Source organism: Myiozetetes cayanensis, unplaced genomic scaffold (assembly GCF_022539395.1).
Source record: "Myiozetetes cayanensis isolate MyiCay16 unplaced genomic scaffold, myiCay2020 scf2-11, whole genome shotgun sequence".
NCBI lineage: Eukaryota > Metazoa > Chordata > Aves > Passeriformes > Tyrannidae > Myiozetetes > Myiozetetes cayanensis.
In genome coordinates this window covers 100,341,169-100,485,347 of record NW_026087411.1, presented here as the reverse complement: position 1 = coordinate 100,485,347, position 144,179 = coordinate 100,341,169, and the positions used below count along the sequence as shown (strand labels likewise).

At 43.7% G+C, this 144,179-nt stretch overlaps 2 protein-coding genes across 3 annotated transcripts; one reads left to right on the top strand and one right to left on the bottom strand.

Annotated features, from left to right (window-relative positions):
- Nucleotides 1-19,306: 19,306 nt before the first annotated feature.
- ODC1 (ornithine decarboxylase 1) lies at nt 19,307-29,712 on the top strand. The gene is made up of 11 exons (XM_050315902.1): nt 19,307-19,475; nt 22,384-22,529; nt 22,724-22,897; nt 23,067-23,239; nt 23,529-23,663; nt 23,819-23,900; nt 24,228-24,311; nt 25,561-25,723; nt 25,811-25,923; nt 26,208-26,422; nt 29,233-29,712. The coding sequence occupies exons 2-11, from the start codon at nt 22,428-22,430 to the stop codon at nt 29,372-29,374; spliced, it is 1,383 nt and encodes a 460-aa protein (XP_050171859.1). The 5' UTR covers nt 19,307-19,475; nt 22,384-22,427; the 3' UTR covers nt 29,375-29,712.
- A 16,725-nt stretch (nt 29,713-46,437) lies between these two features.
- Nucleotides 46,438-127,391, bottom strand: HPCAL1 (hippocalcin like 1). 2 transcript variants are annotated; one of them, XM_050314573.1, is made up of 5 exons: nt 127,315-127,391; nt 96,504-96,550; nt 51,443-51,845; nt 50,285-50,390; nt 46,438-47,645 (listed from the first exon to the last, which is right to left on the bottom strand). In XM_050314573.1, exons 3-5 carry the CDS (start codon nt 51,818-51,820, stop codon nt 47,548-47,550), a joined length of 582 nt encoding a protein of 193 aa, XP_050170530.1. In that variant the 5' UTR covers nt 51,821-51,845; nt 96,504-96,550; nt 127,315-127,391; the 3' UTR covers nt 46,438-47,547. The 2 variants fall into 2 exon arrangements, with proteins under 2 accessions (XP_050170530.1, XP_050170529.1); XM_050314572.1 differs by lacking the exon at nt 127,315-127,391 and adding an exon at nt 111,878-112,039.
- Nucleotides 127,392-144,179: the final 16,788 nt, after the last annotated feature.

Below are 144,179 nucleotides of genomic sequence, written 5' to 3'. Positions count from 1 at the left end.
AAAAAAAAAGGTGAAATAGAATTGTCTTAGGGAAGGGTAAATGCATGTCTGTAGCAAGAACCAGCTGAACACATGCAGCTCTTATGTAGGGTACAACTCTAAAAATACCCTTCTTTGCTGGAGGGTTTCAGGAGTGTTCACTCTCAAGTGGTCTCAGTGACTTCACCAATTTGCTTGGGTTTGCATCTACAAGTGGTGTCATCTGCTAGCACCTTTCCAGTACATCTGGCTTAGCTTTCCACAGCTCAGCTGGGTTCTCACTGCCAAATACATCATCACCAGCAACACAAAATCATACTTTTGCCACCCAGTACCCTGACTCAGTGCTGGCATATTGGGGGATTCCTGCAGATACCAATGAGAAAAGGAGTTATTCCTGTAGCTGGGATGAAATTAGTGATTAAATTTTCAATGACTGAGATTCAGTGATGGAGCCCTGAATGTCCACAGTTTCTTTTCACTGTTTAATTGAGCAAGACAAGGAAGGGGCAGCCAAGGGAGGATTTGAGTTGAGCCACAAACCAGAAAAAATGGTCAGGTTTGCTTTTCTCCAATGCCAAACTTCCTGGTAGTCTGGAAAGTGCAGCAAAGACATTAGATGAATGCAGCTGGTAATACTACTCGTGTGAAAGAGTGGTGCTTACATATGATTGGGGTGTCTGTCTAGGAGAGGGCAGCTTTTCTTGGGCACTACAACTATATAACTGCACCATGATCCCCTGAAGAGACTTTGGTTGTATTACTACAACAGAGGCCAGCGCCTCTTCATTGCTCAGAGCCATAAGCTACATCCATTTATAAATTAAAAACCTGTGCATGTTATTGGCTTATCTATTTACAGGTACAATGTCCTCATTAATATATATCTACATGAGAACAGCTACAGATTTTTGCATTCATAAATCCTGCACTGGACTGTTTCTGTCTGTTCCTTCCTTCCTTTCCTACCAAGTTTCAGCTTCTTCCAGTTATTTTTCTGGTATGAGCAGCAACCCTTGGGCTCTCCTCTCTTTCCTTGGTCGAAAGGAGAAAAGTAAAAGAGAAGGTCTTTCACTCTCTTGGTCTTTATCCTGTCAAGCAATTGTAATGGTGCAATTGAAGGGCTACGGCAGGTGCATACCCCAAAATCTGCTTTTCTGGTGTTGGGAGTCACTTCTTTGCTTGGTGTTCATAGGGCACTGAACATCCTTGCCCGTGGGTAAGGGCTCTAACACATAGCACTGCTCAGGGGAGGTGTCAGCAGTTCGAGGCATCTTAAGTGATGCTGGTGGTGAGCAAAGGCTAGGCAGCAAATGATTCAGGAGCTTCTCAGATACAGGGTGAAGAGGCACCATGGACTGGACTCTGTCAGAAAGTGCTGCTCTGGCCATTTATCTACCACAGATCTACTCATGTTGCTGCAAACAGAATTTCTAGAAGAGCTGGTGCAGTTTCAAAGCTCATTGACAAGAAAATGGCCATCACTGTCACAAGGGACACTTGGAGGGTGAAGTCCTTAGACCAGGTCAAAACGTCCTCCTGGTCCACTTGCCAGTCCCTGCATAGGGCGAAGTGGCACTCACTGGCCCTTTACACAGGAACAAATTCTGTACTTCAATCCTTATTACTTAATACCTCAACTGTACTTAATGATGTGTTTTATTTTATATGCCATTTTAGTTTATGACTGTTCTCTTGGGTGGATTAATCTCTTATTAGTGCATCATGTTTGAAAGGCTTTTGTTTTTCCCCTGTTAAACAGTTTAATAGGCTCGGCGAGACACTCCTGGGTGTGTGCTGTGCAGACTGCCTGCGCACGGCTGGGGTGCAGCCAGGTGCCCTGCACGCACCCAGCGGGTGCCTCAGGGGCCAGCTGGGGCTTATTTCCTGGTAGCAAATGGACCCTATACCACTGCATAGTGTGTAGGACCCAGAGTAAAACTACAGACATGCAGGAGAGGCTGAGGGAACTGGTGTTGTTTAGTTTGGAGGGAAGAAGGCTCAGGGGAGACCTTACTGATCTCTTCAACTGCCTGAAAGGAGCCTGTAGACAGGTGGGGCATTGATCTTGTCTCACAGGCAACAAGTGATAGGCCCTGAAGAAATGGCTTTAAGTTGTGCAAGGGGAGATTTAGATAGGATTTCTAAATCATGGAAAGGGCGATCAGGCTTTAGAACCAGCTACACAGAATCATCATCCCTGCAGGTATTATTTAAAAGACACATAGAGGTCATGCTTAGGGACGTGGTTTAGTGGTGGACGAGGCAGTGCTAGATTAATGGTTGGACTTGATGATCTTAGAGGCCTTTTACAACCTTTGTTATTCTGTGACTCAGTGCACTTGTCCCTGCTACTTCATTCCACTGCCAGGCTGTCCTGCTCCTGTGAATCCTGTCCGCTCACAGGAAGGGATGCCAGCCTAGTTTGGAGTAGTGTGTCATGCCTCCAGGGAAAAACCTTGGTTGCCCCACAGACCTGAGCAGAGTTGGACACAGTGGGGAACAAGGATCCCGTGCACACTCAGGTAGCATAAAGTTAGGCTACAGACAAAGTGGGAGGCAAACCCAGTCTCCAGAAGTGATCCCACCTTATACACACTAACAAATACATAAATAAATATTAAAAATACGTTAATATCCAGTAGTAAGTAAAACAAGTGAATTATCCTTGCCAAATCATACATAGCAGCAGAATTAAGAGTAAGTGCTGGGATTTCAACTTATTGATTGTGTTTGCCTTTACCTACAGGCATCCAAGTATGAATATAGATCATATTTGTGCTTCTTTTATATACAATATGAAAAATAAGTATGAGTAGGTGTCTGATTTACACAATAAGAGGTCAACATAATAGAAATGCTGTGATTATTTAACCTACCATTACACCAGCTTTGCCCTTGGTCTTTTCAGAGGCTGGAGGAACCTCAGAAGACCATCTAGTCCATTTTCATTGCTTCTGCCCAGCAGAATGGTTTGTTGGGGCTAACAACGTGCATACATAGAAACCTCTTTTCTTATCCACCTAAATGAATAAGACTACAAATGAAAAGCTTAAAACAATGAATACGCTTTTGCATTCACCTCAACACATGTGTGCATAGAGGAGGGTGAAACCAGCCATCTGCCAAGGGATAATTCATACTGTCTGCAAACATGAGAGTCCACAAAAGTGCTGACAGGCACAGAACACAGTGCAGAAGCATGAGCTCATTTCAAGACAAGCATTTCCCTTTGGTGAGTGCATAGCTCCCAACGGTAGGTGCAATTGGAGTTGGGTGCAGCCCTCCAAGCGATACCACACAGAACCAGATCCTAATCTCCTCTGCCCTTGAAAGGCCCTGATCCTGCAGCTGTTTGAGTAGGAAACAGAATCCTACAATGACAAGGTCCCTGCACCATGGGGAGTGCTGTGTATAGCCCAAATTTTGCATCTGTCTGTATATGTGTGTACAGTCATGCTCTGAGGAGATCCCCTGGACTTGTGGTGGGTTAGCACAGACGTAGGACCACCCTTGCACTTCTGGCTGCAAGATCAAGGGGAATTTAGATCTCCTGTAAAGCAAAGATGTCAGACAGCAGTTGGGAAGAGGTGGAAAGAAGGTATTGCTGATGTCCATCCAGAGATCCACCTTGGACAGCCTCACCAGTGTGTGCTTACTCTGGCTCCTCTGAAGGATTAGCTCTGATTAATTTGATTCTTTCAGCAGACTGGGCAGGAAGGAAGGATTCAAAGATAGATGAAGCTGTCATGAAGGCAATCATCTCCAGTGTCCCTTAGGCTCAGATCCAGAGGCCTCAGTTCAAACTGGCATTCAGAAGTGTGCTAAAGCACTGTCACTTGCAGGAATTTGAACTCCAGGTTAAAGTCAAACACCTGCTTAAGTGCTTTTCTGCACCAAGACCATGGCTTTAGAGCTTGTGTCCAAATATCTGGGCAGGATGGATCTCAGTGAAAGCCTTCATGTCCAAAGAAGGGCAACGAAGCCAGTGAAGGATCTAGAAAACCTGTCTTATGAGGAGTGGTTGAGAGAACTGGGGTTTTTTAGTCTGGAGAAATGGACTTTCATGGGAGACCTTATCTACAACTGCCTGAAAGGAGGCTGTAGTGAGTTTGGGATTGTTCTCTTCTGCCATGTCTCAAGTGAAAGGATGAGAGGAAATGGCTTTACATTGTGTTAGGGGAGGTTCAGATTAGATATTAGACATTTTTTTTCACTGAAGGAGTGATCAGGCGTTGGAATAAGTTGCCCAGGGAAGTGATGGAGTTACCATCTCTGGAAGTGTTCAAGTGGTGTCTGGATGTGGCACTTGGGGGTATGGTTTAGAGGTGGTGCTAGGTCTACAGTACTAGATGACCTTGAAGGTCTCTTCCAACCCTGATGATTCTCTGATTCTCAGGTGAAAATCATGGGCAAGTGTCAGGTGGCTACTGCTTTTATAGCCACTGACTTTGGTTGTGCTCACATGAACTGCACTGAAGCGAGTTACCAGCCACTGATATCATACCAAAAGCCGTCTGGGAACACAATAAAACTGAAAGATGAAATTATTTATTAGATCATTTCTAGGAATGAAGGATTAATTTGTTTATTTCTCTTTGATATTTCACTGTGGTCTTCAAACAGGCAGAAAAAAAATGAAAGGTAGCTTCAACTAGCTACCTTTTTCCCTCCAAAGAAAGGTTGGTTTCTTTCTTTCAATCCCTATGGATCACCCTGTAGGTATTTATGGTGACTCATCTGAAAAGGCAGAGAGCAGCAGTGCTGGAGCGCAATGGAACCATGTCCTACAGCCAAAAATGCTGTAACGTGGAGCAGCCCCCATAGACCCAAACCTCCCTCCAGCAGCCACTGCCTCATGGTGGCTCACACTCATGCCCAGGATTCCTGCAGCTCTGGGGATGAGTAACTGCAAGTGTATTTTTATCAGCTGAGTTTCTAGCCCAGCAGGAGGAAGACTTCAGGAAGAAGCAAAACTTTTGTTTCTCCTTTTCCCACAACTCCTCTCATGAGAAGCTGAACACTGAAAGGTGAGCAATGAGGGGGTCAAATGTTTTGCCTGAATCACACCTGTGAACTGGTCTTTGTTTTGCTCTTGTTCTACCCCATTTTAGGTCATTCACAGGCCATCCGTTTTGGCAGAAATGTTTCCAAAAAGTGGGAAAGATTCCACAATCATCTTAGGAAAGGGAGCAGGAGCAGGGAATAGGCCTGGGTTTTGGCATACAATTGCCTGTGTATTTGGCACAGTCCCTGGAGTGGTTTTGGTAGAGATTCAAGTATTCTCCCAGACAGTGGCCAGGGCCAGCCCAGGGGATGGTATGTGTCAAGGACAACCAACAACAGATCTCTTAATGCTGACCCCTTCTTTCAGAGACTTGAGTTGTTTTGCCCACTTTTGGCCACAGGATCAAACAACCCACAGCACAATTTGTTCTTCAGTGCAGATGTTGCTGATGCTTCTGCAGAGGCAACGTTCTGTCTCTGTGCTTCCCCTACACCCATTCTTAATTATCCAGTTCCATGAGTGGAGGAGGAGAGACCTGATGTTTTAGTACACTTTTCAGAAGGTCTGGTGGCTAAGTGCTTGTTTTCCAAACCTTTGGAATGTTTCATTCTATAGAGCAGCAGGCTGCCTCTTTCCAAGTCTTGCTATGGCTGGAGGGAGACCATGTACATAAATCCAAACCTAGATTAGGTTTAGGTTAACACTCAGTGATTAGGCTAGGGGATAAATCAAAGGTTTGGTCTTAGATTTGAAGGCACTGGTTTTCATGAGAGCTTTTCTTGCAAAATTTAACCTCAAAACTCTTTCTGATACCTTCTGGCAGTGACATACAAAAGATCATTGAGATTACTGAGTCTGTTACATGAGTATTAAATCTCATATTTAGTTTATCCATTGGTCTTCCTCTGTCTTCTATTTCCTAAGAGGCTTCTGCCAAATAGTCTTGGAGAAAGAATATTTTTATTTCATTTTATTTTTAAATGGGATATGTTACATTCACATTTTGCAGTGCCATCTCTCCAACCACAGAATTGGTAGCCATGTACAACATTCAGCCTCGTTAGTGGAGTCAGTTGCAATGGATCTCAATATCTGTTTACATCACAGTTCCCTAAATCAGCCTGGCTAAGCTTGCTCTGAAAAATGATGGAGTGAAGATAGCCAATAAAAACTCTTAAAAAAGGAATGAAAAATGGACCCATGTTATTAGAAGCCATGGACCATCAATAGAATCATAGAATGGTTTGGGTTGGAAGGGACCTTTAAAAGTCACCTATTCCAATCTCCTTGCAATGATTAACTAGATCAGGTTGCTCAGAGCCGTGTCCAACCTGACCTTGAATGTTTCCAGGGATGGGACACCTATCACTTCTCTGGGAAACCTGTTCCAGGGTTTTATCACATGTTTAGTAGTGGACTTACTTCTTGTGATGTTATAGGGAGCTACAGAGGTAGTGGCACAGGGTCAAAAAGGGGTCTGATGGACTCATGGTGAGGGAGGTCCATAGGTGGATACTGAAATGGCTGGATGAGGTTGCTGGATGAATGTGGCAATTGACCCGGAAGGTGACCGTGCTCATATGCTCTCCTTAAATACATCTCTTGCTGCTGTTCTCAGACCCTGGCTACTGCCTTGGTGGACCCCTGGTCTGACATTTCAGGTCCTTTCTTATGTCCTTTTACCCCTTCTGTCAGTGTCTACTTGTGTAAGGTCTGTGTGCACATGGAAAGGAAACACAAGGCAAAGCGGGGCCCAGTCTGTTTCTGGAAGGTCTTTGCAGTCCCCACTCCACTCAGGCAGACGGCAAATTATCATACCTGTAGTCAAATATGAGTATCCCATACAGCTGAACACAGTTCTCATGCCCAGCTCCTGCAGGAGGGTCAGATTCAGGAGGGTCAGCTTTCTCACCAGGGTAATAATGGTGCCATCCATATAGATCAACAATTCCATTTCAAATACCTGTTTCTAAAAAAACCTTAACTTGTGTATTTTCTCTAAAACTTGAAAAAGTTCAGTATATGCTGAACTCTGCAGAGTTTTAATTTCAGCAGGATTTACAAGAGATGTCTGCTATTTTGTTTTTTTTCCCTGTATAAAATGCAGAGGAAAAGAAATACGTCAAATTATCACTGCCAAACACCACAACTAAGCATACTTCGACCATCATATGTGTCATTATCTTTATTATGGTAGCATTTCATGTGGATTATAAAATATCATACAAACGTCATTGCTACCTCTGTCCAAAGACATATAACAATAATAATAATAATCTCTTACAAGTTTAATTTTTTCATCTGTGGATGTCAGAAGCTCTTTTAAAAAGGTCATCATCATTATCTTCCCTTTAAGGCAAGGAAAAAATACAAAGGCCAAGCTGTTCCTTCTAGCTTTAGCCGTCAGCAAAGGCAGAGAGAAAAATAGGTATATGCAAGGAGGTCTGAGTCACTTTTTGGAAGGGACGAGTCCTGTCTGTGGCTCCCTCCTACCCAGGAGTTGCCTGGTGCCTTGCTGGGGCCTCTGTCAGGCAATTAGAGTCTGCAGGGTCAATTAAAGCCCAACCATTTGTGCCAGATTTCTATCCGTTCAACAATAGTGAGCAAAACAAAGCCCAGCTTCTGATTCCCATCCTTGTGCTGTGTCCTCTCTCTGAAGTGATGACAGTGTGATTCCAGCATTACCATTGTTGCCAGGCTGGCATGGTATGCTGGTTTTGGCTGGGGTAGAGTTAATTTTCTTCACAGTGGCTAGTACAGGGCTCTGTTTTGTATTTGTGCTGAACATAGTGATGATAATAAAGAGATGTTTCAGTTATTGCTGAGCAGGGCTTACACAGACTCAAGGCCTTTTCTGATTTTCATACTGTCTTGCTGGCAAGGACACTATGGGGGGCATGGGAAGTTGGTAGGAGACAAGACCAGGACAGGTGACCCAAAATGACCAAAGGGATATCCCATACCCTGTGGCATCTTGCTCAGTATATAAAGGGGGGAAGAAGAAGGATGAAGGGAAATGACATTTGGAGTGAGGGCACTTGTCTTCTTCCCAAGTCACCGTTATGTGTGATGGAGCCCTGCTCTCATGGACATGGCTGAACATCTGCCTGCCCATGGGAAGCAGTGAATTAATCCCTTGTTTTGCTTTGCTTGGGGGCGTGGCTTTTGCTTTCCCTATTACGCTGTCACCCCATGAGTTTTCCAGCTTTTACCCTTCCGATTCTCTCCCCAGTTGTGCTGGTGGGAGGCGGCATGGGGCTTGGTTGCTGGCTGGGGTTAAACTACGACAAATGGCTCCATGTGTAGACAAGATTTAATGCTTGGTTCTGGGGCACAGAAATTTTTTCCTGCTCGTGCCTGATGGTGTAGTAGACAAATCACTGAAAGAAACATTCATTTAATGTATTCTGCAGCCCTGCTTTCCTAAACACCCAAACTGTGTGAAGTACTTTATCTGAGAAAACTGATCTTCCCACTGCGGGTTATGTCTGGCCATGGCTCTGCTCTGGGATATGCAGGGGCAGGGGAGTGGGATATAAGGTGGGAGCAGAGCTAACATGCTCCTGTTACCAGTCAGAACAATGACAAGAAATTCATCCAGCTGATAGCCTGCTCTGTTTCCACCAAGGACTCTGCAAACCAGCTGCAGGCCATGAATCATTATGAAGCATGACTATCTTTGGCCATGAAAGCGTCCTTGAATTCATTTCCTCCCTTGTGAAAATAATTCTAACATGGCCAGTGTTTCCCTAATTGCCTTTTTTTTTCCTTTCACAGTGGAGAGTGTCAGCATTATTGCCATTAATTTCACCTTCAGCACAGGCTGACCCAGTGCGGTGGTTTTCCCTGTGTGCTCCTCGTAGTTTTTCTTCCTGTACCTTCATGACACATTAGCTCTCCTGGGAAAATCTATCATAAATATCTTTTAAATACTGCAGCTTTCACAAAGGAAATGTTTAAGAAACATGATACTTACAATAGAGAAAATAGTGTAGTTATTCATCTAATTCCACACATACATACTGACATTAGTGTTAATATGTTAATACAAATGTTAAGGTAGGTATGTGTAAAATTAACAAAGGATGCTCACAATCCACTTGCAGAAAGGAGTTTGAAGGTGCTGTGCATTTATACACACTGAATGGCATCCAGCCTCATGAGAGACCCCCAAAGTTAGGACCTGGGTTGTGAAACCCACTCGCCTTGTGGTCAGCGTTCCTGTCTGCCTGGCTTCTGGACTGGGTAACTCTACAGACAGGTAAATTCACTGGGCACATCCATGCTTGGTCTGACAGCTGTACGGATGGCCATACCCAGTTTGGAGAGCTCTCCCTTTCTGATGGCACTAAGAGTCCTGCTCTGTGCAGAGGGCCTGAACCCAAGCTATGTTGATTTTGGAGACTCCTTAAAAGTCAGATGGGTAGTGACAGCATAGTGTCCTACTCCTGCGCATCAGCCAAGTGGAGCAGAAGTTGTGAAAGAGAGCTTTTATGCTGTGCTCAGATCATGAGAGATCAATGTTATTGATCAATGCTGGGAACACTGAGGTACTGAATGAGGCTGAGTCATCATGCAAAACAGACATGAGAGCAGGGAAAGCAGGAAGGAGGAAGCCTGACTTGGGCCTTGTGATCAGGGCATTCATCTGATGGTTTGGGGACAGGGAAAACGTAAGCTCTAGCAAACTGCTCGAGCTCCATAGTTTATCCCACTTTGAGTAGGATTGGGAAGAAAACTCTCAGAATGCTCTCGGGTTAAAGAAAAAACTGAAGGTAAGTACAAGCCTTTATCATACCACAGTAATCAGTTTGAGGGGATTCATTGTCCCCCATGGAAAGACTCAAGAAAATAACAATAACTGCAGTAAGGTTTAACTGTACAAAGCAAGCTGCTTATACTGATCAATCCTCCTGTACTTCTTTCTTCAATAGGTTAATACTCATAGACGAAAACTCAAGGCATTTCTTTTGCTGTGCCACTCTGTGTTTGAGGCTGTATTCAAAGCACTTGCTAACAGTATGCAATGAAAGCCATTGCCTGGAAGCATATTTGTGGGTTCCTTCCAGATTCTGTGCAGCTTTGCAGAGGACTACAACAGTGACCAGAAGGACTAGTAGAGAATAACACACACCTTTCATTTTTATTCTGGTTTTTGTCCACTCCATGCATTTTGTATGAAAGAGGACATGCATTTGAAAAATTAAGCAGCTGTTGAAGGATATTTAAAATTCACTGAGATCCAATATTCAGATTATCTTATCCTGTTGAAACACAGAAGATTATCTGAAAAGCAAGGTCCATTTTGACATGGTAAGAACAGAGGAATCAAGGTCTTTATTCCTCAGGAGCCTGTAAAATACTTTGGTCCCGCAGTGCAGTGAAGTTATGCTCTCTCTTGATAACAGCATTGTAACAAGGCTGATAACAGCAGGCCACGTGTTGTACCTGTTGAACAGCTATGAGTGCAATGAAAACAAAAGCCAAAAGTTTCCTACCCACATAAGGACAAGGCCATTTGATCACAATTAGTAGAAGAAAGCACACCAAGGTTTTGGCTAACTGTGTGGCCTGATAACAGCCAAGTCCTGGCATTGGACTACAAACTGCTGCAAAGCAAACGCTATCAGTCTATTGTATTTAGTCATAAATAATTCTTATCTCAGCACCTCCGGAGCTCTTTTCAGTATCAATTAGTTGATCTATACAATCTTCCAGTAGTTAAAGGGAGGCAGTGCTGATCTGGGGTGCCCCAGCCTGACCCTGGCTTAGTGCCCAGGCTCTGCTCTGGCAGCAGACACTGCTGCTGGCTCTGCTGCAGGCTGCCTGCGTGGCCACGGGCACTGTTCCAGGTCTGCCTGGGCCACTGGGACCCACCTGCCTCTGAAAGGCTGACTGTACTTTCTTCTCCACCTCTCTTCTCCTTTCTTGGATGGCTTTTGCGAAGGAAATTCTTCCAAAGGACTCCATATTAGGAGCAGAGTCTTTCTGGTCCCCTATTTTGGGTAAAATCCCCTTTTTAAATAGCAAATTATCACTGGATCTCCCTGATCACTTAATATCAAATGTTTTCAACACTGCTGACACTATCTGCTGAATATACCAACCACATATCCTTGAAAAATGCTCCACCAAACAGCTCATAACAGATTTTACAAAACCTTTCTGAGTTATTTTCGGACTTTGCTTTATTATTTATAAGTGCAGCCTAAGAAGAGTCACCAAAACACAGCACCCACTGAGCCAGGCAGTGGTGAGCCACAGGACAAACATGCTGCATCCCAGCAGAGGGCTGAAGCATCTAGTGGCTGCAAGGTGAGTTACAAGGAGCACCTGAGTCATTCCCACACACCTGAAGGCAAGGTCGAAGCGTGTGGCCGAGAAGGGATACAAGGCACGGTGCTGCACTGATGGCCTCTGTGGGGACTGGGTGCTGTGCGGAGCCCCAGAGCAAGTGTGGGACACCCCAGCTGAGGAAGCATCCCTGGAGGCTGTACTACTCTACAAACACCTGAGTCATAATCCCCTGTCCTCCTCCTTCCTCCTGGGAGTGGCAGCAATTTGCTATTCGTGTAAACCTGCCAGAGCAAACCCCAAACAGAGGCCAAGGGACAAGCCTCCACCCCGCTGTCCACCTACACCTCACCCTCCTATTTTGGGAGGAAGGGAACAGGAAAGACTTTGGCTTTCTCCTCCATGCCTGGGCACCAGGTCTGAGCTGCTCTGAATTGTCAGAGGTGACTTTTACCAGGATGGTTTTCTTTCTTCTGTTTTAGTTTTTTTAGGGGGTTTGGTTTGGTTGGTTTGGGGTTTTTTGCATGCAGAGGAAGAATTTGTTCTTGCTCTCCATCTGTATGTGGGTGTGCTGCCAGATGCTGGCTTTGGCAGCTTTTCCTGCAAGGTAATATTCCACCCACAACAGCAGACCATCACTGGGACTGCTCATCCAGTCTTTTTCCAAAGGTTTTACAGAGTAACTCTCCCAAGGAGGTAATACATGGCTCATGGTGATTTCCTCTTCATAGCTGGGGCTTAGTGCAGCTCCTGGAAAAGGATCTTTCCATTTAAAAAAGCAGGTCATCTGAACTCATCTAGATCCCCAATTTAATAAATAATAGAGTGGATCATGAATAACCATTTACCACCTTGGAGTCTCCATTCTGGCAAGTTAGGGAGAAGCAAGTGTCTATCCCAAATTCGGCATTTCCCTCCCCTCTGGATTAATAGAGCATGAGCATTAGTTCATTCAGAGATATATTTATGGTCTCCCCATTTAACCTACTTATCTTAAACTATCTTATTCTATTTGCCCCACAAATTCTAAAAAGATCCTACCCCAGGACAAGATCATGCTTGTGAAATTTTTGTGTGTATTGGTTTAGTTTTGGCAAAGTTAGGAGGTAGTTAAAATGAGACTTATAATGGAAAGCTAGCTGCTAGCATCTCTCCATAATACATGTCTACCTTGCAGGAGTTGTGAGGATTAATTAATTTGTGTTTGTTAAGCACTTTGAGATCCTAAGATTAAAGGTTCTATAGAAATGCAAATTGTTATTATAATGATAAATTCTTTATATGAGCTCATATGTTTTGCCTTAGAGGCACAGTCTCACCCTGAGTTGCGTAGTTATGCACGTAAATCTTCAAACATTATGATGAAAACGTACCTCTGAGGGCCTGATCCTTCCTTCTGCTCTGTCACTTCATGCATAGAAATCCCCTTGACTTCAGGCAGGTCCCATACATGGGACAATTGCAGTATTCAATGTGCTTAGGAAAAGAAAAGACCATTGTGTGCCTCCGGGCTTTGCACTGAGACACAACTTTTTGTCTCACTCCATAAAACTGCTGCTGCTGCCACCAGTATTTAGGACTATCTTATTAATGAAAGGATTGAGCGGATGACAAACTTGGATCTGAATTTTGACCCTCACAAAACTTAGGTTTTCAAAGATTTATTTAACCTGCTAGAGAACAAGGGAAGTAAAAGCCCAGCTCAGCTGCAATTGCTGCTGTCACTATCAGGTATAGGATCCCATCGGCATGGCTGAATGCCATTCCTGATGTACAGGTTGCACCTGTTTGGCCCATTGCCCTGTGTGCTTTTGCAAGTGAATGAGGAATACAGGTTTTCAGGCACTTGCTGCACAAGTTGCCAAAGGGCAGTAGGGAGCAAGGCCACAGCTGCACAAGCTTGGCAGACCCGTGTGTCTCTCTCAAAGAGAGCTCTCTGCTTTTCCCTCCCCCTTGCACAAGCTTGGAGCACCACGCTGCCCTGTGAGGGCATTTGACCATTCCGGTCGACATCCTTGTCTGAAGCACTGATCCAACAGAAGGGTTGTGAAAAAGCTGGGAAGCAGGTTCTTGGGAGAAGTGGTCACCCATCTTCCATCACAACATACCTCTGTGCTTTCCTTGCCATATCTCTGGCATGCAGACACCTCTACTCACACCTTTAAAGGACTGGGTCAGAAAAATGTTGTGAGGTTTGTTTGTGTCACCCATGGGCTTGTCTGAATGCAGAACACAGTGCCAGAAACACCAGCTGCAAAGGAGGTCTCCTACCCAACCTCACACCGAAAGTAGGACTATCATCAGACACCAGATCAGACCAGACATGGCTTTTTCTAGTTTAAGCTTGAAAACATCCAAGGATGGCCACTACACCTCTGTCTCAGTGCTTCACTGTGATCCTGGAGAAGAAGTTTCTCCTCTTGGCCAACCTGAACTGCCAATGGCACAACATTGCTTCTCACTATAATGTCTGAAAATACTGAGAAAACTTTTCCACCATCTATGTAGTTACCCTTCAGCTAATCACCTCTTAAACTGCTCTTCAGCAGATTAAACTAATATCAAATTAAACTCCTGTCATAATCCAAAATGTGACGTTTTCAGCATGAGGTTTTGTTTCCTGGCTGTTTACAGTGGGTATTGTACAGATGAGACTGCAACTCTTACATCTCCCTGAATATGAACCAAAATCAAGGATGCTACCTATTCAAAGTCTTGTATTATTTGTTGTGTAATCTCAAAAGATTTCTATTGAAAGCCTTTCCAGGACGGAATCTGGGAATCTGTCTGCAACACGATGTGTACCTAGAATTATCACAAAAGAGAATAAATACCTTTTATGTTTAACATATCCAGAATTTATAATCTCCTAAATTTTACACTTGTCTCTTTTCTTCCTCCAAATATTGTGGGCCCTGACACAGGTTGGATGCACCATTCAATACATTCACTTTTACCATTCACATCATCAATTCCTCCTACCAAAGATAACCGAAGACTAATATTGCCATAAACCCCAGGAAGCCATGCTGACTTATAATGGGCTTCTTATATTTTCCACTACCACAAGAGAAAAAGATGTCTTACATGTTACTAACACCTGTCTATCTGAAGACAGCAAAAGTTGGAGGAAGGCTGTGGGGAAAACTGAGATACTAAGCTTTCCAGCTGTCCTCACTTTTACTGTAAAGCATTAGTTTGTACCCAGAGCTCTGCGTGGGGACATACATTACTCAGAAGACAAACCTTGCGAGCAAATGTTAGTATGAGCAACATGCACACATAAAATCCTACAGGGATAGGCTCTGCTCACCAGCATGTGCCACGGGCTGCTGTTGTCCTCTATCTCCTCACACCATGCAGTGAACTTTCCACCAGCAACTGCAACTTCGCTGGAGCAGTCTGTAATCTCACTGTATTTGCACAACACCTGAAGATCTGATCTGTGGGAGAGATTTTACAATTTCAATCTGCAAAGTGTTAATTCCTGCAAATTGTGGTATATTTCAGGTCTCCCTGCTGCTCTCCTTGTCACTCCTCATTCTCCTTTCTGAGATACCATTGCAGTCTGTGCCAGACAAGACACATACAGGGGTCAGATCCAGCACTGACACCGTCAGTGGTCGTCGTTTGATGTGACGCTCAATATGTCTACAAGCACAAAGTGCTTCCTCGCTCAAAACTGCTCAAACTTTCAGGCTGCCTCTGGAGTAAATCAAGGTCTTGCCCACCGTCGGTTCAGAAGCTGGCTGTCAAGTGTGTGTAACAGCAATACCCCTTGGTCCCAGCAATGTCTTCACTGTGGCAGAAGTCAGTCCTTCACACAAGAGAGATGCAGTCTTGGCTGAGCATGGCAGTGCTGTGCTAGCAGGACCAGCCATTGCTTCCCCACTTGCTGACTGCACACACAGAATCAGTCTGTCACTTCCATGTCTCCTTTTCCCACATTGATCCCACAGAACAGGTTGACCTCTACTTTTCAAGATAATGCTCAAGAGACTGTAAGAGCTCTTCCCACTCTTCCTGACTCAGAGAATTTTGAAACTGTCTTTTTTGAGAGCAAGATGAGAAGTTGACTAAAATACAAAGCTTTTAAAAACTCTGCTATACCATCTTATATTGCCTACAGAATCCATGTATTATTACCCATAACAATGCTAGAGCTAAATCTTATTATCTGGCTCACCTCTGGTGGGTGCTGAGCTCATACAGAGGATGATGGTGCTCAAACACTTTGATGTATCAAGTACATTTAACAGCATGCTTATGAGAGCACTGACTTTTTCTTTTTTTTTTTTTTAATATCTCAAATCTGTAACTAAGAAAGATTGTAAAAGCCTCAGATGCAAAACCAGTGCTGTAATGTCAGAGTTATGTGCTTCACCTCATGGCATATGAGGTTTTGAACTTGTTTTGAAGATACTGGAACTACTAAGCCTAAAAGGCAATTCAGAAAACAAATCCATAAGCATTTCTGCAGTTGAGCTGCAAAGCAAAGCTTTCCAGTCACTTCACAAGAATTTTGGTCTCTTCATCTCCTTTAGTTTAGCTACTGCAAGGAGTTATTTTAGTTCATTGCTCTGACTCAAAAGCATGCAACATCACATTTGCAGCACTGAGGGGCAAGAAACTGCATTCAAATGCCTAGAAAATGTGTAATAAAAGATGATAGAAATGTATCCTGGAAACATCATTTTTTCTAATGGTCTTTGTTGGATGATGGGGGCAGTTGGCAGCTTTTTTTTTTCTCTGTGCAATGGTCAACAAACTGAAAGGGAGCAAGTAGCTGCTGCCCCAGGAGAGCTAGAGGTACCCCCCAAGATTTCCCCATGCACCCCACTGCCCATAGAAGATCTCCACCTCACAGAGGCCCAGAGCTCAGCACATGCCTATTTGGATTTTACTCACTGCAATCCTGGGTAAATCACTGAATCGTCCTCTGAGTCACTTTTTTCATCCGTAAAGTGGGGGTACTATTTGCTAACCACCATGAACTGTCATGAGGCTTAATTTCTTAAGCACCAAGTCCCTGAATAGACTCAGGGGGAAGGAAAGCAGATGAGAAATGCAGGGCATTACCTTGAGGTTTCCTCCAGCTGCTGTGATGGGTGATGGCCAGGGAGCTCATTCTTCTCCCATTGGGCAGCTCTTGCCACCTGGCCAAAGCTGAAGGAGCCTGGGGCTTGGCTCTAGCTCCTCCCAAATTCAGGGGTCCACAAGAGCCAGGAGACCCATCATTCAGAAGGACCAGGGACCAACCATCAGTTTGCTGCTGCTGCTGCTGCAAGATGTAGAAGACACTGACAGTAGTAGGGCAACCTCCCCATCCCCTGTTCCTCCATGTTAGCAAGGGCCCTGCTTGGAGAGAAAGCAAGGAGGGGAAACATCAGGAAGATGTTTCTTGCCAACAAATGCTTTTCCAGTGCCCTCTTCTGGAAAACATTTTTGGCCCAAGCAACTGCTTCAGGTAAGATAGTTTGAGACTGGTAGTGACTTGTGAGGAGTTGCAGGAGCATCCTCTGGCTCTTCATACACAGGATCTGCTCTGCTCCTGTCACTGGGAGACCTGTGCAGCTCCTCATGACCTTCAGAGCAGCTTGGCCAGACACTCAGGGCAGCAAAGGACGTGCCTCCTTTCTCTCACCTGATATGCCTGTAAACTGTCCCTGACTGTCCTCTGGCGTGGGGACCCAGGAGTCCTGGGCTGGAACATCTGCAAACCTCAAGCTCCTCAAACTTAGCCCTTGTGACCAGCAGCTCTCAAGGATCATCCTGAGACAAAAACTGATAGGGGGATAAAATATTTTGGTAATCCCATCCTTTTGAGGATCTGATATAACACTGCTATTAAGTACCTGCAATCAGTTCATCAGGTAATTGCACCTCATGGTTGTTCTTGTCACCTCTTTCCCTTGGAGCAGTCCAGCCTTTGCCCTCCAGCCTCAGGTAAGCTCCATGTTGTCTCACATCTGAGCAGTGCCTATCCACTGATCACTGCCCTCCAACCTCAGCCAGAGGTTAGAAAGTGAAGAGGGAACAATATATGGTACCAGGGAAGTGGTGGAGTGCTGGGACCAGGTGATGGCCATCGTCCCTATCTGGAGCAGCCCTTGCTTTTGTGCCAACTCAGTGAGCACCTGGCTCCTGCAGTGGTGGCACAACCCTTCACTTCCCTCTCTGGCTGATTTTCCAACACCTAAATTACATCTGCTGCCCATGGAGCCAAATCTAGAGGTTTGTGAGCCCCATTATTTTCCCTGTTAACTGGCAAGGGAGGTGGTGTGAAATTCCTCTGGGTTTTTGATGAGTTACCTCAGCACAGACAATGCGTGTGCAGTGACAGCAACAGCTGTTGAGGGTAGGCAGTGTCCTAAGGACCAGCTGATGTGGATGCTGCACACTGGGATAGTTTTCCCCAATGCCTGCTTGCTGTTTAAAAAACCTTTTGTAATTCATGTGTGGCCACACACACCAAATATATGTGTTTTTAAAAATATTTTAAGAGGTTTTGTTCTTTCTTTCATTAAATTTAACCACAACTAGCGGCTCTGTCCCCTGGCATTTCTTTTGGCTGTGGCCCAACTTGCCTTTTGTTTATTATCTGCTTGATCTTGGTGTTTTCCTTTATTTTAATTCTTCAAGGGATTCTTGTACAGCCCCCTGCCACACCCCCTCCCCCCAGTCCAGCTCCAGCAGCTGAGGCCTGAGGGGTGGACAAGGACATCCCATTGATCTGCTTCTGCCTGAAATACAGTGGGTTTTCCAGCTGAGCTCAGGGGTAGAGGTGGGAGAATAGGACCTCTGAGGCTGGTGAGCACAGCCTTTTTGGTACCTCCACAAGAGCATCTCGCACTCCACAGCAGCCAGCATTTCCCATTGCTTTTCTCTATGCAGGACTGAGGGTTTTCCCCACGTTGCAGTGCTCACCCACCAGCTCTGCAGAAAGGCAGGGGCTGGCTAGATGTCTCTGCCATTAAAATAGCCACCAGTGACTTGGAGATGGGGAGCAGGAGCACCCTGAGCTCTGTCCTGCAGCGTGGGCTGCAGAAAGGTTCCCTGCCTCACTTATAAATGCCCCAGGGAAGGCAGGGTGTAAAAATACCCTTTTCAGCATGGTAAGGGCAGTCTCATCCTTCAGAGCTCCCACGACAGGGCAGGAACTCAGTCCACAGGGAGTTGCTTCCACCGTGGGATAAAGCTTGAACTTTCTAAAGAGAAGGGAACAGCGGCTGAAAGTGCCTGTCCCAGCAAGGGCAGAAAGTGCGGTCATTCCAGGGCTAAACCAGAAAGGGGTTAAAAGGATCGTGGAACTTAACACCTGTTTACAACTTGCACCAAAGCGCATTTTAAAAACAAACCAGCAATACAAAATAACCCTACAATGGAAACAGCTCTCAGTGTCAGAGCAAAAGCAGAGGGGAAAACAAAGAAGTGGTCGGTGTTAAAGGAAGTGTTTTGGATAACAACCTCGCTGTGCAGGGATGGAGGCAGGGGCAGCAGCCAGTGCCGACAGGGGCTGCGAGAGCCGCACAAACAGGATGGCTCTGAGGGGGACAAAGGTTTACGGAGTGTCACCCCCGCGACACTCCGGGTGTGACGCTCGGGGTCCCCTGATTCAGCGGTGCCTTCCTCCAGCATCTGCTGAAAGCATCGCTTGCGGCCGCTTTTCCACGCTAAGGCAGCGGTCCCGAGCCGGGGGTACCGAGCCGTGCACCTGCTGGCGGCGGGCAGGGCCGGGGGGGCCGCGCACATCACTCCGCCGGTGGATCTCACCCTGGGCGGGCCCGCGGGGAAATGGGACGCGGCCGCCGGGACGGGGGAGCCGCGCAGAGCCCCGGCCCCCTGAGGGCACGGCCGTGCCGGGCGGGGCGGGCGGGCTGCGCATGTTCGGCCCCACGTCACAATAGCGGCGCTGGGAGCGCGCCCGGTCCCAGCCGATCGCGGCTGGTTTGAGCTGGTGCGTTGCCACAGCGACGCCGCTGCGCTATAAATACGAGCGCGGCGGCCGTGGCGAAGCTTTGTCAGCCGCGGCGCCCCGCTCGCCCCTGCCGGCCCCGCTCCTCCTCAGCCGGCCCGGCGCTCCCGCCCGGCTCCGCGCACCGCGCCCGGCTCGCAGGAGGAGCAGGAGGCGGCTCGGAGCGAGGGGATCGCCCGCCGCCGAGGCTTGACAGCAGCTCTGCCAGCGCTGCCCGAGGTGAGGCGGGCGGCGGGAGGTGCGCGGCTGTGCCGGGAGCGGGCAGTGGGATGTGCCGGGATGTGCCGGGCTGTGCCGGGAGCGGGCAGCGGGAGGTGCGGGGAGCTGTGCTGGGAGCGGGCAGCGGGATGTGCCGGCTGTGCCGGGAGCGGAGCGGGCGGAGGAAGCGGCCGGCGCAGAGCCACGTGTCTGCGGGGCCGCTGCCAAAGCGGCGCGGCCCGGGCCGGGCGCCGGGCACGGGGAATCCCCAGGGCCGCCGGGAGGCTCCGGGCGGCTGCGAACGGGCCAGGCGGGCTCGCCCGCTCGCCTGGGGAGTGTTGGCGGCGCGTCCCGGGAGCGGGAGAAGGGACGGCCCCGCCGTGGCCGCCGGGCTGTTTCCGGGGTGGGGAGAGGCAGGTGCGTGGCAGGAACAGGGCTCGGGGCGCCCGGGCTCGCCCTTGGGCCGGGCGGCGCCGGGGCGCTGCCCCTCCTGCACACTCGGACGGACCCGGCCTGGGGCGGGAGGGAATCATGGAATGGTTTGGGTTGGAAGGGGACCTGGAAGATCATCCAGTTCTAACCCCATTGCCGTGGGCAGGGACGCCTTCCAGTAGACCAGGCTGAGGTGGGTGGGCTGTGATAAAGGTGCCCCCGGGGCAGAGAAGCCGCAGTGTCAAACCAGGGCAGCCCGGGCCGGACGGGTGCCGGCTCCGCGCAGGGACCATATGGCTGCAACGGGAGAAAGGCCGTCAGCGAGCCCCTTCGGTGCCCGCAGCGCTCTGCAGGGCCGGGAGTGCCTCGGGCACCTTTTCTGGACGCAGCTTGGCTATTTGAGTTCAGAGCCTGCAGGCATGACTCAGCTCTGTCTAAATACAGCTGCTGAATAAGGGAATGTTCTGGAGAACAAATTCTAAATGAGCACAAATTGCCTTTCTTCTGGGGAGCTGCAGACACTTTGCACGCAGTCCAAATAGAAACATACTTTGGGAGGCTACAATTTGCACCTACATGATCATGTTCTGCCTATATTCAGTGTAATTACACTGTAGTTAAAATTGTGCAATGAGGTGGAGATGGAAAGCTTGCAAGAACTTCTTAACTAAGTCTGCTGTGGCCAGTAAAAGTAATTTCCCTTTTAGATGTTAATAGGAAAAGTGCTTTTCATACAGTGCTTTGTAGATGGAAGATTAAACTAAATTCATCTTGATGGTCTTCACTTCCCTTAACCACAACTAGAAGTCCCTGAACTGCTTTCTGCGAAGCTGCAAGTCCTGTATGATAAGATGCATCTTCTCCTTAATAACAAGCACTTCCTGAGAAGTGTTTAATTTGCTGTTTCTTAGGGTCCCATAGAGGCTTTTAAGAAAAGACTTTAATCCAGCTTGTGGGAGAATTACCACTGCACGTGAATGAGAGTGGGGGAGAATGAGGCTCAGTGGATTGTTGGATTTATTAAAGTCAAAGCTTAATCTAGCTTGAATAGTAAATTTGATTTATCTCTAAGTGAGAAATGATCAAAAGATGCAAAGGAGTTCTTGACACAGGCAGTTCAGGTGCCATATGTTTCTGAATGTTGAAATGAAGTATGATTGCTCATCTTTCAAAGTTATCACTAAATAAAATTCAATGAGTTTTCTTATACACAGTGTATGGAGTGAATGATTCTGTAGGTCTTAGAACCTTGTTAATCTGTAACAGCTACTAAAATGTTAATTTTCAATGGTTTATAGCCAGACTTTTTGAAAATAGAGTGAACAGTGATGTAACTAAAGATTAGTGAGTAGTTTAGAGTTTGCATAATTTTCAGTCGTAATCTGTATGACTAGTGTAAAAAATGCTGAGACAAGGAAGAGGGTTGGATCCCGTTACATGAAACCATATCTTCCCTATGAGTCACTTGCAATGCCGAGATCTTTAAAAGGTAGTACACGCTCTGCGTAACAGCTTAATGGAGTAGGCTGTCATTCTCTATTTGGGCTACCCGGTAAAAGGATGACACTTTGCCACAGACTTACTTCATAGGTCATGGACGGCAGAGGAATGTGCTTTTGCTCTTTAGTTCTGGTTCTCAAGGGACTTTCTGCTTGGGAGGTGGGTTTCTGTTAGCAATGAAGGTTTGTAATGGACTCCTGTAAAATCCTGTTCTAATGTGCTAATTGGGATCACTGTTAAGACTTTGTCTGCAGGTCAGAGTTAGGAACCAGTCTCCTAGTATGTATCTGCCACTCCTGGCAGCTGAGATTTTCATGGAGTTTGAAGGTCATGAGTAGAACAGGGAAGCTCTAACCACCAACAGAACAACTCAGTGAAAACCCATATCTCATGTCTGGTTTATGCATAGTCTGCACTGTAGTGAGAATTCAGATACAGGACCTAGTGAGAGTTGTTAATACTCAGAAGTCAGTAAAATTCTGGGATTCTCTATGTAGAAAGAAGTAAACTTAGTCTCTCAAAACTGGTAAGCTAAAATAGTGCTTAAAAAAAAAAGTTAAAAAAAAGTATTTAGACACTAGCCGTAATATTGATGTGGGGATGAAGAAGAAGATAAAAGCATCCAGGGAGCTAGACTAATAATATCTGGCAGTATTTATTTGATTGTTTTTTACTTTGAGTAAGTTGAGTACATCATACAGGTGCTGAACATAGGAGAACTTGCTTTCAGCTGGAAAGAGTATTTTGGCATGCCTCCTTGGTTCTGATTACATCTGTTCTGTCATTATGCAAGTTTCCAATCTATGCAGCTCTTAGTGATAACCGTAGGAATTGTATAATTGTAAATGATATGAGCACAATGTAGTTGTCATATAGTGACTATATGAATCCAAATGAAGTAGTGAATGTAAACTATATGAATCCAAATGAAGTAGTGAATATAAACCATATAAATTTAAATGAAGTAACTAATGTTGGGTGCTTTTTTTCTCACCAGCTCATACTTTAATCCCTTCACGTAAATCTGAAATCTTGGAAATCATGAGTAACTTCAGCAAAGAAGAATTTGACCTGACCTTTCTTGATGAAGGCTTTACTGCCAAGGACATCCTTGACCAAAAGATAAATGAAGTGTCATCTTCTGTAAGTATGATGGGAAAACCGCTACATTTCATGATGCTACAAACTTATAAAATGATGGAACAAGTTGTCTTTGCAAATGATCTGCAAGGCAGCCTTCTCAAGTGCTGACCTCTAGGCTTATCCTGTTATCTGTTGTTTGTAACACTGAGATGTGTGTTTGTTGTTTGTAACACTGAGATGTGTGTTTGCTCTAGGATGATAAAGATGCCTTTTATGTTGCTGACCTTGGGGATATTGTGAAGAAGCACATGCGATGGCATAAGGCTCTTCCTCGGGTAACCCCCTTCTATGCCGTAAAATGTAACGACAGCAAAGCTGTTGTGAAGACACTTGCTGTGCTTGGTGCAGGATTTGATTGTGCCAGTAAGGTAAGATCTTAACTATGTTCTGGTCTGTGATGTTAGTAGATGTTCAGCTTTACAAGACGTGCTTAATATAAAATTAAGCATAACCAAGTGATGCAGCTTTTATTGTTCTGATTACTTTAATCATCCATCTAGAAATATGTTTTACAAGTATAATCTCTTCTTTCTTCAGACGGAAATACAGCTGGTACAGAGCATTGGTGTACCATCTGAGAGAATAATATATGCAAATCCCTGCAAACAAGTATCTCAAATCAAACATGCTGCCAGCAGTGGTGTACAGATGATGACATTTGATAGTGAAGTAGAACTAATGAAAGTTGCAAGGGCCCATCCAAAAGCCAAGTAAGTCACTCTAATTGTTCTATAATTCTTCCTTGGGTTCCCAAGTTACAGAAACATCTGCTCTTACCTAAAACCTGTTCTTTATTAGATAAGATAGGCTGCAAAATTGTGAGAAAACAAACATACTTCTAACCAGTGAGATCTAATCCTGTATAGTTTACTGGCACATTAGGAAGAGATAGGCAGGGAAGCTTGTATCTTTAAGCTCAATCTCATTCTGAGCTCATAGTTGCCTGATAGTGATGTCTGTTCTACTGAAACTTAACTCCTCATTTTGTCTTATTTCTAGGTTAGTCTTGCGCATTACAACTGATGACTCCAAAGCAGTTTGTCGTCTGAGTGTTAAATTTGGAGCTACACTTAAGACTAGCAGGCTTCTCCTGGAGCGTGCAAAAGAACTTGAGCTTGCCATTGTTGGAGTTAGGTGAGTTGATAATGTCAAAATAGTCATATTAAATAAGTTTTCTTTGAATAATCTACCTAAGGACAGAGATGCCTTTACACGCGGTGACATGAGTTTATACAAGACTTCCTGACTAATTTGCCAAGTAGCAACTGATATTTTATATCTTTTCACAGTTTCCATGTTGGAAGTGGATGTACAGACCCAGAGACCTTTGTTCAAGCCATTTCTGATGCCCGCTGTGTGTTTGATATGGGAGTAAGTCTAATTCTACTTTCTTTGGAACTACTGCTCAACTGTTGTGTTGATAAGTGTGAATATGTTACAGGGTTAAAAAAGCTGACTAAGTCAATGATTTCATGTTGGAATTTTCGAGGGCATGATGGCTTGCTTTGACCAGTTTGGCAAAACTTATCTACAGATGCACTAAAATTGGCAGCTCATACTCAAGTGACTATTAATTGAATACAACGAGTTATCTCTGCTCCAAATATTAGTGAAATGACTTCACATTACCTTTTAAGCTAAAATGATAAATTAACAACTGATTGATTCTTGACCATGTTGCCATTAATCTCATTTTAGGCTGAACTTGGCTTCAGTATGTATCTGCTTGATATTGGTGGTGGCTTCCCTGGCTCTGAAGATGTCAAGCTTAAATTTGAAGAGGTACAGAATTTCTAAAAACTTCTCGGGTTGTGGAGTCTTTTTGGATGTTGATCTGGATTAAACAAAGTCTTGCTTTTTGTGTTTGTATGCAGACACATTTGCAAGAATGTGTCTGCTTGGTCAGAAATGTAATTTAGAGGAAAAGAGAAATTAATCTGAAAACTAAAAATTAGATTAACTCATTAGATACTTAGCTAAATGACTGCATAAACATGCAGAGATCTCAAACTTGGAAAGCAGGGTTTAATTGCAGGCTTAATTCTTAATGGCATAAACTTCTTCCAGTTGATACTGTACTTCAAACTGTCTGGATTGGCACTGCTCCCAAATAGTGTGAGAAGGTAGTCTTGATCCCACACTGCCCGTATGGGTGGCAGCAAATTGGATCAGTGTCTGATTTGATTTAGAACTAGCTTTTGGATAATTTTTAAATTGATCTCCAGTGTTCTCTAGTCTGCTTTCATACAAAAATAGTTCTGCTTTCAGAAGAGACAAGGGGTCTGGGTATTTGTAGGACTTCCACTTAAAGCTGTGTTGTCAGAGGAGCTGCCCCTCTAACCCCAGGCAGTGTTAAATGTTGTTACATATTAACACAAGGAGACACTGAGTTATACAAAATGAGTTTGCTGCTAATAGTGTGGGCTAACATTGTTGCACTTGTGATATTTCCTAATGAAGTCTGGCTTCTCATAGTGCAGTATTGCCATCAAGTGCAAATATTGTCGTCTTTGGGCTCCATGGCAGTATATGGCTGTGCTGCAGTTGGAGGCAGCTTAATGGTAAATTCAGAACTTGAAATAACTGTTGATAAAGGCCACTGAATTTCAAATCCTGTGAAATGACTTCTTTAGGATGCAGTAAGATGGAGAATATTACATAATTAGCAGAACTACAAGTGGACTAGAAATCAAATTTTGAAGAGTGGGAACTTGCAGGGCATTAATGTTGATTTAATGAGTCTAGGAATGGTGATTTTCTTTAGACTCAAACATAAGTTGTCTTGTCACTTAAATATTAAGCTACAATTGATCTCTGCTTTTGTTGCTTTGTGTAAATTTAATCACAAACAAAACTTTTCATGGGAAAATAGAGCAAAAGTAATCAATAGGGGTTATAACAGGTCTTAATAGATGCTACATGTTTGACCAGTACATCACTGTGTATCTAAGAGTCTGAGTTCATTTCAGGCTTTTAAACAGCATCTGAGTAACAGCTGAAATTCTAATATTGGCATCTGATTCTTCCCTAGATCACAAGTGTAATCAACCCAGCACTGGATAAATACTTCCCTTCAGATTCTGGAGTAAATATTATTGCAGAGCCAGGAAGATACTATGTTGCATCAGCATTCACACTGGCAGTCAACATCATTGCAAAGAAAATTGTATTAAAGGAGCAAACAGGTTCTGATGGTATGTAAATCTAGACCTAGTCTTAGTTCTAGCTGACTATATGTTTCTGTCCAAGCATTCTCTTAATGGTGTCTCAACTTTTTCCAGATGAAGATGATGCAAATGACAAAACTCTTATGTACTATGTGAACGATGGAGTCTATGGATCGTTCAACTGCATCTTGTATGATCATGCACATGTTAAACCAATTCTGCAAAAGGTATACCCATTCATAAGTACTACATACTAGCTGTGTATCATGGACACAGGAGAATCCTTGTCACAGCAGTCGTTCTCAATTCACTGCTCCCTTCATGTTGCCAGAGTTTGGTATTTAACTTATGAAGCATGCAGTAGCATTAACTCAAAGCCGAGGGTGAAGAACGATTTGCAAACAGTTCTTCCTCCTCTTCTCTACGAGGTGGAATACTGTACTAATCATGATACTACTTCTGGAAGCTCTGTTTTGATAGTCAAATAATTCGACTCCACTCTTTCCTTCAGCGGCCTAAGCCAGATGACAGCTGCTACTCCTGCAGCATATGGGGACCAACCTGTGACGGCTTAGATCGTATTGTTGAGCGCTTCAATATGCCAGAGTTGCAAGTTGGTGACTGGATCCTGTTTGAAAACATGGGTGCCTATACTGTTGCAGCAGCTTCTACTTTCAACGGATTCCAGAGGCCAACAATACACTATGTGATGTCAAGACCTGCATGGTTAGTAACTTAAGTATCTTGATCCAGCAGTACTTTTGATACAGATGACTGTAGTGAGTAGTCCATGTCAACTGGCTACCTGTCAACAAGCAGAGCCATAGTTTTGGTACCATAGCTGCTGCTGTGGAAGAAGGCAGTGCCTTTGAAGGTTTTTGTTGTGTGCTTAGAACAATGCTGACACTGTTAATTTACTCTTTTCTCTGATGTACACGCTTCCAGAAGAAGTGCTTTTAAAGGGGTAATGTTAGGAGTTTTCATTAATCTGTGTTTTCACTTTGGCACAACATACAGAATCATTATGAATTCTTTACAGTTAGCTTCTGTGACCAGTCAGTCACAGTTCTAATAACATGCTCTCTTGATAAGTTGATAAGTTTAACTTGCTAAATCCTGACTGCAGGACACTTAACAGTGCTGCTTCACAGTATGATCTGTCTGTTTATTTGAGAGCTGTTCCTTGGTTTAGGTTGAGCTCTGGCTCATTACTCAGTGCAGAGTGCTAGATCTCCACAGGAAGTTACTAAACAGGTAACCAAAGAAAGCAGGAACACCTCTTAAGTGCAGGAATACTGTGAAACTGCACCTTAAACTGTAGTTTAAAGTAACCTGGGTGCTCTTCTGTGCAAGACAGGTTAATGGATTGTACCTTCTATAAAAGTGGGGTTTCCTGTAAGAGGAAGCCCTTACCTCTGTATTGAGATCTGCCTGCTAAACTGGCAGAGGGCGTTTGGACAGCAGTGTTACTCTAAAGCATGATTAGCTCTGCTGTTGGGTTACTTTCAAATTTATTGAAAGTCCTTAAGTTCAGGGGAATTCCTGCCATGAAAGTAAGAGGAAGCTTCCTCCACTCTTTTGCTAGCCTTGCCTTTGTAAGCAAGGCTTGCATTGTTGCTTTCCCTTAGTGAAATCTCCGGTCAATTAAAGCATTTTTTTAAACCAAATGAAGCTTTTAAATTTCCTTTAAGACTCCAGAATTGAAGTAAAAATGGCTCTACAGGGGAATAATTAGCTTTTTCTCTGTAGCAGTAGGTTTCTGTTAAAATTTAATACTTGGTCGCAGGCATGCTGAGCTTAATTGTGCAGATATAACTGTCATCCAAGGCCACAGCTCTCTTTCAGCCCTATGTGACTGCCTGTGTTTTTTGGCAAGAGAATTCTGTGATATAAGCTGGTCCTTAACCGAGGGGGATGCATCAATGAGATTATGGTGCAGATCTTTCTAGGCCAGGTGAAAGTCTTTTGGAGTGTTATACATGTTATAAAGGTGTACAACTAAATTTGTGGCCAGAAACTGTGAAGGATAAAGGACAAGATGGTTACCTATGTTTAAGTAAAAGCTAGTAGTACATGAGAAGCCATGTAGTAGCACAACTCTTTGCCGTGTGTGTTTAAGATAACTAGAACTGTAAGATGACACCAAGCCGAGAGGTGCTTTTGACACACCTGAAGGTTGGGATACCATCCACAGGGACCTAGACAGGCTTGAGAACTGGGTGGACCAAGTGCAAGGTGCTGCTTCTGGGATGGGACAACCCCCAGCATTGATCCAGGCTGGGGGATGAACAGATAGAGAGCAGCCCTGATGAGAAAGACCTGAGGATGCTGATGGATGAGAGGCTGGACATGACCCTCCAATGTGCACTTGCAGCCCAGAAAGCCAGATATGTCCTGGGCTGTATCAAAAGCAGTGTGGGCAGCAGGTCGAGGGTGGGGATTCTGTCCCTCTGCCCTGGTGAGATCCCACCTGGAGGTCTGCATCCAGCTCTAGGGTCTCTGGCACAGGAAGGACAGGGAACTGTTGGAGCAAGTCCAGAGGAGGGTCACCAAACTGATCAGAGGGATGGAGCACCTCTCATATGAGGAAAGGCTGAGGGAACTGGGATTTTTCAGCCTGGGAAAGAGAAGGCTTAAGGGTTGCCTTCTAGTTGCCTTCTAGTACCTGAAGGGAACTTACAGGAAAAATGGGGCAAGGCTATTGACAGAAGCATGTAGTGACAAGACAGGAGGGAATGACTTCAAACTGAAAGAGAGGAGCTTTAGATTAGATATTAGGAAGAACTTCTTTACTGTGAAGGTGGTAAGGCACTGGAGCAGGTTGTCCAGGGAAGTTGTGAATGTCCCATCCCTGGAGGTGTTCAAGGCCAGGTTGGATAGTGCTCTGAGCAACTTGGTCTAATTGAAGGTATCCCTGCCCATGGCAGGGCATTGGAACTAGATCTTCAAGGTCCCCTTCCAACCCAAACCATTCAATGAATCTATGAGCTAAGTCCAAAAACTCAGTCAATTGAGGTTTGTCTGATGTTGTCTTCTAGTACAACACCCATCTGAGTATGGAATGAGTTGGATAGTTCTCACTGGTCAGCTCCTGGTCTGTCATCCATACTTCTTGATTCAAGTTATCCAGGAATATGAGGGTGTGGGATAAGGGATAGTCAAGTTGACAGGGATTTTCAGTTCAGAAATTTTGAATTATTGAGAACTAAGTCAGTAAAATTGTATAGAATGAGTTATACAGATCTAGCTACAGGTATACAGATGCGTCTTTTCAGATCTAAATCCTACCCAGAACTAGTGAAACCAGCTTGGTATTGACATTTACCCTAAAGCCTAGGCAGCCACAAGTGACCTGCATGGATTCTGCTTGTATTATTTTTATTTTTCCCTCTATGGTGATAATGTCTGAATTGTAGGTGATGAATAAAAAATTCATTTCATACTCTATGACAGTAAAAAAAAAAGTACCTTGCTTACCTCTTTAAGCAGATTGTAGTGAAACGCATTTTGACTTGCTCTTCTTTTTTTCTTTCTAGGCAACTAATGCAGCAGATCAAGGAGCAAGGGTTCCTAGCTGAAGTGGAGGAGCAGGATGTTGCTAGTCTGCCACTCTCTTGTGCCTGGGAAAGCGGAATTGAATATCCAGCAACTTGTGCTTCAGCTAGTATTAATGTATAGGTAATATTTAGTAATTAACTGCAAGGTTAGTCATTGAATTTAGGGCATTTGGGGGACCATTAACTTAATTCTTGCTAGGATTTTTAAGTGGTTTTTTTAAAGTTTAGGTTTGGCATAAATGCAACAAAAAATGACTAGGAGATGGGTCACAATTATCTGTGTTCCTATGGAAACTATTTGAATATTGTTTTATATGGATTTTTATTCACTTTTCATGTATGCTACTAAAGACTGACCCTCAACTGTCAAACAAGTATTTGTAGCTTGTGTATGGCAGAACGGGCTAAGCTTAGTGCTTTGTGACCTACCTGTTTTAAAATAAAGTATATTGAAATAACTGGTCCTGTGTTTGGTTATAATCTGTAAAAAATTAATGTGTCATGGATGGCTCTTATACCATGTATGAAGGCAGACCAGATGCTGTGAGCTCAGAACTTCTTAATAAATGAGTACACATTTGCCCCTACCATTGCCCTCCCAACTTTCTCAGAAGTGAAGGAAACCCTCAGTGGGTAGGGAAACTAAATTGTGTCTTTTTTCATATATGATTAGAAAAAGGTTTACTGTTGACAAAATGGATACTGTGTGAATTCTTGTGGATTTGCACTCGTTTTTCACTACTGAACATGGACTTAACACAGTTACATATTACAAGTTCAGTGCAGTGCTGGGCTTATGCAAGTTAGTCTATAGGTGCTGTGGCCAGGACTGATGCCTGTTTAAACACATCTAATCATTAATGAGAGAATACAGAACAAGGCTCCATCCTTGCATGACTGCCACTGACAAGCTGCTTGTTATGTGTGCAAGAACTAAAATAAGTTATGGGAAAACTTAAGAAACTGAAACTCTGTGGCTGACTAGTTCTCTGACCCATGTTGCTGAGGGCTTTAGTATAAAATAGATAAGAAATGGAACTTGACATCTTTGGTACGTGCAATACAATTAGAAGCTCTTATTTAATGTTATGAAAATACATGCTGCCCTTCTGACTTTGGATTAAATGCGGTAGATGACACTAAGTAGTAAGTACTGGGAGCTAATACAGGGTGTGGTGATGATAAAAGAGTGAGTCTGCTTATTGAAGTAGAGCATTCTGACTTCTGCTTAACCTGATGCTAGTCTGCTGCCACTTGTTGCACTAAATCTGGAAAATGTTCTGGACAAATTCACTGGCCCTGGAGCTGGATCTGATCCATTTGCCAGAAGGTCCTGGACGGCAGGCATGGCATAGCAAATGTATAAAGAAGAAAACCTTAATGTGTAAATATGTAAAGCTTAAGCTAACTTAGACTAAGTGTTAAAATTTAAAGGGTTGTCCAAAGATGGGCACTGCTGATAGAAACAGTGGCTCTAGCAAGATGAGAAATAAAGCTGTTTTCTTACAAGCAACTGTGAAAGACAGTGTTTAACCTCCACTCTGTGCTTTTAGCTGAGACTGTACTCTCCACTAGCTGAATTAGTAGGGTAAACAGAAGTGATGGTACCTCATTCCTGAGTCTCTTGAAGCTTCTCAAGTGACTTTAATTTGCTTTACTCTTAAGCTTGAAGCTTGCAGTTGAAATGGCACTCGCTTTTTATTCTCATGCATACAGCAAACTGCAGTACATACACAGTGGAGCCACAGCCTTAATCTCTAAGAAAGTCCCAGCATCCAAACCAGGGTTTCCTTTAGCTTCTCCAAATTCATCTGGAAACTTAATGATTCTTAACATGAAAGCAAAAGTAGTGAATGGTAACCAAATGCTGATGTTGTAAAAATTCCACATCTAAATCTTGTCCTAGAAAAGCCAAGTGCATTTAACTGTGGAAAACACCTAACGTGTATGCAGAAAAAGCTCTCTTTGAGAACCTGCAGTTGTCCAAAGGAGATGTTGCTGCTCTGTCAGCGTGCCTGTTTGAAGGCTGGGGCTGGTTGAGCTGACCATAGTTCTTTACCTTTCTCTTCTGTGGCAGGTATGCTGTAGACGTGGCTTATGCATTGTAAGCCATGTGTAACGAGTGTTTAAAAGCTGCTAATCTGAAGCATCTTCTGTGGGGAAAAAAAATGGGTTTTGCTAACAGACTTTTCGTACTTGTGGGAATAATTAATATTTACAGTAATGGTGGTGTGTTTTTAAGAAAGACAACTTTCTCAAATTGAGTTATGCTGACTAGATGTTCTGGGCTTTGAGATACTGAGTATATATCCTTCATTTCCTAGCTGCCCTGCTCCTGACTTCTATAGAATCTTAGTTATTCGTATCAACTTTGTTAATTGATTTTAAAATACCGAGTGACAGGCATTGGTCATAGGGTGACTGTGGGAATTCCCTACGGTCCCCACTAGGGAAGTATGTTTCCTACTGGAAGGTGGAGCAAGCACCACGTAGGACAGCAAAGATGTAACAAAAGTAAGCAATGAGCTCATGGTTTAGTTTGACCTCCCTTTGATGGCCCTTTGGCTGTTAAAGCCTTTGCTCCAGTTGTTTTAACTGCACATCTTAATTATTCCTCCCTGGGGCAAGCTTGTCTGATAAGGAGGAAGGGAGGAGCTGTATGCCAGAAAAATTGAGATCAGCTGCAGCTGTCTGATATAATTAGCTTAACAAATATTAAAGTTGAAGCCAAGAATAGCCTGTGCCTTTCAGATCACTCCTTGCTAACCTTGCTCTGTATGCTGCTGCCTGTCTCACTCTGGGCTTTGCTGGCCCATTTGCAGGGACTGTGGAGTTCCTGCTGAGGCTGGCACTCTCCATTCCCTGGCACCTCTGATAATGGCGTTGGTTTTCTTGGGATCACTCATAAAAAGAGAGTAATATCTAAGGCAAATACCAAGACATCTGCCACATCGTCACCACATTTCTCTTTTCTGAGTAGTGAAGCAACTTGAGCTCTAAAACGGGTCTAGCTGAGACCTTATGTGAGTCTCCATGTGGCCTGTACTGGATTTCAGCTGACATCCTTTGGTGCAAAGGTAGTTTCATACACCAAAAAAGTTGAGAAACACTGATCCTCTGAAATTACACCAGATGGAAAATCTAAGGTGGGAATGTTTTAAGGAGAGATTGAAGAATACTGAAACAGACTGAGAGAAAGTAAGGGACAAGGGGGGAAGTTGCTGAGGGCAGTGTACTGGGGGGCAGGTTTTCCTTGTCTTGTTGAGTAAGCATTTCATTCACATTTTAATTTTTAAACTGCTAAGTTGTAGACTACAACACAGGCCTTGCAGAGAAAGTGTCAGTGAAGGATTCCCCTTGGAAGAGTCAAGTCTGCCTCACTTTCACCAGCAGAGAAACAGAGCTGTGAGCAGTGCTGAGCCAGGACCCAACAGCTCCACCTTCAGGAGGAGGAGCTTCAGGAACGAGCTTGGGGCTGGAGAGAGCTCTTCTGTCATAGACTTCAATCCCAGAAAGTACTATTATTTAAATAGATGTTTTATAGCTAAACACAGTACCAATTTGCAGTAACATTGAAGTGGACAGCTTGCTTTCCAGAGCAGAACCAACCCTCTTCCACAAAAAAATAAGAAAATCATTATCCACAAGTATTGCAAGAAGAGCTTAGATAAATTGTTATTTAATTGATGAATTTAAATGTTATTTAATTGACAAAAAGTAAAGGATTATCAATCATTGGAATAATTATTATTTTTCATTTTCTCTTGGAAGAAGCACTGATCAGTACCAAAAGAAGTGAGAGTAACTTGCTTTGGAGAAGTGTCCCTGGTTTTGACATGCATCACCTGGTTTTCTTCACAGTTTGAAGGCAGTTTCAGTACCCATGTCACAAATGCCTCCAGTTCAAATTTGTCTTTAGTAGTTAAAGCACTGTATTTGACTACCCTGAAAGTACATTGAGAACAGGGAGCATATATGGGGCTGGAGTTATATTTTGGCAAGCTTTGCTGTTGTTACTGAGCTGGTTTGTAGTCCTCAGTACAGAAGTTGTTTGGAGCAGTTAAACCACAGCGGTGCCACTTTTGGAAGGGTGATGATGAGCACCCAGAGGGGCACGGCCACCAAGACATTGCCCTTTGCAGTGTGAGTCCAAGGGCTAATGTGAAGGTGAGCACTGGCCCCTGAGTCCCCTCCATTTCAGTAAGGAGAAGCCATGAGTATTACAGGCAAAGGCTTGAGCACTGGCAAAGGAAAGGAGCTCCCTCAGGGGAGCACACTGCAGTCTTGTGTGTGTCCATGTAGTCTTGCAAATATCCCTACAGTCCAATAAATATTAGACCCTTATTTGCATGTGTTTCTTGATGCTTACACTGCAGCAACAATTTGCCTCCATCTGTTAGTCCTTGCCTAAAGACAAAAGTATTAGCATGCTGAATTCAACCCTCCCTTTTCTTCTCACTTTAGGGAGCTGGTCCCAGCCTCACCCACAGTATTCCCATAAAAAAGAAGTGCCTTGCAGTTATAGTCTCTCAGAGTGCTTTGCAAAGGACTAATTGATTCACCCTGCATTTGTGGTACAGAGCCAACTGCCATATTCCAGTCCAGAGAGCAGCCAAAGACAGCAAAGCTGTACAGCAATTCAAGGAAGGAAGGAAAGACAGAGAGACTTTCAGACCAGTGCTTCCAGTTGGGTGTCTACCAACACCTTATCATTTCTAAGGAAGTGGAGGGTCAGAGTATGTACCTTGAGAACTCAGCAAGCACTGCATATGAGCTGAGGAAGGGTAACTGCAGCAACTCAGTACAAAGAATTCCCAGGTACTTTGCAATCACAGGTATTATTTCATCTGTCCTTAAATGGCTGTTCCCTACCTTGTGAGAAGAACAGAATCTGGACATTCAGGGCTTAAGCATCACCCTTTTATATTTGGCTACTAAGCTCATATTTGGCTACTAAGCTCACTAGCTGCGAAGGAAAAGATACTGACAATCTTGCAAAGAAGAGGATTGCAGTGCTTGAACGGGATAATGTGGACGCGGTTTTCAGTAAGAGAACAGAGGTGCTGCTGCCCTTACTGTGAGAATAAGAATAAAATCACCTATTATATTCATAGATTAAAGGGGAAAAAAAAACCTATATAAGAACTCCAGTCCCTTGCTGCTAACTATAATTCATCAGGAGCAACAGCATTTCACAATAACAGTTCAATAAATATTTCTCAGCAATGATTTTCCCTCTTTCCTGCAGTCAAAACTCACATTAAACCATTAAAGCATCTTACTGAAGTGAAAAGCAAAAGACAATCCAACTTGCCAGAGACTGCTGATTTGGGGGAGATTCCTCCTGCACCCTGCCAGGATGGCTCCCAAACTCCCCTGGAAGCAAGTGCTATGCAGAAGCACTCATCTGCTTCTGCCATTTGAGTTTCATCCTCCAGTGGAGGACTTGAACAGCCTGATCGAGCGGAAGGTGTCCCTGCCCAGGGTAGGGGTGTTGGAAATAGTTTTAAGGTCCTTTCCTAACCAAACCATTCTGTTATTCTGATTCTGTGGCTATACTTGACTTCAAGCAAAGTGGGTAAAGTTTCTCCGACCCAGACCAAAGGAGATACTTTAAGGATAAGGATATGGTGACTAATAAGCCACGCAAAAGCCCACAAGATGGAGCTCAGCTCAAAAAAAAGCATCAAATAAACTGTCTCGGAGCCAGGGAGGGTGGAAGAAAGAGGCAAAATGGAAAGCTTTCAAATGAACCCCACACTCCCAATGTTAGACCGCAGCATGAATGAGATACTATTAGAGAGAACAAATGCAAATAAGAAAGTACAAGGAAAAAGTATGTACAAAGTAATAATTAAACTATTGCACAGCTCAAAAAACCCCAACCAAACAAAGCTCTCATCCCATCCATTCACAGAGATGGGAAACAGAAGATTTGAGGTTTTTAATATGCAGAAAACTTCAAAAAGAGTTAGAGTTTTTTAAATTATTTATTAAGGCTGTTACCTCAAATGTCCTGTCAGCTTCCAGCTTGGAGCCCAGTCTGAGGCTTGGCTCGTTCAGTAGCTATTTCTGTGATGTTTTTTATTCCCCGCTCTTGCTCCTGGGGTTAATTTAGGTTTGCTGTTGTCAGGGCTTTTTATTGGAGTAAGTGCATGGAACCAATTTATGCCATCTTCTGTAGAGCAGCTCTGCAGGACTGCTGATATCAAGTGCCAGTGGACACAAGCTGGAACCAGGGTGTCAGACAGGGTGCAAGGAGAGACTTGCCTCATGGGGACAACCAGGACTGGTGGGGCTGGCCAGCCTCCATCTCTGGAGGCTTTTGAAACCTGATGAGTCAAAGCCTTGAGCAACCATGGGCTGATCTTGCAGCTGATCCTGCTTGGAGCAGGAGCTTGGGCTAGAGACCTCCTGAAGTCCCTTCCAATCCCAGTGCGCTTGTCCTCATCCTGCTCCCCAGTGGGTCTGGTAGTGCCATGGGTGGGGCTGAGCCCTGCAGCACAGTCTCCTCACTCTAGAAAAGGGTTTTGCCAACATTTACCAGCTCCTTGGCTGCCCTCCCTCCTGTGGGTCTCTTTGCTTTGTGAAGGCACTGTTCTTTGTGAGAGCACTGTTCTCCATGCTAAAATGTATCTAAACTGGGCAGCAGCCTCTGAGGAGCTGCTGAGTAGAGAGGACGTGCTCCTCCCTGAAAAAAAAGGAAAGAGTAGGGGGGAAGAACTGATAATGGATGCTAAACCAGAGCCACAGCGAGGCTGTTGGAGCACAGGAAAGAGCCTCACCCTTCTCCCTGGGGTGAAGAAGGTTCCTCATCCAGGAGCCTTGACCCTTTTAAGGTGGCCTCTCATGTTCCTAAAGCATTTTTTGTGTGTCCCCAGCTGAATGCGCTGATTGCTGTTTGCTTCTCCTCCTGGGTCAGCTGAGAGCTACAGACGTTGCAGGGAGCAAATGGCTTCAAAAGCATAGACCCAGTCCCAGCCTCATGTTAGAACACTGGGCAGGGTGGTGGGAGAGCTGCTGAATCCAATATCCATGCCAGCATCAGGGCATGAAGGGTGTCTTCCCTCAGGAGAGGTGATTCTTACTCAGTGGAAGGAACCAAACAAGCCCATGGGGAGCAGCGGAAATCAACCAACATGTCCTGCTCTCATGTGACCACAGAGCTGCTGCATACCCTGACCCTGCAGCAGCTGTGGCAGCAGTCTTGGAAAGGGTAGATTAAACAAAGAGACCTTAAAAGATACCTTCTCCTTGGTGGATCAGAAGAGGAAAGATGCAGAGAAGCAGTAACTTGCACAGAAAATAGCCAAAGAAGGTTGCCTGGGTGAGGGCTGAATGGTGCAGGGCATGGCTAGATGGCAGCAGCAGCCCGTGCTAGGGCCTTGTTTCTCCTGCACCCTCCTGCATCACCAAACTGGGAGTCATGTCTGCTGCCACCTGCTCCTCAGCAGTCTAAGGCCTTCAGCTCCAGGGCCTTTCCAAGGTTGTGGTTACTGCCCTCATACTTCATTTTTGGGAGGAGAGGAAATTTCTGTATTATCAGCAAATAAATTGACCGTCACTAGTGCAAGAAAAACAGGGCTCGCAGGGAAAAAGTAATTCCTTAAATCTTTGGCTTTTGAGCTGGGGTGAAGATAGTAGGAAGGGAAGAGGTCAGAGCAGAAATGCCCAGCGTACCCTGCCCATGGTATCCCTCCATGTGGGTTGCCAGCAGCTCCAGATGTCCTTCTGCCCATTGCCAGCAAGGCCAGGGGTTTGTGGGACACAGCAGAGAGACTCCCTGGAGTGTCTGCAGCTGATGAGAGATGAGGACAGGTTGATAGAGTGAGGGCTCCCTAAAATCCTCTGCAGGAGAGGAGCTCACTGTGCCCAGCTCCCTCCACTCCTGCCCATGCCCACTTTCCAAGACCAGACAAGCACCTCATGGTCACAAGGAGGGATGGAGGCAAAAGTCTCATAGTGCCTTGCATTGCACGTGGGAAGTGAAGGTCACCCCATACCCAGGGCTGGACAGTTTAGTCTGGGTGTAAGTTGAGGCTTGGATGCACCCCAAGGCATGGCCTAGGAGAGGCCCTGAGTTTCTCCCGCTGATGTTGTCTCCTGAGAAAACCACCCTTTGCTTTGACAGAGGATACCAGTGGGGAAGCAGCAAGGCAGAGCACATCTCTGCTGGCCTGGCTTCCCGATATTGTCCCCAGTAACATTCAAGGACACTTTGCAACCATCCTCTGCCACTCTGACAGTCTCTCTGTGATTCCTGAGAGCCTGCACAGCCAGAAAGGGGAAAAGGAAAGACAAAGTGGAAAGGGACAAACAGCTACCCTGATCAAGCTCTTTATTACTACGAGTGTTAAGTGCTGAATTGCTGGTGCCTAATGAGAGGTTTTTTCTGTCCTGAGCAATATCATGCAATAAAGTATAATTTATCTTTGGGAGAGATGGATGCAGCTGAGCTGGTACCAGACTCAGGACAAAAGAGTATTGACGTCATTCTCAGGAGTCCAGCGGCAGATGTTCAGCATCGTCTCCAGCCTCAGGCCAAAGGTACAATCCTGGTACACAAATTATCAAGGTAGATTTGCTGGCCTGCATTAGCTGCAGGGTCAAGAGGAGCTGATCATAATGTTCCCTGCCCACATTAGGCAGCTTGCCATTTGCCATTTGCCACTGGTCTACACGAGTATGGCTGACACCGTACATGATTTAGCCAGGTATCAGCTACCATATAAACAGCCTGGAAGTTTAAATTGTCTAGGAAGGAGCTAAGGGCACAGGAACACGGTAACACAGACTGCACAGGGAGGACATACTGTGCCAGAGCAGAAGAGGGAGGTTTTGGAGGCTATTGTAACCACACGTGATGTGGGTAGTGCTTGGAGAATCATTTTACCCAGTCAGTAACATCCTTAACCATAAGACTGCCCCAAAGCTTATTTGTCTTGTATGGTGAGCACTGAGCTGATATTTTTAGACCTCTGCCTAAAGTAATCCCAATACCATATTAATTTGGACCTCAAACTACTGTTTTTCAGACTCTTTTTTTTTTCTTGTAGTTAATATTAGGTAACTTAACTAAGCTTTAGATAATGGGTAGCTTTATTACCTCTTTCCTTATCAATATGGAGAAAAACTTCTGCAATACTTTGCATAATCTCTAATGATTCTAAACAATCCTGTATCACCATCAAACTTCATTATCTCACTCACATTATCTATCTATTTGCCTATCTCTCTCTCTCTCTCTCTCTCTCTCTCTATCCATCCATCCATCCATCCCTTTTCAGACCATTTAAGAATGTGTCACCTCTTTGTTCCTGCACAGAACACAGATTTATCAGGCACAACTTCCACTTTTAAAAGCTTATTTTATCTCTTCCCTTTATATGTCACACTTATCCTAGCATCTGCAACATCTTATAGCTGTGCTATAGCTTCTACCATTTTTTTTCTGGTTCAGACATCAGGCTTATTGGTTTGGAGTGCCTAAAACTATGCCCTGGAGTAATAAAAAAAAAAAACTAATAATAATTTGGTGTTGAGTTTGCCAGAGGCTGATTCAAATGTTATGCTCTCATCCTTCTGCTCTTTGGGTGCACTCAGGAGGGTATCATCTGATCCAAGCAATTTATTTCTGTTCATCTTAGCGGGGTGTTGGAAAACCTTTCCTGTAGCATTTCAGGTGGTGGCAGCTTCTCAGCCTGGGTCCCTGTCACCTGTAACTGTAGGGGACTGAGGCTGGAACTTTTGATTAAGGAAAGGAAGTGTTGAAGCTTGGCTTCTCACTGCCATGTTGGTGGCATAAATAGAAAAACTTCACTGTTCTGGGATGGAAAAAACCCCAACGCTTGCTACTCTAAGATACATGGGTAAAGGTGAAAACCTGCCTGGGTCAAATACATTCACTTCAGCTCTTCTCATCTGTATGAGACCCCAGTGTACCAGGTCCTCACTGTACAACTCCACCTCTCTTCTAGGACATGACAAGGTATGCCTGTGGCCTCCAACTCATTGTAAATCACTACTTAGTCATCCAAGATGTTTGTCCAACCCAGTAAGGCTGTGGTCAGTTTTCTGAAGAACAAAAATCCTCGCAATCCCCTAGGCAGAGCAAGTGAACTTTGAGCTTTGCTTCCACAAGTGGGCAAGCCCACTATTCCAGTCCCTGCATCTAGATTAACACCTCCCAACATCACTCTTTTTCCTATTAAAAATAGTTTTCCCATAGTTTTAAGGAAAAGGCATGACCTGGAGGCAAGGTGGAGGGTAAATCTCACCACTGTTCAGTGATGCTGTTGGCTACACACCAGCAGTATACCTCACCCTTTGGGGGTTGTTTCCAACTACTTTTTGATTAAGCACTGAAATCTCTGAGTTTCAGAGGATGCTGGGCAATCCAGAAGAACCTACCCACTGTGGCTGTGAGCTTCTGGTGCAGGTGAAGGCAGGATGCAGGCAGGGATGACTTCAACACCCTGGTAGCCCCCCAGGTACCTCCTACAGCACTCAGAAACTGCTTTTCTACATCAATGTCATGCACAACATAGGGATGCGCCATTTTTTCCTCTTTGTGCCCTTTTCCTTCACACATCTGCAGCAGAGGAACCGACTGATTGAAGCTTGGCAGCCACTTCTCAAAAACCCATTAGAAATTAAATCCATTTCCTAGAAGGACCTTTCTCTCATTTAAGGTGCTAATTTGTCCTTATTGCCACAAGGTGTGGAAATGACTAGTGATTGAAGGGTTATTTAAATCACATTACTGAGGAGGGAAATGACTAGCAGTCTTGCTTCAGAAAAGGTCTTTAAGACAGAGTTGTGGTGCTGATGGAGGTGAAGATTTTGAAGTGATTCATGGTTTAGGACAGAGATAGGAATTGCTCATCCCAGGGAAGAACAAGGAAAACTCAGAGGCAGCGTATTTAGCTTTATCATTAGGTAAGTGCTTGTGAGTATAAAGCAATGCAGAAAGGAACCACACTGCTGGTGCCATCAGCTCCGTGCTCTGCTGGTGGCATCAGCCGAGGGGTGGACACTTTCAAGAAAGTCCCCTTGCTTGATGGTTCTAAATCCTCTATGGGTGAGCTGCCAGCATGTCCACACACTCCACCACAGGCTCATCTCCCACTGCCAGTCCCATCCTCTTTCTCATGCCTACTCACCCCTCCCTTGTTTCTAAATGCTGCTGCTGAATTTTGTGCTTGCGCAAAAGGTTCTGTTTGCAAAACATTCTTCAGGAAACCCAGGAGCAGGAGATCTTTCTGGCAAAACGTGGCTGCCACAAGTTCCTGCTGCCTGCCCACAGGTTCAGCTGCGAGGAGACTTGCTGAGATTTGTGGGACACCCAAACCAAGCAAGCATGGGCTGCTGGAGGAGTCACTGTCAATTGGTGCTGGCTCAAGCATGAAAAGGAAGTTTAAAAACACATACCACATAAGAGTACTGAAACTTGTATCAGGTGGCGTGCCTGAAGGGTGGCTGATAGCACCAGCAGCTCAGTGAGAAGTGGATGTGGAATCCCCTGCCAAGTAGCTCAGAAGGGTTCAACAGCTGCTTTTAAGCTGACTTAAGCCACTCCTGCTTAAAAATGAAGTTCTTTTCTTACACATGATTATCTTTAGCCCATAAGGCTCCCCAGGTGGGGCACGGGGGGCTCCAAAGCCAGTTGCCCCAGAGACCACATTTCCCCAGGGTGGCCAGGGTGTCTGGCAGCAGCAGCTCACTTGGGTGTCACAGCATGTGATGGTGGTGAGATGGAGGATGGCACAGTGCGTGTGTGGAACTCTGGCACCTGCAACCCATTTCTAGGGCATCAGTACTGTCCACAACGTGCAGGCAGCCTTGCTCCTTGGTGTCACCAGACTCACAGTGGTGACACCCGTCTCCTCCAGCAGGTATCCAACCTGCTTGTCGTGGGCCTTGCAAGTATTAATAATTCATTAGGAAAGCAGCAAAGGAATAACTATGGCCTTGCAACACTAACATCTAAATTAGCTGACTTTATTTTATTTTCACCAAGGAAAGTGTGTGCAATGTTCGTGTTTTATTCCTCATCATTAATGGCATATTAAGGCACAGTCATTGCACTCACCTCTTCCCTGAGAAACCAGCTGCCAGCATTGCACCTGCTGCCCATGGCATCTGCTCAGCAGTGAAATTTGCCCTGAAAAGGGTCCAGGAAAATACTGAAAAAAAGAATAAAAAGGAAAAATATATGTGTTCAGTCATTGCCGCAGCCCCAGGAGCAGGGCGTTTGCTCACACCAGCTGGGTCTGGTGGGAGGAGGGAGGATCTCTCCTCCCACCTCCACTTTGCCACTGCACTTTTGCACTAGAGGGGAGAGCAATGATCCCCACAGCAACCCTGGGGGAGCTGGAGATGGGAAGCCTGCTGCTCCTGCCAGCTGCAGCAAATGAGGGCTCACAGTGTCCCCAAGAGGATGACACTCCCCAGCTCCATGCTGTGATGCTCTGAACATGGCATTTTCCCTGGCTGCTCCCAAAACACTTTAAAAACCACTCAAAAAGACATCTTGTTCAGGAAGAAACAGCCCAAATGGAATACAAATTCCAACTTCTGGTATTGTACCCTTTCTGTTTCTCCATAAGAGGGGATGGGCCAATATCCTAATGATGTGAGTTAGCTGACACTCTCCTCTGAGCCTGGGCACCACAGCGTTTCTACAAACAAGCTCAACTTCTCTTGTTGGATGCTTGCCTGTTATTCAAATGTTTGGTTTAAGACCTGGCTGAGGAACGCCCCAGCCCTGCTCCACAGATCCACAGCACTGGATCTCACAGTCACATGCAGGGGTGGCTGTCCCTGCAGGCACTGCCACGGCAAAGATGCACTACAAAAGTTCTCAGAAGCAACAAGGTTCCTGCAAACATGAGAAGGAGAGACTGCCTGCCAGATACCCCTTTTGGAGTTCTCAACCACTGGTGCAGGCTCATCACAGTACTGGCAACAACCCAAACTCCACATGCGAGGAAGAAGGAGTTTCTTCTTGCACATACTCAAAATGAAGATACCAGAGAGGCATGGCAGTCTGCATCTTCTTCAGCAAACAAGTCAAGGAAGGCATTAGAGGTGCTTCAGTACATAGAAGAAATACATGGCTGCTCTTGTCAGTGAGGACAGGCTAGAGCAGATCCATGCACAGCCACAGGGCTGGGATTTCAGACTCACAGAATCATGCAGTCATTTAGGTTAGGAAAGACTTCGAAGATCATAGAGTCCAACCATTAACCCAACACTGCCAAGGCCACCATTAATCCAAGGTCACTTCTACATACCTTTTGAATATCTTACACCTCATTACCTGCAGAATGGCCTGGTGACAGGAGCAGGAATGCAGAGGCAAACAACCCAGGATGTAATTTGTCATATTTGCTATAATATATCTGTGACCAACTTGGACTTAAGTGTGTGACCTGCCTTCTGTACCAAGTTCCATATTGCTGCATGGAACATTTTAGGCAAAAGAAAAAGAAAGTTAAGGCAAAAGAAGCTGCCAAGGTCCCAGGCAAACCATTTGCTCTAGTTGGAAACTTAAAAATGTGCTGTGGTGGAAGCCCTGGGAGCACAGCTGTGAGCTGGCAGTGCCCAGAGATTTAGTGATGCAGCTCCCAGTGCCAGCTACAAGGTGAAAACACCAAAGATGAGTTCAGAGCTACAGCCTTACAGGTAGGGAGGGTTTGAAGGGGCTGAGGATGACCCATGGTGTCAGTCTTGACCCACCCAAGCCCCAGCAGCAACAAACACCAAGGTGTAGGAAAGCGTGTGGAGAGGAGCAGGGAGGGGACCTTGCTTCTCACCTTCAAGTGAGGGACAATTCCCTCTAGTGACAGCCCAATCAGTAAAGAATTAGTGTGGGATAAACTGTTCCTCCATCAGGAAGAGCCAGCCTGCTGTTAAACTCTTAAAATAACCTGCCCAACTGGTGGTCATGGCCTTGCCCCTCTGTCCCTGAAGACACCAGGCAGCTGCTGGGACCTTGCCTCCTTCAGGCCAGTGGTTTCTGACTTGTGTGACATGGGATTAACACGACCCTCTGATAATGCAGTGGTTACCCTTTAACCACAGTGACCATGGAAGAGTGTTCAGCAGTGTGTCTGCCTCCAAACCATCATAGTTGATATAGGTGGGCAACAGGTAAGGTCTGCTTGCAGGCACACTGCTCCCAGAGATGCTGGCGTCTCCAAAGCTTCTACACAGAAAGACGCTCTGCTCTTCTTCTCCCACTGTTTTCCTACTTTTCAATAAAGCATCTCTCCTCCCAAAAGAGATAACAGCAATTATCGGGTTCATCAGCAATGTATCTGCCATGGTGCAGCTCAGGGAGCTCAAGATGCCAGTCTGCCCACTGGACCATTAAAGTCGATGGCTGTTCTTAACCTTTAAATATGAATAAAGGGTGCCCTGCATGATGGATCAGGGACTATCCATGGAGACCATCTGCCCTGTGGCTGCAGAAATGCTCACGTTGTTCTTCACAGGAAGAACAGGAGTTTATTACTCAGAGGCTTATGCTAAAAATACATTGCAAAGGGCCTTATTTAAAAACAAAGGGCCAATGAAAATTTGGCAAGTGAGAAACACAAGACAGAACCCAAGCACCTCTGTCACCCAGTGTTAGGGTGCAACCAGACAGGATTTAACTTAATTTGAAAGGCAATGACATAATTCTGAATTAGCTTAACAGGACCTGCAATTCATACAGAAAAGCCTGAATTTATATAGTAATTAGAAAGGGCTTTCAGAGTGCTAGATATCTCCATGGCAAGAAAATAATTACATAGCTTATTAAAGCAAGGTAAAAATGAACCTGCTGGTGATGGCTTTTTGTGCCAAACTCTACTTTTGCTAAGTTAAGACTCCATTTTTGATTAATCATACAATTCGCCAAAACACCAGAGTCTCTTAGTAAGTTGAAGTTTTCCACTAATCACTTGGACTTCATTTCCCAAGTGATTAACCCCTCTACACACCAATCCCTCCATGAAAGGCACCTCTGAGAGCTCAAGGAGCAGTAAAGCTCTCTTAGCTTTTCATTGATGTCTTTATTAGTTTTGAACTCTGCCTGTATCAACACTCAAACGACATCCTGGAGAAGGAGCCTGGAAATTGCTCTCCCCTCTGAGTCCTTGTTACCAGACAGGAGAGACATCCTCTGAGGAGCTGTTCAAGCACAGCCAAGATGATCAAAGTCACCCAGTGACTGTGGATGCACAACTTCAGCCTCTGAAGCAGGTCTGATTTTAAGAGGGTTGCTTGGCAGCAGCAGATAACCCCTTTTCCAGTACTTGTCTGGCCTACAATTAAAAGGTTCCCCATATCAAATGCCACCTTTGAACAGCTCAGCCTGGTTAGGCTTCAGAGCATCTCCCAATCCCCCAGGATGCTGTGCATGACCACCTTTCCTGAGCATCTTCCTTCACTTGCTTCGTGAAAGGTCAGCTGGGAGCACCTTACATGCTTACTCTGTGCCAGCCCCAGTCTGAAATGGGGTTCACCCATTGCACTCTGAAAAGAAGAAACTCCTTAAAAGCTGTGAAAGCAGTGAGGGACAATGTAAAAAAACCCAAACCTGGCAATGGAAAGTTTTGAGGCAAAGAGAAAGGCAGAAGAAATTCGGGTAGGTGAAGGAGGACAAAATCCCAGTGTCTGCATGCGGCTGCACAGGGGCTTGTCAGACCACAGCGGGCAGAAAATTCCATTGTGGATACCTCTGCCCATTTTAGAGCACAAATTGTAACATCAAAGAAATGGGAAATTTTTGACCTCTAAGATTGAGACTCATTCACTTTCTTTCTGCAAAAACAAGGTCAAAATGAGCGACTGTAAGGAAATTTTTTTTTTTTTTTCAAATGAGAAGAGTTTGGGCTTTGTTAAACAGCTACTTAAACTTGCTGTTCACTACAGACGTCAGCGGAAACCAGAAGAGGTGAAATGTCAGGAAAATGTGGAAAAGGCAACAAAAGTCCCACTGCAAAACAGTTTTTACATCGTTGGTACCCAAGAAAAGAATATTGTGCAATGCTTGACTGAAAATATGCCTGTCTCATTTTAAGATCACACAAACAAGACTAAAATGCTGCAGTCCCTCTCAGAGGCATCACCCTGGGACAAGGGCAGAGATGTTTTTCCGTTCTCTCCTGAATCCAGAGATGATAAAGGCTATGGTGACAAACTCACATCTAAACAATTGCTACCCAGCCCATTCAAGAAGAGCCATTAGAGTTGGAACATCTGCAGCATCTCTAACATCCCAACACCTCCTGGCAAACAGCCAGCATGAACACAAAAAGTCTGGAAACAGACTATCAGCAACCATGGAACTACATTTTTTTCAGTAGTTTCCTTTTTTTTGCTGGGCTCACCCAGAGAAAGTAGGCAGGCTTCTGATTAAACTCCTTTTCAGGGATGCCTCATCAGCAGACTGTTGTGGTTGAAAGCACTGTCAGTTTAACAGCTCAAATTTGAATTTCCAGGGAAGAAAATGAACACATTCTTCTGCTTGGCAGCACTGATACAAGTCTTTGTTGTAGACCAAGTCTGATCTAACAGTGTATTTCCATTTGGATATTGCAACCATTTCTCTCTCCTTTTAATGTTAAAGTATTATCACCTAACTACTACTAGAATGTTAATACTCAGTAAAAATCCCTTAATTGCATACTCGACATTAACCTCAGGACAAGTAATTTGTTGATCCTTTATTTTGCAGAAGGACAGGCTTATGCAGCTAACTGCAGACCTGATGAACGTGCGGAAAACTGTTTTCCATGCTACCAGTGTCAAACATTATTCCAATAGCACATACCTGGTACCTGAACAGAGTTTTATTTTGTAAAACCATGGTCACAGTAGCCCAGCCAGCAGGGTCAGCAGCTTTTTTTTCACTGCTGTGAGCAGCTATGCATCCAGCAGAAATTGAGCTGTCACCTTCCTGCAGTCTTCACAAGGATTCAGCTGGGATGGAGCAGGATCCCACAGGCACCTGCAGGCACTGACACCACTGCATTAACCTACCCACAACAGTTGGCTCCCAAAAACCCTACATACTTACAAAGCAACGTGTCCCAGACAAGACAGGGACATGCCGGGCAGGGAACCGGCCTCGTCCTTCTCCAAATACCTGACTCTAGGAACTCATTGCATGGGTTAGACCAAGACAGGCAGTGACAAGAAAAGTAGTCTTTTATTTCAATTAATATTTCTTGGCATTAGGCAGATATTAAATAACACTGGAATGCACAAGACTATTAACATATCAACAGCAAAAGGGAGGAGGTGTAGCCAAGTCAAGAACAGCAGTGCCAGTCACATCACCTCGGGGCACTCAAAAGCCATTTAACGCAGCAACCACCAGAAAGTAGGACTCCACTGAGAAATACAAAATGAGGATGAACTCCTTTCAGGTCTTTTGTTAATACAGTAACATTGGAATGACTGACAGTAAAAATGAACAAATAATTGCATTCAGGAATTAAACAGAGTGAAATATCCACAAACTGCTAGTCATGCATTTCTTTTGGAACAGCAATTTGCTAATGCATAAATATCACAAAAAAAACAATCTCCAAGATTTGAATAAATCACAGACAACTAGAAGAAACAAAGCTCGAATTCTATTTTATGCCTTAAATAGATGACCTAAATATTTAAAATTTTACTTCACCATATATATATAATTTATATATATATTAAAAGAAAGTAAAGACCATTAGATAAGTGCAAGCAATTTTCCTCAAAAAGAAAATTGGAACCATGCCCAGTAAAGCTGCTTTTTTTTTTTCCTTTTTTCTTTTTCTTTTTTTTTAAACTTTCTACTCCATTTCAGTCCACTGTCCTTTTTTTTTTTTTTTTTTACCACAGTAATTTCTGAAGCAAAATAAATTATCTACCATCTGCTATGTTGGGTAAAAGTCCTACCTAGCATCTTCTTGGGAACTACTAGAACATCACCTTTCTTACAGACTAAGTGAAATGGTATCTCACCAGTGATTGAACTCTCTCGTAGCTGCATGTAAACATACCTTTCAATTAATGTTTAAAATGTGTAGAGTGAATCGTAACATTACAGGGAAGCAGAAACGGAGCTGCCGAAGGAGAACTGCACTGGTGTTATTGGGGGGAGCGAGGGCTGGTTCGCTCGGACACACACACACACACAATCTGGCAACGGGATCTTATCCGCAAAGTGTGGAGGAATGGTTGAGAAGGCATCCGTTTGCGAGCAAAGCTTGAAGGACACAAGCCGAGATTCTCTGAGCACACTGTCCGCTTTAATCAGAATTGACTCGCGCTACTGGGGTCACACTGTAACAACCGCACGATGGAGGGATCGCTCTTGGCACCTTTGATGAACTCTTCCAGTGACAGTTTACCTGAAAGGGAGAAAAACCCAAATGGAAATAATTCTTAAAACCTCAGTTGTTGCCACCACCATTGGTGCAGCTTAAAAGAATCCCTCCTCATCAAAGCAATATAACATCTATCTAATCTATCACAAAGGCATCTAAGGGAATTTAGCGCAATGCACAGCAGCTAAATCCTACCCAAGCCTTTAAGTCCAAATGCATTTTTCTTCTGCAAAACAATCCACAATAATAATTGTTATTTTTTGATTTAAAAAGACAGTCCCAAATAAAAAAACAACTGTTCTAATATCATTTGGCAACTTCTTGCTCAGAACCAGACCATGCAAATAGCATAGGAACACAAGGTATGGTACCTGAACTCATGTCTACTTTGAAATGATGCTTGTGTTACTACAACATTTTAAACCTAAATATTCCAAATATCCACATTTTGCCCCCTTGTTTACTGTGACATGTAGGGTTGAGCAGTGATGGCATCTCCAGAATCTACAAGGTCAGGTGGGGTGGGGCTCTGAGCAACTCCATCTAGCTGAAGATGTCCCCGCTCATTGCAGGGGGGTTGGGCCAGGTGACCTTTAAAAGTCCCTTCCAACTCAAACTATTCTGTGATTCTGCAAGACACTTGCTGTGCCCTGCTGGGTGTACAGGAACAGGATGGGTTTCATGGGGTAGCAAGAAAAGCCATCCTTGGGGGAGCCACCTGCTGCTATGTGTTGCTCCTGAGCACTTCTGGTTTATACATCTTCAGTTTAGGCCAGAGGGACCCAACTGGATGGACCCTGTAACAGTCTGATGGTCTGAAAAAGTGATCTCTGGAGGGGCAACCATGTGGAGCAACTACAAGAAACAACCACCGTGACATTCCCTGGCTTCAACAATCCCGTGCTATGGCATAGCACAGCATGGTATGGCAAGGAGTAAAGATCCTGTCTGGTTTTTCAGACCTCATCCTGGGGTGACCCACCTCCCTGCCAGGTTTTTCCTGATCTCAGGACTACTCTCCTGCACAAATACCATAAGGAGCCTGTAAGCAGCCTCTGCCTTGCTTGTTATCACCCATACTCTCCTGCTTCAGCACTCTGAAAAGTGGCAGAAATAAGATGTAGCAATATTAATGAGAAATGAAACTGGGTTCCCTATGAACCTGAGGAAACAAGCATTTGCTATATTCATAACACCATGTCCATTGATCTCTCATTTACCTCATGCACTCAGCACAACCTACCCCTACCCTCACACAACACCCCAGGGCCATCCTCACCTAATCCAAACTGCTAAGCTCAAGACAGGACCCACGCACAAACATCTTGCACTTGGCAGTTGCCTCCTGTTACTTTTGGCCAAATGCACTCAAAGGGAGGGAGGTACCAGCTCCTTGTGCCAGTTTTCACCAGCCCCAGGATGCTACCAGCCTGCCATGGGGATGGGAGAGGAACGACCTTGGTGTCCAGCACCCGAATCAGGTTGAACAGGGAGGAACTCTTCTCCCAAGTAACAAGAAATAGGACAAGAGGAAACGGCCTCAAGTTGCACCAGGGAAAGTTTCAACTGGATATTAGGAAAAGTTTCTTCACCAAAAGGGTTGTCAACAATTGGAACAGACTGCTCAGGGATGTGGTAGAGTTACTATCCCTGAAGGCATTTAAAAGATGTGTAGATGTGGCACATAGGGACATGGTTCAGTGGTGGGCTTGGCCATTTCTTAAAAGGGAAGCGCAAATCAAAACCTATTTGCAATGCCCAACAGTCAAATGGGGAAGAAGAAACATTTCCAGCCACCAGAGCACACATGTGCAGATGTTATTACTTGGCACTGCATGGCTTGCAAGGCTGGTGTGTTACTGAGAATAGTATGATTTTTTTTTTCAGCAACAACACACAACAGATGGAAGATGTATATATATAGCAGGTTTTGTGACCACTACTCTTGCACATCTGCACGCACTGCTACTTTCCACAGAATGAAAAGACTTTAATCATGTTCTTTTAGGGACCCCTGCATATCAAGTCAGGGGATGAAGTGCTAGTTTTGACGAAGTCAAAGGTAAAATACTTGAGGACTTCAGCAAGGCCAGAAATTTGCCTTGGGGCTGCAGCAGCAGACACCAAAATGCAGCCATAAAATTCTCTTAAATAAAAACCTGTCTACAAATAAGATGGTATTTTTTCATGTGTATACAGACATATACATGCCATGAACATGCACAGAAAATAAATACTATAGACCCAAGAATTTTTTATTTCAGGACATGCATCAAGTATGACAAGTCCCAGAGTGCAAACCTATCAAGGGCAATGGGAGCAAAACCTCATGCCTAGTTTGTGCTACACCCAGAGAAAATAACCCAAAGACAATGGACTCGGGAATTTCAGATGGGGATTCAGCCATGAAATATCAGGGGAGGACTGCTCTCCTCTCAGCGCTCCAGCAGTGAAAGTCTCTCACCTGCTGCTCACTGCCCACTATATTGTCATCCTATTTGTCATGGACCAGAGATGCTCACTGAGGCCAGTCAGAGATCAGAGGTACCAGTGAGGACATCCCTGCCCTCTACCCCCTCTCCCCAAATACCATAAACTACCAAGGCTGGGCTAGAAAACCTCTATTTCTAGAGCCAAGGAAGGGGTGCCGGTGGCGATCCTACCATCATTGTTTGTGTCCATTTGTCTGAAGATCTTGTCTGTTCGCTTCTCAGGAGTGGATTCATCCTCTGGCATTTTCATTACTGATGAAACCATTTTGTAAATTGCCTGAGTATTTAAAATAAAAAAAAAAAATATATATATATATAGGAAAAACATGACCCAAATGATAAAGAACAAGAATAGAGAAAAAGAATTTAAGCCTGTAGCAACAGAAAAACAGTAGCTGACCCTGGAAGGCAGCTGCAGGACTTTACTTTATAAACCAAAACAAATGCGAATATCTGACTGCAGTTTTTTTATTTTTATTTGCTGTATTCATTCGTGCTTTAAAAGCAGCACTGGATCAGTTTAACTGAAAGTCACAATCTAGATTACTGTGTGAGCAGAACTGAGCTAAAATACGGGAGGCAATGGTGTGTAATTCTCTCTTCTGCAACTGGGCTAAGCCATCGCTTCTTTGGCTGGCTCTCATCACACACTCAGTTACGTGTATGCATGTGGGGTGCTATATGGTTATACTGAATATGTATCCATATGAATAGGGGTTGTTTTTCTTTGTGGAAGGGTGAGGAAATGCATTTCCAGACAAGAATGTGCATAAAGATGAGACCTCTTTAGGGTGTCTGCAGTACTAGCCTTCCACCTAAATTATCCCACCTCAGCCATGAGGACCAAATGTCACAGCACTGCCTGACTTACTACCTCCTTGCAGTGCACAAGAAACACGTCTGAGCTGCAGAGCAGATGCCAAGCAGCCCATTGCTGAGGCTGAGCCCTGGTGGAGACAAAGACATGCTACAGCCTTTCATCCAGAGTTCACACTGATTCAGATTTGAAGTTTCAAAGTATTAATTTTGATATTTATCAGGTCAGTAGAATTTGCATTTAGGTTTTTTTATCCCATTAACACCCACTAAGAAATCCCCAGGGAGAGCTGCAGGATTTTGGTTGCGGGCCAGCTGCACAAGTGCCCTGTTCATGTCTCAAGCCCTTTCCTCATCTGCATCTCGTAGGTCCCACCATGGACACGGGCTCAGGAACCTCCCTGGGGCAGGACTGACCCAGCTCAGCATATTCCTCATCTCCAGGTCCAGCTGCATCAGGGTGAAGAGGTTACAGCAACACAAATAAGACACACAACAGCGATCATGCCTCACCTGCACTATTTCTAGCATTTCCCCGCGGCTGATGTACCCGTTGCCATCCAGGTCGTACATGCTAAACGCCCACTTCAGCTTCTGTTCCAGCTTGCCCCGAGAGGTGACGCTCAGGGCGATGATGAATTCCCTAAAGTCAATCGTCCCATCGCCGTTGGTGTCAAAGGTGCGGAAGACATGTTCCGCAAACTTCGACGCGTCGCCATAGGGGAAAAAATTTGCATATATTTTTTTGAACTCTTCTACAGTCAAATGGCCCGTTGGGCAATCTTTTAGGAAGCCCTTGTACCACTCCTGCAGCTCGTGGTCCGTGAACTCGGTGTTCTCACGCAGGTCCTGGAGCACCTCGGGGCGCAGCTTGCTGTTCTGCTTCCCCATCCTCTTCTGGGTCTGGGTTCAGCAGCTGCAAAGCAAGAGAAAATCTGCCTGAGGTCCAGCCCCACCAGGCAGAGAGGGGCCAGGGGCTGGTAGAACCCTATGAGAAACAGACCCTTCCCGGGGCAAGGGGGAAGGAAGAGAAAAAGGATGCTTTAAATCACCAGGAAAAGATATTATTTCATTTAGCCTCCTTTCTTCTCCTCTAGGTTCTCCCAATTGCTGTTATGCTGTGAAAGATAAGGTAGTTTGGGAGCAAATATTAATCCTTATTATTACTCCTAATTATTTGGGAAATAATAATCCTCATTATTTTATTTCTCTGCTACAATCCCACTCCTCCGTCATATGGTTTGTGATGCCCAGCTCCAGATTCCTACACTTGACCCACTCCAACAGGCTGATCTGTTTCAATGACCAAGTGGCAGTGTACAGGAACAGCAGCAGTGAGGAAAAGTAAAATCCATCTATTTGAAAGTGAAAGTAAGTGAGGCTGAACAAGGAGAGGAAGGGCAGGTGGCTCTGTGCCAATCAGGTTTGCATTGTCCAGATGCTCTTCGAAAGCCCTTGGCTCAGAGCCTCTCCTCCCTCACTGCATCATCGCCTCCCACAGCAGCCCCCCAGCGCAGGGGTGCTTGGTTGGTGCTCCTTGTGGCACGCCACGGGTCACAGGAGGGTGCAGGAGGGTAAGCTCAGCACAGCCCACGCTCAACGGCATCACCCTTAAAGACTCCTCCCACTTTCTCTCAACCATGGAGGCAGCATGAGATGGGCCGCTGTGACAGCATCACTGCCACAAAGTACTTCATACTTTCCAGCCCTACCAGACAATCAGAGAAAAGGGCTTTTTAAAGCATAATGTTTGGCAAAGCAACTCTTTCAGGTTTACTAGGGTTTATACTTTTATATAAGCTTATTCCGTAGGTTCAATATTCCCCAACAGATGTCGAGAAAGGGCTGAGTCTGTCCTCTCCCTTGACAATGCCCATGTTTTGCCACACAGGTGAGACTGCCCAGCAACAGGAAAGCTCCTTCAACAAAATGAAAGACAGTCAATCTGCACTTAGGCAACAACAGGAAAAAACCAAAACCTTTTTAATTTTTTGCTTTTATCCCTTGCAGCTTTTCATGGCTTCCCAGCAATATCAAACTGTACTGCCAGGCTAGATATTGAGTGGCATCTCCTTCCCCAAACTCAAGAAGTTTATTCACAAGTTTGCACAAAGTCACATCCAAACCCTTATGACTGGTCCCACATAAATGACAATTCTCTGCACAGCCTGTTATGCCCGTTAGGCTCATTCACAGCCAATGCAGAAGACAGGTTAGTAACAGGCCAACATTGCATGACTACTTAGAAACCACAAGAGCTGAGCAGCAAAGCACAGAGACCAGGAAAAACAGGGCCTAAGCAATTCCCAGAGAATAAAAATCCCAGGCATACATAAAAACCCTAAAAAAATTAAAATGTTAAAGGTCAGTAAAAAACAAGTTGCTCTACAGCAGAGAGATTTTCAACAGGTGAATTTAAGCTCGTATTATCTGTATTCCACTTAGTCTCTGCATTGCCTCAGATATGTAAAAAATCCACATCCTGCTCTGTGGGTTAATGTTCAGAGACAAAACCCAGCCAGCTACTCATTAGTTCAATGCATCTGGCTTAACCCAAAACTGTTATCATTAGCACTTCTGTTTTCTAGAAAATCTGCCAAATTTTCAACTCCAAAGCTTTATTTTTGTCCATTATATTGCAGCTTTCTCAACATACCTGACATACTTCTGCTTTGCTCACATACAGGGATGCTACAGCTCCCTGCCAGCATGACCCCTAGGAAAGCACTAGGCTGCCCTTCAGTTAAACCACCAGCTCTCAGCTGCTGCCACTGCCTGTCCACGTTTGAATCTCCTCTGCTCCAGATATTCATCCTTGTAGTGCCGAAGGCAGAAAACACAATATTCTACTCTGTTGCAGTCAATTTGCAGAAAACAGTGGCTTGGAGCAAATAATGGATCAGACGTGTTCTTTTTTCTTTCAGAGCAGAAATTGTAACATTATGTTCCTGTCCTTGGGTGAGGAGGTGCCTTCAGTTTCCTCCCTTCAGTGAAACACTTCACTTCATGATTCCCAGGTACTTTTTAAGAACTAGTGTCCAGGTCAAAATGCAGTCCCTGCCTCACCAGCCACTGCCTTGGAATTCCCTGGGGGAGGGGCAAAAGGAACAGTAGAGCCCACTTAATGCAGGAGCCAGGCTTTAAGTAGAAATCACCTCAGCTTTAATGACGCAGAGGGTTAAGGACTGTAAAACTTCCAACTGGTACCTACAAGAGGTTTGAAAAGGTTTAATGCCATTTCTCCCTGTTCCTGTAATACCTTTATTATTCCTGTTCCCTTAAAAAATGGAGACCCCTAGACAAAAGAAAGGTAAGATGATAATTCCATTTATTAGATTTCACTATTTTCTACCAGTGCTAAGATATATCCTGTTATTTGAATGAATGATAATTTAATATCAGCTTCAAAAGCTTTATAGTCAAGCCATCTTTGCATTCAAAAGATTATAGGCTATTTCAATCCTTCCTCATCTTTTACATCATTTTATATCAGAAAATGTGCAATGCTCTGAACACAACCCTTTTTGCATATGAGGTTTCTGAAAGGCTTCATAATGTGTTCATCCCAAATGCAACCCTGCAGTTGTAATGAATTTGTTGTGAATAATCAAATAACCAACATTAACATTCATTTACTAAAGCCCATCTAAAAAAACCATCTTTAATGTAAATTGTGTTGCAGGTAGCTCCTTCAAAATGAAATGTCTAAATATCTCATTAATCATGACAGCAAACCCTGCTGCTGGCATCCAACTGACATTTCATTCGATTGCTATAAAATGCTTTCATTAAATCACTTTCCAGAGGCTCAGCAGCTGATTTAGCCATGAGACCACTCAGAGGATGGCTGCTAATGGAAATCACAGGAAGCAAGACTGGGATGCTCAGGTCAGTCCTGTGATTAGGGTTGTGAGGGTTTTGGGTTTGTTTGTTTGTTTTTGTTGTTGTTGGTTTTTTGTTTGTTTGTTTGCTTGCTTTTTGCTTTTTTTTTTTTAACAAGCTTTACCAGTGAAATCACTTGCTGCAGTGGGTCTAGAAGATAAGGCAGGAGGGACATCTCTGCACCCAACGTTGCCCTGGGCAGTCAACAGAGACCCAGCTCCAGCACAGTCTACCCTTCCCTCATTTCCCATCACACCAGGGTGAAATCCAGGAAAGTGATGCCACATATACTGCAGCAAGGTCTGTTTCTGCTTACCTTGATTAGCAAAAGCCCTCAGAGCATCTGGCACTATCATGGCAGTAAGAAAAACAATCACAAGAATGCCCTTGAGGTGATCAGACAAAGAAAAGCTTGGCAGTATAAATATAGACCAGAGGACTTCACAAGTCTATCACTAATCAAGAAAGCAATGCTCAGCCATGTAAGGCTCAAACAGGGGGAAATGCAGATGCACTTTTGCTCCAGTTTCACACCAAAATTTTGTTAAAAATATGTGGTGCTGCTGCCTGCCTGCAATTCTAGCCAGGCTCAAAACCAAGCTGCCAGAGAACTCCTACCTGAAGAATGTAATCTCTGTCCTTCTAGTCTCAGTGAAAATAAGCAATAATCTCATTGCAAAAGCCTAGCAATGAGTAAAAAGGTCTTTTACTGAGGCCAAAAAACAACTGGTGGTGTGGTTTCAGCTGGGACAGCAGCTGGCACAGTGCTGTGTTTTGCATTTAATGAGAATAATGTTGATAACACACTGAAGTTATAGTTGCTGCTACGCAGTGCTTACCCCAAGTCAAGGACTCTCCAGTTTCTGATGTTCTGCCAGTGAGGTGCACAAGAAGATGGGAGGGAGCACAGCCAGGAAAAGTGACCCAAACTGACCAAAGTGATACTCCGTGCCATAGAATGCCATAATGGTCAGTATATAAACTGGGGGGAGTTGACTGGGGAGGGGGGCTGATCACTGCTGGGTACAGGCATTGGTCGTTGGGTGATGAGCAGTTGTACTGTGCATCACTTGTTTCTCTTGGGCGTTATTGCTCTCTCTCTTTTTATCATCTCCCTTCTCATTACAATTATTGTCATCATTATTATAACAATATTTTCCTTTATTTCAATTATTAAACTGTTCTTATCTCAACCCATGGGTTTTACCATTTTTTTCCCAATTCTCCTCCCCATCCCACTGAGGGCACACAGTGAAGGAGCTGCTGTGTGGTACTCAGCTGTTGGCTGGGGTTAAACCATGACACCCAGTTATGCTGCACTATGGTGAGTAACTGTAGCAAACTCTGAAACAGCTAAAGTAGCAATTCTGTGTTTTTACCAACAGATGGACTGGCTGTCAGCATCCAGGCACTGAAGTGTTTGAAATATTCGCATTGGAAAGCTCAGTGCATCTCACTTTCACACGAACTCTCTGTCAACCACCAGTTACCACAGGTAGAATTGTGTTTTGAAAATGTAACCCAGAAAGCTGGAGACCAACACAGCTTTTCACAGCAAACCTTCTGAAGGCAAAACCCCCATGAACTGAGCTCCTGACGAGATTCTCTTACTGAATCAGTTATGGCTGCAAAAGGAGGAATGACTCCTTAGAGATGTATTTCCTTGTGCAAACCCCCTTGGATACTAATTTAGTGTTAATAAAAAGAGGAAAATTGATGAAATGCCTGTCTGTAGGACAGAGGTTGTCTCCAGCTGAGAAACAGAGAAACAGAATAACTCTTTATATTATCTGAGCTATCTGCTTTGTGGGGGAAGTGTGGCACCATTTCTCTTGCAGTGCTCACTTATAAAGCAGAACAAGCATGTCAGATCTGTTATAGTCAAGAGGCTATAGAGGCACTTGCAGGACTGCAGGAGCACAAAGAAAATGAACAGCACAAGCCAGGCAGCAAACACTACTCTGGGCTGGTCTGAAATGAAAGAACCATTTCAACAGAGGTGGAAAATTTTTTTATTAAAAGACCTAAAGCATTGGATCCATCACTGATACTTTCCTCATTGGGGTACGGAAAAAAAGACAAAAGGATTTAGCCCACAGGGACCCTCTAACCATCATGTTAAGAAAAGCTTTCTTTGGAAACACTATTTTACAGCAATGGTGGTCAAACACTGGTGTGGACTGCCCAGAGAAACTGTCCCCAACCTTGGAGACACTGAAAACCCAACTGGACATGGTCCTGGGCAACCTGGGCCTGCTTGAGCAGGGAGGGGTGGACTGGATGATTTCAAGAGGTCCCTACTAACATCAATAATGCTGTGAAATAGTCCCAATATCCTTTTTCTATGGCCAGGTGAAGATGAGAGCCATAAGGAGATCCTGCAATTCAGAAACCGTGGTGGCTTGTTCTGAAGCTCTATATTTAGCTTGATCCTTGTATTAAAAAGTCCCCACAAAAATAAGACAAACAACACGCCCCCCAACACCCCACCTCCCTCCCCCCACACACCCACACAAAAAAAGCCCCCAAAAGCCAAAAAAAAACCCAAAACAAACTCCCCAGGTAGTCCAAATGAAAGCCTCACTCACTAAAGATCTGTGCTGCCATACTTCAGGAACACACCCCTCTGGGAAAATGTTTTGTGCTCTGGTAGCACCAGAGCTCAACAACTCAGCCAACGCACAGATGTCTTTAAGAAGCCTCCAGCTCCTGTGGTCCAAGCTGCAAGAGGGAAGTGGGTTCTTGGGCACCAGCTAGTGAAAATGTTTAGTGGTAAAAAAAGATCATGTAGCAACAGGATGAAAAACAGGATTATAATGACATCCTCTGGACCATGCTTTGCCCAGGGCTGGTTTAGTGGTTCTGATTTGAACTGGGAGGGGAAATGCGCAGTTACATGGGCTGGGACAGATAATGAACTCCCAAGTAAAGAGCAGATTTTGTTACATGTTTTAATGCCAGTATCCTAAGCAACAAGCGTTGCAACAGAGAAGGCACAGGATATACAAATACGTTGCTATAGATATCTGGTCCTGCCTGGTAAACTCATGTGAACTTCTTTCCTGCCCTGCAGCAAAAGCTGACACCCACACAGCAACCACTGCAGCACCTGTTTCGTCTTCCCAGGCTGCAGATGTGGGGCCAAAAGTAACACCTTTCGATAAAGTCTGAAGTGTGAAAAGGAGTTATCTTTGCCCCTTGACAAACTAAATAATAGAAGCAGCAAGATGAAAGAGAAACCTTAATCATTAATGCCGCGAAAAATTTAAACCCTGCAGAAACGCTGCAGGTTTGAGATGTGAAAGGTTGATGCTTCCACTGCTGCCTTCGGGGAAACAGAAAGAGAAACAAAACCTGTCAAGTGAAGAAGAGACCATACTAAATAAATAAATGGGCTTTTAAAATTTTTCACTTTCAGTGACTTATCATGCCTTTATTTAAATAAAGAATATTGCTTATTTGCAACTTATTTTCAAGTTCAATCCTTTTCAGAAGTATATTAAAAATAGTGGCTGAAGGGGAAGGACCACACTGTGTATCACTCACATTCCAGATCCAGAAAACTCAGTAACAGTTCAGGTATGTACAATGAATGTCCTTCCAAAAGGGGGAGTGAATTGGTAAGAGACCTCGAGCCACTTTACAGGGTAAGTTTATCCATAAACACAGACCCAGGAACTGTGTGGTCTTGAAAACTTGATTCCACATCTCAGATGAAAACCCATTAAAAATAACCACCTACTCCCCCCAGCTTGCCAAAGAAAGACATAATTACAAAGACTCCAATCCTCAAAATAGCTATGTGAGAGAACTATTTCCAGGCTGGCACGTTCATTTCATGGAGTCAACTGTAAGGGCTGAGATACTCACTTACAGGTCTCTGGATTGCTCCCATCTACTGAAGTCACTTTACTCAGGATTATATTCCCAATTTACAGGGAAAAATCAATTAGCCACTGACATCCAGCATCAGTGCATTAACCTGAGAACAACTGTACATTCGAATCATCAGGGTGTGGCGAAGAGGTAGTTGCAGATCATAGCGGCAGGAGCTCCCCAGTTGCTGGAGTCACAGCAAGGTGCTGGGGCACACTGATACCTGCTGCACACACTGGTACCCACTGCACCCACCGACACTGACCCCCATCACCAGGAGATGAGAGTTTGCCATTGAGGGCATGGCTACAAACTCACCGAAAGGAAACAAAAGAAACACAAACCACCCCCAAACATTCACGAATTGCTGCTAATGAGGAAAAAATGAGACCTGTATTGGGACCAGAAAAGTGGTAGTTCCTTGGTGAGCTCTCCATAAAGTTCTCCAGCTCAGAGAGGACCATTTATTACTATAAAGGGTAAATATTCCCAATGCAGTAAGAAAAGCACAGAAATATTTTGAGTAAATTAGGAAATTGGGTTAATTTGGGTGGGAGCAGACTGGGCAGCAACGCAGCTTGTGACTGCAGACAGGAAAAGAAAATCATGAGTGGATTTTCCCCATCTCCTCCCTTTGTCCTTTTTTTTTTTAAACAAAACCAAGGGAGAAGCAGCCAGCCCTATTTTTTCAGACACTGTGCAAAGCTGGCGACACTTAAAAGAAAATTAGTTTGTTTACACAATACTGCAGAGCAAGGTAATAAACATGTCAGCACAATGTCTTTCTTAGTGCACAAGGTCTTCTTCTGAGGTTGGACTCATGAGGAAAAACCCACATCATGTTCACTGAATATTCTATTGTGATACATAATTTTAAATAAAGCTCTGTGAATACTGGTCTGCAGGATAGGGGAAGGCGCCTGATGGAAACTGGGAAATAAGAGAGAACATTTTTAGAAAAAGGGAAGAAAAGTGACAAAAATTAGCACAGGGCACTACATTTTTAATATAATTACAACCACAGAATTAGCATGGGCTGTTTTGTCAATAGATTTAAAAAATTTCATTTGGTGTATTTATTTAATTTAGGAAGGTAAATCCCAGAAAAATTTTCTAAAGAATAATCACAGCCTCTGGGAGAAAGGAATCTGGATTAAATTTCAGAAGAATTAGCCAAACTCTGGCAGTCACAAGAGCCAGCCAATGGCCCCTGAGCAAATCCTGCAGCACCAGAGCCACTCATGTGGAAAAAATGGAGAGTTTGGGACAATGACATTAGCTAATGAGACAGTGACAGATGATAACCAGCCCTCAGAGGGCAGGTCTGTGATACCATCCTCACTGATAATGATGCCTAAATAAAAAACAAAGAAGAGATCTGACATCCTTTCCTTCCCCAACTGCAGGTACTGTGCTGAGATACAGGTCTTGGAGGAATCAAGGGCATTTCAGGGTAGCTAATCTGAAACAGAGTAGGGAAGCTGGTTTGCCTTCAAAGAGTGAAAAGAAACCTTTTTTTTTTTTTTAATTAAAACCCCCCATTATTTAGGAGGGATATGCTTAGTGAAAAGATGCTCCAAAATGTGGCTTTAGAGATACGCCAAGCTGCTACCTTTTATGAAAATACAACCAACACTTATTAACTGAAAGTACTGAAACACCGAGAAGAAAAAACACCAACCAAAAAGAAAGACTCTTTGTCACCAACATTTTCAATGACCAAAAGTACAGCTATTGCTAACAATATCTACTACTACCTGGGTTTTTCTTTTGTTCCAAAAAACTTAAATCTAACATAAATGCATCCATTTATTTTATTAATCTAGCTTTCTAAAGTACCCTTTGTGTTTTTTTACATCAATTATCACTTTGAAATAGTACAAAAGCCACTGGTTAAATTTCTTGTAAAAATGCACTCCACTAAACCAAAATTCATCTCAAAACAGTGTTCTCTTTCCCCTTCAGTAGTAACCACTAATGACAGTAATCAAATTGTTTCACACCTTTATTTTCCTGTTTGCTGAATGAAAAAAAAGAAAAAAACAACACAGATGTTTAAAATCTAACAGCAAACCTAGAGTTTAACTTTTTTGGTTTAGTTTATTTTTTTTTCCTTGCAGAGATTTAAAACCCTGTGAAATAGAATCTTTGTAAAATAACTACATGAGAACATTATTCCACCTGTAAAGAAGGAACCTGATTCTCCTGGATGCAGCAATTCAAGCAGAAGAAGACCAAATCTTCCAGTCCAAGCTCTACACTAGCTAAGGGTATTACTCAAATTGGTGCAGGTGACTGTACCAACCTCAGAGGAATTTTTTTAAAATTAATTTTTAAAATCAAGGAGCCAAAAGTGCAGCAACTACTATCCTGAGCAGGAAAGCCATGTTCCCAGTACACATCCTGGACAAGAGCACCACATTAGGAACATGATGAAGGTTTGTGTGTAGTTAGTGTCAGGGGAACCATAAGCTTTTATGCCTTGAGAATACAATGGCAATCACCTTGCATTGAACTCCAGCAACATTTATGCTGGGATGTGAACATCCATCTGGGCAATGTCCTGCTGTCCTCCCCAGTTGGCAAGGTCTGCCTGTGCCAAGGGCCTGTGCCAAGGCACACCCAGGCTGGTGGCTCCCCACAGGCAACGTGTGCAAGGGCACACGTAGGTGTTCGCCCAAGGCAGTGCCCTGATGGCATGAACTCCAGAAAAAATGTTCACAGGGATGAGCAGAGTGTTGATGTTCCTTTTAGGTGGACCCTGAACACAATGTGCCCTTCTGACCGGCAGTGCTATGACAGACCATCTCTCTAACCCTGCTCACTGATACAAGTAATACCTTCTCTCGCCTCTTCAGTTTCCATCCTTAAAAATGGGAGAGTAGCTCTAGAAAGCAGCAAACCGTATGATTTTGTGAGTAATTCTTACAAAATCCATAAAAAGTGGGCACCATGCCTTCACCAAGCTGTCAGAGACTGTGCTGACTGGACTCTCTCAGCAGTCAAGAACAAGGCAAGAGGAGGCTGGAGCAGCAGCACAGCAGGACACCTCTAGTCCCAGCCCACCCATTAAGCAGTTGCAACTTCCATTAATCCTGAACACTCAACAGTATAATTTGCTCTTAAGTGCGTTCGCTATAAATTATGCAGAAGAGCAATATAACTGTCTCCAAGAAAGGGAGTGCTCCATATCAGAGGAGACAGAGGAGACTGGTACTTTTAGGGGCACCAAGAGCAGCCCTATGAAAATACTTTTCTCTCTTCTGGCATTTCTGTGTAGCATTTAACACTCCAATGCAAATCATCTTGGAAGCAAACCATGCAATCTGCACTCAAGACATCACTTTTCTCATTAACCTCCACCACAGGGCTCCATCCCCAGCAATATCCACACCAAATGTGCTTTTCCGAGCGCTGCGGGTGAGGGCTGCCTGGAGCTGAGCCTCTGTTACCAGACTGGGTAAGACAGCAAATGGAAAATCAAATCACGTTGAATCTTATATTTATATCTAAGTGATGCCAGTAGTGGCCAAATGTGTGTATTTTCTTCCCTAACTGGGTGCAGTAACAGGAAGGAGATCTGATGGTTTTGAAGCAGGAAGCATCCCAACAGGCGTGGGATGAGAAGAGCTGACCTCCACCTGAGACCACATATGGGGCACATCCTGTCCCACCGCCTTGGTGCCGCATCGGTGAAGGTCCTGACTGGAAAAACAGGAAATGTGTCTTCTCTCAATAGTAATGTCGAAGATGGACATTCACGTTTATGTGAGGAAAAGGGAATGAGGAAGAAAATCTACTCCTGATACCCCCTTAAGGTCTCCGTCTCAGATGGCACAATCTTCATGAACTTCATTTTAGCAAGACAAAAAAAAAAAGCACCTAATCCGTAAGGTTTTAACATATCAGGCCACGGACAGATAAGCTCTCCTGGGTATGGTCACACCAGGATACTGACCTCAGTTACTTTGTGACCTTTTAATTTATAACTCTGTCTCCAAAAAGACATCAAGCTACAACTGTTATCAACTACTAGTCTACTCGATTTCTAACAGTGCTAAAGAAAATCCTACTAAACCAAACACCCTGACCAAGTTCTGCATCTTTTGCTAACCAAGATCCACACTAGACCCAAAACAGTCTGGGCTTTGGTGGGGGGGTTTTGTCTTTTTTTTTTTTTTTTTTTTTTTTTTTTTTTTTTAAATTTCCCTTCCCCAAGGATGACATTATCTATTTTCCTGGAAATTTTCAGCAACTTTTCTGCAGGAGGACAAGGTATCCTGTGTGAGAAACCACGTCAACAAGACCTTTCCGTAAATCCAACATTTGTGTAAGATCAACACAATAATTTATCATTTATTTTTTCCTCTTGAAAGGAACAGGAAAAAAGTGTTTAAAGGCCACGGCAGTGGTTAAAAGGAGGGCTCTGATGGTGGAGGATGGTGCACTAATTGAAAGTTTCTGAAGTGATGCCTTCTCCTGGGGTGTGCACACATCACTTGTCAGCACACGACAGCGAGGCCACTTCCCTTGCCTTGAAACCTGCTAACAGCTTTGTGTTGGCAGTTTGTGTGTTGAAAAGGGAAGGCCTGCAAAGGTACCACGTTTAGGGTCAGAGGAGTCAATTCCACAACCGACATAGATGTTTGGAGTCACATGGACACTGGAGAAGAGGTTCCTGCCAGAAGGTGAAGCTTTGCTCAGCTGAAGGCAGTCTGGACCATAGCACTAGGTAGATCTTCCAGCCGACACTCTGCCCTGACTGACACTGTCATTCAGTCTCTTCTTTCTCCCCTCTGCAAACACAGGCGTGATCCTGTTGCTGGACTTTTCTAAACCCAGTAAAACAGAAATAATCCCACATTTCCCCGCCCCTGATGAGAGTAGGCATTAATGCTTAAAAGCATTAAAAGCATTAAAGTAGTACCTTAAAAGCATTTTAGACCATTTCATTCTTGTGGTTAACACTATTTTTTTAGCTTCTTGACCCTATATTGCAGAGATGACTTGTGAGACCTACTGTGAGACCTCCTTCAAGTTTCACAACTAAAACTCAGTGACAAGTATCAAATAGACTCCTAAAAAAAAGATTGACCCCCGTATTTTCTCTGCAACACCAACATTTCCAACTGCAGAAGGGATGGTGGGGCAGGGTGGACAGACAGGTATTTATACCTCCCATAGCCCAGGGCAGAGCTTTTCAGTGTTTTGGTGCTAAAAACTTTCCATTTTAGAAAAGAAGAGGAGCTGTAGTTAAGGATGACCCTGTTGAACAATAGCACATGGCCCTGGCGTGCTGGGTTTTGGAGTGACTCCAAGTAGGGTGGGACTGTAAAAAAGTGGACAAAAGCTTTGGATATTGATCTACGGGGAGGAAGCACTTCCTACTTCCTATACTCCACAGAAAGGACCAGGGCTTTAAATAAACCTCCTCCCGAGCTTTGCTGAAGACCAAAAGGGTTGCTGCTGGAACAAAGTCCTATCTGGCTGGGACCTGGCTAAAGCTAGATGGAGCTCTCCCAGGGAATGTGGCCACCCCCCTGGAGTTTCCAACATGCTGATGGGAAGGGGAAGGCTGGGCTGCCCACAGTCCCATTTTGACTGGCACCATCTACACCAAAAAAGCCTGTAAAAGCCCAGGACAGGGCCCTCAGCTCTGCCACCAAAGGTGCAGAGCCAGACTTGCCCCTCAAGCACATCCTTTGCTGAAAAAGGAAAATCGAAGTGTACATGTAGACTTTGCGACGCCATTTCAACATCACACTATTTCTCAGACCTTTTAGCCCTTTCTTGTATGGCCTATAGAGCTGCAACAGTACCTTTATTTTGATGGACTGAGACATTCAACCTGCTCCACCCATCCCTCCCATCTCCCTTCCTCCCTCCACACCTCTGCAGCCACACCAGAACTTCCCCTCTTGCCTCCCTCCAGCGTCAATCGCAGTCCCACATGTAGACCATGAACACTGGAGCCAGGGTAATCCACAGGTTGGGCAACTGATAAGCAAGTAACTGCCATTGGCAAAAAACCCATCTCACTGCTAATGAATACCAATGGAATATTTACCTTGCTTGGATGTAACAGAATCAGACCCTAAACACAGTAATACATATTCGCAAAACACACAGATCTTACTTCTGTACATTACCGTATCAATTACCTTATCTGTCCATTTTAGTGTACATATTCAGTAGTAACAACTCTCATCTGGTCTGTTATCCACCCTGAGCATCAGCCCACAGCAGGAAATCTGTTTGTTGTTTTTCAACACATCCTTAGTCTGCTAGAGCACCCATTGCCTATTAACCCAATAGAAGATGACTTGTTCTGTGTCAAAATTTCTTAAACCTACATCTCAGATACCTTGCATGGGCTGGAAGATTTAGTAAGAGAAAATAAGAGAGAGAAACAAGGAAACCACAGGTTTGGAAAATATCAGCCTAGACAGATTAAGAAGCTATGTGGAAAAAATATATTCCAAATTATATTCTCAAAACAAAACCAGAGCTATAGGCAAGTCAGAAAGAAACAAGTTGTGCACATGTTTCTGCTACAGCAAGAAATGGTACTACTCTGAAATGGAATTTAATAAGCAAACTTCACATTCCTGAAGGAAAAAATTGTTTCATGATTAGCTTTGCACAAAGCAATTACCCACCAGTTTAGAACAGACATCTGTGATTTTTGACCTGCTGAGACAGCCATCAAAACTGCACTTGGTCCAAATTTCAGAGAGAAAGTTATCAACTCCTGCCCTGTTTAACAAAGGACTGAAGGAGTCAAAACTATTTCTTGTAGACATTATCTGCCACATCACTGGACCCTGAGATTAGCTCCGCTGGCTAAAGCATGGTGCTAATAAAGCCAAGGTTGTGCGTTCAATCCTCGGATGGGCCATTCATTTAAGAGCTGGACTTGATGATCCTTGTGGGTCCCTTCTGACTCAGAATATGTCTCTTGTGACAGCAAACTGCCTTCAGTAAATGTACAGTTCTTACAAAACTCCTGGATTTTCCCTAGTAATTCACACCATGGCAATATGGTGAGCACTCAGCTGAGGAGGCAACTCTGTCAGCCTGAAATAAGGCAAAGTGCAGTAAAAAACAGCCCATGCCAACACCAAACTCACAGCCAAGAGTGAGGGGGCACACCTGCTTGAGTGCCAGCCCTGGAGAGGTGGCATATCCACCACAGGCATGCACTGAAACAAAGATGCTGAGTGACACTGTGCCTGCAAATTCAACTTAGCTATTACAGTTTTATTCCCTGTTTCTTGTTTCCAAGCTGTCTTAATGTTCTATAAGCTTCCATTACTCAATTTTGTCTTAATGGCTTCAGTGCAGAAGTGAATGTGTCTCAACACACTTATACTTTAATGCAGTCAGTACTCATTATTTTCAATATTCCCAAAGATGAACTGCTCCTCTTGGAAATATCATGTTCAGGCCTTGATGTGGCAGACGGACCATCACTCACTGACTTTATTCCTGAGCTTTATCCCAAAAGCTGGCCAGGCTTTGCTCCCACCACCACAGTCATGGCCTCACTCCTATCAGCTCAAAATCATCTTCTAACTTCCAGCCCAAATGTATTCGGTGCATTTGCTCTGGTCCTAATATCGACATCTCTACAACTTCCCCTCTGCTACACACACCAATAGAGAGCCATCACTCCCACATCAGCCTTGGCTTTCCTGGTTTAACTGACCAGGCTCTTCTTGCCTCCTCTCAGACACGCATTTTCCCTTCCCCCTGTCACAGAAATCCTCCCCTGTACTTCGTGCAGTGACAGCCTCCCGACTCCTGGAGGCCACTGGCACCACATGCACCATCTTGGACAAGGTCTCACCTCGACATCAAGTTTCCTTATCTGCACTGGGAACTCATCCAAGAAGGGGATTTGCCTTTTGACCTTAGTGTCTTGGGTCAATCTGTGTTCAGCTCTGCCTGGGCTCTTCTCTGTGCTTCCAGATGAGCAGCTTCTCCCCTGTTCAGAGATGGACTCCCCGCATTTCATGACTTTTCTGTGCCTGTCATCCTCTGGGGTACCCTACTCTCTCAGAATGATGTTCTGATCTTCTTTCATGTTGATGGCAAATGGCAGTGTCATGGCACCAGATATCTGATCTGTGTACCTCCAAATGTGGAGCTTCAAAACCCATCTGCTGAGAAGGTCTAATGGAAGACACATAATAATGTCAAGAAATAAGTGATCCAACATGTTTTTGGAACATCTCCACATGTAAAACCTAGTGGTGCAAGGTACACAAGGATATTCCAGTTTCTCCTCCAGCTCTAAATGTCTGGTGATCAAGAAGGACCGCTTCTACCACTCATCCAGTGCATGAACAGGGAATAACAGTGTATTTGTTTTATAAACAAAACAGCAGGGTTGTACAAAACCACCCAACCAAATCTAACCACACCCTCAACTAGGGGAGACCACAATCACTCTCTATTTGCTATTCAAGAGGATCTGTGTACTAGAAAACATTTTCAGCAAGTGCAGCTTCCCACAGAAATATATTTCTATGCTATTAAAAATAAAGTTGGGTTTTTTCCTCCTAAAGGGTGAGATTCAGATCTGGCATATCAGAGGAACAGCTGTAACAAACAGAAAGGCCACCAGACAGTTTGCTCTGAAAATACAATAAAAAAATCCCCCTTTACTAAAGCAGTGAAAAAAGCGCCTGAAAATACCCCTGAATGCTACAAGCAGGTTGTAGCCCCCTTGGAGTGTGAGGAGCCTCAGGATCCACCACAGGGGCAGGGGAAGCAGTTCAGCAAACATGTTCATGCACACTTACAGACACATGGTGCTTGTAGTCAATGAGAGATTTGCCACTGAGAAAAGTACTTTTTCCCCCTTTTTAAAAAATTTTACATCAAGAGAAGTGTGCCCCTTGCTGCTCCAACCCATCAGTGGAAGCATGGGGATCTGACACAACTTCTCCCCTACCTCCAAGCAGCACTCGCACCAGAGCAACACAACAGGACCCTCTGCAAACCAGAAAGGCTCTCTGGATTGGGTCACTGTGCAAGCAAACAGATGGGGAGAAACTGTGCAAAAATACCACAAGTATTCCAAAACTTTGGGCTGTGCCATAGCGGCATTTGGATTACACTGGGACACACAGGTAGCTTCAGTCAGGCACAAGTCTGCTCAGCTTGCATCACTGCTGACATGCGAGTTGTGAAGAAGTGTCAAGCCCCTACATGTCTTGGCATGCCACTGAATAAAATTTGTGTGTGTCTAAAACTCCCAAATCGACTTTTCCTATGGAAAGTGACTGCTTCTCCACAGAAACTGCTCTTTCCAGCAGGGAGGGGAGCTACGGCAGCATGTTCCTGCAGGCTGCACCACGAAGCCGCAGAGGCTGCTGGAAGCACCTGAGGCAGAGCTTACAGAGCTCCTCAAAAACATAACACCATTCTCTACCCACAAATAACCCCACTAAAACACATTCAATTTCTTGACACTGCTGTTGCTGGCAGCATTTTCAAGCCTGCTGCTTTCCTGGAGAAATCCATGGCATGCACACACTCCAGCCCACGCTACGTTTGACACGAGTAGCCTGGTTTCAAGCAGTTGGAGTTCCTATTTCTTTGCTAAGAGCACATCTTGCCACAAGCAGTGGTCAAACCTGCTGCTCTGGTCTGCAAGGGGAATCACACCTGCTGGTGGCTGCCCCAACACAAAAGCAGGATGCCGGAGCGCTCCTGTTGCGATGTAGAGAAGTAGCAGCTGAGATCAGGCTTCTGCCGTGCCAGGCGCCATGCACCGGCCCAAAAAGAGCCTGTTGCTGTGCCAAAAAGTGGATAATTTAAGCTGTAAGGCAGCTGATGGGACTTTCCTGCTTTGCCAGGCAGCTGTCTGCAGAAACCCATCTTGCAGCAGCAAACATCACCCTGCACTGATGAGGTGGAAAGTCCTTTCAAATCAGTTCTGAGCAGGTCCAAGGACAGGGGCTAGGGGTAAAGAGAAGCTGCCTGATAAATGGCAACACTTGGCAAGCCTAAAAAAAAAAAATACATGCTTCCTTTCCTTCAAAAGGTTACAGTCCTTTTTCCTACTGTTGTCTCTCAGCCCATAAAATATCATTAAATTTACCCTGACTGAAAATATTAGAGGTCTCATGTCTTAAACTTGAAGAACATTTTTTCCACTCAGACAGAGGAATTTTGCTTACCTTATCTTCACCAAGTAGTAGTGCCAACAGCTGTTAAAGTACAGTATAAATATTAGCCTTTGCCAGTAAACAAATGCAGATTTTGGTACCAGATCTCACTGGAATAATCACATAATTACAGAATGGTTGGATTCAGAAGAGACCCTTTAAAGATCATCCAGTTCAACCCCCCTTCCATGGGCAGGCACACCTTACACTGGACCAAGTTGCTCAAAGGTCCATCCAACCTGGCCTTGAACACTTCCAGGAACGAGGTATCCACAACTTCTCTGGGCAACCTATTCCAGATTCTGACCACCCTCACAGTAAATTTCTTCCTAATGTCCAATCTAAACTTACCCTCTTTCAGTCTAAAACTGTTGCCCATTGTCCTGTCACTTCTGACCCCCCAAAAAATCTTTGTCCATCTTTTTCATAAGCACCTCTATAATGAAAGGCTGCAATGAGGTCTCCTTGGAGCCTTCTCCAGGCTAACAAACCCATATCTCTTAGCCTGTCTTCACAGGAGAGGTGCTCCATCCCTCTGATCATCTTCATGGCCTGCTCTGGACTCGCTTCAACAGGTCCATGTCCTTCCACCACTAAGGACCCCAGAGCTGGATGCCATTCTCCAGGTGGGGCCTCACAAGAGCAGAGGGGCAGGATCACTTCCTTCCTACATGACAACACCTTGCAAGCAAAAGCCCAGCTGGGAAATACCAGCATGGACTGAGCAATTCTGCATGTGGGACTGAAGAATGTATGCAGAGATACACTGGACCACAATAGCTAGAAACTCCACTTCCATGGTTTATTTATTTGTATTTAACAAACTAAAACCCTAAGTGCCATACTGAAGGTTCAGTGACAACTCATACTAAATAAATTAGCTACTCAAATCATTAAAACACTTGAGAGCTGCTTTGCTTCCTTCTGTTTATGCTCTACTAATCTCTACACTTCTCTCAGTCTGACAAAGCAATTAAAAAAATCCATTCCACTTTCAGTTTCTGACCAGAGAAAGCACGGTGGGTTCACGAGCTACCAGAATTTTTTTTAATCAGAAATACTATTCTCCATATACTTTCAGTAAATAATCCCAGTGAGTTTAGTTATGAAACAGTTCTGCAAAATTAAATAGGCAAGAATGTAAACTTGGTGCCTCTGCTTCAAAATACTTCCAGCCTCACCTAAGAAGTGACTTGGTTGGAAAGTTATTTATTGAAACAAAGAGGCCAAGTGATGCAGGAGTGCTGAAGGCAGGCAAGGAGAGCAGGGAGGATAACACCTAAGTCAGTTATGTAAGTGGGGAAGCACAGGGTGAAAGGACGGGAGGACTCTGTGGGATGCATGGCAGCCAGCCGCGGAAAGCTCATAAAGAGCTTTGGCAGGAACCGGCTGCCCTGCCGGTGACAGTGAATCCAGGTGACAGCGAATCCAGGCTCCGGCACCACCGGCTGCAGGACCCCATGCCCGCGACCTGAGCTGCAGCACAAGGCTCCTGGTGGTTTGCTGCTGAGCTTTGTGCTCGAGGACACAAGCATGGAGCCTGCAGGATGCTGGGGAAAACAACAAAAGGACCTTGGTGATTTCTCTGACATCTATTTGGCAGTTTAATACTGGGTTTGGTTTTTTTTCCCTGGGTTTGCTGCTAAAGTGCCCACGGACAATGAGACTATTGAGAATTTACTACAGCGTGAGATTAGTTTGGGTTTCAGTTTCTGCTGAACCAGCTCATTTCCTTCCACATTCTTGCAGGAACAGATGCTAAAATATAAATGGGCAGTCAGCATCATAAAGGCAGAAAATGGAAAATCCTTCATACAACAGCATGAAGTTAAAAATACTGCTTCACAGCTTTAGCCAGAGCCATTCAATAGCTTGCTCCCCTGTCTAATTACATTACATTAAGGAGGCAAGGAGCTATTATTTTTTCTTTTCCTTAGAAACAAAAAAGACCCAAACACATACACACCTCAAAATATCAAAACCCCAACCAACCAACAAAACTGGTCAAACCAGCCAGATTAAATGAAATCTTCAAAGGAGCTAAACAGAAAAATTACTTTCGTCCCCTCCCATCATGCATGACTGCAGTGCTGTCTTCAGATACCAAATTCAATTGCTGCAGCAATTAGTCACAAAATTCAAGGTGAAACTGCCAGATACACCAAAGGGAATCCCTGTGCTACAACCAGTTCTTACCCCACAGAGGCAAACCAAGCAGATGAATAATCTGCAGTTAATAAAAAGCATCCCTTAGATATCCCTGGGCTGCAACAGCACAAGGACAAAGTGATGGCAGCCCTCGTTAAACAAACACCCAGCCCTTGGGGCCACCACTCCAGTCAGTGCAGGAGCATCTCTTCCCTGGATGCTTTGGTGCTGAGTATCCACAGCTCAGAGCATCCCCACAGGGCCATGCAGCAGAGACAAAGCCTCCAAGGCTGGGACTTTCTTTAGGGAAAAAATAGGTGGAAAGAAACCCAGATTGCCCTGTTCTACCACACCCACCATGCTTCTCCTTCCACCCATGGTCACTCCAGTCACCATTAGTCACAAAAAACTAACTCCAGCCTTCCAGAAGCTAAATTGTATCCACCAACTTCATCCATGCCCAGAAAAATTCCAAGTATGGCAAGATGCTTCACCATGCAGCTCTGCCATTCCGATGCTTTGCCAGCTAGATGGGCATCCTGAAAACCCTCCAGGCACTTTTTAAAGACCTTTTTACATACAGATATAATATCCATTATCCTCTGATGCTTTTAAAATGTCAGATGCTTCTCATCAGGCACCCCAGATGTGCAACCCACTGCTTGGCAAGCCTGTACCTCCATGATGCCATTACAGCAGCCCACTGTTGAACCTGCAAGAACCATCTCCTTCTGGCTGGGGGAAAAATACATTAATAAAGGACAGAAAGCTGAGATCACAAAGTACCAAAGCCACTGAGTTCTCCATCAAGTAGCTTCAGTGCTCAGTGCAAATTTTTCCAGGAGGTTTCTAAACCTCTGAGAACTACCAAGCTGTGAAGTATAAATATGCAATTTAAATACACAGATGGTATATATGTCAGTGGAACTAATGACACAAAATCACAGATAAAATTTAGGAGGATTTTCAGACAAATCCTTCCAAATCATCAGCTTCTGGATTGAAGACAATCGTGGTGGGTTCGTGGAGGTTCAAACAAAGCTTAAATTTAACTCACATGGAGAACATAAAGGTCCCTGCTGGCAGCTGGGGCCAGAATCAGCTCTGCAATGACTTACTGACACAAGCTAGAGGAGTTTCAATCCTCCCTGTAAAGAGCTGAGAAAACGATGCAACTTCCTATTGCTTTTGTAACCTTATTCATCAACACTTTAGTATTATGAACATTTTAATCACCTGCACATTGCCTACACAATTAGGCTTTCTTAAAAAAAAACAACAAACAAAAAATGTTGTAGCATCCATCATGAAAAAATAAACTCCCAGGGCAACTCTTGGCGAACACAGCTGCCCTGTCATTTCAGCAGGGTGCTGCCTTTCTCGCTTCCCATCTGCAGCTCTCCCAGCACCGGTTCAGCAAACCACGCCAGCACCCACTGCTCCTTTGACCTGCAGAGCAAAGCCCTCTGAAAGCCGGCACGGCTGCTGTCGGATGGTGTTCTGATGGCTCTCAGGCCAAGTTTCGGTGCCAGTTACACCATCCTAACACCACACTGCTGCATCAGAACGAGAGGCTGCAATTAGATTAGAGGTGTTTGATGGCTTCAGCGTTGCTCTGCTCGCTCACCCAACTTCAACTAGACCTCTAAACTACTCAAACTACTCTTTGGGATTTAGGGTTTAAAGCCAACCCCTTCCCTCACTGCCAAAACATACGCTTGGGATTGATGGAGGACTTAAACATTTACCCACAACAAGTATTTATGGGTATAGAGGGACTTCACACAGCCACCCCATGCAGGACAGACACCCACAAGGTGCTTCCACACCAACTGACGCCAGTGTCTCCCCCAAGCACCCAGAGAAGGGTCAGTACCATGTTACCAGCTCCACTCCCCACTGGCTGCCCAAGAGGGTGCTGGCTGACCCCACTTTCCCCCTCACCTTGTCCCTGCAGACGCCCTGGGCTCAGACAGGGGGGTTTCTGGGCTGGGCTGGCCACCACATCCCTTCGGCTACTTCTCTGCAGCCCTGTGTGAACCAGGAAGTGGAGGCGAGCCAGCAGTTTATTTTTAGCTTTTCCCCCTCGCCTTAATTAAAAAGCAAAACCACATGCATAAACCACACGTTCACCCTCACTCCACCCAGTAAAGGGTTTTACATTTTACATCCTTCCAACACTCAAACATTCCTGGACAATGATGGAGAGCAGATGTCACTGCATCACCCCACACATTTCCATTATGCCCCTCAGTATCTCCATTCCTACACTGGCAAAATAAGAGTCTCTGAAACACTGAATTGAGTCTCCTCACAAAGCAAGCAAAGCCTGAAGAGACAGCTCAGAGAGAGTGGCTCTGTTCTCTCCTTGTCTCCCCCTTTCCTTCCTTCCCCAAAACCATCCAGGACATCCAGGAGCACTGGCAAAAGTTGCAGGTCACACCCCCAAAGCTTTGTTGCAGACATTTCACAGAAAGAAGAGCTAGTGTGGGATTGTGTATCCCTCCCCATAAGTTCATCACAGGTTTGAATCCCTACTAACCAGGAGCTGGCTGTTGCTTTTCTTCTACAGCTCCTCAGATGTCATTACTTGTAATACCTTTGAGTTTCACTTAAGCAAGTTATGGGATCTCAAGAGACACCCCAAACTTCAGTTTCAGAGGTGCAGGCAGGTAGAAAGAGCTGAAGGGTTTCCTAGCAGCTGATAGTTTTGCAGTCTACAGTTCCTCAGGCTGAATTTTTGGAGTCAGGAGGAGACCACCTGGCTGGTTGCCCATTCATCACGGGAACTTTTGGAACAGAACTTAGATTCCTCAAAGGTAAAAAGCTGAAAAATCCTGCTTTTTCCAAAATGTTGAAACTTTATTGAAACTTTACAGAAGTTCTCTAAAAAGAAGGGGAGTGCTAGGTCAGCATACACATATCTACACCTTGAGCAGCAAGTCTTCTGCATCAAAGAGACAAAAACTTCCACGGAGCAAATACATTCACCAAGACCCAGTTTGTGCCCACAGCCTGATGTGGCTACATATTCAGTCTTTAACAGCAAAATTACCTGTTTTCAACTTCTGTTCAAAGAGAAACCTCATGCCAGCAGAGTGCCACTTAGACATGAACAGTGTTAATATAGAAATGACTGCTTCAGAGCTCAGAAAACACTAATTAATCACAGCACTGGTCTTATAAGTGATCATTTGCAAATGCCATGCCAGCTCCACACTACCCTGACAATGCTGGCATGCCTCTTCCCGGGCAGAAAAATGCCTCACTACTTGGTGGTTACTATACTGCTTGGACAGCAAGTGTAAAGCCATCATTTTGATGAAAACAAACTTGAGAGATAAAACAAGACACTTGAAATCATAAGAAGGCATCTGCCTCAACTTTAGTATCTCACTACTGACTTTTATCTCCAAGACATGAAAAATTTGGTGGGTACACCACTGCACAACAGCTCAAGGATGGACTGGACAGCTTAAAGAAGACTTGAAGACATAAGCTTTGCTCCACAACCTCAAAAATAATAAGATGTTTGTGAGAATGAAAAACTGGAAGCTAAGACAGTTGAGACACTCCAACCACTAAGAGTTCCTCTATGCCAGGATGAAAACTAGGTTCAGTGCAGCCTTGCAGATAATTAATTCAAAAATCTTTTGGAAAAGCTGGCAAATATTTTTGTGCATTTTAGGATGCAGAGCTGAAATGGAACATCTTTTTCCAGTCCAACCCAACAAACACATGGTAAGCTGCTGGTTTTAGGACAGTAGATTACGTTAGCTAATAACCACCCCTTGCTTCAGTCTCACTCAGCCTTCTTGGCCCATCTCAACCAACCAAACTGGGTTTTCAAAACAGGTCAATGTATTAGGACTCCCAGAAAGGACCAGGAGGCTACAGGCTGACACACCATTCAGACATAATGCAGCCCAGATTCACCTTGACCAAACAGTTGAACTTGTCCTGTCAAAACAGTGTTAAAAATATATCTTTATCCTGTCCTGGATGGAGGCTTGGCCTCCTTCATGGATGCCAGGATGGGGATTTGAGCAGCACTGCTCTGTTGCTCCAAACCACCTCGCCCCTGTGTGATGCTGATAGCCTCACCCTGAATGCCTCACCACAGAGAGCAAAGCTTTCCACAGCCTCTGCTTCTCTTATTGCCAAAAGTTTTTCCTACACAGTTAACTAATAATTAAATCTTTTGTTGTAACTAAGATAAAAGAAGAGGATATTGCTGAGAAGAGCCCTAGGCTTTTGCTGCATTGGAAACATTTCACAAAAATATTGCAGCAAGGTTGCAGGTGTCATTAGCTACCTCATCCATGCTTTATCCAACTGTGTACAGCGCCCATCCAACACCCTCCAGCAATGCCATGAGGTGCCTGGTGCCAAGTATCCCCTTGCTTAAGAACTGCAAGTTATTTTATGCAGAGTGATGGAGAGGTGTATTTGAGGTGTATTTGCTGGGTGAAGGGAAAGTCTTATACTGTGTCCCAAATCCTGAAGGAGACTTGAACTTAAACCTACTTAACTAACGAAGACCATGCTCTGCAAGGAGCAGTGTGCTTACTGTGAAGAAGCATTGCAGAAGCACCAGTCAGCTAAAATTTCCTATTTCCTTGCTCTGCAGAAACAGGATCTTCCCTCTCCCACTGCCTAAGGCTTTGCCTCACCCCTTTGCCAACAGAGTGGATTTGAAACTGCAATGACACCAGCCTCCTGCTGCCTTCCCACACAAGACCACCCATAACAAGAGTAGCTTGTTATGCTCCCTCTTGTCTCACCACAGGAGTGGACACAGACACCTCACAGAGCAGCACAGTGGGCTGAAACAGGTCTGGCAGCCCTCTCAAGGGATGCTGGCACAGAACCCCTGAGGCAAACACCATCAAGTTCCCAAAGGAAAGGCATTAGTGTCAAGACCTCTCCTTCCCAACCTCCAAAGAAACCTACAGACTTCTCCAGTAGCCCAACTGACTGTGTTTATTGCTGCACCCTTCACTTTATAGGCCAACATATACCAGAAAGCCAGCAACTCTCAGCTAATCAGATTTCCGTCCAGACTGACAAATGGTTCCCAATAAGAATATAAAAACCCAATAAAATCAAGAGTCTCTATAATCCAACTTGCTCGATGCACTGCAGTAAGAATGCAGAAATCTCATATGCTTTGTTAACACATTTGATCACACTTTGTGGCAGGATCTGGGGGGGTTGTCAGAGGTGGGGGGACTCCAGCCCGGACCAGCTGCTCCAAGGAACATGACTTTGCTCTTTGTGTTCCACTAATGCTATGTTATTTTGAAACTAAATTTGTGGCAATTCCTTGACGTACCATTAGTGTGCTTGCCAAAAGCCAAAGCTTAAAATCAGATCGTGAACACACACACACACACACAAAGGAGGTCCTCGCTCTGCCACTGGACTATCCCAGGCTGGAGACTTCTTACAAATGAGTCGTTCCCATCTCCTCAGCCAGACCTGAAAAAAACACTAGCTGACAATGGGGTACATAAATCTTTCCTGTGAACACCAAGCACCTTGCCTTGTTACCCTGACCCTGCAGCTCTGCCACACTCTACCCCTCCAAACTCCAGATCCTATGCACTTTACCCCAAAAAGCTCACTTATCACCAAGAAGAGCTTCAGAAGTTTAACGACATCTCTGACATATACATGGTGTCCCTCCTCCTTCCCATGGCAAGGCTCATGCTGACAGCAGGGCACTGCATTCCCCAGGAGCCAAACAGCTGAACCCAGTGAGTCGGGAGAGGAGGAAATGATGTGCAGAGGTGCAGGTGTAAAATCATGACTTCCTCCTCCACAGTGGCCCTCCGATGGTCTTAGAAGATGACCAGGATTCCAACTAAAACACTGGTGCTTTCAGAGATCAGGCACCCGAGCTGCTGAGCAGGTAAAGGGGAGGATTGAATCTGTCAAGGTCCCTGATTAGGTGTGAAAGAAAAGACCTGTGCACACAATACTCTTACTGCAGCTATAAATAGCCACCTCTGCACCAAAGTTGTGCACACTGTATTGACACCCCTGACTTAATAGGATTTCCTAGGTAGCCCAAACCAGCTCGGGCTGCTGCAGGGCAGCCTTGCTGAGCTGTTCTCACAACACACGCATACCGGATGGTGCTGTGGCTGGGGGAAGCATCGCTATAATCCCATGTTTTCAGTGCCCTGGTCACTCTAAGGCAGGAGAATACTGTGAGAAACTCCTAAAGGGTCATAATGAGTTTGCATGCACAGCATAACAGGGAAAAAACTTTCAGGCTGGCCTTTACAACACAAGAAGCTTATCTCTTATTTCAGAAGCTTTTGTTCTAATTACAAATGCAGTTTCTTTCTCCTTTATATTCATCCTATTTCATAGTGGTAGAGTAACATAAAAAACAATGTTCTAACAAAAAATATATTATAATACCATTTTTATGTCAAATAATGTAAAATATTATTCTCCCACTCACATTTATCATGTCATTTCACTTCCTGTAAGTTAACAAAACTAACTCTCCCAGTAACAACTTTTTATGGTATTCAAACAAATATGTAAGATAAGAATTTACACATTACTATTTTCCTCCTAAAGAAATCTCACCCTGTTTGGGCTACTATCTGTTAACCTGAGATGGTGACCTGAGAATCATTCACCAAATAATCTTTTACTGTATCATTTCCATCACATCACCTTTGCCTTTGTGGTGCTTCACAGCCTGCCAGTGGTGCTAGGAATGTCTAAGTTTGGCCTTGACCCTTTGAGCATGTATCCCCCCGCCCTCGGTCCTGAGGATGGGCTGCACTGCTGAGTCTGTGCCTGCCTTCCCAGACACAACCACAGTACCTGGCCTGTCACATCACTTCCATCACCTGATAAAATACTCCAAAGCCTGTTCACCCATCTGCTGCGGATAAAACCAATATCAACACTTTGAAAATGGACAAGTAGCAGGGGCTGTTTACACCAGAAGGGAGCAGCCAGAGTCTCCTGACTACTACCCCACTAGCCAGGCACCTCACTTGGCCCCAGTGTTGCAAGGGTTGAGCATCACCCCAGCACCCTGGGTCCTGAGCCCAAGATGAGGGGGCAGCAAGACTTCATGTTGTACAGATGAAGAACAAAAAGATGTCTTCTGATACCTTATCATGTCATTCTCATCATCATTGCCTCAAAGGCAACAATCCTGAGCAAGGACAGTTTCCTACTCCATATTCACTGCCAACCCCAGCTTCCTTCAACTGCTACATCACCACAAGCAACACAGGAACCACACAAGGCACTTGTACACTGCCACCAATGGGCTCAGTATTTCAGGTGGCCAACCCGGCTTGCTCAAAATGACCTCTCAGTCGTGCCTGTTGCTCTGGGCATGCTGTGTCTCCAGGGCTTAGGGATGCAAACTCCCTCCACAGCACTTCTGTGTTTTTTTGGAATGACATTTGGCTATTTGGAGTGCTGGGAACTCATAACACAAGAAGTAGAAATAATAAAGTTGACCTCAAGCTGGTTCAGTACACTCATTCTGAATCTAAAGTAGTTAAAACACAGTGCATCATTTTTTCCTACCACAGTCTTAGCTGTTACGTAAACTGCAGCAATGAAGAAAAGAGCTGGCTCATGAGCTAACCTTACCTGTCTGCACCTCATCTGCTTCTTAAGCATGCACTGTACACCACAGCATGGATATACATAGTGTTTGCATGGCTATCTAAGAACCCCAGGCAGAAGTGATTGCACAGAGATATGTAGTTTAAAATTTCATTAAAGAAACGGCTATAACACAATCATAAGCTACTCAATGCACTGGAGGCTGAATGTTGCTAAGGAAAATTATGAACCTCCTCCTGCAAATATCCTTATCTACCCACAACAGAGAAAGAGCCAACAGTTCAACAACATCTATATTCAGCACATGCACTAGACCAGAATAAGGTGATCATTAAATAGTTTAAAACAAAGAAGCTATCAAAATGTAATGAGCCCCAACAAACCAAGTGAAACAGGGCTAAGAGGCTCTACCAGCTAGGCCTTGAACTTAGTAACCTCTTAGGAAACCTTCCGTAGGAGATGGAAGGACAATCAGCTCCCCAAGAGCTTCCACAAAAGATGGATGATGGACAGGTGGCTCCTTTTGCCAAATCCATTTTCTTTATTCTGCACAGTGGATAATTCAGCTCAAGAGTAAAGAAAAAAAGAGCAAAATGGGAGGTAAGGAAAATGCTTGAATGTCAGAATAGGTAAACTACTGAGCTAGAAAATCTAGATTAAATTAAGCATTCCTGCAAATTTGTAATAAAGAAATGAACGGTTCCCATCTGGAAGCTCAGCAAATTAACTTGGATCCTGGTTAAGATGACAGCACCAGAGCCTGTTTCCAGAAATGTAAATATCCAGTGTGCATTTGCAATCCAATCACAGGCTAAAAATATAAGACAACTTGGAGTGGAAATCTGATTTTGTGTCTACCCTCTCAACGGGGAATAAAACAGTAATTCTGTAGACACAGCAATCTGGACTCATTCTTCCTGCTTGGAGAGATGCTGCAAGATGTCTTTGCACCAGGAAAGTCTTTCGGCTGCTGCTGATTGCAAGGCCACAGCTCAGGTGTTGAAGGTCTGACTCTTCTCCATCATACTCTGCTTCCCCATCTCCTTCTCCATCCTGTGTCCCTGGCTGCTCCACTGTACTGTCCTCAGCTCCCTGTTTATTTACACCACTTCATTTGATTCTTATTACTAAGAGTCTTCTAGTTCCTTTTTCCCCCAGAGGTTTATCTCTGGCCTTTCAGTAAGAGACAAAGTGCTCTTGCTCTCAGTGTGCAGATGGTGAACTCAACCACAGGCATGAACCAGACTCAGGACTAAATTTAACCCAGAAGAGGACAGTCTCTCTGCTGGTAGACTAGGAAGGCAATTTGGAGCAGGAACCTATTTTAGATGCTCCCTGGTCCCTCTAGGCTACAGAGAGAGCCTGGGGAGACCAGGCTTAGACTTAGAGCATCATCCCTGAGGACTTTCTTTCAATGCTACAAAAGGAAGGAAAAGCTATTACAAGTTAATGTCATCCATATGGCTTAAGAGCTGACACTGAAAGGGAAGTTTTAGGGTGTTCCACCATCAGAAGGCATTAATGGAAAAGGGATGCTTCTCTGTGGATGAGAGATGTCCTTCTGTGATCACAGCAGGCAGGAGTTTTAAACTAGAGAAAAAAAACACCTCTAGAGACAGGATAATCAGGAAAATAAGTTAATTCCCATATGTGGTTTTAATAAACAGGGAGATTGGTAAGCATGGACAAAAAAGCACAGAATATCCAAACTTAGGAGAACAAAGAGCATATTAACATCTGTAGCAGCAGTCAGAAAGGATGGTAGATAATCAGCCAGAAATTCACACAGGATGAGTAAGAAACAAGATCAAGGATTAACATACTGATACCAGGAGTAAGAGCAATGCAACAGAAAAGTCAGGTAGCAGAAGAAGAAATTCCAGAGGACTGCAGTGGTATGGGGTCAACACTGTTTGGGAGAAGGAGGGACAACAGCACAGATAATACTACGCCCTACAAAGTTTGCATGGCAGTGCAGTGTAGATTGCAACGTCCACAGCAAGATAAAAATGCTAACAGGGCTTATCTTATTCTGGGACTGTAACTTCCCAAAATACTCAACTGAAGAACCCACTATTAACGTAACGAGCTGACCACAGATATTCCTGGAAGCAGCAGACAGCAATTGTAATCCTCCAGATGCTGAACTGGAAAAGGGTGATTCTAATTTAGACTCTGTAAGTAGCTGTAAGTGCTCAATGAAAGTAACTCTGGAGGCGACTGCAATCATGGAGAGGTGGTTTAGGTAGAAGAATACTATAAAGGGAAGCAAAAAAATTAATCTTTTCAATTTCCTATAAGCTTTGAAGAATCAAAGGAACTCAGAATGGAAATCAACTGGACAATAGTACTCAAGAACACACTTGTAAAAAGCTTAGAATATCTGTATGACATAAATGAAAAAAAAAAAAAGGTAGTACTGATCAACCCCAAAAAGTAGGGGAGACATCTAGGGAATAATTCTCAATAAACTTGAGAAAAAAAAATCATCATAAAAGGGATTTTTAGGACTAAGCAGAGTGAATGTGAGGAATGGAAAGGAAGGGTTGCTTGGCAAAGACAGCTGTGTCAGAGGTCAGGAAGCAAAGGGGTAAAGAGAAATTGCCAAAGTCAAGCTGAATTAGATCATGCAAATAAAAATAAAAAGCAAAGACCAAAATGTTCTTCAGTGATACAAATGAAAAAAAAAAAAAAAAAGGAGTAAAGAAAGTTGCAGACTAGCAGCACTTGGTTGTGTATCTTAAAACAAAACATGAACGGAGAGCAGCTTTAGTGTAACCACATCAGGGTGGTGAACAGAGATGGAAAAAAATAAAACCACAATGCTGACAAAAAACCCGTTCAAACTATTAAACAGCCCATTAGCAAATTAAAACTGAAAATGGGGCAGTTTCTAGTCAGGGAGGGAGGTGAACAGCCTGTCCACAGGGCAAGTACCCCAGAGGCGACCAATTTATTTGGGTTGGAAGCCTACTCTCTGCTCACTGCAACAACACGAGACTGGGCTTTGCAATCAACACAGCCTCGTGAAATCTGCTGTTTTGAAACATGTTGACCACAACCAACTCACAGCGTAACCTCAACAACAGGATGATGAGAGAGTCTCACAATGCGTGTAGAAAAATATCTTAAAAAAAGATTAAATGGGATTAATTGCCACCTGTAGCTTCATTCCACAGCACCCAGAGGCAAGGGTGCTCTTGGTGCTCTCCTTCAGCATCTCCATATCCCTTTTCTGAACTCAGCAAAGGTCTTCTACACTTGGAGGTTTACAGGAAGGGAGGTTGGTTATTTATAAGCACAATGGTCATTTGAGTCTTTTTTGAAGAGGAACCAAAGATACATAACCAAAACAATAATAATCTGTTGCTGGATGAGAGCAGTCTGTCTCATGTTTACCTATTAAAATTTGGTAGCAAATAGACTGAGACCAAAACCAAGCTCTGCTCCGAATAATCTTAACATAACAGAAATATATATCCCTGGAGTTCACTCTCAAACTTCAGCATTCTGAGCAAATGCAAATTACATCATTTATAAGCACTGCAGGGCTGTTTCTTCCACCACATGGAATTAAGAAAAGTTGAGAAAGCTGGGACTAGAAAAGTGGGCAGTATGAACCAGTGTTTAACTTTTCTCATTCTCCAATAAAGCACTGCTGTCAGAGCACACGGTTGCCTTTAAGGGATGAGAAAATATTTCCAAGTGCAGACAAAATAAGCTGTAGCTCCATCAAGTCATATTCAACCATGCACGCAGTAGCTGGCTTTGTTCCTGCTGTTTACTGAGTTACACTTAAAACTCTGCAATGACAGAATTGCCATCACACAAGCCAGGGAAGCAAACCTATTATTGTCCAGAATGATTATTATATTGTATTATTAACCAAGACAACTTAAGGAAAAGGTAAGAAGCTATGAGTAAATCCATGACTTATGCCCAGTTCCACTGTTGCTCATCATCTCCAAGCCAGCTCAATTGGGTGTACAACCAAACATATCATTGCTATTCAGAGTAACAAGGAACAGCTTAACCTCTAACCTCCCGATTTGAAGACATTACTTTAAACAGAAAGACAATTGAAACCAGAACTAGCACATGGGAGGTCCATGGCATCAACAGGTGTTGCAGGATTCTGAGTCAGTTGTCTTGATGCAATGTGGTACACAGTGTTACAACTTGTAGCTGTAAAAGTATTAAAACCGTACAAGTTTACAGAATGCATGAGGACCCAAAGTGGAATCTTCTCTCCAGTCTTCCGTTTTCTCTCACAAATCATTGCATTTTACAGTGCTTAGTCACCTCCCTAAATTCAGCTGCAGACTCAGCTCCTTAACTGAGCGCTGGGAAGTTCTCCCTCTGTACAACATAGCAATGGCAAAGACCTTCTGAGAAGAAAACCAGGATAATAAGTAGGTATTCCCACTATAAGGACTGCTCCAGACAATGAGATCATCAATGAATATTTTCTCATGCTCTGCACCTGATGCCACTTACACAAAGAAAAATACTTGTAACCTCCCATCATCAAAATCTTTCAAGCATTGTTATAAGTCCAGATTAAAATGCATCTAAGCACAAATAAATTCAGCAAACCTCATGATAATTTAAGAAGATGCCTCAAATGAAATACAAGCCTGGCTGTTCTGAATGAGGGTAGACTTTAAACCCTTTAATTACACACTTTTCAGTGAGAGACAGAAGCACAATGCTCCAGCAAAGGAGGAGACTGAAATAGGCTACATATCACAATTTATTTTATGGTCAGTGTCTTATCTTTCAATCAGGCTTGCAGCAAAAGAACAGCAGGGAAGAGGCTTAAAAATTCTTTCAAAGGCACTACTGCACTGGCTGTCTGCTAGTAGATTAATCATTTAGTGTCAACCTAGCAATAACTGTAATTGTTTTGGAAGACATCCATATTGCAAAATTGTAATAGCATATAGTAACAGTGAATTGAGTAGAATCCAACCCTTCTTCATTTAACATTTGCTTTAGATGTATTTTCTCCAGCACAGAAAGGACCAACTTCGAGGAAAAAACCCATCATGTAGATTAAAATTTATTGATTACCCAGACACTAATTCCAGGCTAGCTATTTGAGATCTCTCCAAGGGGAAAGGAAGAGATAGTATTTACAGAAACTGCTTCTAATGAGAAAACCTTCAGGAAAGAAGGTGAACCAGAGAGCAAAGAGTACCAATTTTATAGAATATAAACAACAGTTTGCTTTCTTGCTCTTGTAATTGCATTTCCCTTTCTAACTACAGTCCCTGTGCTTCCTTCAGAAACACCCATTGCTAGGCAAGGGTGATCAAAGCTGGGTTACATCACTGTAACTATGGGCAAAGCATGTTATGCCTTGCTTAAGATTCTTTTTTTCAAGGACAGCCTTAAATTCCTCAGCTTAAGAAAAACATTGCAATAACCAGTGTCATGGAGGGACTGTTCCTTTTCCCTCAGTGATTTGAACAGCATAGTTTTGCACAGAGTTCCATGATGAAGTTCACTTCAGAAGCAGAAAAGTTCACTTCAGAGAGGTCACCAAGCCCAAGTTACTTTTCTTTAAAAAAAAACAAAACCAAAACCAATAAAACCCCAAACCAAACAAAAAAAAGAAAGAAGGAAGGGAGGAGGGAAGGGAGGGAGGAAGGGAGAAAGGGAGAAAGGGAGAAAGAGAGAAAGAGAGAAAGAGAGAGAAAGAGAGAAAGAAAAAGAAAGAAAAAGAAAGAAAAAGAAAGAAAAAGAAAGAAAAAGAAAAAGAAAGAAAAAGAAAGAAAAAGAAAAAGAAAGAAAAAGAAAGAAAAAGAAAGAAAAAGAAAGAAAAAGAAAGAAAAAGAAAAAGAAAGAAAAAGAAAGAAAAAGAAAGAAAAAGAAAAAGAAAGAAAAAGAAAGAAAAAGAAAAAGAGAAAGAAAGAGAAAGAAAGAAATAAAAAGAAAGAAAAAGAAAGAAAAAGAAAGAAAAAGAAAGAAAGAAAAAGAAAGAAAAAGAAAGAAAAAGAAAGAAAAAGAAAGAAAAAGAAAGAAAAAGAAAGAAAAAGAAAGAAAAAGAAAAAGAAAGAAAAAGAAAGAAAAAGAAAGAAAGAAAGAAATAAAAAGAAAGAAAAAGAAAGAAAAAGAAAGAAAGAGAAAGAAAGAAAAAGAAAGAAAGAAACTTTTTCCAAGACTCCTCTTGACAAGTCAGTTTTGTTGAAGGTAACGATGAAGAAGTCTCCCTTGTTGGTTAAGGACTTGAGCCAATATCAACATGGGTCGCTGCTCCTTCATGGAGCGTCACGTGGTTTTCTTCAGGCAGAAGACACTCACTGCTGCAAAGCTAATCCGAGTTACACTCTCTGAGTTACAGCTATGGGATGCCAAGGGTGCTGAAGCTCCAACACTCGGGGTAAGCAAGGAAACCTGACCACACGGCTGTTGCAGCTCCTAACAGCCCTTAGCTCTGCAAGTACTGGATTTATCTTCATGAATTATCTGCAACTTCCCTATTATCAGAGAAAGGGAGTCAAAAAAAGCAAACAAGAGCAGAAAGCAACTATGGTTTAAAGAATGCTCTGAACTGAGCTACAGCTGAGCTTGCACGCAAAGAGATTTGGGTTTCACAGACAAGCAGCAATGACAGGAGAGGAATTAAGTCAACAGCCATTTGCCAAATATAACTTTCAAAAACATTTTGTCAGAAAACCGCAGCTTTGGTGGAGTGAGGCAATAGGATGGACTGGACATTCTCACAGTATCACGTTTTTATTTAGAGAAGACAACCAAGAAAAAAATTCAATACAACTTGCAGATGGCCTGTCTCCGAGTGGCCTCCATAAAAGCCTCTGCGCCCTGACTCCAGGCCAGCAACATTCCGTCTTCTGCACAGCCTGCAGAAGTATTAGCAGTAATTAGGAAAATCCAACCGTTGTGATAAGCCAGGTCTCTATAAAAGACATACATGCAGTACTTATACAGATGTTTTTTTTTCTTGCACTTTTTGGTGGACTAACATGGCACACTCCTTATAAATACATATTTCAATCACTTCACAGTTGTTCCCCCACCTCTGACTCACTGAATCCCAGATGAGACCCTTGGCATCACTCATCCCACTGGGTCTCCCGGACAGCACCGAAGACTTCGCATGTGGTCACCATGAAGACATCACTCTTTCAAATCATCATGCAAGTGTGTGAAGCACAGTTCCTGGCAATTTGCTGTGATCTCACAGAAAGCATTAAGAACCACTGACCTAGTCCAATACCTCTTCATTCAAATAATTTCTCCAAGAATTCTGGCATCCAACCACCACTCATTTGGCCTATATCACCTGTTTTAAAGTGACACACCCCTGACCTAAAAGCCTCCAAGAGGACAAGAACCCACCATAGCCAGGAACAATTTACTACAAACAGTGATGTTCTTCCACCATTAAGCAGGCAAACAGTGCACAGCTTTTTGCTGTGGTAGAGGTAGGAAAAGGGAAATTGATCACTTTTTGTCATCTCTCTCTTTGTACCATGTATAGCTCAGTGCTCACTTGTGCGGCTCACTGAAAGATTAGTTGGCTCGTTCAGACAGGCAAGGGTAGACTCTTAAGATGTTTAAGTGATTTGGGGCAGGATGATCATCTGTCTCCTCCCTGCCCACAATTAACTGTTCCATGGCCCTGGTCTGTGCTAAGGCTGAGCATGCTGGGGAAACAACTGAAGCAGAGTAGCTGAGCTCCTTCCAGCATGACCAGCAGCATCCCTTCTCCCTCAGCTTTCAGTGGTTTAAAGGAGGTTGGCACAAAGGGAGCCGATCCTATTGATACTCCAGGATCCCGCTTACTCCATCTAAAGCTCAGCGTTTCAAACAGCAGGGAAATTAAACAACGAAACTTTGCAGTAAGTTAATAAATCGTGTTGTGTATCTATGCTCAGATGGTTGTAAGGAGCATGACAAACTTGAAACAGCCTGCAAATTTCTAAAATTAAACAGTTCTTGGTGTTACAGAGGTCAGCCATCTGTTCAAGTGTTCATGTTATAGTTAATTTAACCCTTCTTCTTCCACTCTTCTCTCCTGACTCAAGCATACTCCCTAGAAAGAATATAGCCGAAGTCACCACAACTAGACAGCCTTCCTCTTCCACAAAGAACTGCCCATAGAAAACACGTTTATGGTTAGGACAGACTATGGAAGCAAACGAGAAAAGTGGTGGAAAAGGTATGTTATCCAGGTCTCACAGGATAGCCAAAGCCTGCAGAGAGCCAGGACTGCAGGTAGCATTCAGAAGAGAATTCATCAGGTTCTGAAAGCCGCATTTAACACTCCTGACTTGGTAGGAGACCTCTGGACCTCCATCCCATCATTCCTGACTCCTGCTCAGTCTTGCAGGGCTCCTAGAAACACTGTATAGTATTGCAACATCCAGCTTTAAACTGTCATGTCATGACATGGAGAAAGTGAAATATGGCTGCTTTCAACAGATTTCACATACATTTCTAATGGAAGGGCTTGCTTTATTAAAAAAATCAGAGTTATCTGGAGTTTTTCAGCAAGGAAGGCCAGCCCCAGGCTGAAACTGAGTTTATAGGGAGAGAAGTGGGCTTTAAGTTGTGTATTATATGAAGAGATGATGCAAAACCACCAAATTCTGCTGTTTGGCATCCGTTCACAGTCTGGGTTGCTCTGTCCTCTCCTCTATTCCTGGCAATAAGAGACAGAAGGGAAGAAACCCTGATGAGTTCTGATAAAGATGAAGAATGAGGGGGACAGGGAGACACAAACAAAACAAGCTATTTTCAGAAGAAATCAAGCCTGGGTAGGGGAAAAGTAAAAGTTAAAAAGATGTGAAAGTGGTTGACTGAGAATGGGTTGGTCTTTTGCAACCCTCTTAAAACATTTCTTCAAGGAAACCAGCCAATGTATTTTAGATCACTGTCCACCAGGACCTCTGGCACAAAGGAAAAGGCAAAACATGTGTCTTTACATCTTCAGCTTTAGACTGGCAATAATGATTTCAAAGGAGACAAGAAAACATGTTGCTTTTTTTCTGTATCATTTAAAATCAGCAGGAGTTGGAAAAGGTTTTGATGAAGAACTTTGGATAAAATTCTGTATAACAGAGACATTGTGCAGAACTACCTACTCAGTTAAACACAGATGAGTTTACATGGAGAAAAGGGTCCCCAGACTAACTTGGAAACCCACCTTGGAACAGGTGTGAATCCTTGGTATTACACAGGGGTTATTTCAGGGGAATAACAGTGTATGAATTACTGGAAATATTGCCATTCATTATTTTCTAACACCTCCAGCTTAAAGCCTAGCAAATGCTTAGCAGCCTGACCTTTGGGAAGAATGTAAAAGCAGTGCTACAGCATCAAAACAAAATATTTTCCTGCTTTTTTAAAGTCAATAGGACCTATATTATTTGAAGAATGGTAGCCTAAGGGAATTTGTTTCACTGCAAAACCATTTAGGCAGCTGTCATTAGTTTAAAAGCCCATTTTTGTATAATGACTGCAGTTTCACATACTCCCAAAGCCATGCATCATAACTGTCATCCCTAAACCTTAGATTTATGAAAGCATACAGCAGCAGCATTGTACTCAGGGGTCTGCTGATATCCCCATTATTAAACCACTTCTTATAAGTTTTGACTTGAATTTAGGCATAACAAATCCTGTATTCTGCGTGGGTGTTGTCATGGGAGGTGGATGCTGCTCCATTCCCCCAGGATGTCAGGATGTCCAGACAGAGACATCATCACCCTCAGCCAGAGCATCCTGCAGAGCTGAAGGGAGAAAGATGCTTGAGATGCAATGAGACATAAAAAATAAAATTTACATTTGTTTAGGTAAACAACTCCCCTCTCAAATCCTTCCCATGATGGTAAGGATGGAAAGCATGATAGGGCCCACTCTCCTACTACGTCACACATTATGGTGCAGAGAAAACATATGGCTGGAGGTGAACACTACCACAGAGTTGTTAAACATCTGGAAACAACCAAACAACCAGATAACTTGCAAAACCAAAGCTCTTTCCTTAGAGACCCAGCCAATGATCTTCAAAAGGTCACTGATTCAAGAGAACAACTGGAATTAATTTTCCAGGTATTCCAAAAAACACATAATTTAGTACCTGACTGCTTTGAAATGCCTTTTGCATGTGCTATCTTCTATCAGTCCTCCGTTCAGCTGCCACTTTGCTGATAAATTCATCTTTCACTATCCTTATAGTGATGAACAGGGATCATTCAATCCTCTTACCTCACCCTGTAACTGAGGAGTAGAGTCTGTCAAATATACTTGGTCAAACTCAAAACAAAAAAACAACCAAAACCCAAGCAAAAAAAAACAAAAAAAACAAAAAACAAAACAAAAAAACAAAACAAACAAACAAAAAAAAACAAACACACAAAAAACCCCAAAACCCTCTTTTCTTCAGATTAGAAGACACAGGAAAACTCAGGGAAGGTACTCCTACCATATTCTGAAACCAATCAGCACAAGGAAGTTTTTATTTTCAGACACTTAAATTAAACTATCTGTTGTGCTCCTTGTTACAGTGTTAAAATATTTCATTATAATTCAGAGAGAAGGTATTTTAACCTAGAAAAAACCAACCAACCAAACAAACAAACAAAAAATACTTAAAACCAACCCACCTTAGTGATTTCAATACAAATGATCAGAACTAGATAATTAACCATCCTAACATATAGGTAGTAATGGTACATAACAAACAATAAGACATGATATATACCCATGAGGATATATGCCTTAATACTGACATGCCAAAAAATAATTTCTTGATGGTAAATCCCTAAAATAAAGTTTCCGCCCCAAATTACAAAAGACTAATATTTTTCCTAAATTATTTTTCCCCTGGCATTTCATTGAATAAAATGTCAAATTATATTCCCTTTTAAATTGAATGAAGACCAAACATTATTTTTTGTGGAATGGAAAGTTTTGTAGCTGAATCCACTTCATTTTTACTTTAGCAGATTTACTACATTTTGTGACCACACTTCATTTGCTGATGAAATCAATATGAAGACAATTAATTCTCAGGCTTTAGGGGGTAAGACAGATAGCCAGCAAGCACTAGCAGAGAAAATCTCTCCCATCCCTCCTGCACTACAGCAGTAACTCGGGTACAGCTGAGATCTACTGCCCAGTCCTCTTCCAGCTCTCCAATCCTGTCTGCACTTGAATTGAACAGAGTAGTTCAGTTGGAAATGACCTACAGTGATCATCTAGTCCAACTGCAGATCCTGATGCTTCATTCCAGACAACAGCAATATCTAGACAAGGGACTGACAACCATGTCTGCTTTGCCCAGGAATGCATGTCAGCCCTCTGGAAAGGAGCAATTGGGATTCTGACTGCTAAGCGACCAGATTTTCTGATAGCTCAAGGGTGATATTTATAAACAACGAAGGCATAAGGAGAATGAAACAAAACTGCCTGGCTTAGCTGAGACTCTCTTTGTTCACACAGAAATCAGTGTGCACCCCACCAATGCTCCACTGGAACTTCACCAGGTCACCGTGCAGGAGGAGGGCAATGTCTGGACACGACAGTAGATGTGCATGCAACGCTTAGTCGTGTTGGGGGAACTGCCCCCTTGCAAAAAAAAGCCCCAAACCAAGGCCCCTGAGCAAAACCATTAGCAAAGCCATGAAGCCCAAGCCCTGGGCTGCAGTAGGGATGGAGCAAAACAGCTGCAGCAAGGGGTTAGCCAGTTAAATGGTTAACTTTGCTATTGAAACAAATATAGTTTAAAAAAGATGTTAAGTATAAAAAGGACAAAGAACCAAACATATTAGATAAGACAAAACCCTCAAAATCTAATGTGGTTTTCAGCCTACACTTCAAAACACCTTTTAATTAACATAAAGAAATATTTTTTTGCCTTCCAGCCTGGCTATGCTCAAACCTAGCGTGCATCCCATGTCAAAAATTGTCCGTGTATTTTATTAGGGCAAAATTGACATTTTACATTCCTCTGCCCTAAATGGCATAACGGAGATAAGACATCACCAGCTGATTTCCACACCTAATGCAACAGCTCGTGGTCAGCAGGACTATGCAAGAAGCTGGCTATGGAGCTGCACTGGCAAACCTACAGCATCTTCTCACCCCTTCAGTGGACATGCTGTGCTACCCATACTGAACTGTGGAGCAGTTTGCCACTAGTACTGGCTTTTTTTCTGTGAAAGGTAGTAGTCAGGCAGTTTTTGAAAGTTTTTCTGACTTCTGGTAATTAAGGAGGTGCCTGTAAAAACTCCCATCATTAAATGTCTATTTCATTTCAAAGGAAGGTTTGGTGGGGATGGAAGTGCTCATTCTGCCTCTCTGTATGTTCACGGTCACACAACTGCAGACCACACTTAAAACAACTGTGGCTGCTCGTGGCCACGTTCCCACCAGGATCCTGGCACCTTTGGGTGCCACAAGCCAATTACAGCAATTAAGCTGCTAGCCAGCCAGCCTGCCCTGGGATCCAGAGTCCAGGAGGATGCCCACATTCAGCCTCTCTCTCCATCACCACTCCTCCCATCAGCCATCACTTTTCATTCCAAATGCCAACAAAGGCATTTGGAAAGATGTCCAGAAACTCTCCCTCAGGAGACAGCCTCCCATCCTAGTGAATCTCACAGGTGGGAAGTTTACAGCTGGCAATGTCTTTCCTGCTGAGCTCCCCAGAAAGAGAGCTGCATCCCAGCCACTTACAGGAAACATTCCCTGGGCTACTGTAACTGTGCTAGGTGATTCCTAAAGCATCAAGCAATGTTGTGAACTCATTTTTGCACCCACCACCTCTGCAAACCATGCTATTAGTGGAAACTCCTTTCAGACTCACTGCAAAGGAATCTCATTTTGATCAACTTTGTATTTGTCCCAATTGAGGAAAATCACACCTCTTCTCATTGCATTCCCTTTTCAAGAAAGGCCATGATTATTTTCTTTCCTGTCCCTCTGGAAACACAATGGTTGGCAGTCTGTCCAAACTGCAGGGATCCAGACAGACAAACATGCTGTCTGTAGATATTTCTGACTGCATCCCTCAGCCAGCTCCACATCTAGGATGTATGTTTATTTTTGCATTACCAGGGTACCAAGCTGACACAGGGTAATGAGGAAGAGCAGAGCAAGATATAGATCCACTCAACACCATTTTTCAACTAAGAGGGGTGGGGCCTAATGTAAAAGCCAGGGAGGTGGAGAGACAGGAGTGCTGCTATGATGTCCAAGGGAGGTCCAATTTGCTTGAATTCGATGGCTCCACAAGGGCTCAGATGGATGAAACCCACTGCACTCTCTTGGTGGCTGCCTAGTTAATTCCACTGAGCATTCCCAAACACGCCTCCCTCTTACACCAAAGCCCCCTGCTTATATCAAAGCTGTTCCCAGCAAGCACCAAGTCCCTGACACCATAAGCCAAGGCACCCTCTTATTTTATTCCAAGCCTGGCCAACATGATGGAGGTCACACAAAAATTAAACATGTAACAACTCACTGTAAAGGAAAGGGAAAAAAAAAGTGATGAGTTCATGACTAATCTTTGCAGCTGTAGCCATGGACAGGATTTGTACAGCCATGATGATTTTTTATAAAAATAGTAAATCGTATTACACCATGCTGCAAGACCAAAGATTCGCAATGATACCTTAATACAGCTTAAATAAAAATAGCACTACCTGAGTCAATCTGAGCATGATAATGCTTTGTAATCCCACACTCTTAGGGGATGAACAGTTGTATAGCAGTGAATCAACACGAGATACTTGCATTAAGAGACACTCCTTTTTCCATGTTATATAGCAGCATCTCTACAGAATGTAAAAGGCAGGCGGTGTTCATGGGAGGCACAGCACACAATGGGGAAAACAGGGCAAATATAGAACCCCGCTTGGAAATGTTGGCTAATAATTTACTTTTTTAAAAGGAAAGACAGCTTTTAAATTATCCCCATCACAGTAAAGAATTAATGAAAAAGTTTGAATTTTAGAAGTTTTTGAGAAGTGAGCAGGCCTGTGTGCACTCATGCAGAACATTCATTCATAAAAACAAACACAGATGAACAGCAGTGCTGCATGCCCATTCTGGGGTTTTTTCTTAATATCCTTGAATGAGCAAACAGTGTATATGGAAAGTAAATGTGCAGTACAACATAGAAAGCCTCAACAGTGAAAATAATAGCAAACCTGTTTATAATTAAAATGTAAAAGACAAAGATTAAAACAGCAATTTTTAAAGGTGATTAAGAAGAAAAATGCAAGCTTTGATTAATGACACATTAAATCATAATACATTTTTCTCAATTACTTTGTTACATAAGCCACTCACACAAGCTACTTTCTTTGTTATTGTGCTCCCCATTTGTTCTTTTTTAAGACACATTTTCCAAGTAATTGCACTTCTCCGTTCCACCCCGCTCCTGCAGTATAGTTTTATGTATGGCAGACACCTGACCCTTGCAGATCCCTCCAGACAGTGTGGAAAGGTAACAGGAAAAGTTAACAACACTGAAAGGTCTCCCTTTCCCCAACAGGACTTGAATTTGAATCCTGAGTTTTCCAAGGCTGTAGCACAGATGATGCTGAAGGGAAGAAGAAAACAGCTTCCAATTCCCACTTGTCCTGCCTGCTCCCTTCTCCTGCTCTGCCCTGGTGCTCAGCCCAGCACTGCTGCTGCTTTTTTCTTCCTGCAGAGCCCGAATGCTCACAGGAAGGGTGATCCTGTGGGACCCTGGATATGAGGACATGGGTGGGCTATAGAGAAGGCAGGGAGATACTGGTAGGGGCAGTACAGGAGGAGACGTGCTAGAAGGCATCGGGACTTTGGGATGAGAACATCCTGGTGAGGGGAGATGTTCTAGTGATGGAGATGGTTCTAGAGTCATGGGAAGATGCCTATGGCTCTGCTCTGTGCACAGGACGTAGAGCATATTTCCAAAAAGCATCCCAACACCAATGGCAAGAACACTCCTCGATTTCCATGCCTTGGCACAGGTGGTGCTGAGGTATCTCCAGAAACTCAACCCGCCAGTACTGCATGCAACCTCCCATTCAAGGGGACCCTCCTTTCCTCAAAAACAAACACTGCAGAGGTTTCAACTCAGTTTTCAGTTTAAAAATAGAATGTTTCTCATAGACAGTTTGGTAGAGCAGATCTGTCAGACTTTGGCTGAAAAAAGTTTCACTTTCATGTTCCACCAATGCAAGCTGTCTCTGGACCAGAGAAGTGAGGAGCCCTGTTTCCATGTCCATGCAAGCAACAGGCAGCTTCTGCTGTGGATTACATCATTTCATGCCCCACCCTCTGCCTTCCCTGACCATGGGTCACAGCCACTTGTACTCCTCCAAAACAGCATGGAGGCCACAGCAATGCCACTGCTGTGGTCCCACTGCATCCCACCGGGGATGGAGACAACCCTCATGCCCACATCACATCTCCAAACCCACAGCACCCTGAAACAAGACATCCCAACACAGCTGTTGATTTGGCCATCCTGCCCAGGGTGGTCCTGACACAGGTACAATCCCATCGTGTGTCTGGCTCCCTGGGCTTCCCTGCCCAGAGCTGCTTATGTGCTTATAGGCAAAAATGCAGGTAAGCAGCTCGTTCAATCAGAGCCTGTGGTATCCCACCAGGCGAGCACTCACATGCCTGTTCCCCCCTTTCCTGGCAGCACCCTCACTTCCAGATGTGCTCAGCTGGGACAAAATTGAAGATACTTCCATACACATTTTGTTTTCACGGTGCTATACTTTGCTCTGAAGCCACATATGTACCACTAGCCACACATTAGATTTTGGAAAATGCCCACCTGGCTCAGCACTGGTCTCTCTTCAAGGCTGTCTTTTACTACATGTTAAATATGAACCGACACAGCCAGACCACTGTAAGGCTCCATACAGGAATTGTTACACCTTGTAGATGTACCTTCATACTGCTATGGATCATGTAAATTCCCAGACTGAAATCATGGACATACCTGAATTTGAAATGGCAAGGAGGAATACAGACCATTAAAGCAGCAAAAAATATGATGTATAAACACTCAACACCTCCAAACTGTTGCAAAAGTGCATCAGGAGCACAAGCAGCCCCAAAAGACAACAGAGCTTCATGCTTTTGAAAGCCCTACCCAAAGGGTCTGCCCAGGAGAAACAAACATGAACTATGGCGAGCACAGTCTGGAGTATCAACAAGTGGGTTTTTACTTATACCCTGTTCAGGTGTTACCTGAAACAAGAAGAAAAAAAAAATACAACCTTAAGTACAATTTAAATGGACAGTTAAAAAGTGCCTGGGCTTTACATACTCACCAATCTCACAGAGATTGGAAGAGATTTATTTCATTTTTCAACATCTCAAAAAAGATCCACTGAATATTCAGGTCCCAATTCAGCAGTAAGCAGTACAAACCATGCAGGTTTACAGTACAGATCCCATCATAGTTGTGGGGATGGGGAAGAGGAGGGGTATTGCTCACAAGGACATTTTGACAAAAGGCACATGGAATTCATGATTTAGCCTTGTAAGACAGAAGCCTCAGTCAGAAAAACTGTCTAAGGGTTAAATTAGCCTTCCCTTACACAGAAAATAAGGATAACACAGCTTACTAAGTAAGAGATGTTTTCACTGATGAAAGATGTAATGGATAACAAATACATTTATGGGGCATTAAGCAAGCCCCTTATAAATAAAAACAACAATTTTCTGGCCAAAATGAACACATGTTTAGGGTGGACAGAAGCACCATGCAACACACCAAACTCCATCATCCTCCTCTGCCCTGAGAAGTAATCAGTGCAGACAACTACATTTCAGCTGCACAAACAATTCAAATCAATCTGGGATCATTTGTATCAAAAGGCATCTGACCTATGGGAAATACAGAGATTTGGAAGATGGAGAAGTCAATTAGAGGTTTGGGGCATTCCAACATAGTTCATTAGTCAGTCTGAACACACAAGAGCTCTAATAGCTTGTATCCTGTGCACTAGGGAAATGCAATGCAAGGATGAACTTCCTGAGGAATTAATGGGTAATGATATAATTTGGTTAATCTCATTGGAAAGAAATCTAGAAGTGAAAGAGGAAACAGAGTATGTATTTCTCTAGAAACAACAAAAATAAATTACTCAGCAGAGTACTGGCTAGCACCCATCGGAGAGATCAGCTCCACCAGAGGTAAAGAAATTGCACTGATTAAAATTGGTGTAGAGGTGGCTTTGCACCTGCAATGCCACCACATTGGCAGTTCTTAGCAAGCTCATTCTCCTGCAGCTCTTGACTGATTTAATGTCTCACAAATAAGAACCTAATGAAGTGCATACAGATGAAATACATGGAAGTCTTGGGTGCAGGTAGGACAAAATCAGTCACATGTAGCAGAGATTAGTACGGGTTATGCAGCTTATTTTACGTTTCGCAAGTTTCATTTCTTTAGTTTAACACATTCAGACAGAACAGAAGGAAAAAAAAACCTAGGCTTGCTTTCTGACATAGAAAACACTGACCCACTGGAATGCGTAGGTTTTAATAAAAAATACAGTGTAATTTGTACAGGTTTTCCCGAAGTTCAAGTATTTTTGAAAATGCAATGTTTTGGTTCACTTTTGAAGTCTCAAGAAATTCTTTTTGGTGCAAAGGTGAAGCTTAACATTTTTATGCCAAATTCCTGCTCAAAGATTAGCCCTGAGAGCTTTAAAATTAAAGCATGCCATTAACTTCCCTTACACAGAAAATAAGGATAATCAGCAAATGCAAACTTCTGCACCCAATGCAGAACAAAAACAGTATTTGTGTTTTCTATTCCTCTTTTATTTTTTCAATTACTAAATTAAAGAGTGCTTTGAAAGGAGCAGGATCTGGAAAGTACTCACCACCTATCTTGGAATCTCTTCAGAGAAAGTCCACAGAGCTCAATTACCTAGAAGAGAAGAAACAAACCAAACATACTTTACATTACAGCTTTCTTGTAAGTGAAAATCTTCACACTCTCAGCCTCCCCCTAAAAGCCACCTTTCCCAGCTGAAAAAGAAATCAGAATTAGTCTAAACGTGCAAAAACACTGCTCCAGTTCTTACCCTACACTGAGAAACAATTTTGTTGTGAATTTGAATTTTATTATTTGTCCTGAAATAGAAAACATTTCCACGTTGAAAAATGCACAGATTTGTCTTGAATTCAAACAGCAAATTCTTCTGACATTCAATAATCTGTTGAAAACAACCCTCTTGCTTTAAATCTTTTTCCGTAAAACTCATCTTTCAAAATAAGCAAGTATCAAGTTCAGAGTCAGAAGGTTTGCTTGACTCATACCACACCACATTGCTATACCAAGACCTAAAATCTAGAGGAGAATAAAAGAAAAATATGAAAGAGCCAGTTTCAAGTTTCTTTCAGTTGAGCATGTTTCTCAAGGAAGAAGAGTATAATAATTTGCATTCCTTCAGCATCTGTCATCTGTGAATGCTGAGGGTTCCTCAGCCCTTAAGAAGTCACTGACAAGAGCACCAGAATCAAGCTCACCTGCTCCTGCAATTCCTAATCTCTCAAAATCTGTGGATTAGAAAATTGAAAACAAGTTACATTTTTTGATGTCCACTCTCTCACAGCGCTGACTACGAATTTCCTTCACTACCAATGCCAGGCACGGCTGGGAAGCATTCATCTGCTCCAGCCCAACACACCAACTTCTTTCCTGCCAGATCCCTGTCTGACCCAGTAATCCTCTAACTTCAGTGAACAAAATCCCACTGGGTTTAGCTCCCAAGTCCCTCCAGCCTCCCCCAACACACACATTTGGTCTGCCCAGTGTCAAACCCCAACCAAGGACATTCCACCCATTACCAAAGCCTCCCAACAGTATTCTTCAACACCCCACCATCCCTACAAGCAGGAGTTCCTTCCTTTTGTGATTCCCCTCACACTCATTTCCATTGGCCCTAACCGCTCCAGACATGGACTGAGGTTTCCTGTTTTTTCCCTCACAGCAGGATGCCTGACACTGCAAACTCCTTGTATCAATCCTTCACCTTCTCTCCAGACCAAGCACCCTATTCTTTCCCATCTTTCCTCTTGAGTCCTGTTTTTCAGATTGCTGCTGGCCTTCCTCATTTTCTCTACATCCTCCCTCAGGTGCAGTAGTGCAGTGCCCCATGCAGGCTCCAGTACTCCAGCAATGCCAAAGCACCAGGAGATGCAACACAGGACAAAAAGTCCATCCTCCTGTTCATGAAAGGAAGTGTCTGTTGATTTGGGGCAGGATGATCCTGGCAAAGCAGTGTATGACCCAACACAATCCCAAGATGTTTTTCAGTGGAGCCTCTCCAACCACTCCTGAGTAGTCTGAACAGCCAACCCATTCACCAGAGAGAACTACAAGCCCACATTAAAGCTTTTGGGTGCAAATGATGGACCCTCCAAAATCATTATCTCGTTCTGTCCAAAGCTATCTGAAAATCCAATGACTTTCCCAAGTGCTTGTAACATCCCCTAGTTTGGTGCTACCTATTGAGTCTGAACCAGCTTTTTCTCAAATGCATCAATTACAATGACCCAAGCCACAGGATCCACCTTTGGAAATCCTCACCCAGTACTTATTCTGAGCTTGATGACACACGGAAGCTAGGTCTGGATCACAGTCAGCACACCCACTTTGTACCATCCATATGGTAAAAGTTTCACCAAAATTTATTTTCCTTAGTTTTCTTCTATGAATATCAAAACAGTGCCCAAAACCTAACTAGGATTGAAGTACATCGTATCTTCTGCTCTTTTTCTATCCGCCTGTTACTCTGCTCCAGGAGATGCCAAGTGGGAAATAATTTATTAACTTCAAGAAAAACACTGTAATAAAAGTCAGTGACTGTACTGCAATTCCATCTCCTCCTTTTAAAAAATTTACACTATATCTTTTGCTTTTTGATTGTTATGGTAACCTCACAAATTCTCCACCGCTTGCTTTTCTGAAGTAAACACTGTCAAAAAAATGTAAAAAAGTCAAGCAGCCAGCTGAAATGCAGCTCGTTCTATAAATCACAAGAACAAGACAAGTGTCACAGAAGTGAGGTCAGGGTATCCTGCCCGAATGTGAGGTCCCCAGTCACCCCCTGAAGGTGCTCTCTCCCCTGATCACTGGTGATGCTCGTTGAACAGTTTTTACTGAAGACCAATCTTCCCATACGCAACTTCTCACCATCTGAGGAGCTGTTTTAAACAAACCTGCCCCTAAGGCCCAGAGAACCTGGAAGAAAAAATAAAGAAAAAGAGAAAATCCTTAAAGTGTGTGCCCTCTAAATGACTGTGTTCTTATTTTATCCTGGTATCTTCCCCCATCAGTGCAGATTTTAACTACATGAGTCTCCTGCTCACAGAAAGGAAGCTCCAAGACTCCATGAAATTTTCTATTACTCTTGAGATCCCTGGGTAGGCACTCACAGATGTTGCAACCCGGCAGCAACACAACCATTTAAGCAAATCATTTTAGATTCAACACCTTTTTATGAAGAAAACTTAGGATCCTCATCTCATACAGAGGTGGATGTTATCTCTCCAAGCTGCAAACCAAATAAAACCCAATGGAAAGCAAGGTAAGGACTGAACTTGGTCACTGGCAAAATAGGAAACACAACCCACAAACTCTTTTAATTTCTCTTCTGTGTTGCTGCTACAAAATCGTTGTGCCTTCCTCATCCAACAAATCCTACAGAATAGTGTAAGATTATTTGACCATATTTATATGCTCATAATAAATGTAATTTCACGGTCCAGATGCTAGATTCTGGCATCCCAAAAGACTTTAAGCAAGAAAAATGGCTATGTAAATTCTTATAACCATACAAAACCTTTGCTCCAACCTGAAGGAGCAGAGGGTAACTGGACAGCATAGGTTAATTTCTATGTTTACAGTCTGTGCAGTATTCAAATTCACTGCCAATTAAAAGGACAGTATAATTGAATTAGCAGAAGCAACTTATGACAGAAATTCAATTACAAAGCAGAATTAAAGGAAGAGATGTCAGAAACTTTTGGAGGCTGGGCAGGAAGAGGTGCATCAATCTACTATTTTCAGAGCTGCTAGCAAAAAGCTTAAGGAGGAGACTGCTCCAAATAATAACTTGCAAATATCCTCCTTATAAAAAAGCTTCATTGACAGACCAGAGAAACCAAAGTGACAGGTTTTTTTTCAGACGTTGCTTTGACCTATCTGGCACAGGTAAAACTCCTTCTCAATGGTCAGACATCACCCACCTCTGCCTCCCCTGCAGGCACTGCAGCTCTGCCATGTCCTGCACAATCCTCAGACCTGCCTTGGCTTGCACCAAAACCATTGCAGACACCTTTATTTTTCTTTTGTTTTTCAAAATTTTTAACCCCATTCATTTTCTCTGAGTCATAGACACTATATTTTAAGTAGATTTCTTTCTACTTGATAAAAAACCCTCAAGTATTTGGGGTACTTTTCTTCCTTTAACGGTAACTATTTTACCCTGCCATGTTCTAGCCTCCATTTGCCCCCCTTTGGCTGATATTATCCTTGATCAATCTCCATGCTAATTACCAATAGGGCCCTCTCACACCTCCGAGGTTCATTTTTCATAACTGCATTAAGACAAATCAATACTGTTATTAACATGGCCACATTTGTGGATGGTGTGACCTGACTGCAAATGCCACATGCAGCAGAGAAGATACTCCCAGCACCATATGAAGTCTCTGCACTCCCTTATTTGCAATTTCTTTTTCCAGTACACTCTGCTATTTTGTAACAATGGAGTGGGTTTTTTTTTTCTCTTTTTCTTGCAAATGCAAACTGATGAAGACTTGTAGGACATAAAATTCTGCAGTCCCCTTCACATGTGGGTAGCAATAGTCCATGGACAGACAAGAAACTGATTGTCCTGTCATTTGATCTGCAGTTGGGTTCGATCATTGTAGGACCCTTCCAACTGAACTATTCTATTCTGCTCTAACTTTACTCCAGTCACTCCCAGCCAGCCCACTCATCACCAAACACAGTACCTGGACTTTGGCTGTTCACTTCTACATACATTCATGCATGCATCCAGACAGCCCATGTAGCCATGCCAGCACTCATACTGGCTGTCCCACTGCTCTGGAGCGTGTCCACCCAACCTCTTCCTCTAATGCACAATCTCTTCCCACTCATGTCTCACCCCCTTCTCTTCCTCATCTTTCCCACCCGGCCTATAACCCACCATCTCAGAGCCCATCTGGACACAGAATTCAACCCACAATGCAAGGAAAGTCCTAGAGGGCTCTAGGTCCCTACTTTCCAGAAGGGGTGTCAGTCAGTTTACCCTGGCAATCAAAGGACAATCACTACTCAAGTGCATTGCCAACCTCGCCAACTCCCAGGGATCACTAACCCTACTCAGTGTGACTCAAGAGAGCCTAGAGGCCACTGCAGCCCAGCACAGGCTGGTTTCAAACCAGCATAGGGCAGGTTTCAAGCCCATATTGAGCTCCATGGTGCTATAACTAGAGAATTAGACACTGGCTAATGTAAATCCTAATCCAAGTCTTCTTCTGAATGTCCTGCCGTGGCTGCAGTGCAAATACACCTCCGACTGTGCATCCCCTCAGAGATTGGTACCGCCAAGAGAGATTTTTGTTGTGTCCTCAGCATAAACTGCTGCCACTCCTTTCTTTGCCTCCAATACCTCCAGTGGCACCTCTTCCATTATCATTTTACCTAAGCAATGTGCTTGCAACACCCCCAGTAATTATAATAATAGTAATAATGCCAGAGCATGAAGGAAACACCAAGCACTGACAGTAGCAGGAAACGGCAACAGGGAGGAGTTCAAAACATTGCTCAGAGGCTGTGTATGCTTATTTGGAGCACCTCCTGCACCTATTGACTGAACAGACTGAACAGGCTCCCAGGCTACTTTAATTTCACATGCTGTAAAGCAGCCTGCATTTTTAGAAGCTACCCAACTCCTGCCAGCTCTCTGCCTTCAGGGTTCCCCTTCTGCAGTTTATTTAGACAACATTCCAACATATATTTTTGCAACCTAAAGCCTGTTGCAGTAACACTGGTACTTACATCTGCTCACAAATTCACCCTGACACTGCTTGGTGAATTCAACTGTAATAGTGAGGTGAAATGCAAAGCCAGGTCCAGCTCTCAGCAGAGAAGAAAGAAAAAAGAATGGTGAATACAGAATCATAGAATGGTTTGGGTTAGAAGAGACTTTTAAAGGTGATACAGTCCAACACCTCTGCAATGAGCAGATATCTTCAACTAGATCAGGTTGCTCAGAACCCTGCCTAATCTGACCTTGAGTTTTTCCAGGGATGGGGCATCTACCACCTCTCTGGGCAACCTCTGCCAGTGTTCCACCACCCTCACTGTAAAAAACTGCTTCCTTATATCTAATCTAAATCAACCCTCGTCGGTTTAAAACAATTACCCCATATTGCACCACTAAAAACAAAACAACAAAACAAAATTTACAAAAAACCAGCCAAAATCCAAGGAGAGTGGGGCTGATGAGTGTTGCAGGGATCATGATATAATCCCTGCCCTGTTTTCCTTCAGTTTCCCTCGGCACTCAGGTCTATCAGGTAAGTCAACAAGTCCTGAGAGCACAAGATACTCACCTGGGTGCTTAAAAGTAAACTGTCCAAGTGAGTAACAGAACCAATGTTTCTGTCTAAAGGCTGTGGCTTATGCTCCTGCCCAAGCAGGAACATCCCTCCTTAGCTGTGAGACATCAGAGTTGGGCTCACAGAAACCAGAGAAATCCTACCAAATGAACACATGTATCCCCTCGATTTTTCCTGTGGGATTTTAGAAAATGCTCCATGCTGCCCTGTACATGTTCACTGCACATCTGCCATGCTGGAGCTCTCCTTACAGCACAGAAACACTTGGAGTACAATCCAAAAGGGTAGGATCAACTTTAGTAGGTTAGGTCTACAGCAAGTAACTGTTCTATAGCTCCAAAAATCCCATTCTGAGCATTCCCAAAGGTTCATTTACTGAACACAGGTGCAATTTAGTGCTTAAACCATTGACAAAAGAACAGCCTGAAGTCTTCAGAACAACAATCTTATCTCTGACTGATGCTATTGTAACAAGCAGTCATCCCTGCCAGATTCAGGTAAACAACAGGGAAATCAACAGAAGCCAGAAGAAGCAATGCAAAGGAGAAATCTGCATGCCAACAAGGCCTCTCATGACATACATCATGGGCTTCACCACCACAGATTCACGGTGGAGGCAGAAGCAGTTCCCCTGGCTTTGGAGGAGTTTTTCTCCATTCAATCCAAAGTTCCAGATTGCATTTCAGCATTATATGTCAGTTTTGGCTTCCATTCCCTCCTGAGTTCCCCTACTGAATTGCAAGGTTGTTTAGATGGGGTTTTTTCCAAAAAAGACTATTGACAAATGCCACATACTGCCTGTTCTGACTTCCACACCAGCAATCAGTCAGGCAGTTGAGGATAGAACAGTGCCAGTTACTTACTCTATTTCCTCTTAAAACTTTTTTCCAATACAATTAACTAGATTGTGTCGTTACACATTCATTGTCCAGGAAGTTCCTCTCTTCCCCTTTTTAGCCTCCTTTTCGGTTGCATTTCCCTGCTTCACAGGATGCTCTAAACTAAACATTACATTCAAGTTACACAATAAAGATTTGGGAGGGATGGAGTGAATGAGGAAGGTCACAGGAAGGGAGGTATCTGCTAAAATAAGATTTGCTAAGCAGCTACGTAGGACCTAGTGTCAACTGCCTTTTATTAAAGGAGACTGTTGTTAGTATTAGCTAATCTACCAGGTGGAGAGACATAACAGAGCAATAGTTGAAATAGTTCAAAAACTTTCCAAGGACTGAATGAAGCCTGAATTAATTAAAAAATCAAATTACAGTGATAAATGCTGTTATGGCACAGCCAAGGTGCCTGCTATAACCTTAAACCTCTCTGTATATTGAGGGTTTTATGCTACATAAACCCACACTCCAGCTACAGAATATGCAGATGCATTTAAACTAAGTTTATCACAAACTAGTGCTCCTGGGCAGATTGCTTATTCATTTAAAAAAATCTACACATTGCCATCTTTGTAATTATAAGGGGAAAACCACCTTGAAAGCAAAGAAAAAAACAGATGCACTGGTGTCTTATTAACCTCCAGAGTGCAGGAAAAGCAATGTTAAGTGCTTAATTTCCTGCACACATCAATCATAGCCTTCAAAGGCTGTAAAATATCAAGCTCAGGTGACAAAGATTTTCCTAAGCTGATGGGTCTTCCCTGCTCCACCAGGACAGGCTGCTGCTTCCTCACAGGCAGCCTTCCTGCAGCCCGTAGCGTACCTTAGCACAGGCTGTCCCAGCACAACCAGGAGACATGCAGATGGGTTCAGCCAGCAGCAGGGCTGTCTGGAACACAGCTGGGCAAATCCCTCCTCAGGACCCACAGGAACACTTGGGTGAAAATGCTGGAAGGCGCCTCCTCTTTGTAAGCTGGTGGAAGCCACAACCCACGTGAAGCCAAGCACCTGGAGAAGATTGATGGGTGACCACCACAATGCCTATTCCTTGGGATCTTTCACCATTACTGCTCCAGGCAGGGATTGTTCCCTCTCCTTCCACCCACTTCTGACTAACAATTAAGAAATGCGTTTAAATGTTGGTTGATATTGGGAAGAAGGAGTCTGGCATTTCCACGGCTTGATGTGGACAACAGGGTGAGGGAGGAGACAACTAATGGCAAATCAACACCTTGCAAAACCCCACGTCACATCAGCCACATGCTTCAGCCAGAGAGGCAGAACCTGGCATGGGGATGTCACACAGTCCCAGACAGAGATGGCAGTGGTGGCTGGCCTCGAGTAGCTTAGCCTGCAGCCCTGCTCCGCCCCAGCACCTGCACATCTTCCTCAGATCACACTGCATTTCAATACTGCGCATGGACAGCGAGTATGAAAAGCAGAAGGCACAACATTATACCCCTCATGATACTTAAAAGCCACTGACAGTTCATCTTTCTGTCTAAGGACTGATCCACCAGAAGGCAACCTTGCTACAAGCCCCTGAGCAGCCATCCAACAGTCAGCCCGGCCTTTTGCATACATACAGCTCATGAATACCAGAGCTTTCCCCCAAAATGTTTTTGCAATGTTTTCTTAAAACTGAACAAGTAATGAAGAGCATTTTTGCTAGAAACATGCCTTCCTACAAAGTGTAAAAAGCCATCAAACCCACTAATGATTCAGACAAAACTCCAGTACCAGCAATGGGCATCGAGGATGTGAAAACAAAGGTTGGCACCAAGATGCAACTGATTCAAAATGTCCCAACACAAACGTGACTAGCCAACACCTGACTGTGAAGCTCCTGGTGCTTAGAAGACAATGTCTCAGCCAACTGCTGAGGAAGATCATTCTTGAATGTGTCCTGTAACAAGTCAGAGCTCTGGAAACAGCCAGCAAGTGCACCTTCACTTCCAAACTCTGCCTTCTGAATTACGCCCATAAAAACGAGCACTCAGTAAATTCAGCTGTTTCTGGTGCTATCAGTTCAGAACAGCTTGCCTCACTTAAGGGACAGGAATTCTGGAAAGCTGCAGCACATACCTCATAAACAGCCTGCCAACAACCCCCAGCAGGAGTGATGAAAGACAGGAGGTTTCCCATAGGGACAAGCCTGGCTGGGCAAGTCAGCCTGTAGATTCAGGGAATTCTTAAGGGGATGGGAGAGGAGGCTAGAGGATGAATTAAAAATGGTGATCTTCCCTCATTTTGTCTATCTCCTGAGAAAAACACCGCTCTTTGTAACAGTGCTTTAGTGCCAGATTTAGGAATTAATGCCATTTTAAGTAGCGTGACATGAGCAGAACAGAAAGTTGTGGCTGCAGTCTACAGAGCTGAATCTCATTTGCTTTCAGACCATTACCACAGCTTCAATTACCCTCAGCTGGAATGAAACCTAACTTCCATTAAAAAAATTTATCTTTTGATACATCTTCTGACAACCCTGGAAGAAACCCTGACTGGTCCTGGCAGAGTGGCTGCTCCTCGGACGAGCCTGGCACAGAGGGGAGGAGCACCCCCAGGGTCACACTGTGCTCCTCAGAGATGGCAGGCACATGGGCAGTGACCAAACCCTTGTCCTGACAGAGAAGGGGCCTCAGCCATCACTGAGCACCCAGCTGATGCAGAAGGGAGCCAACTGAATTCAAAAGGTCTCCCACAACTGATTTCAGCCAGTTTGCTCCACATCGAACCTAAGCCAAAGAAAAACACTTGCCATGGATTTTGGGGGAATCAGGCTGCTTACACCAGGGACAGGCTTGGTTTGCCACACTCCACCAGATGCAACCATCCAGGCTTCGTTGCACAAAGCCATGAGAGGCTGGACACAGGCATATGCTCATTCCCACTTAGATGGTTCTGGCTTTCAGAGACATATAGGATTGCATGACTGTCAAATACCTGCATTTTCAACTCCTGTTTTACGTTATTAAAGTGCCTCCTTTAATAAACTTTTACACACAGAAGTACCCATTTTCTGGAAAGCCCACCCCCCCGAATCTCTCTGAAGCAAAGCTGACAGGCCTGAGCTCCAGAGCAATAAAACTCAGCCTGGTAAAAATCATGATGTCTAACCACAGAGGGTGCTGAGCCCACTTTCTTCTCCCCCCTCCTCTGCACATCAACTTCAGCTCTCCTGGTACAAGAGCTTTAGGAGGATGGACACCAGGGAGAGGAGACGAGAGAGGTGACTCAAGACACAGGTGTACTGATGGTTGAAGAAGAAACTTGAATTGGAAACTGGAAGGAACAGCAGAAACCTTTACTTGTTCCAGGACGGTGCTTTGATCACTCTGCAGAGGATGACAAAAGGCAGCTGTCTGTGATACCCACCTGCCAGGCAGCTCCTGCCAGGCCCATGCTCCCAAGCCTAAGTTTCAAGCTGCTGCCTTCCCTTCAGCTCTGGCGAAGAGGATACAGGGTTTTCAAGTGCCTTCTAACATATTGAACAGATGTTGTTCCTAGGCCCTTTCCTAAGCACTGCAAAGTACACTTGCTTTTTTTTTGAACACACATTTCATAATTAAAGTTGGTGCTAATGGTTATGCATCCACAATGTCCTCCCTTGTAACTCCCACTCTCCTCTCATGCACAAGCAGCTCTCATCAACCAGCCACAAATTGCTCTCCGAAGGAAAATCTGTTTCTCCCCAGGTAAGTTTTAAGAAAGAGAAAGCGATATGTTTGGAGAAACAAAATTTACCTACTTAAAAAAAAAAAAAAACCTTCATTAAAGAGAAAATAGAAAGGGTGCCCTGCAAATGCTAACTAGCTTTGATGGTGGCTATCTGCATCGTGACCAAAATCAGCGAGCTTTCTCCCTTTACATGGTGGGCAAGCTGCCAAGAACAGAGCATCCTGCACACAATGCCCTTTAGAAAGAAAAAAAGAAACATGAAAAAAATTCCTGCTACGTCTGAACAAGGAAAAGCTCCCTTCTGTACAGACAGGCTAGCCTGTGAGGAGTAGAGGTGAATGAGAAGCACGGTGTGCAGAAGGCTGGCGAGGAAGACTTGCAGCACGCCCACACGCTGGCTCCCAGCCCCCTGAAGGCATTTCTTTTCCTCCCTCCTCCCACCACCGCCCCTGACTATTCTAAAATGACTTTGCATGAGCCACGTGCCAATTTCCTAGCACCAGCACCATGTATTATTTCCTTACCCTGTGCCCAAGCTATACCATTCATCACGTTGGTATTTTCAAGAGATTAAAAGAAACTGGGGTTTGCACACTGAAGGACACACAAGCATACATGGTCCCACTCCCCGGGGCACTCAGTGTGAAATGCTCTTGCACTTCCATTGCTGGGAAGTTCCCGATCCTGGTGTGCTGCATGGTTGGGGAATCAAAAACAAACCCCTTTGCCACTCTGACTAGTCCACCGGTTAATTCATTACGATAAACCCATTGTCCAAAACAAAAACATAATTTAATTGCTAAACCAGCTGCCCAAGTTTAGCTGTAGCTCTTGGCAAACCTGTCAGGATCTCAGTATGCCTGGTTTTCAGCAAACATCTCTGTAGGTGCAAGCCATGCCTTCTGCCTTTGAAGTCTCCAAGTGTCCCTGTCACCCGAATCCAGCATTTTCCAACCCAAGCGGATATTTAAAGGGATATCATCAGCTCTATCATCAGCTCAAACACCTCCCTGAATGCATTAACATTACAGTAACTGAAATACTAGCAAACATCCTTTTTTTTTTTCCCAGCTGTCAAATGTGCATTTATCCAGCATTTATCCTTTCCCATTTAGGCAGCCTGATTTCCTTCGAAAACAGAGGGTAAAAAAAGAAAATAAGGTAAACACATTTGAAGAAGTCACCAAAGCACTGGCAGAAAGTCTCAAAGGCTGATGCATGAACTGTATGTAACTGCAGCTATGTCAAAGTTTTCTTGCTGTTTTTTCTCCCCAGCCAGATTTCAAGTACATTGTGCCACTTGAGACAGGCAGCTCAATCACTGGGAAATATGTTGCGTGCAAGAGAAGAAAGAAGCTGGCCAGGTTGTAGCTGGCATCTTTTGAACAAAATGCTGCTGGCATGAGTTTCCAAATATCTTGACTAACATAGATCATCGGGGAGAATTCCTTAAACTACTTGCTACTTTCTTTGATTTTAAAAAGACACACATCTACAGAACAAGAAACGCTGAAATAGCAGAAGTGCCATTGCCATGTCTTTCACACTGGTTACTCACAGGTATCTACAAACCCACTGTGCAACTGATAAGCAGCATTTTTCAATAATAATAAAGGCACATTTCACACAGTGCGATACAGAAGAACCACAGTGTTTCTTACATTACAAGACTGATCTGCTCCCCGCCCCCCCAGCTCCTGCCTACTAATTCGAGCACAATCAGAGCAGGAGAATGCATAATTCGTCCTGCAATCGACCCTGCAGGTCTTAGTCATTAAGCAACATAACACCAAACTTCCAGAAAGGTCACATTTCCAGAACGTTCAGCTGAAGGTTCTCTCTTATCCACTGAAAGACTCTGAGAGGCTAAGGAAGGAGCTCCTCATGGAGTATTCGCCTGCATTGTTCATGGATTCACATTTACTTTGCTATCAGAGCATGACAATAGACAGAAGATATTTATCTGGGGAAGTCAAGAAATGCAGAAATCAATGGGTTAATTTGCAGGTTAGCAAAACACAACTGACTTGTGAAAGCTTTTATACAGCAAAACACTGATAATGTGAAGATAATTGTTTGCATTTGTTATACTCTTAGGATGGTAGAGGATTATTAGAACAATGGAAATTTCAGGCATTGATTCAAAACATTTTCTGTCATTAAAGTCCAAAAATTTTGCAAGAGCAAATTCTTCTACTATCCGTGGGTAGGATCCCACACAATACAATAATACAGGTAACACAATCTAAGATAAACCCCCTGCCAAAAAAAAGTTTAACTTCAGTCTGAGTTAAGCTCAATGGACACGCAGAAGTTGGAAACAAACAATTTTCTAATACAGTCAATGAGCAAAGAAACTGATCCAACATATAGACATAATGGAAAGCATCCTAGGAACATGAAGAAAAACACATTAAAAAAAAAGGTCTGTTTGTCTTCCATTAACTGGAAAACATATTGCATTAGTTCCTGAATCTGACCTAAAAATCGTGCTGGAAGGAAATACCAGCAGTTCTTTGGAAAAATGTGAGATCCTCTTCCCATGAGTATCAGTGCATCTTGCACATGCATACAGTGCAACCTTATTGCTCACAGTTTCACATCACTAAAAATAAGAGAAAAACCCAATGATATAGAATTTTAATTCACATTGCCCCCTTAGTCTAACAGCATTCTTGTCTCACCCATGTCAATGTGATCAACACTCAAAAGAATGTTGTCTTGCTTGTAAAAAAAAATAAAATCATGTTGCATGAGTATTTTTAATTGCAACCATTTCTAAACCCAGATCACATGCTTTTTTTTTTCCCTTTTTTTTTTTTTTTTGTGGAGTCATAATCCAAGTTTAATGTTGCTTAGGCTACAGATTAATCTCTATCCCCAGCTCCCAACAACTTGTCCATGTTACTGTCATGCCCATGAGCTCGGGTGGTAGAATGGGGGCACCATGGTGCCAGCTGCAACACACAGCGAGCAAAGCACTGCCTGCACCAACACAGTGACGGACTCATCTGAGAACTCAAAAGGTTTGTCTACACAAGTTTCTGCCGGTGCAAGCAGCCAGCAGCAAGAGCAAACCTCACTCCAGCAGCTGGCAGAACTCTTCTCACCGTTGCAATTCCCTGAACGGACTAAGCTATGCCAACAAAAGCACTTTTTTTGCCAGCAGAGCTGACTCCTCAGCAGAGCTGCTGCCAGCGCTGAGACAGCCACTCTATAGCGGCACACGCTTTTTTCCCTCCCAGTTTCCTATACTTCCAACTCTACACAGAGAAACCCTAAATGTAAGGCAAGAAACAAAGAAAAGCAGAAAATAGGTGTCAGGACGAGGTGGTGCTTGTCCTGCTGGCTGTCCAGCATCTCCACACCGAACCTAAGGGAAATGTGAGGAGATAATGTGCATTCTTTGAGCCCGACAAAACTAGATGAAATTAAACACATGCAGTTGTAAGATCCTGTTGCCTGAATGAAAGGGTTCCCAATCCAAGCACCTGAGAAGAGTTGAGGAATCAGTAGATGCGAGGTAGATACTCGGACCTGGAACAGGCAGTGCCCTGCACAGGCTCCTCCTGGCTCTGCTCCCTAGCCAGAAGTACTCGATGATGCTGGCGAACCCCATGCAGGACAGTATATCATGCCAGTGATATCAGCGGCTGCTGCAATAGCCCCCCAGTCTTTGCTCAGACTTCATCTCAGGCAAGAAGAGCTTTTGAATCTGAAGACACAACAAATGGCTCCCATTGGAAAAAACATGGAATATTTTGGGGAGGGAGCAATTGTTTCCTCCTTTCTTCCTCCCACAGAGAAAATCTGATCTTCCTACCAGATTTTCACTTGCGAATGGGATTACAGGACAACATTCTGCTCCAGTGCCTGCCTACAAGCATTCCTGCAAAAAAGCTCAGGATTTTGTCACAAAGGTATAAATCACCCATCTTTGAACAGGAGACACAAACCTACTGAACACCCAGCTGTTTTTCTCAGCAAACCTTTCATTCCCGATGATGTATTACATGACCTTTTTCCAAACCGAGCAGAAACTTATTTGCATGGAAACTTACTTGTAAACACACTTGCCTTGTTTTATTTTCTATTGCTTGCAATTCTCTGTACTCCAGCAAATACTGTGTTCTGGAGCCCTATGCTTCAGCAGGTCCCCCTGCAGCCTGCTGCAAACCACGGCTGGCAGATGCCTTTGCTGCCACAACCTCCCAGGAGTAGGGTGTCCCCCCTTGCCCCGGGTTCAGGGGACGGGGGTGACCTTGGCGGCAGCCATCCGGCCTCCAGCCTCATACATCTCCCCGGGGAGCACACAGGCGAAAAATCCAACTGACCAGAGGCAAACGCCAGCATTTTTTAGAGGCAGTTCAGGAAGGTGGCAATAAGAAATCCGGGTCTGTAGGAGTTGACTCAAAGGTCCCTGTAACATTCATGCGGCGGGAACTTCTCCGGGTAAACCATTAACCACCATAAAGCAGAGCTGCGAAACGCCCCTCGCCGTAAGGGAGGCTCACACACACCCGAACACACACGCGGATTGCATGTGTATATGGACACACATATATACAGATATCCATACATGCACACACATATACAGGAAGACACACAGCTACACACATATATTTGGGGTTTTCTGAGGGCAGGGGAAACGCCGGCAGTCCCCTCTGCTCGGGGCGAGGCGAGCGCTGACACGGCAGCCCCGCGGCGTCAGAGCGAGGGAATCCGCTCCGCATCCCCCGGACGCGAAGAGGGCACTCGGATCCGCTCCGCATCTCCTGGCAGCGAAGGGGGCACCCGCCCCGCTCTGCTCTGCGCCCCGAGGGGCTGCAAGGAACGAGCGAAGCGCCCCGCGCCCGTAATCCAGACGGGATATTTCTAACCCTCGCTCCCCAAAAATACCCCACTAAAAAGCCAGAAAGCTCCCCGCTCCCTCCAGCTCCGCTCTCCGACAGTCCCCGCGGCAGGAGGGGGTGCGCGGATCTCCCGCAGCCCTGCCGAAGTTTCCGCGCGGCTCGGCGGGCGGCGGCGGGGCAGCGCTGGCTCCTTACCCGGCTGTGGGAGCGGGGTCCCGCGGCGGCCTGGGAGCGGCGGCGGCTGCGCGGGGGCGCGGCGGCTTCCTGGGAGCTACAACTCCGCGGCGGCGCCCGGGCGAGCCGCGCGCCTGCGGAGCGGCGGCGAGCGGGGAGGAAAAGAGGAAATGAGCGGGAGGCGCATTGGAGGGGAGGGAGGGGGAGGAAGGAGCCGTCGCCGAGGGACCGGGGAGAGCGAGGGACGGAGCGCAACTTCCCCGGCGGGGCAGCGGGCGCGCCGGGGGGGCGGAGCGCTCCGAGCCGCCGCTCCGCGGCCGCCCCGCGGCGTTCGCAGCGCCGAGCCCCGCGCAGGGGCCGCCGCTGCCGCCGCTCCCGCCGCGCCCGGACACTTGGTATCGCCCTGCCCGGCCCCCCCCGGGCCGCCGCCGCCGCCGCCGCGGGCAGGAAGTGCAGGGCTGGCGGGGGCAGCGCGGAGAGGCGGCTCCGCGGGGCTGCGCGCCCGCGGGACTGCGCCCGCCCCGCCCGGCACGGCGGGCGTGGGCGAAGGGGCAGAAAAAGTTCTGATTTTTGATCTTGGGGTGGGTTTTTTTCCCCCTTCCCATCCTCCCCCTTTTTTTTCCTTTTGTTTTTTTTTACCCCAAAACAAAGAAGGAAACGCCGAGGCAGGGCACCCTCCCGCGGCACCAGCTCGCTCCGGGCCCTGCGCGCAGCCCCAGCGCGGCTGGAGGTGCCCAGCGCCTGGTGCGCGGAGTCGAAGGGTGGACGGCGGCAGCGGAGGTCGCTTGGAGCAGCCGCTGGAAGCGAGCGCAGCCGCCTCTCGGCACATCCACCCCACGCTTCCCTCTCAGCAGGGCGATGGGACAAGCCCCGTGCCACCCACAGTGCCCCCATCCTGCGCCGAAAGTCGCGGTACAGGTGCCGTCGGCTGAGTCTGTGAACGGCTGCCGTCCCACTGGCTGGAGACAGGCTGTCACCGTTCGCTCACCGTTCTGTGCAAGACGTGAACTTGCAGAGCCTCTCCGCATACCCCATCACAAAATGGAGGGGATTTAGGGATTGATGTTAATCTGCTTCCTGAGGGAGGTAATTGGAAGCATTGCTCAGAAGTATGGCCTGCAGCACAAAGAAGTGAATCTTCTTCTTAGGATATTCCTCCCCATTCCCCAGCTCCTGCCCAGAACATTTTCAAGTCAAAAATATATGAAGAATTCGATGTAGTTGCTACTGTGCCTTATCGGTAGCTTTCACTCTGCCTCCCCTTATAGGAGACTCCGTGAGCACATTCAGTGCTGTCGTGAGATAAGAACTGAATAGAGCTGAAATCAAGGACACACCAGGAAAAAGATACTAAAAGATTTTAGTGACAAAACTTGGGAAGCAAGGAAGGGTGGGGGTAAGGGTGAACAAACAGAAAAATTCCACCACCCACCAAAGCAGCCGTTTTTCAAAGCTTATCTCTGCAGTAAGCAGATTTTCATATGGAAAGGGAAAAAAAAACAAGAAAGAAAAAAACCCAAACAAACAAACAAACAAAAAACCCACCACCACCAAAACAAAAATAAAGAACCAAAACCAACACAAAATAAACAAAAAAAAAAAAAAAGAACCAGCCAAACCTTGAACACATGTACTCCAGAGCTTGAATACATTGAAACTGGATACACTGATGCAAAGAGAAGAAATTGTTACAGAGATTAAAATGTTTCTCAACAATAGCCACTTTCCCTGAGACCTTTCAGAAATAGGTGAAATGGTTTGGCCACCTTAAAAAGAAAATAATAAAAGTGTCAGCCCAAAGCAAAGAACAAGCTTGGAAAACAAAGAACCTGAACAGTTAAAACTAGAGGAAATTTGACCAGAAACATATAATGGGAAATGCTATGCAACCACCATTGCTGCCAACTTCACCTGCTTGAATCTGGGTTTTCCTCGCAGGACATGATTACATATGAGTAATCCCCTTGATTTCCGGGCAAACCTTTCCCTGTGCAAGCATTTTGCCAACGTAAGCATGGCTCAATGCAAGGATGGGGCTGTGGCTCCTGCCATGCCTCTCCTGCTGCTCTACCAGGGAGGGTAGTGGCACAGATGACGACATCACTCCGCCCAGGAATATGTGGCAACAGAGCAAGTACCTGTTTGAGGCCTCCTCCAAGATTTACAACCCTCAGGGCTGACGTCTGTGAGAGAAAACAGTTCATGGCACTCAACTCCACTTTCATTTTTGACACAGTTGTCACTCTATAGCCCCAACAGCAGCAGGTTTTCCTCTGCATGGCGCTGCCCCATGTCCAGTGATGGGCAGGCTGTGAGATGAGACCTGCAACCATTTCTGAGGCTGCAGTGGCTCCTCTCCAGGATGCCCTGGTTTGATGCCGATTGGCAGCTGTGAGTGCCCTGCTTGGTTTGGGGTGATCCTCTGGTGGGTGTCTTGGTGCTGCTCTGCACCTTGCTCAGCATAGCACTCAAACACGACTGTCAGGAGCTGCCTATTTTGGGAGAGTCAGGGACATTTTATGTCAGTGAGTACTTACTTCCCTGAGAAGTGCCCACGGCTGCTGCTTTCTTTAATCCCTCTAGTATTCTGTGTATTGTCCCAAAAGAAACTGAATAAATAATGGAAATAATTCTGGATTCAACAATTATTTGGAAGACACAACAAGAACCAAATTGAGTGTTGCTATCATTTATACCCAACTTCTTTCTTCACGAATTGCACCCTTCCAGCTGCAACTACATACAGGATGGTGCAATCCAGATAGACAGCCAACCAGAGAAATGCCACCAAGATTTCAGATGATTTAGAGTTCTAATGCTTGATAATGAGCAATTCTTGAGTTACAGAAATCCCTTCGGAAATGAGGAAGAATGCCTTTAGAAAATTGTCAAATGCTCATAAACAATCTGAGATGAAAAGAAGCTGCAGATTCAATCCTGCAATGAGTTTGTGAGGGCTGCTGCTCCTCTCCCAGAAAGGCAACGGAGCTGGTGAACAGTCTGAAAAATACATCTTATGAGGAGCAGTTGAGGGAGCTGATGTTGTTTAGCCTGGAGAAAAGGAGGCTAAACAACTTTCTACAACTACCTGAAAGGAGGTTGTAGCTAGGTGGGGTCAGTCGCTTCACACAGGTAACAAGTGGACAGGAGGAAATGGCCTCAAGTTGTGCTAGGGAAGGTTTACATTGGATATTAGGAAAAATTTCTTTATGGAAAGCATTGTCAAGCATTGGAACAGGCTACCGTGGAAAGTGGTGGAGTCACTGTCCCTGGAGGTATTAAAAGATGTGTAAATGTGGCACTTATGGACATGATTTAGTGGTGGACTTGGCATTGTTAGGTTAATTGTCTGACTCGATGATCTTAGAGGTCTTTTCCAACCTAAATGATTCTGTGATTCTATAAAGGCATTTGCAAAACTGGTCCCGCTGGGTGTGTCTGGCTTTTTTGAAGTTCTTCTTTTGATGGCGTGTGTTTGTTCAATCCATCTGTAATAATCCCATGCTGACCTAGCGTGGACTTTCACAAACTTAAATCCATAGCTGTTCTGGCATCTCGCCTTTTGTTTGATTTTTCTTTCTGCATTACATTCTGTTTCCACAGTCAGGAGTGAGAAACAAAGATGGATTAAATTAGATTCATCTGCATCATTCCAACTATGCTGAATTTGAAGATAATGTGTGAAATTCCTTCGGTGGTCTGAGGTTTAATCATCAAGGGATTAGACAGAAACTAAAGTGTTTGAGGTATGTGGCATGCTGCTAGTCTTTAAATTTCTTCCATAATAATGTGAGCTTCACAAGGCTATTACTAATCTTGAATTATTATCTCCCTTCCTGTGGTTTGCCATGATTAACTTGAGGAAGAGATTAAAGTGATATTTACCTTTTTTGAGAAGTTATCAACTTGCCCTGGGCAGCCCAGTACCAAAAAGCAAAGGAAGATCCTGCTCGCAAGGATTAAGGATTCAGCCCAATTTTTCCCTCTTGGTCTTCTGATGTCTGTCGTGATTGTTGAGATGGAAAGTGCTGGTGGTGTCCTTGACAGCAGCCAATTGCTCCAGATGTGTTCAGACTGGGTGCCTGGCAGAAAGACTGTGTGGGTCAGACAGACTCTGATCTGCCTCTCCCAGAAAAGCCAGGACTTGCCTCCACAGCAAAAGCATGTCTTCTGACTTTGAGCTGGGGACATGGTCATCCTGGTCACATTGTCATCCTGGAGGTGGATGGCACACACTTCACCAGGGGAAGCTGCTGGTCAGCAGTTTAACCTGGGAAGGAGCTCCTGGCTGGGCCATTTGCAGAACAGCCTTGAAGGAGAGGTTGGAGGAGCACCCCTGGCACTCTCTCCACCATTGAGCTTCCTCACAATGTACATTTGACAGAAGAAAGCAATGTTTCAAAAGACAATGTAATTATACTTTTAAAATCCTCTTTTAATCCTGCTTTTGGAAATCCCTCAAGTGTCAGGAATCACTTTAGAGAAATTTGAATGAGAACAGTAACAGAGAAATGAACCAGTGTTATTTACCTGTGATAAAACTGGTTGGCAAGTACTTGGGGAAATAAGAGGGAAAATTGTTTCTATTTTCATCAATAATTTTTGAATTCCAGTAATAAACCTCTAGATGCTAATCTATAAAGCCTCCTATTTTTTACTACCAGATGCTGGGGCTTGAATCTTTGCCTGCATCAGTTTAACCCTTCTTTGTACTCCTTTGCATTTCCAAGTCTTACTTGGAAGTAAGTTCAAGTCCAAGTCCAACTTAACAGGCAAACATAACTTGGGAAATGCCAGCTGCACACATGGCTCTTACCTTCAGTATGGACAAGCAGCATGACCTGAACAGAAAGACCTAGTATTTAATGTGGTAGCAAAACAAATGTGCCAAGTGGTTTTGCCAGTCATCTGGATCGCAGACTGGAAGTGGAAAAGAGCAGGTAGTTTTTACAATGAATTTTCCTGCCAAAGCAGAATTGTTCCCTGCAGTATTTTCTAGTGTACTTCCCTGGCCTATTTTAAATGACCTTGTAGGATGGGGAGAAACGGGAGGGGGGGAATCTGCTAGTTACCTTCGAAGTATCTGTCTAGTTTGAATAATATAATGTGGAGCAAGGGCAAATGGGTGCTCAGAGAATTTAGCTACAACACAATAATAATGTAATTTTTTGCATGCTTTTTCATCTCCAACCTACTTGTTATGCCTGCTACTGTGCCAGTAACATCAGATAGACTGAAAAAAAAGGAACAAAAATTGTGTCAATAATCCATCTTTGCATGATTGCTCTCCTTTCTCTTAGCAGGAGATTGTCTTGGGTGCGTTCTTCCCCTGCGAGGAAAAATAAATGGTAAGAGCTGTGGTGATTGGCAGCAAGCCTGAGAACAGCAGATGTGAGCCTGCACAGCTGGACAAATAAAAAAATGCATTTTCTACCTACATTTTTATTAAGGTTGCCCCAGGGACACCCAGTGCCTATGGGGCCTTAGCATATGAACAGTCAAAGCCATCAGGCATATTTACATATATGAGAACACTCGGTGTTCTTTTCAAAGTCAAAGAGAGCAACAATTAGAGTAACATAAAGGAAAATTGGCTGCGTGGTTTTTCTCTCCCTTAATAGAAAGACTGAGGGTGGAAATATTTTAAAAAAATTAGGTTTGACAGAGGTGAAGAATTTATGAATTAAACTGGCACATTTTCATTTCATTTACTGTTGAGTACCAGTTTATTACATGGAAATCTAAAAAGGACCTCCCAGGCTGCAGTTGCTGTGTCAGATGCTAAAGTTAGATGGTTTAGATAAGACTTTTATATTACACAAAAAGGGAAAAATCTTGCTAAATAGGGAAAATTTAAAAGCCTCATTTCTCTCTATGGTGCTTTACTGCAGATTTTCACTCTGGGATTTGCCACAGTGTTTGCTGGGATTTATCATCAAACAAAGTTTAGTGCCAGGGCATTATAGCTGTATCTAATAACAAAAAAAAAAAAAAAAAGGAATTTCCTACACTCCATAGCCTGCACATGCTTATTTCCAATTGCATCTACCTACAGTCCTGTTCTCCCGCAGGGTCTCCACACAAGGATATCCACCATCAGGGCAGAGCAGCAGGGCCTTGAGTGTCTGCCCGTGATCTGTGCCATTCCCACCTGGGCTTGGCATTCCCACCCAGGCTATTTCCTCATGCTGTCAGCAGCAGCAATTTCAAAATAGAAAATGACATGTCTAATTTGTCTGAGTAGAAAATAACGGGGAGCCCTTGAAATGGATGAGGTCCCACAGAGCAAAGTAGCCATTGAAAAACTGTCATGTCTGTGAGATCTAACAGAGTGAACTCTGGTTTTGTGCCCCAACATGGCAAATTTACGCTGAGAGAGCTGGAATAGAGTAAGAAAACTCAAGTGTTTCTATGGAGCAGAAAATATCAATGCTGCTACTTGTTGCTACTCTGAACCACGACAGGAGTATGAAAAAGTCAGAAAATAAGTATGAAAAACATACTGGTGTGTCTAAATGAAAATCAATGTTTGAGCTTGGCATTACAAAAGCTTTAAAAGGCAAAACAAAACAAAGTATTTTTCTTCAATCAGGGCAATGAAAAATAATACACTAAACCTGGTATTTCCCCACAGCAAATTTCAGTTTTGCTGAGACTGCTTTTTTTCATATGGCTGAAATAAGAGGAAAAGAAAGAAACTTGACAATGCTTTCTGGGATGCTGGAGCCAACAAGATGCTAATGTAGTGTTTTTCCGGCCTGCATGCTCTGGGATGCCTTCCAGAGCTCTGCAAAAGCCAGGGGATTCTGCACACCAGCATCAGGATACCACTGCCCCAGTACACTGGGGTTAATGGTCCTTGCATGATATTTGCACTTCTCATCCAGGGCTCAAACCTTCCTGCTGGGACATCCATGTCTTCATGCTGCTCCCATCTGCATAAATCCACCCTGAAATACTTAATACTGAAATTGATTTCCATACTTAAAGTGGACTTATAGAAAGATGGGGACAGACTTTTTAGCAGAGCCTGTTGCGATAGAACATGTGATAATTATTTTAAACTAAAAGAGGGCATATCCAGACTAGATTTAAGGAAGAGGAGGTTACAGTGAGGATGGTGAGACACTGGAACAGGTTTCCTGGAAAGGTGGTGGATGCCTCATCCCTGGAAACTTTCAAGATCAGGTTGAATGGGGCTCTGAGCAACCTGATCTAGTTGAAGATGTTCCTGCTCATTGCAGGGGGTTTGACTACATGACTTTTAAAGGTCCCTTCAAATCCAAACCATTCTGTGATTCTGTGACAACAGAGGGCCTCATAAAGCAGCATTTCCTGTGGGATCAAGGTCTCCCTCTCAGTGCCTGAAGGCATAGCCATGTGGATCATTCAATGCAATTTGGAGGAAGTCAGTTTAATTTTGGCACTGGTGGTGGAACACTCTTGTATTGCTTCTGTTGGTAATTAAGAGAAAGCAAATCTCGGGGGAGGACACTGAAAGTATTAATTAACAACACTTTCAATGAGAAAAAAGTTAGTAATTTTGAAAAGGTTGGTTTATGCCTGAAGAAAATATTTAAATAGGGTAATCACGTTGTTGAGCATTTGACAGATGCACACTAATAAGTAAATGGGGATATTGATTACACATTTAGATAATCACCAGATCATCCATGCTCTTGCAGGAATGTCCCAATTCTCCTGCCTCAAGCTTTGATTTCAAGTAGTGAAAACCACACTTAATTCCAAGCATTCAGACAACTACCTTTCACTCACTGGCCTGAAAAATCCATGTGTTTCCCATCAGCTGAAATGGTAGGACTTATTTCATGGGCAAGCTACTTTCTATCTTTGCCAAGCATCCTGCACTATTTTTGCCACAGCACTATCAAAACATGCATTTTTTTTTTTTTTTAATAAAATCAATGGAGAGAAGGGCATCAACTCTGCAACTAAAAAGACTCACAGTTTTCATGGATGTTTGATCACCTTTTATCACAACACAAACCATGAAGCATTTTGCTTCAAGCAGAAGATATTTTTCCCTCCAAACAGACAGTAATCCAATAAAAGAGCCCACTAGCAGGATCTTGGACAACATGTGACACTGTGTTGTTCTCATCAGCATCCCACGGGTGTTCTGGTGAGGCACCTGGTGCTGGAGGCACCTGCCAGTGCGGCTGCGCTCAGCTGATCTGCCTGACAGCATCCAAAGGCACAGCTTAGTGAAGCCACAGCAGCTGCTCTGAGCTCAGATTGCCATGCAAATACCACCAGATTCTTCATATTATCATATACCAGGTATCCTGTTCTATATAAAATGATATCCAGGCAAGTAAGAGAAACTGAGTTATTTACTTCAAGCTGAGGGTATCTGAACAACATTTATTCTGCCTAATAGAGACTTCAGAGACATCCCTTCACACTGACAGAGACTGAGAAATAATAAAGGGCACACTACGATTTCCTAAATCAGATGAATTCATAAAAAACACTGGACTGGGTCACCTTTTATGTAAGAGTTTCAGCACTTAATAATTAATGTACAATTTGGCTTCAACCATACAAAGAGCATGTTTCTGCCCTTGCACAGATGAACTCCCCAGACTGACACAACTGCTGCTTTGCTTTGGGCTTCTGTCAGGAGTAACCACCCTGTAATTTAATATAGAGTTTAATTTTGTAACAAAAAGGTAGGTAAACAAGTTACAGTAGCACGGGTAGAAAGCAAAAGTAGGGACTCCGGAGCATTTGGAGTCTTCTAGTGTCTTTATGTCCTGGCCACTCCCCATTACATTTTTCTTTCACATCAGCAATGCATTTTTCCATTGGAAAAAAGGCTGTTTCTTTTGAGTCATCTCTGCGTGGAATCTCCTGTAGTGTGGCTCTATCTGCCAGGCAGCAGTGGCCACTGGCAGCCACTCCTTTCCCAAGGCAAGTCCTATCTCCTGGTAGTGGCACTGAAATAAAAACACAGACACCCTATTAATAGCCAAACTGTAGACAATTCCAGATGTGGAATTTGGTTTCTAAAATTACAGACTCACCCAAGCCAGACCTGAACCAGTAAAATTCAACTGTGTTTCCTCTGACTCATAACTGGTTTTTCAGAGAGGTTTTTAGCAAAAATTTTTCAGCAATTCCTTTGTAGTTGCCTGACTCATACTGAAACACCAAAAGCATTATTAAAGTGAAATCATAGCAAAGGGGTTGTGAATACATGTTATTTATCAGTTCAAAATGCTTTAAAAACATATTTTGCTATGAAGTGTGCTTTGTCCAATAATCAAATACAGTATTATTTATAAAAGTAAACAAAGAATCTGTCATATAGGGTATAGAGGAAGTTAAGCACTTAAGAAACAGCAAATTTTAAATGTAAGGTTAATTTATTCTTCAATAAACCTTCATTTATCCTTCTGACACATGTAATATTTGTGTTCAGCATCCCACCCACTTTCAGTCTGAAGCTCTTGTCCATGCCAGCAGAAAGGAGAATGCTCATTGTCAAGTATGAGTTGTTCAGATGTCCCACGATGGGCAGTGGTACAAAGTACATGGCTATGAGCTTTGATTCCCGATCAGAAATGTATGCAGGGGAGGAGACAGAGGTGCCCCCACACTCCTCCCAGCAGTGCATCGTGACGGGAGAGAGGCTGGCTAGCAGGTCACTGAAGCCTCCACTCCTGAGGAAAGATTCCAAACCTGTTGTGGTTTCTATTGTGGGTGATCTCCTGTGGGAGGGTCATGCAGGCATCAGTCCACCACACTCCCCATGGGCTTTCAGCTAGGAAGCAATAACCCTTTACCTGATGAAATGCTGTGCTTGGGAAGGATCTGGACCCCAGCTGTAATGGAAGCCCAGCTAACCCACCCTGGGCTGTTCAGTGTCATAAAGCTCAGAGGCCTGTGAAGGTGGCTCTCAAAGGTGGGGTTTGGGGAAAAAATTCTGCAACAATGATTTCCTTGCTTTTTAAATTAAATCTCAAGCTGTTGCTGCAGAAGAAGGGACTGAAAAAAAAATCTCCCAAGTCTGGGAGCTCATATTTACCTTCTCACCAGCTCTGCAGATACTTAATTTGAATGTTGCTTCATCTCCTGTCTCCCTCATGTATCATCACTAATTAAAGTACACACTCTGCACTTACCCAAAGGAGGATGTGGGAGGCAGAAGAGGCTCAATGCTCAGTCTCATTTTCTGCTGCTGTATTGCCTCTGCAGAGCCAAATGCAGGGGTCCTGCTCAGAGCCTGGTGGCTGCAGTACAGACCTTTTCTTCCTCTGTGGTGAAGGAAAATCCCCAGTGTGTGAATGGCAGCCTCCATGGGAAAGGGTTCAGAGAAAGAAGGGGCTGTGACTCCGTGGGCAGATGGGGTGCACATGGTGAGGGCAGGAGTGGCACCCCAATGTGAGTGCTTCTCCCTACACACCTGCTCTGGAGACTGCTCAAGCTCCAGCTGAGGAAGCCAGAGGAGCTGTGTCAGCAGCAGCTTCACAGGTCTGTTTTGGTGCCTCCATGCCCTCCACGTATGCCTCCTAACTTCCAACTCAAGTGAAATTCAAACAAAGCCTTAGTTTAGTTGAACACATCTTCCCCAGCTTCTATCCCAGAGAGACACCCCTCTCATATGTCCCACAGAGCCTGGCCATTCCCAAATGCACATCTACTTGCTCTCAGCAGCAAAATGAGATTGCTGACTTCTCCCCAGCTTCTGTTTCCAGGCTAGAAGTCTGTCCTTTTCAGTCTCCCCACTGCACATCTGCTGCACTTCACCCCCATCCAAGCCAAAATGTGGGGGTGTTTTTGGCAGTGCTCAGCTCTGCAGCCACACTGGTCCCTGTGCTCACGGTAGCTCCAGCTGCTCCACAATGTTGCAGGTGGCATCAACCTGTAAACAGAGACTTTCAAGCCTATGAATGCCAGGGAGGGAATACAGACACTATTAGTCTCAGAAATTGTCTGTGTCTCAAAAGATTCAGGATGGTGTCAGAGGAGGACACGCTGAACTCAGTGTGTTTAACATTTGGACAAAGTCTTTGCCTTGTCCCCATCTGGAGTTCTAGTGCATGCTCTGCCCTACATGAGTGAAATGCATCCGTGTCCATAAAAGCTGTGGAAAAGCACTGCCGAGAACTTCCACAGCTCTGAATAATTAATTCACAGAACTATAAAAAGCTACAAGGGAATGAAATTTAGAAAAAATCTAGTTTTAGGATAATTATAGTTCAAATCAGGAGAGCACTTGGACCCAAGACAGATGCATTAGTAGGACAATCAAGCATAGTGGATCAAATTCAGACTCAACAGAACTGCATAGTCTCCTAAAGAGCTCCTCTCAGGGTGGATTCAGCCTAGGAAGAGAAAGCAGCCCGTGCAGATAATTTGATGAAGTGAGTAGAAATCTAAAATAGCACCTCTTAGTAGAGAAAGCATAAAGAAAAGGAGTAATATTTTTTCAGGTAGCAGTCATGTCCCAGGGAGTGATATTTTCTGAAATGTTTTGTTATAATGTCAGTTTAACATGCTTCGCTCTCACCCTGTCTCTGCTGCCATGTCTACTGTGTTACCACTGGTTCTATAAAATCCCAGTTTGTTTGCAGACCTTATCATATTCAGGCTTTTTCCAAAGCTCCAGATGCTGGAATTCATGTGTTGCTTTCAGACACAGACCTTCAATTTCCTAATCAGTTATATTTCTCATCCATATTTTTCATGGCAGGCTGAGCCCTGAGTCACCAGCAAGCAAACACAGAAGTTTTCTTCCATTTTCCCAAGTTTTAAGACAGTCATTACTGTGTCCAGTAAGATGTTGAATCCTTGGGACTGCCCATTTAACTTGCCACTCTCCGATAGGGAGGTGTGAGATTTTTATGATTTACCTACTAACACATGTAGTCAGGCTGTATACTGGCCATGTTTTAACTGAGTACTAGATGAGCCAATGTTTTGTGATTGGTTTATGGAAGACATCAGGCAATCCTAGTGCCCTTGGCATCTCAGTGGGCTCCACAAGGCTCAGCACAGGACTCCCACACACAAACTCTGCTTTACTAGTGACTTTCTGGTAAAAGAGCATACCCATGGAGAGGTAGAAGTTCACTACCCTTTTTTAGTAACAGCAAGAGACCACCTGAGAATTCAGTTTTACGTAAGTCAGAAGTGGCAGGTTACTCACAAACCAACAGGGAGATTATCACTACTTCAGAGGAGCTGGTTTAATGTCCAACGCCCTGTTTTGATGTGACTCTCAGTGGCACAGGACCAGACACTTCCAGACATTTCTGCTGACCAAAAACACATGTGGAATGGCAGAGGGGTCTGTCCTGTATCAGCTCGTGTTTCCAGAAGCTCCCTGTTATGGCATCATTCATTACCAGTATGAAGTTACTGGGTACAGCCATAGCATGCTATCAAACAAGTGCTCTTTTTATAATGGTGAGCTATGATTTTCTACAGACTTCATTTATGAAGAACATTGGCATCCTTCAAAGCAAAAGGCTCTCCTATATGCCATTGCCATTCCCTGAACTTAAAATGTGTGTGAAAGGAAGTATGTATTATAAGCAGATATCCTCTCCTTCATTTGCAAGTGCAGGAGCTGTTTGACATGAAAGGAAGCAACTGGAGAGAGGAAGCAATCACTACTCTATCAGTTGAAAATGCAACCAGCTTTGCTCAGGGGGTTCTTGCTACAAGGAGAACAAAAGGCCATTTCTACAAGACTCAGTTCTTTAGAGCTCTTAAGTGGGTGGCAGGTAGAGGATCACATATTTCTCTTGTGTCCAGAAACATTAAGGTCAATTGAAGAGAAGAGTATCGGATGAGGGTGCAGGTAATGGAGAAATAGATTGTATGTCTATTAGCTTACAGACAAGGCAAAGCAAGTGGGAGCTGCGGGCTGGACGAGGGCAGGATGACAATTCAAAGCAATGATGACAAGCTGGGGAAAAGGCCTGGGAAAAGGATGTGGTTCAGTAGAGACACGTGTGAGGTAGGCAGGAACAATCAGCTGTGCAAACAGACTTGGTTCAGCTGCAGCAGCTCTGCCAAAAAAAGAGCTGAGAGGGTGGTTGTGGATTGCAGAGTGAACATGAATCTACAATGTCATGTTGTTGTGAAGAAGATAGATGTTTTCAGTCTGGATATAGGAGGAGCAGAGCCCATACAATGGGAAATTACCCTTCCACACCAGCCAGAGTAATGTGCTGTGGCTTGAAGAGTGGAGCTTGAGGGAGTCTAGCTGCAAAGCGGGGTTGGAAAACACCCTGAGAGAAGAGGTTGACTGAATTGGGGTTTAGCCTAAATATGTACAGCCTGAAGAGAAACATAATCCTCCATCTATGTAAAATGTTATCATAAATGGATTGGGATATCTAAAGTAAACAGGAGCAATGAGCTTGAATTAAAGCAAGTGGAAGTCAGAGTATGCATAGCAAAAAAGAGTCCTGCAGGTAAGGGCAGCAGTTGCGAGGATTAAAATTTCTGTCACGCTACAAACAGGTCAGACAGGTTAGAGATGATAAAGTGGTACAACCTGCCTTGAGGTTGGAGCAAAAAATTAAATGAGCCCTTGTGAATCTTTCTAGCCCCAGTTTTCTGTGATTTATCAAAGGATTCACAGCTGCAGTTTTCCACATTTCCAGTGTTTAAAAATGTAACTCTACTGGCCAACACCACAGAGGAGATGCTGAGAGAAAGTGGAAGCCCTCTTGTCTAAGCCCAGTGACACCTCACCAATTTTGGAGCAAAGACGCTGTGAAGTCTCCAGCAAGCTGTGCTCTGGTCTCCTCTGGAGCTGAGAAAGTAATGCTCATAGCTTTCCTCTCAGTTTTTGTGGAGCTAAAACATCAGCAACAAACTACAGATGGGTCAAAATAACAGCAGTGTTTCAGTCCAGCTTCCAGGTTGTTTAACCTTTTCTCTCCCATCATCCCTTGTCAATCCAATGCCAAGCTGTTGACTTTTCTCAATTTCTACTGCTTTTGTAGCAGAAATTATTAACAAATTGAAATTCACATGGCCTTTCATACCCCCAGAAGCTATTATGAAAGTGTTGGCTCAGTTGTGATTTCTTCATTTGCTGTTTCTGAGGGAGTCAGTAATGCCACCTGCTGACTCATAGCATGGTGAGTTTCAGAGAGGACAAAACCTGACTCTTCACAGGTAGACACCAGAGAAGGAAAAGGGACAGTGGTCAGAGATGCAGCAAGGGAATCAAGGAAGACATTTCCACTGTGAGGGTAGATAATCAAGCGCAGGAAAAGTTGCCCAAGGAAGCAGTGGTTTCTCCATCCCAGAGCTTCAAAACTCAGCGGAATGAGGCCATGGACAATCTCACCTAATTTTGAAGTTGACCATACAGTGATTAGAAGTGGGACTAAGGTCCCAGACAGGTGTCCCAGGATGCCCACAGAGGTAAACCAGAAATTTCCTAAGTGACAGCAGAATTTCCCATGCGTCTTCATTCCTAGAACACACTTTCCCCCTATATTTAAGTAGTCAATGATGAGGGTGTGTCTCCAGGCTGCCCCAGTCATGCCTAGTGTCACCAACCATCTGACTCAGGACTTGCTGCTGCATCTGTTCCACACCATATCCCACCTCTCATCTCTCCTTGGCTCATTTCTCCTGCTGAACTCTGACTGGAGACTGGTTGATAAAGACAAACATCTCATTTGCTTGCTTTGTTTCATTATAACAGAATAGGTAAATACACCAATATGGTCTTTAAAATAAAATTTAAAAAAAAAAGAAAAATGAACACCCTTTCTTTCATTGCTGTGCCACAGAAACATCAGAAACAACAGTTTGTGCTAACTTCTCCCTTTCTCATAGCACTTGTGGTTTTAGGGCGTCAGTAAATCCACCAAATGTCAGCCAGAGAGGACATATCATAACAATAATGACTACAATCAGCACAATCTCAAAATGCACTTTACAAATACTGAAAAGCATTCTCTCTGTCTGGAGAAGAAAAAAAAAAAAGTGCAGATCATCAAGACTAATGTGTTACTCAGATCACAATGAATACCTTAAAGACCTGAAGGTAATTGATCTTCCCAAGTCTCACACATATTTTTACACAGGCTTTGCTCACAACTGCACCAAACAGTATTTGTCTTCTCTGTATCTGCTGGATGTCTAGCTGTGATTACAGGTCACCAGGAAGGACAGAAGCCGTTTTGACTTTCAGAGCCAGGGTGATTTGGCAAAACAGGGCTATTAGGAGATGACTGTCTTGTAACCAAGCCAGTTTTAACACAGCTCTGGAAGCTCTATACTGATGCAACCATGACAGTATACGTAAGGAAACTATCCTGTATTCTTGCAACACTTCTCTGCTTAGTAGCTAGAAAATGAATGTTAAGGAGTGTCCTATTTCAGGTATCTAAAGCCAAGAGAATGTTTAAAATCAGCACAGAAACTTCTTGGTTAAAATATTAAAAATCTGAACATACCTTTACATCCACCATTATAAAGGGATATGCAAGGCTGACAGGGCTTCCATCCCTTCCATGGTGTGGCTCTCCTGATAAGAGGGGTACTTAGTTGTAGGTGGTGCTAAAAGAGCCTTTCCGGGTGCTTGCATAGGGAAAGGATAGACGAGACAATCGATCTGCTTGGATTTAAAAAGACAGATTTATGAAGAATAATTGCCTTCTAACTTGGCAGAGATTGTGTATTGCCTCTAAGGGACTCACAGCTGTGTTCTGTTCTCATGGAGTTAATAGGGCTTAGAAAAAGAACATTTGATCTATTCTCTCCTCCTTAATTCAACATAGCTGAGAATCTCCCAGGATATTTCTATTTGAATTGTAGCAGGCTTTCCATTTCAATGTGTTGGCAGTGCATATCTGTCACACTAATGGCATTTTCTACATGGAAAGTATCACCAACTCTTACAGTAGACAGCAGCATATACATCACCCAAATGGCTGACTGTGTGTTGTAGGAAAAGCAAGATGAGTTACCTTTTTCTTTGACTGTGAATGCAGGTTGCCTTGAGCAACACGAGCTTTGCAGCCAGATTCCCAGATTTTGTACCATTTCTGAGCTAGATTGACAGCTGTGGCATTTAGCTTCATTTAAAGCTAAGCCACAATTAAGTACAAAACAAATAGATCAGGCAGCAGCACCACTCATGTTCATAACAAGCTTCCAAACTTCATCCATCATTTCTTGCAACTCTGTGCAGAGATCTTGGGCTCTTACCTTTTAAAAAGACAGATTTTTCCTTTTTAAAGTTCATATTTGCTCAATTCTTGAACACAGCTGGAAAATCCCTGTATAACCTTCTTCCCAGGGAAGAGGAGGAGGCAAAATCCCCTGCAGGAGCTCCTGAAAAGTGACCACAGAATTAAATGAGTAATACAAAAACCATGAGCCTAAAAGAAGAGAGAAAAGTAAATTTCAAATCCAAACTGAGGTGTTTTTTTTCTTCTTCTTCTTCTTTTTTTTTTTTTTCCTTCTGGAGGCACAGTGCTGCTTCAATAGGCTTATGTTGATGCTATCGGCACTGAAACCAGCATTTATAGAAATATGATGTAGCCACCAGCAGAACCAGTTTGCAAGCCCTCTCAAGTGTTGCCTGTCTGCCCTGACTCAGACTCTGGGGCTCATAATTTATGTTCTTTCACTTCTATGAAGAACATGAGCTCAGTTATAGAATCATATTTTCGAGGTAGATCATTAATACTTGCAGAAAAGCCTATCCCATGGAAGCTGTGTCTTCAGTAAAGTGTTACTTAGGCATGAATTCTAAGTTCTCTGGCTATGCTAAGCACATTATTTCTTCAGTGAAAGTATGTCTTAAAGCTAATTGTCTTATGTAGACCTTTGCAAGACAAGAAAAAGCCTTCTGTGCTACACACAATATCTGTTAGGCTCTGTTGGATGTAGAGAGACCAAGGCATTACCCAAGTCTGTGTTAGGACCTGGGTACAAGCCAGCTTCTCCCTTCACTCTGCAGGAAGGAAACCCTGAGCTTGGTCCCAGCCTGGGGACTGAGACTGCAGGGGACAGGGCCAAAGACATGTGCCTCATTTTAGTCTCAGTCCAAGTGCAGGTGTAGCAGCACTCAATATGAAATTTATGTTAATATATTGTTAACATTAGGTATTATGTTTCTGCTAAATCCAGTATTTGAGATTTTGAAACCTACCCAGTTTTAAAAGTAAGACCCTGACACATTTCTTTGTGCTGATATTGTGATCAAAAAGGGCAGTTTAGCCATCTCTGCCAGAAAATCATTTCCCTAGAGGAACACTTTTCAGTCTTGTTTGAAATATCTCTGCATTTCACTGAGAGGCCACCCAAAGGTCTGCTTCATGACCTGCATATTGAATTTTTCCTGGCACTTACAGGACATACATATGCTAAAGGGATGCAGATCTCAAACAACGCTTCAGGAAAAATTTCCAAATGAGTAAATTCAGTTAACTGAATTTGCCCTTGCAAATTCATTATTTTTTCTCTAGCAGCTCTACAAACAAGCATTCAGTGACCGTGGGATGGTTCCTATTGGATCCCACCAAGGTGTCAAACTTGGGATGTAATGGGGAGCACAGGGGAAGGTCCCTTCCCTGTACTAACATCATGACTGCACTCAAGAGACCTCTGGGAGCCAGCAGCCCCTTGCACTGCTGCTCAGAGGGCCTGCTGAGACTGCTGAGTGGTCTCCTGGCCCCTGTGCCCCAACAAGGGTACAACTTGACAGAATATGTAAGGAAACTGCAACCTGATCTCCCTGTAAGACAAATCATCTTTCACAAAAGCCTTCTCAGTTGGATTCAAGAGCATTGATCTCATAATGGAAATGTATTTCTCTTGCAAACATCACCTCCAACAAATATTTTGTGGAGATTCAAGGTTGCTTTTTCAAACCAAGCCTGCATCAGTCATTCACAACTGAAATACTGCTGCTCACATCTCCCTGGCACTAAATGGAAGTGCAAGGCACCACACACACACAGAGCCTCATTCCTTCATGACTTGGCTTCATCCCTCACTTTTTCAACAGCCTTTCCCTTTTTCTACTCCCAACCAAGGTATCACACGCAGTCTGTGCTCCAGCTGCAAGGACTGTCACTTTGCTGTAATCAATGCCCTTGGCTACCTGCTAAATTTGTTACCTGCTTGGTCCTTTCATTGCATCTCTATATCGACCCTGTTCAAATGCTGTAGACCCTTCACAGTCCTTTCCTTGAGGAGATTAGAAGACCATTAACCCAGATGTCAGTAAGTGCTAGGACTCACCATACAGAGCTGAATGGTTCACTTCAGGTTTGGCACAGAAACACACAGAGCTCTATTTTCTGCTGTTGATGTTAATACAAAACATATTAAGCTCAGTATCTCCTCTCTCCTGTACTTCTCTCCCTAGAAGTGTCATGCATCCTGTGGTATGATGTGCTCTGCCAGTCTGTCCCAGTTTTCTTGATGAAGCTTGGCAAAGCAATTCAGTCATTGGCTGATATTATGTAAGACATTAGAGTGTTCTGAAACATGTCTGCCAGCATTTTAATAGTACTGTTCAAACGTTATCAGCAGCGGCTTGTCTGTTGCAGTGTTCCTCAGTGGTGGCTTGTCCCACACAGTGACTGAGGAGGTTTTCCACTGAAATGTCTCAGCACTTTTCTGCTTCCCTCTGATGCCCATTGTCTCTTGTGTATAAGGGGCACCTCAGTTGCCTCTATGCTCCACCTCAAAGCAGTCCTTACCCCAACTGGGCTGCTTCGATCTATTAATCATTTCAAACTCAGCTAGTGGAGCACAGAGCAAACCCTTGCCTTCTGTGTAGAAAGACTCACATTTTACTTGACATTATTTCTAGTCCATTTGCTGGGGAAGATGCTAAAGAAATTGTGAATTTGATGTTAGAAGGTCATATGTTCTGTTTGTTACAGACTCACCTGCCTCCCCAACATCTTCTCTTGCTTCATATCCCAGCTCTTCACTGTGTTTTTTACCCTGCTCCTATTCCTGCTATCTAGATAACCCTGTCTATCTTTACATCTGTTCCTCATTCGCTAGTCTGCAGCATCTTCACCTGCTTTTCACAACTTTGCCTTATGCATCCATATGCTTGAACTGCAGCTGTAGCATTTCTTCATCCTTGGCTTCAATGCCCAATTACAAAGGAAGAGCTCCCGAGACTATGCTGGGCTGGAGCCTTAGGTCTGGAGTTGAAATCATCCAAGAACTTACCCTCGGCACCATATATCTAAAGGGTACGTCAAATAGTGTTTGTTTTTTTTTTTTCAGAGGTTTATGTCTTGGCCAGATTTAGGTGAGAGGGATAACTGAAAACTGACCCAGTTGCAAATCAAACCCTCCTACTGAGCTTCATTTCCTGCTCCAAACTGAGGCACTGCAGTTCAGGTTAAAGAGCTCCAAGAATTCTGACATGAGGAAATTAAACTGCTTTGTGCCAGACTTTTTCCAAATTTGCCAGATCAGATTTGCTGAAGCTTGCAAAGCCACCAAGCCCTGGGAAAGGCAGTATAATATGTAATCCACTTGTATTCAATCTTATTTGACAAGGCAGAATCAACTGAGAACAGGACTTGAGAATGGAAATTGTTTAGTAATTCTAAGTCTACAGTGCTGTGCAACTTTAAATGTTCTTCTCCTCTAAGAGTCTGGAGACACAGAGAAAAGGTAACAAAATACAAGTTACCAGTCATAACCTTCATATTTAGTAGCATAAAAAATTAGAGACAAAACAAGGTTTACCTCATTAAGTGCCAGAAAAAAGTTAAGTTTTGTTGCAGCAGTCATCTCAAGCCCCTCCTAAATACCCAGTTTAAGCTTCTGAAAGACAAAAAATACAAGATTGAATTAGAAGCTGATGGAAGACCTTTCATGGTCATGCATTATAGCTCCAAAATCCTATGCTCAGTTACCCAAAAAAAGTAGTTCTCTGTGTTACCCTGCACCATGCTTCAAAACATGACATTTCCAAGTAATTTTGGCCTGTCATGTCTTTAGTTTACCCTCAGTGTAAAGACCTTCCCCGGATCTTCGCTCGCGAAGACTGGCCATTATTATTAGTTAGAAGAGGGTTCTCACCTCAGATCAAAGCCGACTTCTGTTCTCATTTGTTGACGGCAATTACATGTTTACCTAGCACTCAATGCAGCAGACACCCAAAATTTGGTCTCTGAGTGTTAAAACAATATGAATCAACAATATTACTGCTCTATTACCAGCACAGCTTTTACCCAGCTCTTTCTTTCCGTCTCCACGGTTCACAGAAACAGATGCCATTAGTCTCACTTCAGTAACAGCAATAGCTGCAGTCTCTGGCTCCATTCCCACCCCAACCCCAATGCCACAGGCTGCCCTTCCACACGAGTCCTCTTTCTGTTTGAACAGAGATACTGGCCTGTGGATAAGAGTGGAAGCTCTGTCTTCCACTTAATGAGTACCTGCAGCTCCTTTTCAGAGGGGCCTGGGACACTAGTTTTTCTGTATATGGGAATCTACCCACCCATCTATGGTAAAATGAGAAAAAAACAATGCCTCTGCATTAAGGATCTATTAGACTTTGTTTCAGCTTTTCATGCAAACCTTTCTCCTTGCAGATCACAAGTTGCATCCCTAAATGCATGTGCCCAACCTAGCTCTGAACCTCTCCACACAACACAGCCCCTAGATAAGGCAGCTTTATCCCACCACCCTTATCTTCAGCCACATGCACTTTCTCCAGATACTGTCACAGCCTTAGGAGAGGACTCCAGCACTGCAGAGGCCCCTTTGCCACTCCGCCTCCAAGACTTCATCTTTACCGACCTCACTGTAGCAAGTCAGGGTGCTATTGTCTCTGAGAATAAACCCTTGCAAACACCCACCTTCAAATAGCTGAGCAGGCTCAGTAACAGATTGCTTCATGCAGACCCTCACAGTTATAAAACTCGCATAGCGTGACTGTAATAATTATATGGCAGATTAGACAGGCCTTCCACTGCACACAATTTTAACACATTGAGCCAAAAAACCTCTTCAGTCATTTACCAAAAAGAATAACACAAACTTCAAAAAGAAAATACAACTACTAGTCTTAGTAACTCAGAAGATATGCTCTTTCAAGACTCCATAAATATATCTTCTCACATTATGTAAAATTAATTTCTGTATCAGACAAAACCAAAGAATTATTAGGATGAAAGGTCACTTAAAATGATCTGTGTTACTGATTTTATCAGTCACTACTTACAGCTTTAAAAAAGTCAATGCCATCTAATAGTGTCCATATTTCATCTGTTGAGAAATCTAATACTGTCAGAAAGGAAGCAATATCAGACTGCATGGTCAGTCTTACTTGGAAGAGAAAATACAATTCTGAGAAATTTAATCTTGAACAATAAAGAAAGAAAATGGTAAAGTCTGGGTAATATGTTGCATATACACCCAGAAGGAGAGAAGAAGTAAAATTATTGTGATGAATAGTCAGAACATCTTACAAATAATGCAGATACCAGCATAAGATATTCTTAATTTCTGGAGTTGGTATTGAAAGGGAGAAAGATTGCTGCAATGTCATTCCAATATGATGATTGCTTTGTCAGTTCAGTCAGTAATCCCAGTTACAGAGTTTATGCAGAATGTGTTTATGCAGAAGGTATCAGTTTCTGAAATTCAGGAGTGCAATGGTAAATGTCTCATAATCATGTGCGCATCTCTTTTTTCCAAATTTCATGTAAAGCACCTCCACCCATAAGCTGCTGTTGACCCTACGGTAGCAGCCACATGCCCTGACTTGGGGTCTTGTTGTGTGGGAAGCTGCAGTTTCAGCTGGCAAAGGCTATGGCTGCTCCCGCTGTGGGTGAAGGGCAGGGAGAGGCACCCAGTACCCAGGCTGCAAGCGAATCCTGAAAAAGGAGCATGTCTTTTTGTCATTCAAACATAAATGCAGGCATGAGGAAGCCTAACCAGATTTATCGAGTGGCAATGAAAATCTATCTCTGAGGAATAATCTTACCTCTCAACATGCAGCAGTTGTGTCAGAGCTTGCTTACCCTCATGTAATCCAAGGCAAGACCACACACACTTCCATGAACTGTATCGAATGGCAATAAAAGCATAGTAAAAGAGGAGCTACTGTCTTCTTTCGAAATGAATGGAACTATGGCACATCAGGGCATCATACATGGAAAGATAGAGCATGTTTTTGCACTAAGACAGATGAGCTCAGTACTGGGCACCAGGTTGCCTTAATTACTGGCTCCCAGCTGCTGTGGCAGACTGTCTTTTTTTGGTGTGGAAAGGGACACCTGAAAGCTTTATCCACCCTTGCAAAGCACTTCACCTTGTCATCACCAAGGCCTGAGTGTGATTCCACCCATCCTCACCTGCATTTACACACACACGTGCATCTGCAATTATCCCCTCCTAGTCCCTGGTGGGGGTTGTTTCCCAGGGAAGGGTATGGTCCTTTCTGAAGTGCTCCAAGTTACCCCAGGCTGTCAGAACCTAGGCAGGAGTCTAGTCCTTTCCTCTCATTTTGCCCCATGCCATTACTTGATTCTGCTCTAAATTAAGAGATTTTTTTTCTCCTCATCATTTTGTGTTTTAAAGAATCAGCTTTGTCAGTGTTCTGGCTGCCTGAGCTATCCCAGGAGCTCTGCATTAGCTCAGGGGGCAAAGTTATCAATATGAGCTTTGTTTTGAAGCTGGTAATCCCATTATAGGTATTTTGCTTAGGCAAGTTTAGTAGATGAGATTTCAGCATTTAATGCCCTCCCTTCCCATCAGAGTTCTATTCATATTTTCTTTGCTTAAAAAGTGTGGGGGTTCTCTTTATACATTTTTAAATCTGCTTTTTAAGAGAAGCTGCATCTCCTTGGTCTGGTCCATCCACAAAAATACCACAGTCAAAAGAAATCTACCTGATTGTACTAGATTACTGATTTGGAGTTAGAGCATGCACTCTCCAGTTCTGCTTGAAATCAGCAACTGAGATATTATCTCCCCAGTCAGGTAGACTGTTTGGGGAGTCTTGCTTTCAAAAGGTACATGTGATAAAAACAAGTCAGCTGACTCCTCGAAACTTCTAAATGTCGTTATCTATATGTGCATCCTATGATCAAATCTAATATGTCTTATCCAAAGGTAAGTGTCTTTCTGTGACTCAGTGCCTTGTTATCCTAACAAACCTAGTGATGGCTAGTTATCCTCACAAAGCTAGGTATTCACAATTGTTATTTTAATAGGAACCCACTCTTGTGATCAGGACTCCTGTTCAGTGAGTGAATTTCATGGTCTTGCAGAATTAGGCTTTACATTATCACAATTATGTGCGGAAATTACATGACCTTGTTTTGTATTTCCCTGACAAGAAATTGTGTGTTTCTATTAGTTCCAGATTTTTATCTGATAGCACAGTGATAATTTCTTCCTGAACACCAAGTATAATGTACTTGGCAATTACAGTCTCAGAAAAGAAGCAATTTATTTTGCTTACAATGCTTTATGAATTAAGTTCACAAAGGTCGAGACAGAGGTGTCAGCTATTCACCATACAATCTGATATTTGCATGTTAATTGAAACCTCCTCTGAGAAGGCCACCCTGTTTAGCTCATCAGAGAAGAAGCAAGAGAGCTAATTCATACCTCAGAGTGGGTGGATGAAGAAGGGCAGCCATTACCAAACAATTACCATGTTTCTTTTATATTAGATGTAATACACACACATATGCACATACCAGGCTCAGTCCATGGTTTCTGTCAATGGGCCTCCTTTACAGTCAATGGGGCTACATGGATTTGTGCTGGCTGGGACTCAGACCAGTGCTGAAAGGATCTGGGAGCAGCCTGTGGAAATTAAGGAAGCTCTTAGTGCCAGATCTCACTCAGAGGAAGCTGCAGCATTCGATGGCCACTCACGTGTTACTACCAAGGTCTCTGAAAATGAAAACTCACCCAAGTTCAGGGCGTCAGAGGCATTACCAAGAAGGGAATACCTGGTTCGTTCCAAATCAGGAGGCCTCTGTTATCAATGCCAAGGTTTAGTTGAAATAATATTAAATTGCATTAAGATTCTGTTACTATAATCTTACCAAGCCAGAATATGTTACCCAGGTCATTCAGACATTCACCTTTATTTTAACCTATTGCCATACATCAATATCATCCATGTCTCTCTAGATCTGGTGGTATCTTGCTTACAGACTTGGAAGCAAGATTACAAGGTCATTTTGTTTTCATTGTTTGCTGAGCTGATCAAAGGATGCTGAAGGACACGTAGAGTAGCAGCTCTCGCCTAAAGAGTGGATTCTGATCACTTGCAATTTGCACCAGTTTCAGTAAGTTCTGCCAACTGTAGAATGAATTTTATTCATACCTAGTATACTTTAAAAGAAATCATTCTTATTTCCTGCCATCTGCAAGGATGCAACATTTTAAAACTTACTAAAAGATTGAGAAACCTGAGGTACTATATGAGGATGTGGGGATAGACTGTATCTGTACATCTGGTTGGTAAATTTTTATTGTAGCTCATAATTTCCTTTTAAAATAAATGTTAAAGATTTGTTAGTTGTGTGTGACTTTTTGTTAGGTAATTGGTGTAAAGATTTATTTGTCTAAAAATAGAGGTACACAGCACAATAGCAACTTTAAAAAAATTGAAAACAGTTACTCAGTTGTATAGTTTTTAAATTCTTAACAAAATGTGATTGCTATCGAAAAAGTTTCTTATTTATTAACATACACATTTTCTATGGCAAATGAATTGAGCTGGCCACTAGTAACCACAAGGTCCTTCAGGGCATGGAAAGAATTAGAACTGGTCTCCTCACATGCCACTTCTATGACAGTGCAGAAAAATCACACTTGGCTTTTCCTATTTTGAAACAGTTTTTCAGCTTTCAATTAACTTGTCTCTGAGCTGAACTAGATAAACATGCTGAAACAAAAACACCACTGAATTCCTGCTGAGATGAAAAAGCTGTAAAACTGTCTTATTATTTTGACAAAAAAAACTTGTTTAGGTTGTTTTTGTGGTGACTTTTATGAGCTTTATGCTCTTTCTTTCTCTAGCTATAGAAATAAGCAATGTCATTCTTAAGTAGTCTATTTCATTTATATCAGCTTAGATTCTCAGATATTGTAGAATACACTTGTCATAATTTCATGTGTAAAAACAGTTCATCTGTTTCATTATTTGCTTCTTACTGAAATCTGGTTTAAATAAATATCTTCAGGTTTTTAAAGCAACATAATTTTCTATAATGGCAAATTAAATTCACTGTGAATAAATAAACAAGAGAAAAACAGTTCTTGCTTTACTTCCATTATAGTGGTTTCTGAACAATCCATTACCATTCAGGAAAAGGATGCTGAAGTTATAATAGATGTAATGAGCTGTAAAGAGCTTGAATAATGATACCAAAAAATGTTGCTGATGATACAGAGTTATTTAGAACAAAAAAACCCCTAAGGAATTTCTGAAGGATCTCACTGGGCAACACTTGGGCAGCAAGCTGGTAGGTAATTTATGGATAAATACCAAGTGACACACATAGTAAAAAATTCTAATCCTTCCAAAGAAGAATTTTAATTTTTTTTTTTTGCATATGGTTAATGGATGGGATAGCTTTTGAAAAATTAAACACAGGCATTGTTAGAAGCAGGGATCATAAAAATGAGGAGAGAAGCAAAGAACAGAAAAGAAATTGTCCTAGTGAGACTGGGACCATGCAGGAAACATCTCCATCTAGCACATGGTGTGTGGATTGGGTGCCTTCCAGCTCCAACAGCACTGACTGGAGCTGGGAGAGATGCAGGGAAGGGCAGTGAAGGCTCAACACACTGGGCATCTTCAGGTCAGTAGAAACAATAGATCAGAGGCACCACAGAGAGCTACAAAGTCTGAGTGAGGACAGGCAGGATGATAATTACTCAACCTGGCTCCTATCAGGTTTTTTTAATGCTTTCCAACCGGACAAAACGGAGAGCATGCAGAAAATACCTGGTTATGAAACATCTCTAGAGTTACAAAAAGCCTGTGGGTGCAAAATGGAGTTACACAAATACGAAGAGTATCAACCCGGAGAAATACCACCTGTGCCTCTCAACAGATGGGAGATGCAGATGGAAAGAAGGTGTGAACATGTTGCCACATGCTCACTCTGTTCCTTCACTCTTCTGCAACTTTGAAAATCACCATGTTTCTGGGAAGGGCTGGATCACCATCACCATTTAGGCAGCATTATGCACTTGAGCAATTCCTTGTGCCTAAAACCATAACCTAAAGTGTACCAATAGTTGTCATGTTTTAGCAGGTAAATCCATTCTCTAAGTATGATACCATGCAGATACTGTTAACATCTCAGAAATTAAATAGGAAATACTTCCAATGGAGAAGGAGACAATGTTTGGTTTCATTTCTATTTAATATGTTTAATTCTGGTATTGCAGGTAACAAAACCTATGATGGTGCTTAAGCATTTGGAATAGCTGAATGATATCAGAAAGCAAACTCAATCTATTGAGAAAACTCAATCTATTAGGCTGCTTGCTGCAATAGGAAAAAAGTATTCAGTTATCAAATAAGTCATAAAAGATTCAAGTATCCCTGACCACTACCTGCTTCCATTGCACAAAACACATTTTAGCATCTCTATGAATCCGAATATAACTGTGACACTCAGCATCCAAATGGGACCTCTACAGCTTGACTGGAACTCTATCCACATATGTTATTTTAATTTCCAAATTGACAGCAACTTAGAAGGAACATAAAACAACAGAAACCCAACACTGCCTTTCACCTACCCAGACATTCACAGTAACTGAATGGGCAATGGTGCGTAAGAAGAATATTCAGACATAGCAGTATAACCCAGCAAGGTTATCACTGGTTTGCATCTTCAAATTAGTGAGCTACTTCTACACTTTACCACAGCAAGCACTGGGACACTTTGCTGCTTAAGGATTTATAGGGATGTAAGTGCAGCTGAAGACATAATAAGATCTTTGCAAAATCCCATTACTCTCAAAGATTGTTATAACCTCGTCCTTGATTGATGAAAGTGTCTTTGCTCAGCCTCTCGGGATAGTGTGGCCGGCAGAAGAACTTGCTGTCTCCAGCTGTGGTGGCTGTACTGTGGAGGAGGGCTGGGAAACCTGCCAAAGCCTGATAGCTGCCTGTGAGATGAGGGCATGATGAGCAGAGGCAAGCTAAAGATGGCAAATGGAGAGGGTAAGGGACAAAAAGGAATGCCTCAGTCTCTCAATTTTTTTCTGGCTTAACATCTCATTCATGACTTTAACATCACCAAGCTCATATTTAGCCCTTCCTTTCAGCAATTCTCAAGCACTTGGTGAAGAGAGGCAGAGCCACCTCTCCTCCAGCCCATTCTGTGACAGTGCACTGCACCACCTAGCACCACCCATGCATCTGGAAGCCCAACTTCACATCTCACTTTCTTCAAGAGTCATGCTAATTACATCTGCCAGGAACAAAACCAGAGTTTATCCATCAGATTTCAAGAACCAAAATGTTTCTGATTTAAATTTGCCCGAGTGTACTCCTCCCCACAAAATTAGTGTTTTGCTGTCATGGAAATACTTTGGTCTGAAAAATAAGAAGCACTTGCCTAAAACCAATTTAGATTAATTAGACTGTCCACCACTGGAAACAGTTCAGCTGTTATTAATTTGGCAGTTGATAGACAGGAGACACAAGAAAATAAAACATTTCCTCCCCCTGCTTTGCTATGACCTTGCTTTCCCAGTGGTTTGAGAATTTCTTGATACCATAAAACCATTTTTCTGAATTTATTCTTCTGCAATTTTAAGCTTCTCATTTCGTATCCTATCCACCAAAGGCACAAAGAACTTATTTATCCTTTCCTCTTTGTCTCTCCCAGTAGCCCCATGCAGGGATCACCATGAGCTTGCCACTTCTATCATCCCTCCCCCAGAGAGGGTCTGCCACCCACCCTCATCTTCTCTATCTTTCCCCCAACATGTCACCACCTTGTGTTTGCTATCACTGGCTCACCTCCTACATTTCTTTAAGGTTATTTTGAGTTCTCACTCTGCCTACCAATGCACTTGCAGATGCTCCTGGTTGCATGTTGTCTGCAGATTAACATGCTTAGATTGCCTTGGTCCATCATCCTTGACAAACACAGAGCAAAAGTGCATCCAGAACAGCCAGAGCAATGCCCAAGGGCAACTAAATTTTGTTTGAAATGAACCATTACCATTCCATACACAGTTTTCAACTAATCACCCACATATGTTGCAGTAGGTTCAGTCAGACTATGTTTCCCTTTCTGGTCAGATGGTCCATTCACATGTAACATCCAAAGCCTGAGGACACAATTTCTGATACCTGTTTCTCTCTTGAGCAGATTGGCTTTTATCTAACTTGAAAGAGAAAATAAGTGGGAATTTAAGAGACTAGTTTGTATTTGCTGATACCTGTCTTACTTGGTTGTTCCAGGTGCTTTCCAACAGCCCATTGTTTCACCTGCTTTCACATAGTAGGGTGGTACCTTCATCTGACTTATCTGTGTGTCTTTTCTCTCACTTTCTCTCCAGTACTCCTGCATGCTCCTGGACCTCCAAATACCTTGTCCATCTATCATGGTCCTCACATTGCATTATCTTAAAAGTGAAAGCAAGGATATGCTCTTAACTTCAGAGCTACCTTCTAACTTGTTCTTTTCCTCTTCTGGGTTGAAATCTTCAGTTGTTGATAGGACTTGTGTTTGCGATGAAGCACAGGCTGAAAGGGGCACCTGGAACAGCTGGGACGTGAGTGAGCTCCAGTATGTGGCCCCTGCAAGGAAGGCTGGAAAGGGATGTTCATGGCATGCCCAGTCCCAGAGCAGAAGTCAAGCAGCTGAAGGCTATCTCTGGAAGTGGCAGAGTAGCCAAAATGAGGGGGGATTTCCCACATAGCCCAGGAAAGAGTCATTTAGAGAAACATTTGCACGAAACCAGATGGCCCTAGAGAGTTCCCATCCATGGGACCACGCCAGGAGAGCTGATCCAAGCACACAGACAAATTACCCCAGCCCAGAGAAACTGCTGCCTGGCTCCAGATCAAGACAATACCACGCTATAATTTCTTAGTTAAATGAAAGCTGAGTTAGGTAGAAGAATACATCAAACCAAACCGCTAACCACACAAAGGTCACTTGTCTCCCAAGAGTACTGTGCACATACTACTAGTGAAAACAGATGCTGTTTACATCATTATTAAAAGCTATCAACAAGCCTGATGAGCAAAAAACCCCAAGCGATTAAAATACTACAGGTAGAAGCAATGTTTTTCTGGGGATCTTCTTGATGAAAATGCTGATGCTTTAGCAACAAGGCCCTGGTCCATGAGCCTTCAGCACCTTTTCTGTTGCCAGTGAAACACTCCCACATTTGAAAGAATTTCAAGCAGCCAAGATCAACCCCACCACCAGCCATGGCTGAGAATGGATGTTTAGTAACCCATCTTCAAACCTGGCTGAAAAGCAGTGTGGGGTGCGGCAGAGCCAGTGGATTTGACTGCTCTTCATCTTGCAGAATCGGACTACCACTGACAACATATTTGATAGATTGCCAACAGAAGTGAACTCAGCCCAGTAAACAATGCTCTCTGCATCTCATTTGAATTCCAAAAGGCCTGCTTCTTCCTGGTAATGAGAGTCAGCAATAGCAGGGTACCTCTAAAGTATTGAATGATTACAAATAACATTCACAAAATATCTTTCATCCAGAAGGACCATTATAATTAAAATTACCATGAAGTGACAGTCTAGCCTATAGCACTGTAGTCTTGTTTTGCTCCCCACTTTAAAGCTTCAATGAAGTTGTTGAAGCAGATAGTGATTCTCAACTCTCATACACTACTTCTGTGCCAAAATTTCACCAGCAATTAATAGTATTACTGTCCTATTATACAAACTATTTCACACTCACGGAGGAACAGACTTACCAGTTTTGGCAAATGAGGAGAAAAGGATCCACATCTCTTAAATAGAGAAAATCTAGATCCAACTGCTTAAGTCACACTGAAGTTAACCAGAAATAAATAACATTCCAAGTGGAGTCAGGCTTATAAAGTTATCTTCAGTGACCTGACTAAGAAAAAAAAAAAGCCTATGGCAAAGGTCTAAACTGATTCCTCTGATTTCAGTCCAAGGTTGTAAGGACCTGGCAGCACAAATCCACAGTGCAAGAGGCACTTAGTCTTATTTGATCAGACAAGGTCGCCCTTTCGTTTCTAGGGTAGAAGTCTCAGTGTTAGTCCCTGGTGGTCCCACCTGCTGCTAGAGCAGCCAAACCCAGGAGCTTTAACCACATCATAGAAGCAGAGGGATGCCCAGGAGCCAGCCAGGTTGGCCATTCACTCCAAAGGCAGTGCTAGGGTTCAAGCCAACACAGCCTGACTTTCTAAATTACACAAGGAAGCTGTTGCTTGTCCAGAGAATAAGGATATGGAAAAAGTCTAACTTGCTTCCACTGAGATTATTCTTGTATGCCAAGTCCAACCTAAAGAGAAACCCTGTCACTTTGCAGGGTTGGAAAATAAATAGCAACAGAGAGAGCAACAGAGAGGAATGCAAGCATGGACAAGCTGGGGTAGGAAATAAAGACACCTCCAGGGAGGCACAAGGGCTGGAGGACTTTGAGAAGGTCAGTGAGGGTTTTAGTGGAGAGCATCACAGGACCACTGCTGAAGGACTCCTACAGGGCATGGTAAAAGCTGTTGAAGTTGCTACAATGGCTGACAGTGCTTTAGTGGAAGTGCTGCACTTATGGATAGTAGTGTATGTATGAACAGATATGCCCAGGATTTAGCTGTATTGGGAAGAACTGAGGTCGAATATGGATAATTTTCATTAATTTAAGGGTCTTCTACCTCTCGTTATACAAATGCATATGGTAGTAAACCATTCATTGTGAATAAAACTTATTTAATTCAAATGAAAAATAAAAATTAAAATCTTGAAAACCTTTCATAGTTTGCTATATGAGAACTTGAGTATTTTATGATCCAGGCTTTATTTTGGCAAGTGCTGAATTCAACAGTTATGCTGATGTAGAAACCATAACCAGCCTAATCTCCCTGTCAGTCTGGGGATCTTTGATGGAGCATGTCTATGTTAAAAAGGCTATTATTATATTTTGCCTCTCAACTTAATTAAAGTCTCTTTTATGAGATGCTGTATTTGTGACTACTTTCCCCTTCCTGAAATGAGCCATCTTGTCTGGTACTGTAATTACAACAACATCACTGAATCTGTATTCTCAGCCTGTTTTTAAAATAGTTCCTATTTTTGAGTAAATGTTGGTGGGTAGAAATGCTAATAAGATGAGTCTCTGGCTACATTCAGTCAGAAACGCATGGATGGCACAGCACACCCTGTAACAGGAAGGTAATTGTAAGCCACCAAAAGATGACACCCCCAGACTTTTGCATTGAAATGACACTGCCCTCAGCCCTGCCAAGCTGCCACCATCCCCAGAAGCATAACAGGATATAACAAACCACTTTCTTCCAGCTGAAAGTTATAGTTAAAATCCATCAATTCAAGCTGGGAGCAGGACTGAGCTGCATTGGTGAGACTCTCCAGAGGCGAGCACTCATCCCAGCCCTGCAACTGACTGATAGCACAACCACAAGTGACTCACTTCATCTCCTTGCGCAAGAGTTTCCTCTCCAATATTTGTCTCACATTTCATTACATGAGGAAACTGAAGACATTTTTTTTGTGGAAGAGAGTGAGCTACTTTTCCCAAAACTGTGAGCTACACCCACAAACAACTGTTGACATTAAGACAGCATTGTGCATTTAAAATGTCATTCTGAAAGTCTGAAGATTTCCATTTCAATGTTTTAGACAATTTAACAAAGGGAAAATGAGCTAAAAAAAGGAGCAGCACATTTTAGGCCTAAACTTTTGACCCCATTCTTCTCTAACCAAATTTAAGTTTCTTGTCTTCATCAGTTCTTCAAGTTTAGGCTGGTTAAAAAAACCCCTCAGAATATCAAAGAGACCAATAGAACATGTTACAAGAACTTTGGTGTAAAGAAACAAGATCTTGCCTTGCACAAAAAAATCTGCCGTTATCAGATTCAATTGACGCGGATGGAAAAAAAATGGTCAGAGCTTAAAAAAGTTGTTTTAAAAATAATCTAAAATTCCCCAACAACTCCAAATAGTTGAGTATTCATTTTCTGCAAAAACTGTTTTCAGCCTGCAGTTACTGAATCAGAACCTAAGTATCCTGAATTATCTTTAATTGGCTTAGCATTATCAGGCCTTTAGTGGAATGTTAACTGCTCACCCCTCAGTCACAGCTATAT

What these genes read in the sequence shown, in the direction of transcription:
- ODC1 (XM_050315902.1), top strand. Translation starts at nt 22,428, where the DNA reads ATGAGTAACTTCAGCAAAGAAGAATTTGACCTGACCTTTCTTGATGAA. An exon ending in AGGGCCCATCCAAAAGCCAA is followed by an intron (nt 23,240 to 23,528) that starts GTAAGTCACTCT and finishes TCTTATTTCTAG; the next exon opens with GTTAGTCTTGCGCATTACAA. An exon ending in GGAGCAAACAGGTTCTGATG is followed by an intron (nt 25,724 to 25,810) that starts GTATGTAAATCT and finishes AACTTTTTCCAG; the next exon opens with ATGAAGATGATGCAAATGAC.
- HPCAL1 (XM_050314573.1), bottom strand. Translation starts at nt 51,820, where the DNA reads ATGGGGAAGCAGAACAGCAAGCTGCGCCCCGAGGTGCTCCAGGACCTG. An exon ending in AAATGCTAGAAATAGTGCAG is followed by an intron (nt 50,391 to 51,442) that starts GTGAGGCATGAT and finishes TTAAATACTCAG; the next exon opens with GCAATTTACAAAATGGTTTC. An exon ending in AATGGACACAAACAATGATG is followed by an intron (nt 47,646 to 50,284) that starts GTAGGATCGCCA and finishes TCTCCCTTTCAG; the next exon opens with GTAAACTGTCACTGGAAGAG.